Consider the following 144179-nt stretch of genomic DNA (forward strand, 5'->3'; position numbering starts at 1 on the left):
TTGACACTGGAGAAAACCGATTTTCCCTTTAACATAAGTGGGTATCAACTGCAGCTAGCTTCTCGGTTAGGGGCGGGACTTTGTGCCCACTTCCTCTTCGCTGTGCTGGGATTCTGTCTGGTTTGAACTGTGCAGGCCTTGTGTGTGCTGTCAGTCTCTGTGAGTGCCTGTGTCCCCTTCCTTGACGTGTCTGGAAGATTGTATGACCATCGAACTACAGGAATGTCAGTCATCTTTCCTCGTCCACTAGGGGCCACTGTCCTCGCAGTTTCTCTCACCCTAGCCAAAGGTCCTTAGAGACAGGTAAGAAGTCTGGTGGCTTCTCTGGTACCACCGTGTGGCTTTTCAGGTTTTTTTTTACTTTCAAGTTGTTCATGAAATTAGAAATGCCATCCCTGCTTAATTTTCTTTTTCATCAGGCAAGTTAAACCCCTCCTTTCCCTCACACCTTTTGTGTGAACAGACATGCACTATTAAAGCAAAAGTAAATAGAAATAAAATGCAAACAAACAAAGCCAAGCATGGCTACATGTGCTGTAACCCTAGCACTGGGGTGGTGGAAACAGGAACATCCTGAGGGATGTCAGCAAGGATGGGAAGCTTCCAGCTTAGTGAGAGGCAGAGCAATGAGGAAGATACATACCTGATGTACTGCTCTGGCCTCTAAATGCATGTGCAATTACATACTTGCACCACATACAACACACACACAGAGAATGCATTTGCCAGATTAATACTGTATGTGTAGATATGTATGTAATAAATGTGGATACACAGATGCCACCTACATGTTTTATTAATCTCCTCTAAGAGATAGCACACTGACACAGTAGTTAAAACTGGGTTGCAGCCTGAAATTTGTGGTAGTACACTGTCGTCTTCCAGGGCCTAGATGTAGGGAACAGATCCATCAGTTAAATGGGAACATGAACTTCCAACCCAGTCTCTAAAACAGCACTAACAGTTAGAGGGTGGGGCCACAGGTCTGTTTGCAGTATGGTCAAATATTTTAAAGTTCTGTGAAGCATTTCTTCTCTGGGCAGTAATATTACTAGCCTACTGCATAAATCAGTTTATCTGGTTCAATTTCAACTTTTAAGAATTTTAAATAGTACACACACACATACAAACTATATGAACTATATAAAATGGTTTCAAAATAATGTACTTTAAGGTTTACTTGTATTCCCAATTTCCTGCCATTTCTTATAAATATGCATGACTTATCTTTGTATTTAAAAAAAGGTAAATAATTTACTCATTTTCTTTTTTTTAAGGTAACTTTCATTAGGATGGTTAATTTTGTGTCAAGCTGACTAAGCTACAGAATATGAGATATCTGATCAAACACTGGGTATTTGTATGGTGCTAGGGGGAGAGACTAACATTTAAGCTGGCAAAGGAGTAAGCGAGTATCTGTAACGTACGGAGGCTCATCCCATCAGCAGCTCTGAAAAGAGCATGGCTTACCTACCTGGTCCCTAGGAAAGGACGGGCACTGCTCTCACTGCCTTCTCCTTTCTTAGGATGGAGACTGAAGCACCAGCTCTTCCTGAGGCATGTGTCTAGTTGACGCTGCAGTCCCTGAGTCTTGTCAGTCTTGTCAACATCAAGTCATTCAACCCCTGATACTAGTCCCAGTAGCCATACACACGGCTTTTCTGAGGAGCACTGACATACAGGTAACACACCACACATCTACTTCCCTAGCTCCCCTTTCACCACGCAGTGTATTCTAAAGACTATTTCTTGGCAACATTGAGAGGCCTTTTGATTCTCTCTGGCAGCACCATGGGATTGTATGGTATGGATGCAACATGGCCTTTCTGTCGATCCTTGACAGACGCTGGCTCATCCCGGTATTTGCTATTACAAGTATGGCAGTTTCTAAATACTTTAGCCATTTTCTGGTAGATAAACAATTAATTAATTTCATGTACTATTTTGTTTGGTAGAAAATCAACGTAATAAATCTCTTTATATTAAAAGACATCAGTCAGGAGTTGTGGGACATACCTGAAGTCTCAGAACTTTGGAGGCTAAGACAGGAGGATCATGAAGGTTAACACTAGAAACGCACAGATTCTATTTTAAAAGAGAAACAATAGGAAGAAATTCTGCATGAATACAGAAACAACAAAGGTTGTCACAAGATATTTGTGTGTTTATTTTTCATTAAAATTTCTATAGAACTTGATATATTCTTTAAAATGTTAGGGTAAATCATACCCCAGGTATCAATATGAGCAATCTCTTGTTTCCTTCAGTCATCTCTACCATTAGCTGTAAGTCAACTCCACTAATTTTTGCCAAGACGTGAGTAACATCTAACTGTTCCTTAGCCCGTGTTCCCTGATTACCAGTGAGGTCAAGCATCACTATGTATTTACTGGATACTGATATTGCTGACTTGCTTTTCTTATCAATAGTGTAATCTTGCTATGTTCGGTTTACCAACCCTTTTTTAAAAATTTTATACCAACTAATTTGTAGACCCACAAAAAAGTATTTTAATTCTTACAATATACTCTGGTTCTTTCTTCTTGAACATTTAACATATTTAAGACTTGAGGAATCTATTTAAAAAAAACTACTTAACAGATTTGTTTACAGATTTTTTTATTCTGATAATTCATACATATAGCTGCATTAAAATATAAATATTTAAAGAGTCCCCTCACTTTGATATTGTTATACTGTCAGGGTTATTTTGAGTAAAACCTTGGTATTAGTATTAAGACTCAAAAAGTATGTATATCTCACATGAAAATTTGACTGGCACAGAGTTGTGCTTAAATTTTTTCTTCAGAGTTTAAAGTCATTTCTCCTTGCAGTTTATAAAATATTTTTATTGTATGTGTGACATTTTTCTTATCTTTACTTCCTCACAGATTTTAGAATCATGTTTTGGTATTAGGATCTGAACGTGTCCCTGTCCAATGATGAAACAAGTCAAACCTTAATCCCCAAAATTATAATAATATAGAAAATAGAGTCTTTAAGATGTAACTAGGTCAGCCGGGCGGTGGTGGCGCACGCCTTTAATCCCAGCACTCGGGAGGCAGAGGCAGGCGGATCTCTGTGAGTTCGAGACCAGCCTGGTCTACAAGAGCTAGTTCCAGGACAGGCTCCAAAACCACAGAGAAACCCTGTCTCGAAAAACCAAAAAAAAAAAAAAAAAAAAATGTAACTAGGTCACAGAAGTGAAGTTCTCATGAATAATGCTTTAAGGGTACTAACAGAAGGCCAACAGGGGTTCACAGAATACAGGCACTTGCTGACAAACCTTAGTTCAATCCTGGAACCCACACAGTGGAAAAAGAGAACCACCTCACCCAAGTTGTCCTCTGATCTCCAGGGATGTATTACAATGCACATGTATGCATGCACGCGTGTGCATATGCATGCACACACACACACACACACCCCTAATGAAGCTTGTCTACCATGTGAAGGCACAGCAAGCAGGTGCCTTCTATTAGGAATGTGACCTTACCTAACAGCAAATATGCTGAAGGCTTGATCTTGAATGGAAACTTGCAGACCTATGAAAAACAACAGTGACTTGTATATATACTACTCATAGCTTTTGCAGCAGCTCAGAGACTAAGACACTGCCAAGAGCGCATGTTGAAATGCTAATTGCCAACACAAAAGTATAAAGAAGGAATTTAATTACGTTAAGGTGATCATGTCATGTAATAGGGCCCTTATGAATGGGATTAATGCCCGTAAAGGGTCCCAGAGAGCTGGCTAGTCCATGCCATCTTCTGAGGACACAACCAGGAGGTGTTTGTCTGGACCAGAAAACCAGGCACTTGCCATACAAAAGTCTGCTGATTTCTTCATCTGAAATTTCTTAGTCTCTAGAACATTGAGAAATAAGTTTCTGCCATTTATAATCTACCCAATGTACGTTATTTTATTACATAGTACCAGGCCAACTAGGGCACTAGTCTTTTTCACTTGTACTCTGTGGGCCTTTTGACCCCTAAACTTTTACAATTCAAATAAATATTAAGAAAAATGGATGATGGGGAAACACATACTAAATTATTCCCAATCTTTTTTGATTCCTCAACCTACAGAATTTCATGGAATGATTCTCTGATTTTACCTTTTATTTCCCAAATATATCCAGTAACTGTGCTTGGCATGGTGGAATATGCCAGCAATCTCAGCCCCAGGGAGGTAGAGGCAGGAGGATCAAGAGTTCAAAATTTTCTTCAAGAACTTTGAGACCAGACACACAATTTATATTCATCCAATAATTTCATTTACTTCCCAAACTGTTTTAAACAAACAGAATGTTTTAAAACAAAGAGTATTAGGGTTGCTTGTTGCTACAAAAGACTTAATACATGAAAATTATTGAGAAATGCTTTCATAGTGTCCTCAGAACTGTCTCCCTAAAAGTGTAGAAAAGGAGAAATGTTTATTCCATTCTCACATATCAGGTGTTGCCTTCACCTCAGAACTGCACACGCAGAGTGCTAAGAGGGTTCCCACACTATTCCCTCTGGTGTGGACAGCGAAGTCCTAGGGAAGGCAGGCAGGGATACGGAGGGTAACACCCAGCTGCAGGGCACAGGGCCAAGACAATGAAGAACTGGTTCCTAGGGCAGCAGCTAGAGTATGCAGTTGAGAGTACTTTTTCAGTGAAACACAGTGGTATTGTGTTGGATATAGTGAGAACTCTTCATTTCTTAAGTGTTTAACCTTTAAGATTGGCTGTGTTTTCTGCACTGACTTCTAGCTTCCAATGTTCCCAGTCATCAATAGAGGTGATGTGGAGGTTATCTGCTTGAGAGCACGGGCCTAACGACCTGACAGGAAGCATGGGAAGAGAATTTTCAACTGCACAGGTTTACTGGACTATGACATGGTTGGCTGACATCAGTGAGAAGCTCTTAGTTAATAATTGTAGGTTTTATGCCGGGCGCGTGCTTGGAATTCTAGCATGCAGAAGAGAGAGAGAGGGGGGCAGGAGAATCTCTGTGAATTCCAAGCCAGCCTGGTCTACCCAGAGAGTTCCAGGTCAGTTAGGGCTACAGAGTGTGAGACCTGTCTCAAAACAACAATAACAACAAACACACGCCTTTTCTCTTGTGCTAACCGCCCTAGGAAGAACAGACTAGTGTCTTCTCCTTTCCAAAGGCAGAGTTGAGGGAGATTTAAGTCTGGCTGACCTGACTTAAATCACCATTTGGCTGATTTTTAGGGTCCTCTGCCGTACATCAGTGCTCAGTCTTAAGTCATGCCTGTCCCTGCTGTCTCTTGCAGAGGACAGTCAACAGGGGGAATATGGAAATCAATTTATTTTCCTAGACTTATAGAAGTAATTTTATTCTAAGTGCTCTAGTACCTCCAGCTCCTAAAATTGGGGGGCTCGTTTGTGTGAGCCCACATACTTTCAAGACTTACTGCCACCTGACTAACACTCACCTTTGCCAGGATGGCTTTATGTGCATCCTGCTCACTTACAAGCGCCTCCCTCCCAAAATGTCATTACCACCTGCAATTCTTCGTGACACTTTGTATCTGAGTAATTTTTAAAACTTCTGTCATTTTGATGTGGTTTAGGAGTACAAACACGAATAATCTATGTTCAAGAGAACATTTCTTCCTTGTTTTACTCTGAAACACCTAAACATTTCACATGACTATGCCTCACGGTAAGCCAGCCATGGAGAAACATCTACAACACCAACAACAGGAGCATTAAGTAACTCGCTCCGCTGCAGTTTCTCAATATCTGAAGCACATCCCTGGATGTGGGCTCTGCCATTTACAATTTTTCTTCCTGGCCACACCTACCCCACAAATTTCCGCTTGTATGACTTTCCTCTAAGTCTTTCTTTACTATCTCGGAGCTGGTGGTAATTTTAAAAACTGAAGGTTCAATTTTCTTTTATCTCAGTATGATTCCATACTAGGAATCCACAGAGAGAGAAATATGCTTCAGTGTAAGAAAAAACCACCCCTAAGAACAACAGGCTAGGGTTTTGTATGATTGCTTAAAGTGGAGAAATAAAGCAGATAAAGCTTGAAAGAAATTAAAGTGATTTTTTTTCTTAAGGCGTTCTTAAGAGTAAAATTCATATGTAAAACAAATCTGAAGAAGTGCTTCAAAGAAAACATGTTTGATTTAATCCCAGCACTCGGGAGGCAGAGACAGGTGGATCTCTGGGAGTTCGAAGCCAGCCTGGTCTACAAGAGCTAGTTCCGGGACGGGCACCAAAGCTACAGAGAAACCCTGTCTCGAAAAACCAAAAAAAAAAAAAAAAGAAAAGAAAAGAAAACATGTCTGAGAAAAACAACTGTATACATGGTCTAACTTGAAAAGAAACCCTCCGTTCTCAAGGTAAAACCACTGGAGACGATACAGGCCAATGGGCCAAACATCAGAACACATGCCAGAACTTAAAAGGCAAAGTCAACCACTCAGGACCCAGCAGTTCCTTCGGCTGTAATTTTTACAGCAGGAACTGGAATCCTCACCAACAGGTGCCAGCTGACATCACTGGGCACCATCTGGGCAAGAATGGGAGGCAAAGAGCTTAAGGCAAAGTTATTAATAGGAAACAAAACAGTTCTTTAACATTTTTGAAAAAGGTAACACCCTCTCGCACTGCAAGCCTCATCACACAGAACAAACACGCTGAGATACAGTCCTCAGTCTGTGCCACAGCAGCTTCCCAACGACTCAGTGAGCTTTTGAAGAATAAAAACATGAGTGTGAATTGAAAAAGTCAACACTGACAGGTGTTTAACAGTGGTAAAATATACTTTTATTTACTTTGTTGAGTCAGAAGGTTGTAAAAAAAATTATTGCTAAAGTAGATACCAAGCAAAACAGAAAGGTACTTTAGAAGTCCAGCTACCTTGGAGTTTATTTAAACTAAGGAAAGGTCATGTTTTCATGCAATACATACTTGGTTCTTTAAATAACAATTGTGACAAACAGCAGAAAGAATTAGAGAATGCTGCACTTGTGATCCATACAAAACATCAACATTTTGGGTTGTACATAATTAAAGAAACATCTCACTTTTCGAAATACTGTAATAGCCAATACATAGAGGCATGCCTTTATGTGGGCATAGGAATGCAATTTAGAAAAGAAAAAAAAATCACACTGGAACCACTCAATTTCTTTAAAATCACTGAGCAAGAAAAGCAACATTGAACTTCCACACTGATTTTATGCAGCTTCTATACAGTACCTTGACTTAAATCCAAGAGCAAAGTTAAGACTCTCCTCCTCTATTTTTGGTAAACAACTGCATGGTAAACTTAGATGACTTTCCCTCTGGATTTACCTGGGAGTGGCCTTTTTAATATTTTATTTAAAAGAGGGCAGGTTTGGCACTTTTATACTGATGTCACCAATGTTAATATTTCTTGGGATCTCAGGAAGATTCATATTCTTTACAGCTGATACAGCACGGGCTGGAGCTCCTGCTAAGCCAGCCTGTATACAGAAGCAAATAAAAGAAAAAGAAAATGTACAACTCAGGTGTAGCTCATTACAAACAAACTCAGCAATGGAGGACAATGGTCAAAGGTTTTCACATAACAAGCTCAGAGACCAGATGGCAGTTTGAATCAGTATGAGATGGTTACTTTGAAATACTAATCTATAAAGAGAAAACAGCTGACACATTAGAAAATACAATGAATACATGCAATAACAATGTAAAGAAAGACTTAAGTACAAGTTATGTGTGCTACCCAGATACCACACAGTGTTCAAATAAAAGCTAAATTTTAGCTACAATTTAACAGACATCAGTTTTGAGGAATGATTTAGATTATTTTCCTTATTAAACATCTTTTGAAACAAACATGATAGATTTGTTTTTATTTTAAAATGGAAATAATCAATATATGTTTATAAAACAAAAGTAATAACAATTATTTAGCTTCTTCATTCAGGGCTAAATCCTTACATTTTAAAACAATGAAATTGGACTTATTACAGTTGGGGCTCTTCCATAGTTTCTAAGAAAGGTCTAAGACATTAAAAATATATTACATCTTTAGGGAAGCCTTAATCCAAAAAGAATAATTCTTCCTAAGACTGAAACTGCATGGAGCAAGGCATTAGTGGGAATCAAATGAGTAAGCATGCTTTGTCCTCTGATTATACTCAACAACGTATGCTAAGTTTCAACCACACAAACTTAGAGAAAGAATAGTCTATATAAAGAAATGAAGTTTAAATTTCACTTATCACCATTAGTGCATATACTTGGATTCCTCTAGAAGGAACCTGTATAATTTGTCAGATAATTTGTTAGAAACTATGATTTAAAATGAAAGAAAACTACATATATATAATTTTTGAGTTAAATTAATAGGCTTCACTGTCAAGATTTAACATACACCAATAAGATTTCACTGTCTTTAAAAATTCAGACTATATAAAAAGCAAAGCCAACAAATCCATCTGAGTTGAGTGGCACTGTTTTACACAAAACAAACAAACACTTCCCCCTTTGCTCAATTACATATATAAAAAGACAATATCCATGAAATTAGAAGCAATAGTTTTAAAGTCCCTTTTCATAATTTACATTTTTCTTCTGTAATCCTACCTCTTTTAGTTAAAATAATAGTAATAATAAAGCTGTTGTTACCTGAGATAAATCTTGACTGATACAAAATAGGCCAGTGTAAACTATGTGCTGAATAAAGGATACAAACATTGTTAAGCAATAAAATAAAAGCCACGGATTATCAATTTAGGGTTGGAAATAGAGAAATTAGTAAAACTGTATGACTACTAGAGATGGTCTACACAGGCAATGATATGGTGAAAATGAATGAAAGCTCTATGTCCAAGTCCAGACAGGATGGGAGAATTCAATTTCCATAATTTAATGGAGGCTGGTTTTGATATAAAATTAAAAGTTTGACTGACTTCTTCATTTGTACCTACCTGAAACAAGGAAGTTTATGGTGTACCCTACTTCTTTCCCACCCACCAAAGATGTTAAAGATAAAACTGAGTGTCATATCTTCAGAATAATAGAGCTGAAAATATATCATATTCAAAAGGATCTTTAATTTAATAGTTTGAAGTAAAAGTCCTAGCTATCAAAATTTGGAATGACTCAGGAGCAAAGAAGATTCCAGTTCAAAAGAATTTACTACCCTATAAATTTTCTTTTCCCAAAAGTATGTTGGATGCAAGGGAACAGAAATTATTTTAAAGTTGTAGAGATCTGAAACTATCTAACTTTTCCAGGCAAAGGAGGACTTGGTAAATTTTCAAATTCCAAGATCAATTCATTACTATTTTAGCTGTGGAATTTACATTAAGGATTACATATGAAAAGTTGACAGGAAAGCATTTTAATGCAAATATCTTTAAGGATATAAATTATTTAAAGATTTTATTATTGTAAAAAATACATGTCTTATTTTATTGGTTTTATATTTTACCTTTATAAACAGGAAACCTATTTTTTCAGTATTATCTACCATGAAGCCTTGTTTTCTATAATACCAGGTGTACAGCTAACTAAGCTCAGGCAAAGAAAAACATCCTGTCACATTTCACTAAACCATTTCTGTGAGCAAAGATGTGGTCAACTCTTAGCTGCTCATGAAAACATATAAAGGCACAACAGAAAATGATTTCAATGGCATTTACGTGCCATATTCTTACTGTGCAAAACCAGAAGTTTCTAAGTACAACCATCTACATCTCTTCTAAACATATGCAGCAAGCTGTACATGCAGAGGATGGGGGTTATTTAGAACACGCAGATGAATTAGAGAATCAAATTATTTCTCAAGCATGTTCAATGCTTTTGTGTAGTATGTATATCAGGAAAGTAAGTGGTAAACAATGAAATGTATGTTTTAATTTTAATTAAGCCAATATTTAAGGAGCACAGATTCTGCAGAATATATGAAGAAAAACGGGACTACTGGTCACTACACAAAGCTGGCATGAGCTATAGATGTTTGAATATAAACTATGATTTAAACAGAAGGACTGCTACTCATATAACATCAAAACAGAAAATAAATTTCATTATCAGACGTCCATGACTATCAAGTCTGAAACATTTTTGCTAAAAAATAAAATATGGAAAAGGTAATTTCCCATTAGGAAACCAGTTTTCTGACACAGGTGAAAGTAATTTTCATCTTAGTGAAGAATTTTTTTTCTTTTGGAAAGATGTACCCAAAGTATATGGATAACTTTTACTAACAACTTTTTCCAACAGCAACATTTATAGAAATAAATTTTACCTCAGTTTTTAGTGGCATATATATAAAATTTTAAAATGTAAAAATAAGCTATTCTTGGCAGTACAGTATAGCTCGTAAAGGTTTAAGATTGCATAGTGGACACAAAGCAAAAATAAGAAGACTGAAGCTCTACTAGAGAAATAACTTGTTTCCATCTGTTACACTAGTGCACCACCATGGCGGCTAAGCAGCGGCCACTCCACTAACAAAAACAAATATATGGATCCAAAGCAGCTAAGAGTATGAACTGGATGACAGAATGAAATACCATAGAGAAAAGAATGGTTATGTTTTCTCTCCCATGAGATTAAATAAATTAACAGAATTAAGAGAAAGAAAACAAAATGAAGTCTGCAGGTATACCAAAATGAGGCCAAACAGATAGAGACTTGTACAGACATACTCTTGGAAATTTCAAGCACCTGAATCACAAAGATAGTAATGGATGGATATGATTTGTTTTTGGTTTTGTTTTTAAATTGCCAGACCCAAAAATAAACAAAATATGTGCAAGCAAAACTGAAAAAGCAGCATTGCTAAAATATATTTGAAAGAGCCTGAAAATTTCCTTTCCTTCATGCAATTATCAATTTTCTTGGGGAAATTGTGTACTTATTATTTCACGATGTGTAAAATACCACACTACCATCTTAAAATATTTTCTTCAAGCTTGAAATATAGCATTATAAGATGGTAGTTGGAATAATCTATACAAGCTAAAGTCTTTCTTCACCCTTCCTTCTGGAAACTGCTATGTGAACATTCATAACTTTGATCTAACAGCTAAATCAAATAAGACTAACATTAATAAACATGGCACTAAATGGTTTCAGACTCAAAATCATTAACAAAATAATGACATGTTTTAAGTTAATGTTTTTCAGTAAAACAGAAAATTCCAAATCTTTTAATTTCTTAATGGAGGCAGTTTGAATTTTAATTTGGGAATTTGTATAGCCTTGTCCTTGCAGGGCACAGTGGCACACACGTGTAGTTCCAGAACTCAGTTAAAAGCCAGCCTGAGCTATGCAGCCAAACTGTGTCTCAAAAAAAAAAAAAAAAAATCAACTTATATATCATCTTTAGTTTCAGTTTTAACTTCTCTCTGTTCTTACTCTCTTGGTGAGACAGGATCTCACTAAGTAGCCCTGGCTGGCCAGGGATTCTCTATTTAGAGCAGGCTTGTCCTGAACTCCACCTGCTTCTGCCTCCCAAGTGCTGGGAGTAAGGTGTGTGCTACACTTCTGGCCCCACAGGTTTAATATCTGACGCAGGATTTGCCTGGATGAAATAAATACAACAGACTAATAACCTTTAGGGGTGGATTATAGGTAGTTTTGACAATAACATGTGACCTCAGGGGTCCTCATGGTAATTTTGTAAAAATACAAATGTCCCTATCAAGTTAAGGAGAAGGTATTGACTCATGTGTTGGCTTTCCCACATCTGTATCTTAGGGCCACTTTTCCTATTCTCTACTAATTTTCTTTTTTTTTTGGTTTTTCGAGACAGGGTTTCTCTGTAACTTTGGAGCCTGTCCTGGAACTAGCTCTTGTAGACCAGGCTGGCCTCAAACTCACAGAGATCCACCTGCCTCTGCCTCCCGAGTGCTGGGATTAAAGGTGTGCGCCAGCACCACAAAGCCAGATATCTAATTTTCTTTAAACTTAATTACAGTTGTAGGGATAGAAGTTAAAAGATCTAAGTGGTTATTGCCTCTTTTGTTAGAAAATAGTTTAATACAAGTAATTACTAGAATATAGAAATTGCTGGTGATCTCAATCAATGAAGTGAATGAGGTCATATATTTCCCATACCAGAAAATAATACTTAGATACAGGGACTGAAAGTTGTATCTGAGCTTCATGAGAATAGTCCCTAATTTCAGAATAAATTATAAGTATTATAACTCTATTACTGTGCATCACAACTTCTCAGACCCTGCAGATTAAAACGCTGTGATTGCTGGGCTCTCAGAAAGGTGTTCGAGTTCTTCAGGGTAGGCAATGGCTGTCAGCTTGGAGAGTATCTTATCTACCGTAGGGCTCAAGAAATTTTTTTTTTTTTTTTTGGTTTTTCGAGACAGGGTTTCTCTGTGGTTTTGGAGCCTGCCTGGAACTAGCTCTTGTAGACCAGACTGGTCTCGAACTCACAGAGATCTGCCTGCCTCTGTCTCCCAAGTGCTGGGATTAAAGGCGTGCGCCACCACCGCCCGGCTCAAGAAATTATTTTTATTCAGAAATTTTCAATTGGAAATTTATAACCATCTTAGTTTTTTCCTAACATGGTTTTGTTCAAAAAAGATTGCTTATCATCAGCATTATAAAACTTTTTAAACAGTAATTCACTGTTAATTTATGGTGTGAAACAAGAACAATCAAAGGTGTGTGTATGTGTGAGTTTTAGAGTGTGGGGTGAGTGTGGAGGTTTTTATGTGTATAGCATAAACAAGAAAAATTAGTTTTATAAGACATAATAATACATTTCAATGTCTGGATTTGGGTATATATTTATTTTTCGAGCACTTCATTCATCTTTTTTAAAATTTGGTCTTTCTGTTGGCCACTGTTCTGTTAAGACTTTGGAACTGAAAACCATTTTCAGAGGAAAGGACTCTATTCAGCAGACATCACTCTGCACCTTCCCTGCTTCCCACCTCACACAGAAAACACAAGGTTTGGCTTTTGGTTTTCAAATTCATAGCTTCCCAAACCCAGCAGGTAATTTTATATTAGGACCTTAATGTAGAATTTTTTTTATAAAAAAAAATTACAGGCATATCTATCTATACTGCCAGAATTAACTGAGACTGGTTCCAGGGAGAATGCTAAAAGTTGACTTTACATATAAAGCAAATTGTTATTTCTACAAATGGAAGTTTTCAATTAAATGACCATGTTTTTACAAAAAAAGCAAACAAAGAATTTAAAATTTCCTTTTACAATGCAGGCAGACAAAACAGAACAAACATGACGCCAATGATATACTAGTAAAATACACTACGTCCAATAAAAGATGAAGAAACTACAAGGATAAACTAGAATGGAAAATAGGCTACAGGGACTATATGGGTTCATTAACACAAAGAATTTTTGAGTCTGGCCTAAAAAATAATTGCCTTCGACATCATTTTGCTTTCCCTTTGTTAAGTACGTTTTCTCAAAGTCAGCAATACCTTGTCTACCTGTCCTGTCTGGGAGACTGAAAGATAAAGGTCTGTAAGAGAGAAGAATGGAAAGAGCTAGAAAGATCAGGATGTTCAGGAAAAAGGAGGACTGACTTAAAAAGTTGTAACTAAATCCAGACCCATTTATCCACCTTAAGAATAACCAGAATACATAATTCCAACAAATCTCCCACCCCACCCCTCTACCACCCCCAGAATTCCTTTTATTCCCTGGCAGATTGCTTGGTGCCTCTCAAATTTCCCCAGTCCCCACCAATATCCCATCTTAAACCCGTCTCTCCCAAAATCCCCAAAAGAAAATAAACCATCTTGTCTCTCACACCACACAGGTGAAACACATCGTCGTGCCTCTGCCTTTCTCCTTGGCACCAGGCAGACCTGTCCTACTTGTCTAGAGGCTGGGAATTAAACTGGAAATGGACTACCTTCAAGTCCCTATATTTGACTTCTTACATATAACCTAAATAAATTAATAAATTAATATTTTAAAAGCCATATCTTAATTATATTCAGGATAATTTTCAAAAGCTAGAAGATAATCCTAAAATAGTTCATATTTTTAAAATATGATCAGTTCTTTTTACCAATCTGAATTTTATTTAATTAGGTCTTCCTTGTTATTTTTGTGTTATAATTGACATTTACTAAGAATTAATACTTTACTGTCTAAATAATTTTAAATTCATCTGTAGAGCCACCTGGCTGATTAGGTCTAAATACACGAAGTTAACTTAAAAAAAATAAAGCATATGAAAACTTGAATTTTAGTGTGTGGTCTTCCAAACACTGAAAAAATATAGTTAATGGCAACTTGCATGAAGTCAATATAATTTTAATATAATTTCAATAAATAGGATGTCAAATGTAAAGAAACACATGATAACATAATTTGGTGGCTTATTCCTTATCTGATTAAAATATACATTCTTGCAAAGTACACATGCAGAAAAAAAATAATTTGGCAGCAGATAACAGCTGAGTACACTTATTAGCACACAGCCAGTGAAGAACCATTATAAACAAGCACCAATATTTTAAACTTTTTAAATAAGATTATGCCGTAAAAAAAAAAAATCTCTGCATAGCAATTTTATAAAACCACAGCATTCCCATCAAAAATGTGAATTCTGTATCTTGCCACTCTCCAAAGCTTAAAAAAAAACTGTCTTATTAATATAGTCTACTGAAAAACCAAATATGCAAAATGTACTTCTTCTTCACGACTATACATAAAACACTATATAGAACAAAAGTAAACAGGAAACAAAAGAAAGAAAAAAGAGGAAAAGGAGGGACTGCCACTAACAGGAGATGAGTCCCTAAAATATGAAACAAACCAGTCACATGACCAGTGTATGTTTACAGATTATTACAGGGTTTACAAATTAACCCTTCATTTTAGAGAAATTAGTGACGCATTATGTTACTACGGCCTTGCATTTAAACCTACTTTAAAACTACTTTCGCAGTTTTTTGAAGCAATGTTGAACAATTTGCATACATTTCAAGCCAATATTTTAATAGTTTTTTACTGTACTAAATAATATTACAAATAAATATACTAAATAAAACTGTTCTTTTCCTTGACCTAAAACAAAACTGTCTGTTGCGTGTTTTCTGCTTTCAAACTCAGTAACGCACAAACAGGTGGTAGAACAGACACGCTACAGTTCCGAGTCCTGACTTTACTCTGCATCACCACTACACGTCTCTCCTTTGGAAAGCCCACAGGCATGCAGATTGAGAGAAAGAGACCTGGAAGACTACCTTTACTTTAAAATACAGGAAAGTGGTTTTATAAGGAGCTTCATCTGTTTCTCATTCAAACCCTGTATATCCTTCAATTAAAATGAGCATAAAACTGTATCAAACTGAACTTCAAATATCACCAACCAAATATTATATTTTTGGAACTCACCTGTTATAAATTTATTTAGTAACAGTAATCCCACTCTTTTTACAGCAATATGCGTTTGAACTTCCACTAATAATTCTTTTTGTTTTTCAATCTGAGTTATAAAATGCAAGAATAATCCTTAAAGGCTGGGCATGGTAAACATGCCTTGAGATCCCAGTGCCCACGAGAAAGACACAGGTGAATCTCTGTGAGCGCCAGGCCAGCCAGAGAAACACAGTGAGACTCTGTCTCAAAAATATAAACAAAAGAGAGTCTTTAAATAAGGGAAATGCTGAGTACGTTATCAAGACTGCTCATCTTTCTCACTTGTGTCAGAAGCAACATCCCAAGATAATGTGAACTTGAGTAGGTCAGGCACAGCACCTGCCGCTGACCTGCAGCCCAGTTTTTGAGAAGAGCGAGTAAAACTCTAAAGGAGGGTCTCGCACAGCACGGAAGCATAAATGTTCTTACTCAACCTGTTCAGTTAGCCACAAATAACAGGTTTCCATCATAGAATACAGTACAATTTACGTGTTAATGAATAAAATATACAACTAACTTGTCATTTAGCTTTGGGAAGGACCTAAAAAAGAATAAAGTACTGAATCTCTTTTTCTCAATGTGCGGATTGACTAAACACCTATTACAAAACATGACTTCCTCAAGAATTCTACTTCCTCTCCTCTTCCTCCCTCCAGAAACAGTTTAAAATAGTATTTGAAGGCACACTCCCACTGTGGTTAAAAGAATACATAAGCTTTTTGGAGGTTGGCAGTCTTGGGACATTCTGACATAAAATGCGCACTCTGAAACTGAAGGGGACTCCAGCTGTACCTAAAGGTTCTACTGAAGGACACAGTGAAGGCTGCAGTCATGCATGAGCTCTCGGGTATGCTCAGAACCTTCACTAACTAAAGCATTTTCCAGCCTTACCTCAGATTTTTCCAGTTTATTTTGTGCATCAATTTGTGTAACAATCTCATTCATGTTGGTCTCCAATACCATTCCCCCCATCACCATTTCTGCAAGAATATTGTGAACCTAAAAGGAAAAAATAATATAAACACAGACAATTCACTACAAAGAGTTTAACTATTTTGTCATTTTTGTTTTAAAATCTGCTGTAATAAACTGTAATCAGATTCCACTTTCATCAGTACTATGAAACTTCAGGTTTCATACAGTCTATGTGGTATTAAGTTTAATGAGTTGAAAACAGATAGTATTAGTTCTCCATAAGATTACTGAAAGGATTGAATCAGACAATCTATAAAAGTAATCAAACTAAATAAGTGATAAATATTAATTATAGAATTCCCTCTCATCTGCATTTTTAATTTTTTGAAAGTTTCATTTACCTACATTCAATTTTGATCCAAAAATATAAGGTGGAAAACTCACAGAAATACACAGTTCATAAGCTTTAAATGCATGTTTTACTCCTTTCTAACCAGAATGTTGTGAATTATTGTAAGGTCTTCCTCCCAGACTTCTCTACAGGAAACAACTAACCCAGCCCCTCAGGGCAGGAAAATGGCCAGACTCTGCCCAACAGGGAAAAAAAAAAAAAAAGGCCCAAGATCAGGCCACCCTGGAAAGCTCTTCTTGCCCAAGAAATCTATATGAAGTCTGCTTCCTGCTCAGTTATTTCTGTTTCTCACCAGAGCAGAGGCGGCCACGTCCTAGTGTCTTTCCCAATAAATCTCGTGTAAAGGTTTGTTGTGCTGTGTGACTCTGTGGTATCCCGTGGTTCACAAACGCCAGGATTTTCCCTTCAGAGCTGCAACACTGTTTCCCCTCAGAGTTGAGACATTTACAACTTACAACCCCCCTTCCTCAAAAATAGCAACAGGGGCTAGAGACATGGCTCTGATTAAGAGCACTGGCTGCTCTTAATCTAGATTCAACCCCCAGCTCCCACATCTCAGCTCTCAACTGTCAGTAACTCCAGCTCGGGGAGATCCATCAGACACCCTCTTCTGGCTTCTGCAGGCACCACATATGCATGTAGTGCACAAACATACATGCAGACAAAACATATGCAAAATAACAAATAAGTAACTGAAAAATTGAAAAGCTAACAACAAGAAAACACAAAACAAACCAAAAGAAAGCCCCAAGCCATCAGATTACTCACTTAGGACAGTAACCAGTCTGCATTCTTTGGGAGCTCTTCCTCTTAAGACCATCACCTCCAAACACACAGCAACTGTGGCCAGAAACCCAGTCTCCTGCTCACCTTCAGCTTTAGGAGCCATCGACACTGACCCAATCTTTCCTTAGTCTCCCTTGGTGGAAATTTCCTTCTGACTATTCCAACAACCTCTTAACTCACTTGTTTTAAATCTCAATGCATATAAAACTAATTTCCATGCTTCAGGGGAAAGAATGTCCTCCAAACATACACAAACAAAACAACAGCACTGCCAAGAGAAACTTAATTAAACTGCTTCAGAATAAAATCCAAAATTCAAGACAGTAAAAGCTCTTCGAAACCAGTTCTCTTGATTAATACCAATCCCTCTTTACAGAACAGCCTGTATTTTACTTTTGCCAGTATGGTTCTCTCCTTTTCTAGAATCATTTTTCATTTATTCATTCTTATAATCCAGTTTAAATGCAAGTTCCTCCAATCAGAGACCCAGGCAGAGGCAACCATGTCCACCAATCCCCGCCCATGTCATTTCCTCTCCTAGGTAGGAATTCTTCTAGCTTTGTTCATTAAATGGCATTTCACTCTAACAAGCACAAATCAAGGCTTTTCCTAAATAAAAAGCTTAAAATATTTGACAATATGGTAAACAGTACCTTGTCTACATGGAATATTAAATCCAGTTCACAGACATTTTCAAAACATTTATCTAATGTTTCCACAAATACCTAAGGAAAAAGAAAAGAAAAAAAGATATTTTGAAAAGTATGTACATTCATTCAAACTTCTTATATATGAGGCAGACAATCCTTACTATATAAAAACTTCTATTATCAGAACCTCTTTTGAAAAATTCAAGACCATAATAAAAAGCAAACGCCACTTTCAGATAAACTAAATTTTAGTATTCAAAACAAACTTCTGTAAATTACTAAAATTAAATAGGATCAACACCATTACTTAAAATTTAAATATTTAAGTAAGTTTTCTTCAGGAAAGTATTTGAGTAAAAGTTCAGAGAGTTCTAATGGACAGAGTCCAAGTTTCTTTCATACCTAATGTGGCTAGTCATTTTTAATTACAAAATTACTCTAACTAACCCCTAGACATTACTTAGTGAAAGAACAAGACCTCATCATCAGATTGAACTCAGTAACCTGTATGACTTTTTGAAGAGTTACCTCAGTAGTCATAGTTCAAACCCTGCACACACATACCCCAAATGACCTGTTTTAGGACTTGTCTTTGGTCGGCTCTTAAGAACTAAGCTCTGACTTTCTAGAATACTCTGTCTGATAATAAGTGTTTTTGAACACAAATGATAATTGGACCTTACTTTACTCACCTGATCAATCTAAGCAGATATCAATGTAATATGCTTTATGGTCGACACTTGTTTTCTTTCGGGGGGGGGGGGTGTCTTTAGCTTACATAACCAAAGTCAGTCACACAGGCACTATACACTTATGTGACTGACCCCTAGTAAAAGTCAATACCCAACTAATAACAGCGTACTGACTGGAGGGGGGAATTATATATACACTGTATTATTCTCTAAGTACATATAGCAAATGTATAAATGTGCACACACACACTGCCACCACCCACCAACAGCAACACAACTTCTGACCTCACTTTCCAAAAGGAAGAACATTATCTTAGTACAAATTTCTCATTACCAGGATGCTGAGATTTTAATATTCATCATTATCACTATCAAGAAACAAAAGCAGATGAAAAGTTCTGAAAAGATGAACACTAACAACAGCCAAGATGAGATTTTATACTAATTAACTAAAATATCCAGCTATCAATCCATCCTAATAATTTCTTCCACTATACATTATGGAAGTCTCTATGGATAACATCTACACCCCACTCTGTAAAAGTGCATCTTCCAAGTGATATTAGCTAGTGACTTTTAATTTCATGGCTCTACTGTTTACATGAGGAATATATTACTCAGGTAACAGCTCCACTAGAATTGCTTGTTTTAATTAATACAAAGTTCATTCTTGGCTGCACGGTGGTGGTCACACCTTTAATCAGGAGGCAGAATCAGGCAGATTTCTGAGTTCGCGTACAGCCTGCTCTATGGAGTGAGTTTCACGACAGCCAGGGCTATAAAGAGAGACCCTGTCCTGACAGACAAACAAACAAACAAAACCAAAAAGTTCATTCTTCAACAATATTGCTAGTATTTTCTAAACCTCAAAATGATTAAAAGGAATAGTTCTCCTTTTAACATCTAACATTGGTGTGTTGAAGAAAAGGAAGAACAAATCAGAACATCAAAGTCGGGGAACTGCAGAAGATTAGCAGTAAGTCTTTCTAGCCAGCGCTGCCTGTGAAGGAAGCTCCATTAATTTCCCGTAAGTCTTCTGTGGGAGAAGAATGTGCACATGGCCAAAGTCCAGTTTCTCCTTCTCCTTGTGACACAATTGGGGCTATTCTCCCCGCGCTGACACTGCAATGCTGCAGACTACTAGAAAAGTAAGCACGCCCACAAAATTAGAACTCAGACTTGAGGACTGGCCCATAATCGTAGCTTCTTTGCATGTCTTTTCAAATATACTAAGAAAGTGAAACTGAGGGCCAGTTTTTGCTTAATACTGATAGAGGCATGGCATTTACTTGTAAGTATAACATTTTTTTTTTACTAAAGATATCTCTAAGGAAAACTTTTAATTAAATTTTGAGAAGTTAATTCTTTTAAAATATGTTTATAAAATAAATAGCATCATCTTTGCCTCCTTTCCAATAAAAACGTGACTTTTACTGTATTGAATATGAACAAGGTATTAAATGTATAATACCATGTATCTGGGATGTGTGTGCCTGAAGGTGTTCTCACTTCTCACATCACTAAACCTATTTTCTTAACCCAATCTTTACAGTTTTTGAGTGGTATGTACAAAATGGAATGTATTAATTTTATTTGCTAAATCTGTTGTTTTCATTTTTCATCTAGACCCAAATCCTGATGTAAGTGTTCTGTCTCTAACAGAAACTATTCTTTTCCCAATAAGTGAGCGCTCATAAGCATCTTTATCATTGGTGAAAAAAAGGTCAATACCCAAACTAGGATGAACTTTCCTGGATTAAAATATGCCATCCCATATTCTTGGGGAGGTGAGTGTCCTGTGACTTCCATGGAAAGAGATCTGGTAGCTTACATTTTATTTTTCCAAAGAAACTTGCTCACCATCTGTCTTTGCTTACTTTGCTCCATACCATATCACTATATAAATCCTAACCATGAGTATATGACAGATCAGAGTCCTGTTAACATGAGTAAGTCATCCTAAATTTCATTTTGCAGTTTCACAGGGACTGAATTATCATTTATACCCTTCTCAGAAGTAACCTTCACACAACAGCGACCATACCATTATCCGGCATACTAGATCAATGTAGAGAATAAAAGGCAACAGCTATCAACACTACCACTAAAATAGTGTCACTATTATTATCTTACAGTAGCACCCTGGAATTGCAGACATAAATGAGAACACCTCAGGAAAACGGAAGCATACTGTCATTCTACTCACAGGTGATTCTGTGGGCAGACAGCTCTCACCAGCAGCCCCTTGGTGTAACCATTCCAAACTCGGGGCTACTCCTACAGCTTCACGGTGTGATCACCTTACAGAACGGCCTGGATGTCATTTCTGCCAGTAGGACTACCCTTTCCTTTTCTAGTCTCCTTTTTATGCACACAACTTTCGCTCATTCTTGAAAATTCAATTTAAATACAATTTTCTCCAATCACATGAGTGTACGTGTGTGTGTGTGTGTGTGTGTGTGTGTGTGAGAGAGAGAGAGAGAGAGAGAGAGAGAGAGAGAGAGAGAGAGAGAGATGACTTGCCACTCATCCTCCTAAATAGTGTCCACAAAAGTTTTAAAGTCCAATTTTCCTGCTTTTTTCTTTTACAGTTTGCTGTTGTTGTCAGGTCTCAAGTTTAAAAATCACCACCTACAACAAAGTCAAGAAAACTGTTCTCCCAGAAGAAAATAATCTTTTTTCTTTTATTTTCCATGTTTTTATCAACTTTATCTGGCACTGGTTTTTTGTGTGTCTCCTCTAACCCCAAATCCTTAGTAGACTTAGGAATCAGAACAATGTTTTCAGCGGTCTGGTATGCTTATGGCTACTTTAGCCTTAACTTACATGCTGAAGTCATTCTATTTTTAGTACCAAAAAGAGTATCTGGTGAGAAATGCTATGCAAACAGCTTCCCTTCACTTGCATGTTCTTACAAACGATTAGAAGAACCTACTGAATGTGCAGGTCATATCGAGTGAAAAAGACAAAGCAGTTGAGACCACTGTGTGCCACTGGAGAACTTACCGCCAATGACATAAAACAGCCTGCCTGCACAGGTAGTGTGGTGTAGGGAAGACTAAGCTTTGAAATCATTAAGATTTGGTTTCAAATTTTCACTCTGTTGCTACCCAGCTTTATGGTCTTCTGCATCATTTAACCTCTTAGAACCATAAGATGATAGTAGGACTACTCACTTTCTGGAAGTTTTAGTTAAACCACTTGACTGGAATATTCATAGCACAGTTCCCAAACCCCAGCTAACAAATGATAGGCAATACTGTATACCTGGGATAAATGTACAAACACAGGGTGATGCTGAAATTAAAAGAGTATCAGAAAAGTCTAATTCTGCTAGAAAATACTGATATAGGAATAAGACAAGATGACTATATGCTCCAGTTGTCAAGACTTCAGAAGTTTCTTGTTAATTTAACTATATGCTAACTGGCCTAACAGAAATGAAATGTTCTAAAGAGATCCTTTGTATTTCTCAGTCTATCAGAACATTGAGACAATGGACCCTAAATAAATGAGAATTTCCCTAGCAATCTCATGTTCAGAGAAGGAAAAGGTACCAGCTAAAGTGGGACCTTGTCCCCTAAAACAAAATTTTACCCAGTTCTAACAGTGTATGAAACCACCTCACAGGATGAGACTGAAATTCAGACAAGAATGGGTTAACATGGGCAGGAGCACACCTTGACTAAAGCTGCTTAGATGAGCATACCCTTTGCCCTCTGTTTAAACCCTGGTCTATTTCAGGACTCCGAACTTGGACCAATGTAACCACATTGAATACATTCTTCTCTACTTTCCACCCTTAATTGGCTTTCTGAGAACAGTCCAGACCTAATTTGGGGCACAGATTGGATTGTGACTCTCATGTTTGATAAAAGTATCAGCTCAGAAAATCTCAGAAAATAGATGAACAACAACAAAGACTATAACTATACAGTCTTAGTTTATAAAACTAATTCTTAAGATTTACATATAATCCAGTCAAAACATTAAGTGTGGCTGAAAACATTCAGACCGTCTTCAAAAAACAATTCAGCAATTCTCTTTCCATTCAGCAAAAATTATTTAATATAATTAGAAAACCCAGAGGACACACGTTATATTCTTAGGGTTAATCGATCTGCAAAAAAGTACACAAAGACCTTTTTCTTTATTTAAAGGACCTTGGAGGTTCTGGATCACAAATAATATTAAAGTGCTATCCTATTATAATTTCTCAAGGAGAATGATTTTTAAAAAGTTAAGAGCTAGAAGTGATATGATAAATAGCACCCCCTTGTGTCTCACTTTTAAAAAATAGATATAAAGTTTAGAGTCAGTGTCTTACATGGCAAGAATATAAAATCAAAGACTTAACCTCTGGCTAAGGAATTAAAAAACTAGTAGGAGATAAATTGTTTTTACTTTACTGTATGATATTTTAACTTCTTTCACTTAAAAAAAAAAACCCAGAAAATTAGTATTCAGTTTAATGATGATAGACATAATAAGGAAGGTAACATATCCACATATAAACAGATCCCACTTCCCTCATTACAAGAAAACCCTTGTGTTGTGGGAACTCCTTCAGCCAACAGCCTTTAAGATACCAGCCCACTTTGGGCATGGTCTCATGTACTATAAATGCAGATGAAAAACTCTGTTGAATGAACAATTTAAGTTTAGGGGCTGAGAGCATAGCTCAGTTAGTAGAGGGCTTGCTTAGCATGCACAACACCCTGGGTTTGACTTAGATACAGCACTGTATACACTGGGTGTGGGAGACAGAAGCAGAAAATCAAAAGTCCAGGGTCCTCCTTGGTTTTACAGTGAATGCAAAATAGCCTGGGATACATAGGACCCAGTTAAAACAGAAAATCCAGTAGAACAAAGTCCCCTAAGATTAAGTTAAGCAGAAAAGAAAATGATGCAATTAAAGGGCTTAGTAAGTGCTAAACATATAAGGTGGTGCTGATAGGACACAGCGCATTGTCTTAGGGTAAACTCACAAAAGAAATAGACAGGGGTGGACTGTAAAACAATAAAGGGTATGGTGTGATATGCTCAGTCTAACACACAGCTGTCAGTGTCCTAGTTAGCTTTGTGAACTTGACAGTCGAGTCACCTGAGAAGAGACTCTCAATTTAGGAATTGCTTAGATCAGACTGGCCTGTGGGCATGTCTGTGGGGGAATTTCAATTGTTAAGTGATAAGGCCCAGTCTCAGTCTGTTGTAGGCAGGACCATTCTCTGAGAAGGTGGGAAAAGGAACTAAGCACAAACATGTGGGAAGACAACAAGCAGTAGTGGCCATGGTTTCTGATTCAAGTTTCTGCTCGAGTTCCCTCTGTGATGGACTGTAACTTGTAAGCTAATATAAACCTTAACCTCCCTCAGTTGTTTTTGCCTTTGGTCAGAGTGCTTCAGCGACAGAGAGAAAATTGTAACACTTACTATTGGGCATTCATACATATTCTCTCCTCTCTCTCCTCTCTCTCCTCTCTCTCCTCTCTCTCCTCTCTCTCCTCTCTCTCCTCTCTCTCCTCTCTCTCCTCTCTCTCCTCTCTCTCCTCTCTCTCCTCTCTCTCCTCTCTCTCCTCTCTCTCCTCTCTCTCCTCTCTCTCCTCTCTCTCCTCTCTCTCTCTCTCTCTCTCTCTCTCTCTCTCTCTCTCTCTCTCTCTCTCTCTCTCTCTCTCGGGTTTTTCAATCTGTAGCCTTGGCAGTCCTAGAACTCACACTGTAGACCAGGTTAGTCTCAAATTCAGAGACCTGCCTGCCTCTGCTTCCTGAGTATTGGAATTAAAGGTGTTCAACACCACTGCCCAGCACTATCAGGTATACTTATACCTGTGTGTTCCACACAGGTAACCCAGGCAGCCCATTACAGCAGCATCACTGCAAACATGATAAAGGTTACAATTTCACTAGATGATAGTGATTTTTTAAAATCCACTATGGGACAAGTGTCATGCATTCAGCTGAAATGATGTTGTGTGGCTCGTAACTGCACTTAAGAACACAAACATCAGTCTATCTATACTCAAAACTCAGAAATTTGGAGCAGCTACTTACCACCATCAAGTCTGTTTCTTAATCTAGGCATAATAATGATTCCTATAAGGTTGTCGTAATAATAAAATGAGTAGCTATAAAAGTGCTCAGAACAGTATCTCATAAGAGAAGGCACTGCATTACACCTTGGCTACTGCCAAAATACACACACGGATGGGTAAATAAAAATGTGCTCAAGGAGCTATAAAAACAAATGTCATAAAACAACCCCCAAGCAATAGCACTTATGTGGCAAACCTCTTAGTGTTTCTAGGTTAAGAAAGGATTTTCTGTCTGCATTTAGGAACTTCTGTTAAAATCCATGAGAAATGAATCCTATTGGTTTGGATCTATAAATAATGAAGTAAAAAGTAAAACTGACATGGTATACGGTGACAAGGGCTAGGTGTTAGCACATGCCTGTAACCATAGCACTCAGGAGGCTGAGGAAGAGAACTATCAGGAGTTCAAGACAAGTATGAAATACATGGTGAATTCCAGACTAGTCGGTTACTGTGTGAGACCCTGCTCTAAAACAACACAAAACAAATTATCAGACCTAGAGGCGTACAGCTACAACCACAGCACTTCTGAGGCCTAAGGGAGGAGGGCTATAGATCCACGGCCAGTCTGGGCTATGTGCAGAGTTTCAAGCCCCAAACTCAAATAGTCTCTTTTTGTCTATCTGTCTGCTCTGGCCTCTTTGCATCCTCAGTGGAAGAACAGGAGATAAAAATCTAAGAATTCTGATACTATTCCAAGCGATATAAACATTCTTTAGTCATATTTTTGTTGTTGTTCTGAATTTGATTTGGTTTTCAAGACAAGCTTACTCCATGTAGTTCTGGCTGTCTTGGAACTTGCTCTGTAGACCAGGCTGGCCTTGAACTCACAGAGATCCACCTGTCTCTGCCTTCCAAATGCTGGGATTAAAGGCCTGGGCCACCACTGCCTGGCTCAGATATCCTTAAGAAATATATTTTGGTTTAGGTTTAGCCCAAGCCAATAATTATCACTAAATACTGAATGTCTAAGAAAACCAAGGACGACGGAGTAAAATGAAGGCGAGCTATCATCTACACACTCTCCAGCACACACCACTGCTGCAGATGCTGCTCACAATCTTCTCAACATGGGTTAAGGTGTACAGGTAGCACTTAACTCAGCGATGGTGGACACCAGAGATGATGAATGTGCACTTAACACAACTCAAATGAAAAGGAAAGGAAAGCCTGACTAAGACATTAGCTTTCACAATTGAATTAAGGAAAATAAGAGTCTGAGAAAGTCTAAATACTTAAGAGTTCAAATGTAAAATATATTAAACATAATTTCAGTTTAAGATCCAGTCACTCCTTTTTCTCCATGGTACTGTGTTAGTGGAGCTGAGCTAATACCCGCCTGTACAAAGTGCTGCCCCGAGTTTCTGGGATGCTGTCTGTGTACAACAATGGCTGCTTGTGCTACAGGACTTGCATTATGTTAGTCTTTGCATTTCCATATGGTTTATACTCTGACTTCAGAAGTTAAGGAAGAACTAGTTGCAATTTATAAGTAATAAATCAAATATTAATTTAAAAATGAAGTCTCTTGAATACTTAGTATAAAACCTACTTATAAGAACGTTTTTAAAAAATTTGTATTGCCCAGCACCACAAAAACAAAACTTATATTGACACAAATTGTGAAACTATTTTTAAGCTTCTAAACAGTTAATTTTTAAAATGATATTTTGCCTTGAAAAATACTCTTCCATTTGTAACTAAATACAGTACAACTGATTTCTTGATTAAAAAAGAAAGCAGAAAACGACTAACAAGTATTTATAATCTTTTCCCAACAACAGGATTCAACCTGGAAAAAATACAGAAAGCATGATGGAAAAAAAAAGCAAAACGACTTGGGTAAACATCACAAGTAAATGTTTTAGGGAAAAAATGTTAATGGATGCTAAAACTAATGAACAAATACATACAGAGTAAACACTTATATAATTATATAACCCTAAATATTTCTGTAAGATACTTATGAGCACAAAGGAAAACAGAATTTATGGTGGACAAACCTGGTAGGCCCATCTTAACCAAGTGGCTGGAATAAATGCCCTAATGAAAATGAATAAACTGGCACCCCTTTCGTCCTAACAGGAAGCACTAAGAAGGAAGTACACGACACCAAGGAGACCGTGTGGGTGGCCATCCACAAACTAACTGGCCAGCACTCTTCAAAGGACAGGTATGAAAAACAGGAAGGGAAGGACACAGACGAGGAACCTTTAGAGTAAGGAGACTAAGGAAACATGAAGACTAAAGACACAGCTTGTGTCCATCCTGGAGTAAAAACTACATCAAAAATACAACTGGCAAATTTTAAACAAGGTATACAGATTTCACAAAATAGTGTATTTATATTCATTTCCTTATTTTGTGGAAGTTTCTTTTTACTTTCTGAGACATTTTCTGCTATATAGCCAAGTTCTTGTCCTAGAACTCAGATATTCCTGCTTGGTCTCCAGAGAATCAGGATTTCAGGAACAAGCTAAGCCCCCTGGGTCCCTAATTTTAATAATTATACTATGTTTATGGCAGATGTTAAATTCAGGGAGGTCAGAGTAAAAATATATATATGGTATATAAGAATTCTTTGTACTGCGTAGATCATTTTTTGCAAGTATAAAATAATTCCAACTTAAAAAAAAAATCTTTAAAAGGTCAGCAAAATGGCTCAGGGATATAAATGCTTATCATAAACGATGCCCTGAGCTCAACCCTGTGAAGGACATGGCAGGGAGAGAGAGCCCCGGGAAGTGGTCCTCTGACCTCTACACACGCCACAGCACGCACACATCTGCTATGTGTACTGTCAATCAATAAGTGTAAGAATACTTTAATTTTTAGAAGTTTCTTTTAATTACACAAAGGGCACTTTCCTCTATGTTCAATTCTTTACCTTAAAAACCAACCATTCTATACCAGGAAGCAATACATTTATCTTACGTCCAAATAAACAACAAAAAGTAACAATAGCTCATGTTTCTCTGAAATTTTCATTGAATACAAGAGAGAATAAACTTTTGTGGCTTCCAGCCCCAAATGTGTGGCCTAACTGCTTCAGTTACTGGGAGTACTAATGACGGATGTGTTATAGTCTACACTACATGCAGGCTGCTTAGATTCTAGGATAAAATACAGCTGGGAGATATGTGCTTAGACAGTTACAGGAAAGAAATCTGTAAAATAAAAATTGAAGCTAAATAATTTCCCCAAAGTTAGCCAATTGTTACATTAGCTAAGACCTGAGTCATACTACTGTGACCCTAAATATCAACCTGATGTTGATATTCCAAGGAACTGAGGCAGCAACACAGTATGTAAATTAGGGAAGTAGACAATCCTCAAATTTGAACAGGTGAAATATAAAATCTAAGTGATCATAACATTTCTAATCACTGAAAAATAGACATTTCAACAATGGAAACAAGATACGGAAGAGATTTAAGGAATCTGAGCAATTCTAATTTAAAGTGATTATAAAAACATTTTCTGGTTTATATACAAACAGATACATGCATGCACACATAAATACATATTTTTTCACTAAAAACAGAAAGCTTAAAACATTTTGATTAACAATATAGGAGGCAAAATTATCCTGAAATGATTCCTGAAACATTCCCTCTAGATTGCTCATAATGGAAGCCCACAGGCCAGAATTCCTTTCTTCATAAGGAAATGCATGGGAACTTACCTTCCCATGTGACCAGAGGTTGACTTCATCTCAACAGAGGAATGCAACTATCCACAGTCCTTTGATACTAACTAGGTTGGTATCCCAATCTTTTAAAAACAAGTGGATTCTAAACTTAGATAGCCCCAGCTTTAAACAGCGTATCTATCATCCACTATCAAGAACGCTTTCAAGCCACCCTCGCTATAGAAGAGGAAAGCGACAGAGGTGGGGACAGCTCCGTTAGCACATGGCAACAGGCAACAGGCAATTCCACAGAGCAGGAACATCCACTTCAGCATAATTTTCTATAGGATAAAGGGAGATGTTTTCAGCTCAGTATTCTTTGCTTATCAGTTGCCCCAATTAAGCTTACTATTTAAAAAAAAATATTTATTTTTAATTGTGTGTGTATACACACGTGAGTGTGCATGATGTGGGATTCCCCCTCTGCATGCTGTGAATGTTTTTTGTTAATGAAAGAGCTGCTTTGGTCCTATGGCACGGCAGAATAGAGTAAGGTGGGAATTTCAAGCAGAAATAGATGAGAAAGTAGGCAAGTCAGGAAGACATCATGTAGCCGCTGAAGAAGACAGATGCCCAGAAACCTTATGGGTAAACCATGAGCCTCGTGGTAAAAAAACAAAATAATGAAAATGAATTAATTTGAGATACAGGAACTAGCTAGGAATATGTTTAAGTGATTGGCCAAGCATGTTGCAGTTAATATAGTTTCTGTGTGATTATTTCGGGTCTGAGCGGCCAGGAATGAGCGAGCAGGCTCCACCATCATGTGCGTGAAGAGGCCAGAAGACAGTCTCCAGTCCTTTGGAGCTGAAGTCACAGGCAGTTTGGGCCACTCTGATGTGTGCACTGAGAACTGAACTTGGGTCCTCTGTAAGAATAGTACATATTTTTAACCCCTAAACCATCTCTTCAGCTAAGCCCTTCTTAGGATATGTGTCACCCTGTAAAACTCATCCCAAGACATTATATAGCATATAGGAGAAAAGATGTATAGATATTTCTAAAAATAAGACAATACAAAAATTACTAATTCAAGTTGTGTACTAAGTCAGCCTTTATGTTCCTTTCTTATAAATATATGATTTGATGGTAAGTGTTATATAGGATGTCTTTTCAGTGTTCACACCTATTTGGTATTATTTCCCCACTAGAAGAAAATTAGGGTCAAAAGTTGTACAACTAGTACAAAACAAAGTCTGAACACTTTTAATACGAGATCCTCTACTGCTTGAATTCATTGACCTTTTTAGCAAGCCTATCAACTCTATAAGCAACATCTTCAAAAGAAGTACATTTTATAGACAAAAAAAAAAATCCCCAGGTCTGTAGAGATTAAGTAACTCTATGAATATTATATTAATTTAGCACAGCATCCACAAATGAAATAATCTCATAAAAGCTTGGCTAGCAGCGCTATAATTGTGGCAATATTACACATGGAACTTTAAATTGAAAATATATCCCAACACCACAGTTCTTCCTAAGTATTCAGTGTTTTCACTACAAATGAACCAGGTCAATGCTGTGGTAACTACTAAATGTAGTACAGAAAACCACAGCAGAAATTTGGAATTATCCATTATCAAGCTTCCGTTATCTGTGTGGCAATATACAAATTGAGGATAGTGTGACGGCTTATAAATAAATCAAACGACCCAACATTAATATTTAATGAACTTCTGTTCTTACTGTGTAAATATTTTAACATTTCCAATGTACACATGCAGCAACAGAAAAGACTCTTAAGGCCGGCTATTACACATGCTCAGTCATCACATTAAAACAGTGCATATCAGGAACAGAAAAGAGGCCTGGTGTGTATGTGGGGGTACGCCTTTAATCCCATCACTCAGGAGGCGGAGGAAGGAGGAACTCTGAGTTTGAGGCAAGTCCAGTCTACACAGTGTGTTCCAGGACAACCAGGACTATATAGAAACTGTCTCAAAAACAAAGATTTTGTAAAAAGGAATAAAAAAGGCTATTCTTTCTAGTAACTTATGAGCAATTAAAGAACAGAAGTTCCCGTTCCAGTGAGTGACACAATAGCATAAGTCCCACAGAGTGTGCTTAAATGCTTCTTCCAGACTTAACACAACACGGAAAGTCAAACCAGGGAACACAAGCACACTGTGAGAACACCAAATCTTTGCACAAAATATGTGTTTTTCAATGATTATTTGAATAGTACTTTTTTTTAATACTTGAAGCAAGAAAATTACAAATATATACTTAGAGATAAGTTGACATTTTCTTTATTCTCTATGGAACATGCAAGAACAAGTTTTCCATTTTCCACTTTTAATTTTTTACATTAGAGTTGTAGTCTCACAACCAGAGGGTGAAAACAATCAATAAAATCAGTTCTAAATAAGCTGTGAATAGCTGTTTGATGAAACAGAAGCAAACATGATGAGCTCCTCAATCATCTTTGTCCACTCGACCGTGTTTTCATGGCAACTGGCTCACACAGTTAGCACTCCCTTTTAAGCAATAAAACAACTGGTAACCAAGAGCAAAGAAACGAACACGTTCAAGGTAATGACAGACTTACTACGTGTTAGATAAATTAAAAACCTTTTCTTTTTTTGGTAACACAGTAAGTTGATGCGTAATATGCTAAAAGTCTTATAAAAATAGCTCTAGGTTTTTTAGAGATTTTTATTTTTTATTTTTGTACATTCATGGGTATCTGTATGAGTGTGTATCTCCTGTGTGGGTGCCTCAGGAAGCAAAAAGAGGATGTTGGACCCCTTTGAGGTAGAATTACCTGCTGTGGGATAATTCTCTTGTACACTGTAAACATTTGTCACTTGGATAGGTTTAATAAAATGCTGACTGGTCAGTAGCCAGTAGGCAGGGTGACTAAAGACGATGGGAAGGAGAAGAGCTGGAGTTAGGAGTCACAATCCATATGCAGAGGGAGCAAGAGATGAATGTGCCATGCTAATACCACCACCACATGACAGTGTAAATAAGGAATATGGGTTAACTTAAAAAGTGTGAGCTGGTTAGTAATAAGCCTGAGCTATTGGTTGAGTATTTATAATTTATAGTAAGCCTCCACTGTGTGGTAATTTGGGAAGCAGTCACCAGGTATTTGGAAACAGCTGGCTGGGTTAAGAAAGTTCCACTTACAGCTACAGGCAGGTGTGTGACAGTGAAGGTGGGTGCTAGGAACTGAACTGAAAACTCCGCAAGAGCGCCTTTTAACTGCTAAGCCATCTCACCAGCTCCTCTGAGTCTGCTTTTATAGCACGCAAAATGATATGACTCTCCTGAAATACTCTTTTCTGCATTTCATATAATATCAAAACAAATTATCAGAGTGGAACATGTAAGGCTCTGAGTTTAATCACACACACATACACACACACACACACACACACACACACAATTCAACTACTACCACCACTAAAGTTACTATTGTTTGAGAAATAAAGTTAAAAACATTAGTAAAACACAATCGACATTTTCCTTCTCCTTCAGTTCTGATGCACGAGTCTTGTTCTCTGGCAGCCCCTCCTCTAACTCCTTCCGAGACGTAACAGCTGTCCTGTACATGTGTCACAACATCGAGAATCAAGGCCTAAGGCATAGAGCACGGAGTACTTTACTTCTAAGTAAATTCAAATCATTTTAATCTTTCTCAATAAAGTAGACTGAATTTTAAAGGAGTTCTTTCTCTTTTTTTTAACTCTAGAGACTCTAAGGAATGGCTACTATAACCATTCATTAAAAATCAGAACTTTAATGTAGCATGTCTCTACCATTCTCTTCAGTCAGGGACAGCCAATAAAGAAACAGAAAATTACTTTCTTCAGAGACACAAAGTTTTAAAATAAAGCTATAACTGTATATCAAATAAATTTGTAAGTGTCATAATGAACTCAGAAGGCAATGCAATATATAGTCCAGATCATTCCTTCTCTGTTACCAAGCCATATAAAACAAAAAACTTGTCTTCTCCTTCTTTTCTAGGAAAGTATACAGGGAAACAAAATAGTGATTCTTTAGTGGTTCTCAGAGATAAAAGGACAAATAACCAAGGATTTTAAGTTGGTTATTGCAGGCTCAAACTTTCTTTAAAGTCTCTGCTTAAAGCTTTAAATATTATTTTTAAATTATATTCAACCTTATCTGCTGTGGGATGTCTTTCTGTACACTGTAAATATGTGTTGCTCTTATTGATTGATAAATAAAGCTGCGTTGGCCTATGGCAAGGCAGGATAGAGCTAGGCAGGAAATCCAAGCAGAGATACAAGAGAAAGGCAGAGTCTGGGAGATGCTATTCAGATATCCAAGGTAAAACATGCCAGACTGGTAACACTATGGACATGTGGCAATACTTAGATTAATAGAAATGGGTTAATTTAAATATAAGAGCTAGCTACTAATAAGCCTGAGCCATCGGCCAATGATTTATAATTAATATTAAGCCTCTGAGTGGTTATTCAGGAACTGACGGGCAGGAGAGAAATGTCGGGTTACAAATGGTGCCCAACATGGAACTTGAACCCATGACCCTGAGATTAAGAGTCTCAGGCTCTAATCTGTGTATGTTTGTATATATATAGTTATTATACTTATTACACATAATTTTTCTGTTAGTTATAACCCCTTTTTAGACAAAAAAGGGGGAAATGTTGTGATATTTTGTTCGTGTTCTGACAAATAAAACTTGCCCGAAAATCAGAGGGTGGAGCTAGCCACAAGTTAACCATAGAAGTCTGGAGGTCTGTACAGACAGGACACAGAAAGTGATATGATGAAGCAGAGAGAGGAGGTGGTAAGGCAGGGTGTAGACAGGAGCTCGGCCTTTTCAGTCTGAGGAGTCAGAAGTGAGAGGTGATTGTGGCCGCTCCTTTACTTCTCTGATCTTTCAGCTTTTACCCCAATATCTGACTCTGGGTTTTTATTATTAAGACTAATTAGGATTGTACCTCATTTATTGTATGTTTATCTTAAAATTATCATTTTTCAACAACACCACCAATTTAGGAAGAAAGGAATGAGGAAAGAAAGAATAAACAGACATATAGCAAATGCTTACCATGATTACTTTGTGCTTTTGAGTAACTGATACTCAAAAACCTGTGTAAGAAATTATAGATTTGGGAGCCAGAGCAATAGATCAGCAGTTAAGAACACTTAAGGCTCTCTCAGAATCCACATTAGGCAGATCACAACTGCCTGTGACTCCAGTTCCAGGTGCTCCAACACTTTCTTGGCTTCCTTGGGTACTCATACGCACATACACAGACATATACATAAAAATAAAATACATCTCAGGACAAACAAAAAAGAATTACACACTTGTCAAGTATGGTAGTACACACCTTTAATCTCAGCACTCATGAGGCAAAGGCAGACGGCTCTCTGTGACTTCAATACCAGCCTGACCTACCTACTAAGCATGAGGCCAGCCAGGACTACATAATGAGATCCTGTCTTAAAAAAACAAACAGACAAACAAAAAAACCAACCAACAAAACAAACAGAACAGAACAGAATTACAGGTTTAAGAGAAAAGTGATACACCAATACCTCCACTATCATTTATTGTTTTTACTTACTAACAATTACACCAAAAGCTTTAGTCTTACCACTTATATTTCTAAGCTTGGTCATTTAGAATTTATTACTTAAGTTTTCTGCTTAGTAATTTCTCATTTAAAATCAAGGAATATTTCCTTCCTATAGACTTAAAAACCATAACTCAATTGACAAAAAAATCTTTTTACATGTAGCTTCCCCCAGCTTTCAATTTACTGATGCCACATCTATGTGTACTCTTCAGATAGGAAACAAAAAATTCTGTGTATTTCCTCTTGATAATCTTCACCCAAGACAATTACTTGTAACAATTACATTTAAATTTTTAAGAATTATTTACTAGTGTGTGTCAGCCTGCGTGCCCACACGGGTATGTGGGGTTAGAGGACAATTTGATGGAGATGGATCTTGCTACTGTGTGGGTTTTGTCCAGCAGGCCTGCATGGAAAGTGCTTTTACCCACTCTCTGGCCCACAACTACATTTTTAAAGGTAGTTTGCTTTTCTTCTTCTTTCTTTAGTTTTTAGAGATGGGATTGCATATGAACTGAAAATACATAAATGTGTGTGTGTGTGTGTGTGTCTTAATGATTCTCATAAATTAACACAGCAAGCAAAACTCAGATAAGAAAATGTCAATAATATGTAGTCATAGCTATATTTTATTTTGGTAATTTTCAGTATAACTATTCTAATTAAACTTTAGGCTTTATTGTCAATTATTTTATATTGTATACTGTACATGGACATTAAATTCATTCATCAAACAATTATTTCTTGAAGACCTACTATTCCTTGTATGAGATAAATCAACGATAATAATGCAATGCAATATACAGTTCTGGTAGATAAGTCAATAAATAACATAACCTCTAGGCTTCCATAGAGCTTTTATTCTATTCGCAGTAAATGATTAACAAAGTATGTCAACCATACGGCATATAAAATGGTAACATGTGCTAAGGAAAAGAAAAATACAGATGTATGTTAGAAATGTAGAGGAAAATTTAGAAAGCATAGCCAGAGATTTCCATACTGAAAAGGTAGTATCTGGGTCAAAATCTGGAAGAATGATATAGAGCCAGCCAAGTGGGTACCAAATGAAAGAACATTCCAGGCACAGAAGCCAGCAAGTACAAAGTCTGAAGTAGAAGTCTGCTTGTTAGATCAGTAAGAGGCTAAGCACGTGAGACGGAGACAGAAGGAAGATAAGCAATGGGGGGCGGGGTAGAACACACAGGCTCCTGGTAGCCTATGACAGATGTGCAAATGTGGCACATTTCTCCGGGAGGTTATTATGGAGAGTCGAGGATAAAAGGTATGAGATGTGGCATACTGCAATGGCTTCAGACTGATGCACCAAGTGAGGACCCAAAACAGCAGAAGCAGGGAGAACAGCCAGGAAACGGCCAGAATACAGATTAATTGTGGAGGCCTGGACCAAGTGGTAACAGCTAAGAAGGTAGTAAGTGGTCAGGCAAGGATTCGCCTAAGATGGAGGCAGGGTGCAGAGAGTGAGACCTAAGGACAAGAAAATACTCAGGTTCCGACTACCGCACTGGAAGAGTAAAGTTGTTGCTAACAATAAGACAAAATCCATAGGAAATACAGATGTCAGATCTACCTCAGAGTGGGACAGAGGAAGTTTGAGATCTTTATATAATACCCAAAAGGAGAAGTCCAGAAAGAAATTGGGCTTCAAAGTTATTTATTCAAAGAAAAGCTCTGGGCTAAAGATTAAATTTGGTACCACCAACATATAGATAGTATTTGGATAAAATGAGTTAGCAAAGGAATAAAGCAACAAAAAGAGCAGACACTCAAGACAGGACCCTAGGACATCATCAGCGACTAGAGGCAGGTGAGACGATGCGGCCACAATGAAGTAACTAAGGAGGCAGCTAACAAAAACCAGGGAAGAACACTACCCGCAAAATCGAGTAGAGAAAGTACTCATCACGAGTGAGCAAACTGAATCAGACAGAGGAAGACTGCTAAGAACCTTGCAATTCAGCAACAATGGTGCAAGAGAGCAAAAAGGGTTCCAGATATATTTTTATAACTACGTATTTCGTTGTCAAAGGAGAGAAAGAAATAATGTCAGTGACAGAAGGGGAGTAGAGGTGGGAGAGCACGGTGCTGGCTGCGGGAATGATTTAGAAGAGGTGTGGGGGTGCTGGAGGACAGGAAGTGAAGACTACAACAGCCTGGGTCCTCAGCTAGGAGCACCGTGAGTGCAGCAGCCTCTACAGAACACACAACGGACAGGCAGGTGGACAGCAAGAGCTGGCCAACATTCTCTTCTGACTGCTTCAGTCTTGTTAGTGCTCTAGGAAGTGAGGTCTTGCTAGTTTAGAGGAAGTGATGTCAGGGTGAAAAAGTGGACCACAGATGAACTTGACTAGTGGTCAGTACTAAGGACTTCCCGAGATCAGCAGTCTAAAGTGAGCAGTAAATAGCATTGTGCTTTTCTTCAACATCTTCCAAGTCGGGGGGCTGGAGAGATGGCTCAGAGGTTAAGAGCACTGGCTGCTCTTCCAGAGGTCCTGAGTTCAATTCCCAGCAACCACATGGTGGCTCACAACCCTCTGTACTGAGATCTGGCACCCTGCTCTGGCGTGTGGGCATACATCGAGGCAGAATGTTGTATACATAATAAATAAATAAATCTTTAAAAAAAAAATCTTTCAAGTGTATTAGCACAGGCTGGGAATGAAGTGCACAGAAGGCTATGCGTACTGTGACTCTCCATGGAATCTAAACTGAATAAAGATAAGCAAGACCCAGGCAGGATTAGGGAAAGTGAAGAACACGCCAGATGTTAAAAGCAGAGGGACACAGAAACATGGAAAGATACGAAGGCAGCTGAGAGAAGAAACCGAGACTGAGAGGACAGACTGATTTGCAGTTGTCTAAAAATGAGGCCTACACATGAACAGAAAGCTGGGGCAGAAGGCACTCTGAAGAAGTGTGGTTCCAGGTCTGAAGATATAAGGCTGTGGAATGTTGTACGTGAAAACCCAGTCCCCAAGAACTTTCACACATGCAGTCCTGTACTGAATACTAGTGAGTAAGAAGCAACTCTGAAAAGTCTACAGATTTTAGGTTTGTACAATCCTGTGAACAGAGGTGATTGCTATCTGTGTCTAGGACTATCTTTTGAAATCTTTCACACTGACAAACAGTCTTGGAAAAATAGTGCCTTCCTCCACAGCAAACGATAAGTTTACTTTTTCCCTTAAAGAGAATCTCATTCTCCCCAGAGCAGACATGATTTACCCATTATAAAGAAAGTCAGCTCCCAAGTCTGGGGTCTCCCACCCATGTGATGAGTTACTGGGGCGCAGGCATCACCTGGCTCCTTCACAGCATCCTCTGAGACGAGAACTGGTGCAGGCAATTGTTAGTGCAGACCGGGGTGTTTTCCGGATAATGCTTCTGCTGTTAGTAATTGTTAGTGCGGACCGGGGTGTTTTCCGGATAATGCTTCTGCTGTTAGTAATGCAAGCAGTCTACGTCTCGCCTTTTGCTGCCATTCTTTATACTGCAGGCCAACCTAGCAACTTAGCTTGCAAATGGAGGACAATCGCAAAGCCTTGACAGTTGCTGACAAAATCCCCAAGGCATGGGAGATGTAAAGAGATGAAAACGACTAAATTCAGGCTAGTCTAATAATAGGAGATGAAATCTAGAGAAGGAAATACGCTGGAAGAAATACATCTCTAGGCTCAATAAAATGAAAAAAGCACACATGCACATACACAGGCACACGCACACAGGCACACGCACACACACAAGCACACACATACAACCTGTTCCAAGTTGAAGGCAGTAATAAAAAAGCAAGATTTAATTTAAAGCATCAAAGAAGTATTAACAGATGAGGTTCAAAACTTCAGTTTTCTTATGAATAACCTTCAGTTCTATGGACACACTACAAAAGCTTTTCAGAAGCCTGGGTGAGTTAAGACTTCAGGGTCAGATTTGGACATATGCAGAAAGACTCAGAGTCTTGGGCTCCTTGTAGTAACTCACACGAACAGAAAAGGCATGACGAAATTAGTTGTAATTAGTCCTAAACAGATTAGTTTCTCCATCCCTTAATATGGTTTGAACTGGATCATGAGGGTACTGTCTTTCTAGATGAAATAATCTACTTACAAGTTCATAGCTGAACAGTCTACCAAGAGGTGGAACCTAGCTGGAGGAAAGGGGCCCCTGGAGGTCTCTTTGAAATGTTCATCTTGTCCCTGGCCCTTTTGCTTCCCAACTGCCACGCAGACAACAGCACTCCTCTGCCATGCTCTTCCGCTACGCTACTGCTTTGCCATGACATCATGCAATGGGATGGAGCAGCTGGCAGACTGAAACTTCAGAACTCTGAGCCAAAATAAATACTTCCCCTAAAATGATTTATGTCAGGTAATTTGTGACAGCATACCCACCTGATAACTATGGAACACTTATCAAGCAAACCATCATTTTATAGAGTTTGAATCTTAAGTTTACAAAAATATAATCAAAATAACTAATTAAAGGTAGCTAAGATGTAACTGTTAACTTACTTGAATTAGGTCTAAAATGCCAAGTTCACTTTCTGAGGAATCCACACAGAAGACAAAATATAGTGTTGCATAATGTCTATAAATCAGCTTGTTGTCAGAGCCTCCGATTAATCTAAATGACAAAACAAAGTAATTAAAATGGTGGAGAACAAAATGCAGAACATTTCATTAGTTCAAGCAAAATGGCATTTGTTAAGACCTTTTGTAAAACAGAATGTAACAATGGCATAGCGTTCAAGTAATCTTCAGAAGCTAAGTAGATTAAGACAGCAATTTTCTTCAGAAATGTCAAGTAAAAAAAAAAAGCCAGTACTTAATTTTAGTTAATTATTCATTAAAGTATTCACTGAGTTAAGTGTGGTATGTCAGGCACTGATAGCAGGTAAAGAGACGAGAAAGTCAACAGGTAGGGGAAGGTGCCACACAGAGAACCAGGGCAGGTCTAGCACATCCATGAGCTTCCCACTTCAGAACGGACATTGAGAGAGACAGAGAGAGAGAGAGAGAGAGAGAGAGAGAGAGAGAGAGAGAGAAACATTTAGACTGACATCTAACCAATAGGGTAAGCCACGGAACAATGAAGAGAGGAGCACCTTGGAGTCAGGTAGCAATGGCTGAAAAGGGCTTTTTGTCACGACAATATGCACTTTCAGGGAGACATGAGGCCAGTAGAGAAGAATAGGTTAGTCAACAATGAGGCTGAAGGAACAGGCAAACCAGATCACAAAGCATGTGCAAATGCTTACAAGATATAACTTCATAGGTCACAGTAAAATACACAGCTTAAGACTGATTATCAGCTAGGGAAAAAAAAAGAGTATTTCTTAAGTTTTAGACAGACTTAGCATCAAGATGCTCTCCAAAAACACTGCTCTTAAATCTAAATGTAAGAACACTGGGCTAATGAATGCTCAATTCTTTCACTAAATTCTTTTATTCATATGACTAGAATTTAGCATTTTTAAAAGAATAATTTAGGAATTATCTGAGGCATCTTCTATTTTTCCAAATACACTTTAACTGTATAATAGTCAAGTTTATAATACCAAATTCACCTTCTCAAGACCACTTCCACATTAACATGATTTAAAACAAGGTTATACACAATCAAAATTAAGAGAGTATCCACAAATATGGTATGACATTTTTCTTAGTCCATAAATATAACACTAAACTTGCAAGCTCTATAGAAACAACTTTTAAGTACATACTACTTCCTTGTCCTGTAAGAGCAAAAACAAATTATATGGGGGAGGGGAGATTTCCAGGGGAGAATTCTTAGTATGCTAGGTTACTTTTCCAGAGAGGATTTAATTTAAAAGTCTGTCTGTACACTTTGAACATTCTGACATTGCTTATGACAACAGTTACAAATTATTCCCTGAAAGGGCAAAATAAACACATCAGCTATTTTACTGTAAGTTGTCTTTTGTTTTGCTTTAAAAGACCATACTTCTGAAAATGTGTTACAAATTAGATTAATGCTTAGAGAAACTAAGGACCTGTGCAAAGCAAGAACATAATTGGCCTTGAAAAACATAATTTCACTTTAAACAAGTCTAATACTATACAAGTTATTGTATAAGTTGTCTTAGTCAGGGTTTCTATCGCTATGATGAAACACCATGACCAAAAGTCAAGCTGGGGAAGAAAGGGTTAACTTGGTTTACATTTCCACATAGCAGTCCATCACTGAAGGAAATCAGGACAGGAACTCAAACAGGGTAGGATCCTGGAGGCAGGAGCTGGTACAGGGGCCTTGGCTGATTACTGGTTTGCGGCAAAAGGCCTGCTCAGGCTGATGTGTTATAGAGTCCAGGACCACAGCCCAGGGATGGCACCACCCACAGTGGGCTGGGCCTCCCACACTGACCACTAATGAAAAAAAACGACTTTCTGCTGAATCTTATGGAGGCATTTTCTCAATATCTCCTCTCTGATGACTCTAGTTTGCGTCAAGCGGACTAAAAAGTATACAGTACAGAGGTGAAATGCAGAATGTAAAATTTTATAAACATAAGTTTCCAATTTTTGACATCTTCTTAGACCTAATATTTCATTTTAGAGGAGAAAACGAAGTTCCGAGAATTTGAACAATCTGACCAAGGGAACTGGCTAACCAGGATCAAAACTAGAATGAGGATGGATGAACAGCTTCATCTCTGGCACAGTAAGTAACTGCTTTCCGTTTTTATATGGTTAGGGAAGAATGTCAATTTCAAAGCCTAATTTCCGTCCAAACAGGGCCCTCTTTATATCTACCATGTGTAATACCCTGCGCCTGTGGGAGGTGAGACGCCTGTGAGATGGGTAAGAAGATAAGAGAGAAGCAATGGCTATGGCAAAGACAACCAGATTCCTACAGAGGTTAAACAAAAGCAGAACAAGCGGCTGCCCTGGTCATTAAGTTAGAGAGAGTCTGGAGGAGCTTAACACCAAAATCTACACATCATAAATATGTATTACATGTTTAAGTACAGCATGATATAACTTTTTAAAATGCAAATAAACTTTCCACATGATTAAAAAAAATATGCTCAGACAAAAATGGGTTCTGTTGCCCTGATCTTTTTATTACAATATGCATCTTATCATTCATGTGACTTTCCTGATACTTAGTTTTAATTCTCAATAAGAACATATTAAGTGTACTAATTATATAACTGCGGAAGAAAATATTTTGAGGTAAACTGCTGTCAATAGAATCCATTCATTTTAAAGGATTTACTTAGAGCTTTGGATGAGCATGAGCAGGAAAGCACTTGCCTAGCAAGCACAAAGCCTTGGGTCTGATTCTCAGTGCTGCAAACAACGAAAAAGAAAAAATAAATATCTACAGTATTTATTTAGTTTTCAAGCTAATTTTTTCATTTTAAAAACAGAAACATCTACTAGTTGAATTTATACTAGGAATATATTAGATTCATAGATATTTGTAAAGTAGACTTTGACTTTGTTTATAATAAAATAAAGCATATGATCTGAAATTTTATGTGCATTCAAACTAGGAATAATACACCCATTAGAAAGAATGATCTCCCAGAATTTTTAAAAATGTATTACACTTATTTGTGTATGTGGATGCACATACAACAAATGACAACTTGTGGGAACAAGTTCTCTCCTAATGTGGGTCCTAGGGATCACATTCAGGTCATCAGGGCTGGCAGTCAGCACCTTTGCTAGGTAAGTTCTATTTCTCCAGATGAATTTACAGGCAAAATTTTACAAAGTATTAAGCAAAAAACACAACATGCAAGTAAACACTGTGATCTCATAAGTAAAATATTTTAAGGCTATACTTTTATGTCAGTAAATATAAAATGCACAAGAAACTGGGTGAAAGGACTAAGGCTGGGAGGGGAAAATTTTTAGAAAGACTGAGTATCTTAAAAAGTCTACAAATTAGAGTTATGCCTAACAGTGATAGCAATTAATTCACCGAATTTAATGAATTATAATGAAGGATTTTCATCAAGTACATACTTTCACCACACTGGAAATCAGAAATACCCACAAAAAGCTCTACTTACAACCCTCCTTCTAGGAAATTACACACATTCTCATCTCGCTTAGACACCAAATGGAAAGTCTCCCTGATGATCTGCTGTTGCGTATCTTCACTCTGAGAAAGAATAATTCACACGCATTAGGACTGAGTTTGCAGTTTTAACAGCATTTTAAGATATTTTGAAAAGATAGTAATTGTAATCTGAAAAAAAGGGGGGGGGAGAAGGATCTTGGGAATTAGATTCAAACTACAGAGGCAAAACCCAACATTGTTAGATAAAAGTGTGGGTGGGGAGCCTTATTACAGTTTACCACTACAATGAAAGTAACTTATTTCTACCTTCAAAACTGAATGAGAAACAACACTCAGACACACTGGTGAAAAAGGAAAGTAGGTATCAGCTAGTCAAAGACGCTGCTTTACAAATGGCTAAAGTAAACAGGGAAGTAACGTTAGGTAACTCATGGAACTATAGTAAGTATATTTAGTGCAGGGACAATACAGAAACTTGAGTTTACAGGTAAATTGAACCTTGGTAGAATACAGATTAAGGTAATGAGTCCACCTTATTCATCTTTATGTAGACCAGATCCCAAACCAAGAATTGGCTCAGTAGATATTTTCTAAACTCAACCAAGCAATTCCTATCCCAGTAAAAAAGAGCTACTTTCCCAAGTCATTCAAAATGTAAGCAAAATCATGAACAGAAACTTCACAAGAAAGGAAATAAGATGGTTCATAAACAATATAAAGATGCTAAGCCTCAAAGTAATCCAGTGACATTTAGTTAAAGTAACAATGGCAACACTCCAAGGAGCCACACTAGAATAGGCATGAAATAGCACAAAAATTCAAAGCACAGAAACTCTCAGCCCACCAGTGTGAGGGTAAAGGGCACTAGCATTTCACAAGTTTGATTCATCAACACTTTTACTCCTTATACTCTTCTAACCCCTATGAAATCAACCTTTGAGGTCAGAAACAACTATCAACAATGACATACATATATATAACAAACTCTTAATATGTCCAACAGGAAAACACTTATAAAATGACCTTTTTAAAAGCTGAAATAATCCAAATATCCTCCATTCACAGAACAGATAAACTGTAACATATTCTTATCCTTAAACATTAAATTTCCAAATCATAATGGGAAAAATAAAAGAGCCTTGATTCAATCTGTCACAACAGCAAGAGGCAGACTGGATAGCCTACGTAGAACTGTTTATTTTTGACAGGTCTGGGGGCTACAAGTCCAAAATCAAGATACCAGCAGTTCTCTCTGTCCTCATGCAGCAAAGAAAGAGGGCAGAAGCTCGCTCTCCAGCCCCTTAGGAAGACACTAGCCCCACAAGAGGGCCCACGGGCCCACTCTCATGCCCTCATCTAAACTCAATACTTTTCCAGTCCGCAGATACCATTCCACTGGAGTTGGAGCTCCAACACGGGAACCTAGAAGAGACACACTCCAGTCCCCAGCTGAGACAGGAAGGACAAGCAGCACAGGGATGCATGATCATTCCATTAGCATGAAATTCAACTAAGCAACACTAAACATTGCTTAATAACATATATTACAGGAAACAGAAACAAAACTATTGCCAGCAATACTGGCATGTCTGCAGTGCAAGGATGTAGGAGGCTGAAGCAAGAGCGCTCGAATTTCAAGGCAACCCTGGTCTACGTGGACAGTCAGATGATAACCTGGTTACACAGCGAGACTCCATGTCAAAGAAAAACATAATTAAACTATAAGAAAGTCAAAAAGATGAATAACAAATACTAAAGGATTGGTTTCACAAAAATTATATTCTATAATCACATTACAACTAGGTAGAAAAAAATCAACAATTAAATGAAAGTTATTTTAGTTTTCAATCAAACTTTTAATGAATAGATCATAAAACAATAGTTTCTCATCTCTGTACATAAAGACTGCAAGCTTCTGAATTGAGAGGTCAGTCCTGGGTAATGACTCCTCTGTGACACTGGAAGGCTGCTCAGCAGCAGCTCCAACCTCAACACTCAAACTAGAGAAGTGAGTTCAATGTGCCCGCACCCTCCCCTGCTCTGGGAAAGGTGGAAAAGTAGGGCAAGATCCCTCTTCCAACTCCAATTAAATGAAATTGATATGCTTCTGGAGGTACTTGCAGACGGGATGGAACCCAACCTGGGGCCCCTGGAGAAAAAGATAGGCAGGATACAAGGAGGCTCCCCTCAGCACCTGGCCCCACAGGGCTCCTTCAAGTGGAGCAGGGGAGCTCTAGGATCTCTCTTTGACCCAAGAGAAGTCTGTTATGCAGTATTTTAAGATCAATAAATTACAGCAATAAAAAGCAAGGTAGGATAAAGGGATTTCCTGTTTGAAAGTTTAAGTGGGGTGACATCTCCACTTCCTAGAGAGCATCCTAGGAAGGGGGTTTGGGACATCCTTAGCTGCCACAGCTCCCAACCACCTCCAGTTTATGATGTCAGACTGAGGCTTGGGTCAGATCCTTCTCCCACATGCTAACCCCATCACAGCTGGGAAAAAGGAAGACCTTGGACACTGGAGCACAAAAGAACTTCAGAGCGTATCTGCTCTAAAACCAGGTTCTTAAAAAAGAGAAATTAAAAAGCACCAATATAAACCCAAACAAGAAAAAGACCTAAAAAAAACTATTTCTTTTCAGTCTTTTCAGAGATGGTTCATGTGTGTAAGCTACCAAATTTAGCAAAGTGGAAACACATACAATTAATACACAAAAATTCCTTCCATATCATAAACATCTTCCAAATTTACTTTCGAACCTATGAAGTTTTCTCACCTGCTGCTTCTCCCCACCCATGCAGATCAGCCACGGTAAATGCTCACTGCTCTCTTCAGTTCCCTGCCTCTGTCTCAAAACACCGTGTTCACCCCACTTAATAAAGCCGTTCCGGCCAATGGCTTAGCAGAGGAAAGCCAGGCAGAGATATAGAAAGAGAGAAGGCAGACTACAGGGAAGCTGTGTAACTGCCCAATGAGAAAGACACCATCAGAACCTTACCGGTAAGCCACAGCCTCGTGGTGATATATACACAGATTAGTAGAAATTGGTTAATTTAAGATTCAAGAGTTAGCTAGGAATATGCCAGAGCCAAACAGCGTTGTAATTAATATAGTTTTGTGTGGCTATTCAGGTCTGGTGGCAGGGAAACAAAAGCACAGTCTCTGCTTCCACCTTGGTATCATTCCTACTCCTGTTATACACTTAAAATAACATATTTGAACTTCCTTCGTAGATTCCAACTTCTAACAGCAGGATCTGAGCTCTGTATCTGAAACACTCAGGAGAGATGTAAACTACGAAACAAGTACAATTCAGAAATTAAGAAGGATATCATGAAAATTATAACACAAGAAATTTTCAAATTCCGGATATAAACTAGAAAAAAAGCTTGAGAAAAATGCCTATAGAAGAGATTGGAGGCATAGAAGAAAAGAAAACATTTTAAGAATTTACAATAGTCTAGAAGAATCAAGAATTAAAGACTCAGAATAGAGAGAAGGACCAAGGATATAGCTAATTCTGTGATAGCCCTTGCCTAGCACACTCAAGGGCCCTAGGTTTAATCCCTGCATCAAAACAGAACACAAAGAAACCAAGAAATGATTCCAGTAGACAATTAGAGCTTCCAGAATAATAATACCTGATGGAGTATCCCACACTATGGACGCAAACAGTCTCACAGCAAGGAACTCTAAGACTTTAGAAACAGAAGTCTATGCATTCCTAGTAAGTCATAAAGTCATCATACACAGAAAGGGAGCAGCCAGAATTACTACAGACTTTTTGAAAACCAACAATGGAAACAGAAAGGTGGCACAGCATGCAATCATGAAGATTGAAATTCTAAATCTCAATGTACTTATTAATAAGACTTTCAGAACAGGAAGCTCTCATAAAATCTACTTCTTGTTACACTTTACTCAAGAAGTCACTGGCTCTACCATGATAAGACAACAGACAAAGAATCAAGCAATTGAAGATCTAATACAGAAAACAGCCAAGAGGAATCTCGCAGATAAAGTCCAAACATGACTGCCAGGCAACTGGCAGAGACTGATCCTAGCCAAAAGGTTCCAGAAGAGATTTCTTAATCAACAGGAAACTGACAGACACATGCTGGCAGAAACATAAATTAGAAATAAGTAAATTAAAAAAAAAAAACTAGCTCAAAGGAAAAGCAATTATCTTCGAGGAAGATAAAATGTCAGAAAGAAAAAAAAAACTAAATTTACAACCTGGCTCAGCTGAGGATGGTTTACATAAAAAACTAATATGGGCACTGAGGACTGACATGGTCTGAAGTACAAAGTAGCTTTGAGGGACTGAGACTCAGAACTAAGTAAGTATTTCCAATAACAGAATAGGTCACGTCTACAAATGAAAACTTAGCCAAAAGCACATTATTTACACAATGCCGTGATAACCAGACAAAAGTCGTCACCTTGGGAAAGGAGATATAAGGAAAGGCTAGACTTTTTATTTTTATTTTTGAGATATTAATTTGATTACAACATTTCTTCCTTCCTTTCCTCCCTCGGAATCTTCCCGTATACCTCTCCCAGCTCTCCTTGAAATTCAGTCTCTTTTTTTACTGTTATTGCATGCATATATGTATACATACATATATTTCGAAATACAACCTGTATTTTCAGGGATGGCCATTTGCTACTGAACAACAAATTGGTGTGCTCTTCCCAGTGGACGGTCATCGTTCCTGTTATCAGTTTTCCTTTATTGCTAATAGCTCTTTCTGCAAGTCTGAGACCTCATGGGCTTTTCTCTGTCCAGTTTGGCAGTTCATTGGTGTCATCCTTCTTTAGCTCACATCTGCACAACCATGTTGGTGAGACATTATGGGTGTAAGCTTCTGATATAATTAGGAAACACAATCTCGCAGCAAACTCCCTGATTTCCTGGTTCTTACAGTCTTTCTGAAATGTTCCCTGAACCTTAAGAGTAGAAGTGTGTTGTAGATGTAGGCATTGGAACTGGACTCCACAACTCTGCATTTTGATTGGTTGTGGTTTTCTGTAATGGTCTCTGCTACAAAGGGAAGTTTTCTTGATAAAGACTACACTTATCTGTAGATGTAAGAACAAATGCTAATAGATTATTGCTAGGGATTATGCTGGTTTAGTCAATTAGTGGTTATGGATTCTCTTCCAATAACCATGACTTTAGTAGAAATAAGCAGTCACCTAGATTTCCAGTATCAGACATGGACTCCCTCCTGTTGAGCAGGACTGCAGTTTAATTAGAGAGCTGTTGGTTACCCCCAGGGTATATGTGTACCACTGCTGTACGCTTTGACACAAGGTTTTTCACTGAACACGGAGCTTCCTGCAACTTGAGCGGTTGGCCAGCAAGTCCTAGAGATCTACTTTGGTGCTGGGATTAGAGGTACATACTACTGGACTTGGTTTTTTATGTAAAATACTCAGGATCTGAATCTAGGTCCTCATGCTTGCACGACAATCACTATGTCTACTGAGCCATCTCCTTAGCCCTAATGGGTGCTTAAATTACAATAATGCCTAGATATTAGCACATGTGGACATTATTTTTAAACTTTTCTAAGATTTATTTAGCTCCATGTGTATTGTGTTTTGCCTACATGATTCACACTCAAGCAGTGCCTGAGGAAGTCAGAAGAGGCCTGGATCCCCTGGAAATGCAGATATTGAAGGTTGTGAGCCACCAAGTAATACTGGAACCATACTCAAGCCCTCTGGGCTGCTGAACCAGCTCTTCAGTTCCAACACTAAGATTCTTTTTAAACAGACAATAATAGTCCCTTATAGTTTGCTAATCAACACATACTCCTATTTTCCAGCTTTCTGACAATACCACTTTATCTGTTTCCAAGCTTGGATCCTGATGAAAGAAAGCTATTATTGGTTTTTGTTTGCCTGTCTAGCCAGATTGTTGGGGTTATTTTTGTTTTTGTTTCTGAAGGGACAAGGCAGGGAACAAATTTTAGATTACAGGAACTAACCACTCTGATTGAATTGTAAGGGTCAGAATCAGCCTTTGGATAACGTATTCTTGTGCCACGTAAGGCAAATAAAGTAGCACTCTGTATGGAAGTCACAGCCTTGGCTGAATCCATGCTGGAAACCATCTTCTACTCTATACTACTTACCCTATAGGAATTGTTCAGAATCATTTGCATCAATCACATAAGACCCAGTTTAGGTACCCCAAGGAATTCTAACCAATACTAAAGGAAAACAAATCATATGGAGGGGCTGGAGGGATGAGACGGCTCCGCGGATAAAACCACTTGCTGCTCCTGCAGAAGCCCAGGTTCAGTCCCCAGAATCCACACGACGGTTCACAACCATCTCTAACACCAGCACTAAGGATGTGATGCTGTCTTCTGACCTCCTTAGGAACCAAGCATGCACATGGTGCACATACACTGATATAGACAAACACTCCTACACACAAAATGAATCTTTAAAAGGATATTTTTAAAGAAATCATATGGATTTTTCTTTAAAAAGCTGAACTGTGTAATAATATATATTGATATTACTCAGAACTGCTGATAATTATACCTTTTAAAATTTCATTTTGTTTCAAATTTTGAAACAGAGTCTCCTTATGTTGTCTAGGCTGGTCTCCAATCCATGGGATCAAGTGAGCTACCTGCCTCAACTTCCCTCCTAGCTGTGAGTACTGGGACTACAGCTGGATGCCACACCTGACTAACAACTGGCTGGGGTGTAGCTAAGTGGTACGGCATACCCGAGCATACATGAAGCTCTAGGTTTCATGTCCAGGACGGGGAAAAGGTAAAAATCAAAATGCATCTAACTATCCTGCCACATTGTCATAAGTCACTAAAGGAAACCAATAAGCACAGCTACAACTTATTAAAGATGTTTAAAAGAAAACGTCATGTTCAGAACTTCATATTTGAGGATTGAAAGAACAGTCTTTCTAGTGCTGGAAGATGTTAAACAGCCTAATACTTAAACACAGCTTAACGTATGTATATTGGGGTAACTCATGTATTTTACAGTTTACAACTGTTTCTGCTTGTACTTTAAAGTGTGGTAATCTTTAGTATCTGCGGAAACAAGGACAGCAACTCACAATGTCCTTCTACTTTATCAGCATGATTCACTAAATACATTTTGATTTACCAATAACACAGAAATCATAGAGCCCAAGGAGGTTTTGTTGTTGTTTTCGTGTTTAATAGCTATGTAAAAACACATCTGTTTTAAATGTTAGTAATATACAAATAATTTCTAGGTAACTGTTAAGACTAAAAGTTACTATTGCCAGATTGCTGTGGGTAAGCATGACTTGAAAGATAATGTGCACACACACAAATGCTAAACTTGCAGAAGTTTAGAGATGACAAGGATATAGCAGGCAAAACAAAAGGGGAAGTAATCAGCCCAGCCGTTCTTAATATCTGACTTAAGTGGAAAGAGCCAAAAGTTTAACTCAGCAAAGACTACAAAACACGTGTTACTTCATGTCTCATAAATGACACCAACCGAGAGGCATGGCCAAGGCTACGGTACAAAGGGGCAGAAATGACCACACAAATGTGATATCCTGAGGAAGCCTAAATGAAGAGCAAAAACCCATCGTAGTAGGGAAACATGTCAAAGTAAAGCAATTTTCAAACTGTTAGTATTAACCCAAAATGTTGAACTTAAACCTCAGCATCCTGTCAGGGCACAGAAACGTTGGCCTAAAAATATCCTGAAATATTGCTTAATTTATTTAACTCAAAACTGACCTTATTGGATATACTTCTTTCTAAATAAAGTACATTTTTTAATTTATTTGTGTGAGGAAGACACCAAAGGGTCAGCGGTCACCATAAAAGAGGGCTCTTTCCTCCCACTACATGGGTTCTGGGCATGGAACTTAGGTTGCCAGGCTTGGCAGGAAATGCCTTCCCAGATGAGCCACGGGACAGACCTGAAGAACACTTCTTAAGAGACTTCTCCCAGCTTTACACAGGAAAGAAGTAACAGCTACTCCACCATACATTCGTGCTGAAGACATAGATTCTGAAAATCTTTGCTTAATGGACAACTAAATTTTAACAGTTAGAAGGAAATTTAACTATCAATTTTAATTCAACTTTTATCCCAAAGCTAGATTCCAAAGGAAAGCATTTAACAACAGTTCCTTAGGAATTCACTGCAGGAGCCAGAGAGTTAAGTTTGGTTAAGAGTCCTGACTGCTCCTGCAGAGGGTAACGCTTGGCTCCCAGCACCTACTGCAGGCAGTTCACGACCAACTGAAACGCCAGTTCCAGCAGATCCCACTCCCGGCCTCGGCGGGCACCTGTGCACATGTGGTACACACAGACATAGACAAGCACATGCACACAATAAAATTTAAAAAGTTCAGTACATTAAAGACTCCATGTTGACTGCTGGAAATGACACAAATATGCTTAAATTACATCTTCAAACAAAAATTCAATAGGATGTCCCAAGGGCTTAGGGCTATGAAGCAGAGTATCATACCATAAAAAGGAAGTTCTAAGACAAGAGCGCAGCGGGGTAAATTCCTTCAGAAAACACTCTACAAGGTGTCTGGGCTAAGCTAAGAACAAGGACTCTATTTGGGTTCTGTCACAGAGAGAAGAAAGGAATTTCAGGCAATGCAAAAGGGCTACATTTGAATGACATACACAACAAAATGCCATTTCCTAGAGTGCTTCCTTGACAGTCTCCACTTGTAAGGCGTGTGTTCGTGATATTCCTTCTCCAAACATCAACTTTCGCATATGTGCACTCCTTTATCTCTGCCTGGAATGCCCTTCCCCCCAGGTATCTCTCTGCAAGGCTGCTTTTCTTACCACGCTCAATACTGGCTTAAACACTACTTCTTGGTGAGAATGTAACTGGCTGCAGTATTTTAAATTGTCATGCTCACAGTCCCTACTTTGTCTTGATTTATTTTCCACATCATTTATTTCTATTAATACCTGTAAAATCATACAAGCTATTTGTTAGCCATGTCTACATCCTCCTACAAGCAGAAAGTGGATGTGTTTCTTCATTTACAGTGCCTAATGTGGCAGGCATGAAGTAAACATTTGATGACAATGGAATAAATGAACGAAAAATAGAAAAATATAACCCCACAGGGGTTATAGTCTAGTGCAAGAAGCAAAGAAATAAATTACTTTCAACTATTTCTGAAAGACCATTTAGCACACGGTCGGGAAGATCCAATTTGTAGTGCCTGACAGAGAAACAGTTCTGGCGCACCACCTCTATACAGCCCGTGTCCCTTTAAATTCCGTCCGGCCTCACGCAGCCAGCAGCACTGTCACTCAGTGACCAAAAAAGTGCCACCACAGCTGCTTCAGCTGCACACCTTCTCCACATTAGCCGTCACTGCTACCTAACAACGAAAGGTAAAAGACAAGTCTGCTTCCACTGCTGGACAAAGCTGTATTTCTAGATTTCCAAGTTAAATTTATACTTCATATGATTTAAGTCTACCTATAGTAGTGATTACCATGAAATTATCGATTAGCCAACGGACCTATTATTCTGAATAGTGCTTAATAATTAAATTTATAATCCTAGGGATAGAAGCCAGGACCTTGTGGACGTGAGAAACACTATCACTAGCCCACTTTTTACTTTTTATGTTGAGACAGGGTCTCACTAAATTGCACAGGCTGGTCTTGAACTCATAGCCTAGGTCTTGACCTTCCAATACTCCTGTCTCAGCTTCCTGAGTAGCTGGAATTACAGATCTTCATCACCAGGCAAGATGGATTACTACATAAATGTGCAGATTTAAACGCAAAAAGAAAAACAAATCTCTTCGATGTGATCTCACTATTGGAACGTGCCTTTTCTACACTGCAAATGGACTCAACAAGGGCATTTTAGGCAATCAGGTAATGTCAAGCTAATGGCATTGTTTTCCTCAGAAGGAACAACTAGAATTTTATGTTGGACTCAAGAACGATCTAGACTTTTTAAGCAGCCCATTAGCGTTTAGTTATACTAACGATAAAAACCACGCGGAAAGTAGAGCAAAGTGTTCTTTAGCATCAGGGAAAGCAAAGCAACTTAAGGAAATGCAGCAGCTCTATTTCTCACTTCAACCAACACCTCCACAGACTGCATTATCACTTCAGGCAAACTGACATTTTCACGTTTCATTTCTAATGGCAGGAATAATTTCCATCTGGGGCCATGCGCATAAAGTGTCGGTAGTTGGCATATTTTCAACACTAAATTCAAAGTCCATGTCTGGCTATACGCAAAACGCCCCCAAGACAGCTACAGAGCTCACCCTACAAATGACAGCTCAGAGCATGACCTAGTCTGAGTTTTGCCCTCAGGTAAGGCATAGGAACCTATCACCTCTCCTCCATCGTTTATAAGTTATCTTCGTGACTTTAAAGTCTTCTGCTCCTAGCAATATTAAACAATGTTCACAGTTCTAGAAGAGAACTTTCACAGATGCTATTTCCTGTCAACCAAAACTCAGGGCAAATGCCCTTATGTTTTGGTTTAAAGAAGAAAAACACATCAAAATGAAATCGTTAACTCCGAGATGCAGAGTCCCTTTCTGATGGGTCAACAGTAGATTCAGAGGGTAGGTTAAAAGCCCAATCGCAACGCCAGGTTCCCACTTAATTTCCTCAACAGTCACACGGGGGCTTGAGAGGCTTCCATATGGAAACACACTGCACACACTGGCCAGGGCGTGCGGCGAGCCAAAGTTGCTGAGCTCGCCGGGGATTAGGGCGGACAACACAGTGGCCCATCTGTCCCCGCGCGACAGAAAGCAATCCACCTGGCCGGGCTGGGCGACAAGGGAATGGGACTGGGAGCGGCGCGGCCGCCGTGCTGGAGCAGAGGTGCCGGGCAGGTGGGCAGCGCCCCTCGCGGCGGACAAACCGCCTCGCCCACAGACGGCGAGCCGCCGGCGGGGAGTGGCAAGCGGCTCCCACTGCCCGAGGTGACAGGCGGGCAAGCGGTGCAGGAGTCGGACGCGGGGAGGGCCGCGGCGTCGCGAGGGTCGTTCGGAGGAAGCCGCTGGGCGCTGCCCTGCGCCGGCGCTCGCCCTCTCCCCGGGTCCGCGGCAGGGGCATACTCACATAGGGCTGGTAGAACTTGGAGAGCCGCGGCTTCCCGTGGTTGTTGAAGATGAGGATGGCCTTGATCATGGCTGGGCCGGGCCGACCGGGTGGGCGCTGGGGCCAGGGCGGGGGCGGGCGTGCGAGCCTCGCCTCCGGGAGCTTTGCTGCCACTGCTTCCCCACCCGCCCCCTCCCGCACGCGCGCGCGCGCTCCCGCGCTGTGGGGCGGGACCTGGAGGCGGGACCTGGGCGGGGCAGGCCGGAAGGAAACGGAAGCGTCCCGGGCCGGAGCCAACTTGCTGGAGGGAGGGGGCACGTACTCATCTGGTGGTGCGCGGAGCCGCGTCGTGGAACGTTCCGGAAGCTCGCTGCGACTAGATGACACTCAGAACTCTTTTAAATGGTGTTTCCAACGGATCATCTAAAGTACCGCTCTCCAGACACCCCCAAAGTTCACTGTTGTCCCGGGTAACCCCACCCGGCGCCTACTTTGAGACCCTCCGTGGAGCAAGACCCAACCTCTGCACCGGGTACGTCACTTCCGCCATCGACTCTCGGCGAGGAAGATGGCGGAAGATCCCGAGGCCCTGCTGCAGCTCCCTCCTTCAGCGGCCGCAGCCGGCGGCGAGAGCCTTTCGGAGCTCTCCCCGGAAACTGCCACCCCAGAGCCCCCGTCTTCGGCCACAGTCTCCCCGGGGACGGAGGAGCCTCCCGGTGACACCAAGAAAAAAAGTAATGTCAACATCCATTTGTGTGCGGAGGCGGGAGATGTAATAGAGTTTGTAAGAGAGGCGGCCCGTAAAGAAGCGAAAGCTAGAGAAGGGCTCGTCCCAGAGGCGCTCTTTCTCCTCTTACCGGTGTTCGCGCCTTTTGGGTGCCTACGTGATCCGGGTAGTACCCGGATTCGCCGTCCTTCGCACTTTTTACGGGGTCTTGGAGGTAGTCAGCCTTCGAGCAGTTTGAAGCTGGGTTGCGAGTGAGATCTTGGTACCTCCGGGTAGAACAGAAGTTACTGAAAACAAAATGTAAGGTGACAGGGGCGACAAGTGGAGTACAGTCCACGAATTCTGACAAGTTTCGCTATTGGCTTCCCCCAATGTGGATATGAATGATACAATAATGGAATGAATATGGATTCATTCTGTAGAACAAAAACCTGGAACTTTGACTACTGTGAAGAATGCTAAGGAAAAACTCAGGGTATAGGTGCCACCTTTTAGTTAGCTATATATTTGGGATGGGGGGGCATGCCTTTTTTTGTGTGCGACATTGAACATTTCTTTAACTAGCTGTCCTCAACCTCTGTATTGTCTTATATGTTTGCCGCTGGAAAGTAAGGAACTTGAGGTTAACTTGCCCTGAACACTGTAAAGTGAGATTTGACTATAAGAAAAATCAGCAAATTAACACGTATCAATGGAAAAGGTAGACCTTGTCCTTGATTGTTCTCCTTTCAGGGACATAAAATGTAGATCCGGGTGTCTTTCTGCTCCTTAATCTCACCGGCTTGTTTGTGCTGCACAGGAGAATTGTTTCCCAGCGCTGCTTCTGGGGGAAATGCAGGTGTATGTCGCTTAGTAGTAAAACAGTACTAAAGGTCCAGGGGTTCAATTCCCAGCTCATCTAGACAGAAAAAAAAAGACAAAGACCTTGCGGTTGGAGGATATCTGCCATGAATATATATGCTGTACTTAGTATTTTAACAGCTGACCAATCAACCTGGGGGAAAAAAAAAGTCCTAATATTTTTTCCTCCAATTAGTTGTAGCAAGCTCACTTTCAAAGGTTTCGTTTAAGATGGAAGCACCAGGCCGAGAGTGGTGACATACACTCTTAATCCTAACATTCAGAAGCCTTTGACTAGCAAATATCTGTATGGTCAAAGCCAACCCTGAGCCAGAAACAAACAAAAACATCTAGCCATCTCAGGCAAAGTTTTAGTCTTTCACACTGATGATTGCTATACAAAAATCAAACAAAAACTAGAAAATGACGCATAATCCAAGATGATGCCTGAGGCCATGTTTCCTTTCTTTCGCCCCCCCCCTTCCTGACAAATTGAATTCCTATTTTCATCCTTTTGTAGACAATTTCTTTATCAGATATTTCACATTTCCACTGTAATTTGCCAAAGAAAGATGGCATGTTCTTGACCCTGCTGGCACAGGCTTCACGGGCCAAGCGTTTAAATACCAGTGCTAAGGTCCTACTTTGCAAAAGATTGCGATTTAATTGCTGTGCATATTAACTTCTCCGGTTGATTCTAATGTGTAGTCAGGGTTCAGAGCTACAAGCAAGTCATTTTGGGCACTAAGACTACGGCTGTAATTACTATATAATTACTATAAATGACTGTGTCTCTAGCTTCTTGCCCTCTGGCTCTTTCTTCAGTAGTACATTTCAGTGCCTAATTGCTGCCGAGTTATTGATTGCTCCAGGGGTCGAGGGAACTGGGGAGGAAGGTATGAAAGATAGGCTAACCAAAATCACCTTTATGCCTTCCCAACTCATCCATATTCCCAAAATAACTGAAAGGGCATTTACATAGTTCTTTTCCAGGAAGATGAGCTGCATCATATGTTCTAGATCCTGTGTTTCATTTCAGGAGGAGATGTGATCTCCTGGAACTCATTCTGTAGACCACGCTGGCCTCAAACTCCCAGAGATCCGTCTGCCTCAGCCTCCTAAGTGCTGGGATTAAAGACCTGCACCACCACACCTAGCTTCCAGAGGAAACTTGAATAAGTTGATCCCAACTTCGAATGCCAAACAAATGGGGCAAGAGTGTGGTAACAATTGGACAGTTCTGCTCTCAGGGCAGTTTTGGTTGTAGGTGTCTCTTAAGGGAAATAAACTTCATTAAGGAGATCAGTCTTTATTTGCATATCTGTGTGCTGTGGGATAATGCTCTTGTACACTGTAAAGATTTGTTTAAAAATGCTGATTGGCCAGTAGCCAGGCAGGAAGTATAGGCCATTTGTGAGTTCTAGGAAGATGAAAGGCAAAGACACAGTCACCAGCCAGACACAAGATGAGAATGCCTTACTGAGAAAAGATACCAAGCAGTGTGGCTAAACTTAGGCAAGAATTATGAGTTAACTTAAGTTGTAAGAGCTAGTTTAAGAGCTAGTTAATAATAAGCCTGAGCTGATAGTCCAAACAGTTTATAATAATATAAGCCTCAGTGTGTTTCTTTGGTACTGAACGGCTGTGGGACCAGATGGGACAGAAACTTTCATCTACATCTGTGTTTTGAATCATTGAAATATTACTGCCTTCTTTGAAACTTTTTAGGGCCCCTGATTTTTTTTTTAATAGTATGTAACACGACTAATAAAAACTCAGAGACAGATATTGGGGTTCAGGCTGAAGATCAGAAAAGCAAAGCAGCTAGCCACTTGGCTCTTACCTCTACCTCAGACCAAAAATGGGTGATCCTGCCTCCAGAAATCCTCAGATTAAGACAGCATGAGACCTGTCTCCTCCCATTTTATATTTCTCTCTAGGGCTGAGATTAAAGTCATGCACCACCACTGCCCAGCCTCTATGACTAGCTAGTTTGGCTACTGGGATTAAAGGTGTGAGCCACCACTGCCTGGCCTGTATGGCTGACTAGTATGTCTGCTTTGCACTGATCTTCAAGCAAGCTCTATTTATTAAAATACAAATAGTATACCACTATAGTAATAGGGTTTTTTTCATAAAAAAGTTAAGTATAGAAAATTTAGTATTTACAAAAAGCCATATGTCACTACTACGAAGTAACATTTTGATGCTATACTAATCTGAATATGTGTGTGTGATTCTGAATGAAGTTGGGGTTGTATACACACTGTTTTTCTATTTTGCACATTTTCTCAGCTTCTTAAACTATTAACTGCTTTTAAAATGTGTTCTTGAAGCCAGACTGTGGTGGCACACACCTTTAATCCCAGCACTCGGGAGGCAGAGGCAGACGGATCTCTGTGAGTTTGAGGCCAGCCTGGTCTACAGAGCGAGTTCCAGGACAAGCTCCAAAGCTACAGAGAAACCCTGTCTCAAAAACTAAACTGTGTTCTTGAACATCTCTTTATAAGCTTAAGGTTCTATTAGTATAACTTATGGTCTGGGTACTGCTGTTAACGTGCATTAACTGACTTAGTCCTCGTATCAGCCCTGTGAGGTAGGTGCTGTTACAGGGGTTTGAGAGTGAAAGAGTTTAATGCTTGTAGCTCTACAAGAGACAGAGCCATAGTTTGGACCCAATTTGGAATGTGTGTCCTTTCTCTATAAATTCTGCCATAAAGCAGCTCATATTTTATTTAATCCTACCTACATATATGTGTTGAATATGTAAATTTACTGCTTTTTTTTCCCTGTAAAAATAAATGTTTTGATAAAGGTGACATCCTTTTATATGAATCTTTATAAATTGCAAGCTATTTTAGATTTTAAGTAGTATATTATTGAGTCAAGGTGTATCTCCAAGTATTGGATATGTATTACCATATTGCCTTCCAGAAAGTCATGCCATGTTACAGTGGCGGCAGCAGCATTAACTACATTACCACCTTATCTTTACCACCAATTTCATAGGTGAAAAATGGATGAGTTGTTTTTGTTTTTTTTTTTTTTACTTGGTTTGGGTATTATTTATATCATGGGCCAGATCGATTTATTATCTTTAGAGTTCTGTTGTGTCGAATGTGTCTTAAAGATTAGTCTCATTAGAAAGAACTTTGTAGGATTAAGGGGGAAAATAGTAGAGAAGAGTCTAATATTTTGTATTTCTTACATAGCTCCAGAAAAGTAATTGTGGATAAAGCTTGTTTTCTGAGCGGTTTCACATCACCTTCTCATCAAATGTTTCAAAACAATTTTTTTGAAGTTGACATCCTGCTGAAGGCTGTAGGAGATACCCCTATAATGAAAACAAAGAAATGGGCTGTGGAGCGAACCCGAACCATCCAAGGACTCATTGACTTCATCAAAAAGTTCCTTAAACTCGTGGCCTCGGAACAGTTGGTATGAATACAATAATGATTGTTTGCCTATAAAAATCCCCAGTAGTTCCTAGGCAACCCTGAGTAACACGTGTACTTACAAAGCTACACATTGCTTTTGTTCTATGGACTTTTGAGCAGATTCTCCCTTTGCTCTCGAACACAGTTTTTATTGTTTACCTCTGGAGGTGGTTGCCATGTACATGCAGTGGTCAGAACAGTGCTTGGGAGTGGATTCTCCATCCACCATGTTCCTGGAAGTTATGTCAGGTCATCAGGCAGGAAGTGTGCTACTTATCCCAAGCCCTTAACATCATGTTTATCATTACTATTGCTGCTTTCCAGTCTGTTTGTTTTTATATATATATATATATATATATATACATATATATTTTTTTTTTTTTTTTTTTTTTTGGTTTTTCGAGACAGAGTTTCTCTGTGGCTTTGGAGCCTGTCCTGGAACTAGCTCTTGTAGACCAAGCTGGTCTCGAACTCACAGAGATTCACCTGCCTCTGCCTCCCAAGTGCTGGGATTAAAGGCGTGCGCCACCACCCCCCCAGCTCCTGTTTTATATATATATATATTTTTTTTTTTTTGGTTTTTTGAGACAGGGTTTCTCTGTAGCTTTGGTGCCTGTCCCAGAACTAGCTCTTGTAGACCAGGCTAGCCTCGAACTCCCAGAGATCCGCCTGCCTCTGCCTCCCAAGTGCTGTTTTATATTTTTTAAGGCTGGCGTTTTAGTTATTTTCCTCAAAGTATCACTGAATATCCATGCAGAAATATTTGTCATAGAACATTATATTCTCTGTATATTAGTACAGTTTGGTGTTTAAATTACATTGATTTCTTACAATTCCTTACTGTATTACTTTTGTCCTATTGTTCTTGAGGTAAGCAATATGTCTTTCACATATGCTGAAAGAACTAAGACTCATATACCTATTTCATGGTATACAATACAGTAAGCACTCCATTTAGGTTTTAGTTGTGATAAGGATTTTGTTTCTTTGAAGAACCTCAGGCATCATACTTCAGTTGCCATCCATCTTGTTCTTTGAGACAGTTTTATTGGCCTAAAGCTCACCAAGCAGGCTAAACTGGCTAGCCAGTAAGTCCCAGGAGTCCCCGTCTCCCTCTCCCTATTGCTGGGAGTATGTGAGGGTAGAACTCTGGTCTTCATGCTTGCATATCAAGCACTTTACCTACTGAGCTATCTCCACAGTTAGCAGTGGATACATTTTGAGAAATACATTATCAGATGCTTATGTTTTTGTGTGAACATCTTAAGAGTATGGTTACACGGATTAAAATAGCATGTCTCATGAAGACAGGATCTTACAGGACCATGATCATGAATGCAGTCCCTCCTTAACTAAATCGTCACTAAAGCACATAGCTGTGCTTGGCATTCTGTTATTTGCTGTGGTCTGCTCCGAATAGCCCCGGAAGATACAGGTACTATTACTTTCAGTACTGCTCGTATACAGAGTGGGCCATGAAATGTTATTTGTGTTTAGGGCCAGGACTCTTAACTGTCTCATTCAGTACTGAAGGAAAAAACTCAACCAATATTTATTGTTGTATAAATAATACCTGTTGACTAACTGTTTACATACTATTTCTGTTTAAAAGAGAGTTGTTACGCCTAGAATATTTTATCCTTAGATCTTGAGATGGATGTTACCTGCCAATTTTCTTCTATTTTCTAAAAAGAAGTTGATTAAAAGCCTCTTCGACACTATGACCTTTTGCATTAATATATTTAGGAATTCTTTAAGCATTAGAAATATTTTAATTTAAAACTGATTAAAAGTCTAGAACAATGAATTCTTTTTTTCTCTTCAACTAATACTAAGAATGTCCAGCTTAAAACTCAGTACCCCAGAAATTTTTCAAAAGTAGTAAAGATCAAAAGAAAAAAAAGAGCCGGGCGGTGGTGGCGCACGCCTTTAATCCCAGAACTTGGGAGGCAGAGGCAGGCGGATCTCTGTGAGTTCGAGACCAGCCTGGTCTACAAGAGCTAGTTCCAGGACAGGCTCCAAAACCACAGAGAAACCCTGTCTCGAAAAACCAAAAAAAAAAAAAAGGAGAAAAAAATGTGTGTAACATATCTGAGGAAAATGCCCAATATCAAATGTATTGATGTTTAACTGCAAATGTGAAATTAGTAGAAGAAATTTTATCTTGGCTCAGTGGGAATTATTTTTCTTCTTTTGGGATAGTCTCACTGTGTAGCCTAGGCTTGCCTTGAAGTCATGGACAATCCTGCACTCTCACCTGCTGGGATTACAGTCAGGAACTGCTATGCCAAGTAGGCATTTTGTTAATGTAGTGTTTTGAATATCCTTCCAAAAAACTATTTGTGAAAAACTACTTAAAATGTATTTATCTAGGGAACTGGTTCAGTCTATAAAGGCCTTCCACCCACAAAGATGAAGATCTAATACATCCATGACCTCAGGGCCCTGTGCTGGTCTATGTGACCCCAGTGCCTGGTGGGGAGATGGGCAGACTCTGGATCTCAGTGACCAGCCGGACTAGCCATTAGGTGAGCTCCAGACTCAGAGAGGGGCTCTGTCTCAAGCAAGAGAGCCACCAAGGATGCCCAGTGTTGATCTCTGGCACAAACACCATACACAGTGTTTAAAAATGTCTTAGTTACAAAAAGGATACCATTTTGAATTCATTTTTTTTTCCCTTTAGTTTATTTATGTGAACCAATCCTTTGCCCCTTCCCCAGACCAAGAAGTTGGAACTCTGTATGAGGTAAGTAACCTGCCCTCATGGGTATTGTGCCTATTGAACTGTGTGGACTATTGATTCGCGTCTTTAAGAGCTAGCATGCCATCTTAACTATCAGTGGGGGAAAAGCCCTTTGTTCTCTTATGTCATGAACACCTTTAACATAGTAGGATCTTTATAATTAAGCTTAAACAGTCAAGAGATAAGTTTTATTTAGAAGTAATTTTTTGCTTTTCTTGGAAATTTTGTCTAATCTGTATCACTTCTGCATTCATTGCCATCCATACTTGATAAAACCGCACTAGAGTGACCTTCTCGACAGTGCTGCTTCATGACAATAGTCATTAGTAGATAGACTAGCACTGCCAGGAAAGAGCTGAAAATACCTGATCAGAGATGTCAAGAAGGCAGTGAGAGTATTTAAGCCCATACCCAGGTACCCTAGTTTTGTTGAATGTGTATAATTATTGATACGTATGATGGAGGTATCCTTTGGAAAATGTAGTATGTTATAGAACTCTTTCTTAATCTAAAAAGAGTTAGTTTAATGTGTTGTTTTTTTCTTTCTGTAGTGTTTTGGCAGCGATGGTAAACTGGTCCTACATTACTGCAAATCGCAGGCGTGGGGATGAGCCACAGAAGAACAGCTAGATGTCCTCACAGAAGAAAGGGCTCAAGAGGCTTATGACTATCAGATACTCAGCATGAATCTGCTTATGTGTAAGAAGACATCATAGAGTAAATGGACTAAAAACGAGATTTGCATTATCATAAAATCATGGAAGTTTAGTGCGCCCATTACCCCGCCCACTCCCGTTTCAGATCTGCCTCCAAGGTTAGAAAGGGGGCTAGAGCTCTATTGTGGGTTCTCAGGATGACTGATGTTCCTTGTGGAGTTGGTACTGTGTTCTTTCCATGGTAAAGGCTAACTGACTTACTGAAGGGTTTGTGTTTCGAGGTGGTTTTTTAACTTATTCAGGGAACCTCTGTTTGGAGTATGGAATGTTTACATTTGTCTGTATTGCTTTGTGAAACCAAGCGTGCTGACTTGTCTCAGTGCCTGAAGTTATCCAGTAGGGGGCAGCCCAGTTGGCAAAATGATTTGACAGTTGTGACATCTTTGCCAGGTGATTGGAGGAACGACTGTTGAACCTAGTTTCTAGTTAATGTGTAATCAGGAAAGCAACTATGTTGACAGACTGGAAGAGTTGGAGGATGTGCATAGTTTAAAATTAATCATGCCGGAAACAGTTGTACAGATTGAGCACATGAGTCCTCGATGCTTTTCAGTCCTGCCATTTATGATGCTTGTGCTTCAGCCTGGGCATTGAGATCACACTTACAATTCTAGCACTCAGGAAGCCTGGGCAGGAGGAGGGTCAGGAGTTCAAAACCAGTCTGGACTGCAAAGAACTTATTCCAAACAGACTCTTGACCCCCCACCCTGTGTATTCCTAGTGTCAGCTATCTGTGTCAAAGCAATTGACTTAGTAAACGCAGCAACATCATCAAGCTTTCGATTCATCCCAGCCCTCATTTGTAAGCTGTGTGTTTTTAGTTTGTTTCTTTGCTGTGCTGGAGATCAGTGTACACTCGAGGCAATGGCTCTGCATAGCTGCATCTCCCGTACTCATTGAGTGCTTCATAATGTGTTTTCCAAATTGAAAGCATTCAAAGATAGTGATTTAAAAATAGCCTGCATAGGCCAGACAGTGGTGGCGCACGCCTTTAATCCCAGCACTCAGGAGGTAGAGGCAGGCAGATCTCTGTGAGTTCGAGACCAATCTCAAGAGCTAGTTTCAGGACAGCCTCCAAGGCTACAGAGAAACCCTGTCTCAAAAAAAGCCTCCAATTTTGTGTGTCTTTCATGCCATCATGGAAAAGAGTATTACTGTTACTGGTGTCATTAGACTGGTCATTGCTTGAGGTAAGATTTAACTTGTTTTTCTTATGTGCTGTATTTGTTATGCTTTCTTTTTACGGGGAGAGGGGCTGGACTCTGCCTATCCTGGAACTCACAGAGATCTGTTTACCTACTCTGTCTCATGAGTGCTGAGATTTGAGGTATGGATCACCTTACCCTGTTCCATACGTGTCTAAGAGTATTCGAACCAGAACCAGACATGATAGTGCACACTTCTCCAGCACTCAGAAAGCTTAGGCAAGAAGATTGACTATTTAAGACCAGTGTGGGCTACAGGGTGAGACTGTCTGAACACAACATGAAATTAACCCTTCCCCTCCCATGACAAAAGCGTTCCAATAAATTAAATGTCTAAACCAATTACAGGATTTAAAGTATGTCAGAATTCCAAGGGTTTGCCTTCAAAAGTGATGATAGAAATGTATTTTTTATCAAAAAAAAAAAGTTGAAGACTTGAATTACTCTTTTTGTTCTTTTTCAGACAGACTGTGTCAGGCTGACCTGCCTCGGGCTTTTGGGTGCCAGGCTTATGCACCACTGCTTCTGGCTCATTTTTAGCTCAATTTCTAGAGTGTGCTTTATAGTAGTACTCAGCCATGTGAACCATGGAGGATGCTGTGTAAGAACACAGCACAGTGCTGTTGGCTTCTTGTTTCTGCCCAAGAATGAGTTTTGGATGTCCCCTTGTCAACATTGCCCCGGAGTGAGTTAATACAGGTAATAGTTCACAGAGGGAGGATGTGGACAGTGAGATGTACAAAATGTAGGCTCAGGAAAACACCTTATGTACTGATGTATGAGCAGTGTCAGCTGGATAGGGGAAAGGTCTGTTCTACCTTTGCCCGCTACGAGGTTCCTGAAAGAACACAATGGTAGATACTTAACAGGAGAAATAATGTTGGATTTATTGTTTGCTGATGTTCTAGATACCAGAGTGCTTGTTACCTCCATGAAATCAGAAATACTTGAGTTTGAATTTGTAATTTTTATCAAAATAACTTATTGTCATATTAAAGCAAAAGTTAACTAAATATGTATGCCTTATTTTCTTCCCCCTGTAGCTTTGAGGACTATGTAGGGATTTATACTATCGAATTGTTTTACATTGTCTGTTGGTCTTTGTCCAAATAATTTTCAACACTTGTAAGCTGGGAGCCCATGACTGATGGGTAACTGGACAGTTTAAAGCATCTCAGGGGCAGTTGAAACTTAGGAGGAAAGGAGAATGAACCTTCGTTCTTTATTTCAGTTCTCCCTGTGTGATGAGTATATGGTAGTGTCTGCACCCTGTGCAGAGGTACAACAGCACACAAGTATACATGACTATTCCACGCCTGTCCTTCAAATTATTTATGCCAGGGATTTCATAATGAGTTTTCAAATATTTAGAACATATAGCAAATTAAAGTGATTTGTTGCTAATCAAGATAAGATTGAATTCTTCCTGAAGGCTGATTTTTAGAAGTTTTAACCTTAAAGATTTTTTTATTTTCATAATAAATCTTTTTAATTTATGATTTATTATTATAAATTGAAGATTTATTATTTATTATATATACAGTCTTCTTGCTGCATGTGTGCCTGCAGGCCAGGAGAGGGCATCAGATCTCATTGCTGATGGTTGTGAGCCATCATGTGGTTGCTGGGAATTGAACTCAGGCCCTGTGGAAGAGCAGCCAGTGCACGCTTATCCCAGTGCTTGGGAGGCAGAGGCAGGCATGTCTCCGTGAGTTTAAGGCCAGCCTAGTCTATAGAGCGAGTTCCAGGACAGATCCCAAAGTTACACAGAGAAGCCTTGGGGGGACAAAATTGTAAGCTGTGCCTCAGATTACTAACTTTAGTCAGCCAGTTTACCTGTGTGTAACTTACAGTAGGGTAGCATTACATACTGCAGGAGTATGAAGATGGAAACAGCTTGTTACGAAGCTCCCACTTCATTGTCCAAGTATTGTAATATGCTGAGCAAGCTTCGGGCAGGAAGAGAGCCGGCTCTAGGAAACTGACTGACAGGGAAGGCTGAGAAAACTTATCTTACTCCGTCACGGCAGTTTGCAGCCTGACAGGATTCGTTACTCCCTGGCTTGCCTGTTCTTTGTTTCCTAGGCCTCCTCCAAGGATTCACTAACTTCACTCCTTCAAGCTCCAGCTCCTTCAGGGTCTAATTAGGACTTTGAACTCTTTCTTAAAGTCTTGAGTGACTCAGGAGACCCTCCTCCTCCTCCTCCTAAGAACACGTGAGAAAGCCACGACTGTGACAGCACTTAGCTGGGTGCTGCTGCGGTATGCATGGCCCCATCACTCCATGATGGTGGGGCCTGCACATGGAAAGGAGGGCTGCTTCTGTTTCTTTTCCCTGACTGAATTAAGAGGGATTTAACTTCAAAAGGAACAAGGAAGGAAATCTGTAACTTTCGTACAACAAAAGGTAACAGGAAAAAAAAAAAAACGGTTGTAACACATGGAGAGGTTAATGCTATTAATATGTGGGTTCATTCTGGATGAGGCAAACACTAATCAGCAAAACACCACAGGGCCTGGCGTAGATCAGTGATAGAGTTCTGGATTGATCCCTAGCACCCCAAATAATTAAAAAGTGAAAAATGACTAATGCATGTGGAAAGACCTTGGGTGATTAAAGAAAAATCTAAAAACTGCAGATGCTAATCATTGCCTTTGATCCATGACGCCTGCAGTGGAGTAGCCAGATTTTCCTATTTGAATGTAAGTCCTATAGGTTTGGGGGCATTGGGTTTTGGGTTTTGTTGTTGTTTTTCTTGTTTTAGAAATACTGGAAAGGGGAAAACAAAAGCATTGGGCAGCACTGTTTAGCTTGCTGTCTTCAGTGCATGAGAGGTCAAACGTGAACGGCCATGAGGAGAATCTTAGAATTTAACTCCCACAGTCCTTTCACATCTCAGGAAATGGACACTAATCCTAACATTGGTTACTTCAAGGCTCCAGGAAACTCTGTCCAGTGTGAAATGGCTCTTTTTACAAAGCTACTGTAACAAGCCAGTCCGCATTCCTGGCTCTCCCATGGGATTCACAAACCATGCCAGTCATCCTTTCTCCAGTCTCTTTCCATCTTTACTCATCTTCCAGACCAGCTCTGTCTGCAGATCCTGAGAGCTTTCCCTTCAGAACTTGTTAGCACTCAGCCATTGTTTCCTCTAGCTCCTCTACCCCTGCCGAGTCCATTGGACCTGCAGCCCTCCTCAGCCCTCCTCCCTTCTCCACAGTCGGCCAGTCACAGAGTGTATCCATTCCAAGGACTTTTGTACTTGGTGTTTCCTCCTCTTGGAAGGGTCTCCTCCAAGTTAAATGCACTTGACCTCTCTGGTTCCTGCTCAAACGTCACTTTTAAGGACATCTTCCCTGAACACCCTCTAAACTGGCAACTCCTCACTATCCAGCTTCCCCTGCTTTCTATTTCTCCACTGTGTATACTGCCAGTGTCTGTCCATCTCTCCATGTACATTGCTGTGACTCAACCCTCCCCTTAGACGGTAACCCATCTGAGGACAGTGACTTAAAATATAGGGAACTTGGATTGTGTGAACAAGCTTGGCTCAGAGTACATGATTTTTTAATGTTTTGCATTCGTGGGTAGACACATTTCCAGAACTCTATTTACTTGTAGCTCCTTTCTCTTGAGTGGCAGTATCTCACAAAACTACAGCCGTTGCCCTTAGCAACGGGATCTACCTGGATCTTGACATTTCACTTATATAAATAAAAATAATGCCGGTAACTATCACAAGGTGACTTATACAGCCCTTAGGAAGAATTCAGCTGCCCTTTACCAACAATAGCATTGTCCTAGCCACTTACCAGCTCTCTCACCTTCCCTGCGTACCTCCCGACATGCACAAAGCACGGTGTGCTAGGTATTGACGGAGATGGGAAGTGTTGGCAGTCATGGTGGCCTGTGTCTGTAGTTACATCTCATGGGAAGCTGGTGATTTAAGCCAACTTGAGTCCCCGGTCAGCCTGGGCAATAATAGACTTAATCTCAAAAGAGTACAGCACATCCTAGTTCTTCCTCTCTGATTCTTGTCAAAGAACCGGGCAGTGGTGGTGCATGCCTTTGGTCCCAGCATTTGGGAGGCAGAGGCAGGAGGATATCTGAGTTTGAGGCCAGCCTGGTCTACACAGGAAATCCAGGTCAGGCTCCAAAGCTACAGAAAAAAACAAAGGCGGGGAGGGAGTTGTACTTTTCCTGTAAAATCAGGGGGTGGGGTTATGGACAGGCAATAAAGTCATGAATGGATGGAAAAGAGAATGAGGGAACTCAGAAAAATGGAAAGTAAAATAAGTTTTGAGTAAGCTATAAAGTTTCATGGAAACTTGATCCCAGGTGCCTTAGAAAAGCTTTCAGAGAACCCCACAAAGCTGTTTTGTGTGTTTTGTTTGTTTTGTTTTGTTTTGCTTTTTGTTATTTGTTTTGTTGTTTGTCCACAAACAGCAATTGGGCTTCAGCCAACCAAGTGCTAGGATTACAGTTGAGACATGTGTGCTGTGATAGCATTAGACAGGGGTGTTCCAAAATAAAACCATGCAGCTCAAGTGAATATTAATGTGTGGACAGTGGTAGGGGTGGGGGTACAGAAGTCTCTACCTTTAATAATCCAAATCATCATTTGTAATGGAAAGAATGAATATGTACTTTGAGGTGTGTCTGTTCCTTTTTCAGCCACATGTAACCCCTGCTGTTCCCAGAGCGTGCTAAGTGCCAGGGGGTAGAACTCTTTGTGTGTATGTGCCTAGAATTTAAGGATTCAAGTCATCCAATTGCAGTCTTTTAAATGGCTGTACAGTGACAGACATCACCACCAGCACCCCAGTAAAAGGCCTAGTCTCACCATCTCTTGGCCTCCCAAGTGCTGGGATTAAAGGCCTGCGCCATCACCACCGGTCTCGGGCTCTTTGCACTGGATATGTTTTACCAAGCGATGTATAAGATCAAAGCCCCTGGTCTTACTAAAAACTCAAGTCAAAATTAATCCACAGTACACTACTGTACATTTGAATTTAAAAAGATAAGAACCCGAGCACTCTGGAGGCAGAAGCAGGCCGGACCTCTGAGATCAAGGCCAGGCTAGGCTACAGCCAGCCAGCGCTATGAACTGACTCTCAAAGATTAATTATCACCTAGCCCGGGGCTTGTATGTGGACCGTTTATAGTCACCTAACAGTTACTGTGGATTCATGGTTGATCTTCCCAACCACCTTAGCTGCATTTGGAAGATGGGTTCCATTTCCTCAGTATCCGCCCACCCTCCACCCCCACCCCACCCCCGAACTAAAACCCACAGGCATTCACTGTAAACCAAGCCCTGGAAAGGGATGGAATGGGCGGCCAAAATCCGCCGCTAAGGCGGGGAAGAAAATGCTCATTTAGAGCAAGGGCGACAGGGGCTTCTGAGGGCTGGCGCGCACAGGCAGCAAGGTCCTGTGCCAGACAGAGCCTTCCCGCTGGCGCTCTCCAGCTCCAGCCCCTTTCTCGGGTCTCTCCGCCTCACTCCACCCCCTGAAGGCGGTTGGTACGTTCTGGATGACTCCAAGAGCTTAAAAAGGGCCCGGGAGGGCGGATTCCGCAGCTTTGGTCTTGACCGGTGCGGTGCACTAGGCTAGTCTCCGGTGACTCCTAGACCTGAGTCTCAACACCCTTGCGAGAGCCTTTAGTGCGGTGGGTCCCGGGTCCTGGGTGTGTCGGGTGTCCAGCTTGCAGCCGGGGTCCTCCGCAGCCGGCCTGGAGGGGGGTGCCGCAGCCCTACGGGATGGAAGGGACGAAGCTGCTGAAGCCGCGGACCCTGGCAGACCTCATCCGCATCCTGCATGAGCTCTTCGCGGGCGACGAGGTCAACGTAGAGGAGGTGCAGGCTGTGCTGGAGGCCTACGAGAGCAATCCCGCCGAGTGGGCTTTGTACGCCAAATTCGACCAGTACAGGTGAGCGTGCCCAGGCTTCTGCTAAGCTAGGTCCCCGCACCACTCTCAGGTTTTCCGCTGTCTCCCTCAAAACCCCGCCACCCCCAGCCCTAGCCTCCAACACAGCAACACCACGCCCCACCTCCGCAGTCGCCTCTGGCACAGCACTACGAGACCCCTCCCGCCACCTGGCACGGTCGAGCTCCCGCCGGGCAGCCGCCTGGAACTGAAGGCAGATGGTCGGAGAGAGCGCTCCAGGATATCACCCTGGGTGCTGGTGGGACCCAACACAACCCCAAGTCAGTTCTCCGTCCCCGACCCTGGAACAGCGCAAGGGTTTTGCGAGCTGTTCCTATCCTATGTTAGTTCTTCCAACCCACTTTCACCACCCCGACTGAGGGTTGGCTCGCACACTTGTCAGATTTTGTAAATTGGGCACACCGCGGCTTTTGCAGCCCCCCCAAGCCTTTGGCCTTCTCTCGTCCTTGTTTCCCAGAACCTAGAAGGTAAAACTAAATAAAGACCGCTACTTTCCGACCTGCTTGAGTCTGATCTGGTAGGCTGAGACCTTTGGAAGCTTTGACTTAAGGATTAAGTCTGATCTGATCGTCAGCCCTCAGGAGCCAGAGCTCTTAAGGTTTCTGTGTTGAAGAAAGAGCAAGCCTCGGTGCTGATAGACTGGCTGGTGGGAGGAAGCTGGCTGGAGGAAAGGGTGGCAAGAACAGGACTTCTCGGAAGTTCTCTCCTTAACATGTAACAAAGTTCTGTCAGCAAGGACCGTTTCAACAATATTTTTAAACTTAAGATAGTAAAAACTAAGGACAAGAAGGGTGGCATTTTGTGTTTGGGAGGTGGTCTGAAGCAGTTTCCTTTGATTCTGGTTACTCAGTTCTGGGCTGGGTCCCGCAAGGGTACACCTGACATGTCTATTTAAATACTGGCAGGTAATTGCCCGTTTGTGGACAAAGTGCTCCTCCAGTCAGGTCACACGGTGTGAGACGAAGCTGTTCTTATCTCAGTTTTACAAGCAAAGAGCAGCGAAAGGAGTTGGGTATCCTACACAAGGTCGTTTCCCCGTTATTTTTAGGAGCCTACAATGAACAAGGCCACCTGGAGTGCCTTTGGCCTGAAAAACTTTTATTGATCCATATATGCAGGTGTTTAAAATAAAAATCAAATATTTACTGAAAATCATTCACAGTTTTTTTTAATTTGGCATACATATAATTCTATCATTTATTAAAGATTAAAGCAAATATGTATGCTAACGAGAAGGATTGCTTGTTTATTTTTACAAGAATCTTGGTCGAATGTTTGTTGTTTTGATTTTGCATTTGAATGAAATATTATTAAGTATGAAAAAGAACTGAGGCTGGGCATGCTGCTTGCCCTTGGGAGGTGGAGGCAGGTAAACCTCAGCTTCCCTGTGTGTTCACAGCCTAGGGTACATGAAAACTCCACAAAGATGCCATATCCTTCACACATGCATTCCCGAACACACACATCACACACACAATAATAATAAATTTTTAAAAAACTGGTTGCTGTGGCACCATGCAATGACACAGGCAAGTGCTGCCAGTTACCAGTTTATTACACATCACATTTTATTTGGTATTACTTTTGGGCTGTACATTCAGAAATCTTACACTGTTCTGGTCTTCTATGCTCCCACATTCTGCTGTGCAATGCACAGTTTAAGAAACTGGACTGTAAGCCCCCAGTCAACTTCCTCTAGACCTGTGACAAATCCTTCTGTTACTGTAACATATCTGGAGACATAGCATTGTCCAAGTGAAATTAACCAGGTGTGTGGTAACAGCTCCTGCTCTCCAAAACAATGGCATTGCCAGGGATCTCTCCCTACATCCAAGCACAGCTCCTTAAGATAGAGGTGAAGTCCTGGGTGGGATTTGGGTGGACTATAGGGAGAACAAGAGACAGAGATAGACAAGAATTCTACTGTATTGTCCTTGGTGCCCAGAAGGATTCCAGTCTGATCTGGGGGTGGGAGCAAGGCTATGTGTGTTCCTTTCAGTCTATCCAGACGGTGGGTTCTTTGGAGAAGTGGGGTATTAATACAGGAATTCTGTTTACTGTGGCTTAAAGGCTGTGTGTACAGCCCCTTCCTGGGTCATAAGGTATAAGGGAGACTAACAGCTAAAAAGAAAACAATAGTACCTGGCCACTCTCCAGGGCCCCGGGCCCTGAGCCTGGGGGACAGTAGGAAGGACAGGACAAGAGGAAAGCTGCACTGCATAGGGAGTTTGGGTTAACAGATGACCGAGTGAGCAAACAGTACCCAAGCAAATGTGTACAATGCTTCCTTGCCCATAGAAACAGCGGTCTAAAATGGGTGTCACAACCATCAGACATTGCTGGCCAAATGCTGACGACAGGATCACTGGACCAAATTACAACTTAAGAGTTCAAGTGTCCGTAGGATAGTTGTTTTGGTTTTGATGGGTTTTTTTCTTGGCAGTTATAATAGTAAAAGGTTTGGTAGTATTCTGACCTAATGTAGCCTTTGTTCTGGTATTTACTTCAAGCCTCAGCTTATTTGTGCAGAACTTTTCCTTATGAGTGCTTTTGAATGTGTTTGTATCATGGCTTTAGCAGTAAAACTGGGCAGAGTTCTAAAACAGTCCTTTAATGAAACTTCAGTCCTCAAAAGCTACTAGAAGGGAAAAAAAAAAAAAACCCAAACAATAGCAACATTCTTTTCTAGGTAGTAATGAACTCTCCAGATACCTTCCATGAGAACACTACTTTTTACTAGTTTGAGACTGATATACATGGAGAAACATAAAATTTTTTTCCCCTGTTATCATTTCATGCTGGTAGTAAAGACTGAATAGCTACCTAAGGAAAGTCAGCGAATCAAAATACAGAAAGGTTTTGTCATTCTTTCTAGACCAGAAAAAAATAAAAGTACACAATGCAGAAAAGTCAAAGCTCATCTGTGGAAACAGTTTTTTATTTTTTCTGGGCTCTGAATTCAAAAACCATGTTCAAGTTTTATTGAGGTGGAAACTGGGGGCTGGGATTCATGTTCCTGTGCACAGTGGGTTAGGGGGTCCACTTTGAAAGCCCCAGAGCAGCTAGGCCTTTGGTAGGCATCTGCCTTTCCTGGGAAATGTATCTGGAGGCTAAGTACTGCTTTCTTTGAATAATGCCTCCCTTGTTTTCAAAAACAAAAAAGTGCATATTGAAGTGGCTCACAATTGCTAAAGGAAGCAAGCAGTGCTTTTATTTTCATATGGCTTTGTGGACAAAACTGAACTATGTACTGAATTCAAGAATACGCATTAGCATTGAATGGCCATGAGCTATTGGTAGTGAGAGAAAGGGGTTTGTTCAATTAACTTGTATGGCTCCATGCTCTTTCCTTTCCTTGGCAGTTTCTGACTGTTTGGTTTGGTTTGGTTTTGGTTTTTCTCCTTGGCTGTTTTTGTTTTGTTTTGATTTTATATTTCCCTTATTCTTGTTTTGTTTTTAAAAGAACAAGTCCCAATCCCTACAAATGGCTTCTTCTGAACTTTTACATTCGAATGAAAGATTGTGAAACAGAAAAAAAAAAAAAAAGTAAGGTTGGGATAAGTGATGCTTGGAATCCCAGCCCTTGGGAAGCGGAGAGAGGGGGACCAGGAGTTCACAGCCTGGGCTACATGAGACCATTGTTTAAAACGAGAATGTTAGTAAATAAAAGTAGATGACACCGCATTATGCTTCTTTTTTCTAGTACTTATCTCAGCAGCCAGACTCAGACTGGCATATGTCTGTCTTTTCAGATACACTCGCAATCTTGTGGATCAAGGAAATGGGAAGTTTAACCTGATGATCCTGTGCTGGGGAGAAGGGCACGGCAGGTAACACAGCCGCTCGCTCAGTCCTGTCTTTCCCTTTGAAAACTCCTCCTTCTGGCATCCTTCCACCCTCTGGGGTTCTTTCTTACTTTTCTTTGATAAATCTATGGTTTGGCTGGCCATGGTGGCACACACCTTTAAACCCAACATAAGAGCCAGAGGCAGGTGGATCTCTGTGAGTTGGAGATAGTTACAAAAAACCATATGTCCCTACTGTGAAGTAACATTTTGGTGTGTACGCTATACTAATGTGACTATGTGTCTGTGATACTTTGTAAATGAAGTTGAGGTTAGATACACATTGTTTTCTGTTTTGCACATTTTGTCAACTTTTTGAAGACCAGGCTGCCCTCCAGCTCACAGAAATCCACTTGCCTCTGCCTCCCTGGGTGCTGGGATTAAAGGCGTGTGCTACCACCGCCCAGCTGTTAACTGCTTTTATAATGTGTTTTAAAATAGGTATTTAATAATCTCAAGGTTCAACTAGTATTAAGTTATGCTATACACAGTGAGTTCTAGGACAGCCAGGGGTACATAGTAAGACTCTGTCTCAAAATAAATATTCAAAAGTAAACCTGTATTCTACAATGCCCGGACTCAAATGCATGTCTCATGCATACTAAGCAAGCACTCTACCCTCTAACATTGAACTAACACACTAGCCCCATTCACAGTATTTCTTACAGTGTCTGGCCCAGCGTGTGAACAATAAGAGCGCCAGGCTAGTCACCAACTTCATAAGGACTAACAATTCACATTTAGAGTTATTTGTTTACATTGTCCACTAATCTCAGCATAGAATTAGCATTGGGGTAGGAGTCAGGCATGTACTACATACATTAAAATCACCCCTCATCTCCTACCTCAGCAAGCAAGATGGCTCAGTGCATAAATGTGCTCTCCTCCAAATTCGATGATTCTCCCCAATTACTGAAATCCACAGAAAAAGCCAACTCTTACAAGTTGTATATGCACATACACAGAGAGAGGGGGGATAAATAAACAAGCCAAAAAAGAATATAAAATAATAAAGATAAAAATAAGGCCTCCACCCCAAATGAGTAGTAATTCAGAGGAAGAAAATAGTCACCTTAATTCGACATCTCTGTCTCCTATGGAGTTAAACTGTTTTTGGAACTGTGCTTAACCCTGACCTTTGACCTTTGTGGTATGTGAGATGTGTCAACAACTGTGGGACCAAAGACCAAACTGGCAAGATTTGGAGCTAGAAAAACGTCACAAATTCAGAAAAATTCTGTCCACCTCTAGTTAATCGTTCAACTTCTTTACCAGGAAAGAAACTTAAACTAACACCAATACTTTTCAAATCTGTTTCCTTGTCTTTAGTTTGCACATTGGTCAGCTTTGTTACCAGCTGAATAATACTGTATTTTTACACAGATCTCTCAGGTTCTGTCAAAAAAAAGGCCCGTTTTGGTGAGAGAAAAGAAACGCAAAATTCCGAGGTTTAGGATGTTAGGTCCATAGGGAACATTTGTTGATGAAATGGGGTAGGGGTCATTCCCAGTGCTTTTTAAAAACAGATCAGAGGGATAGGGCTAGTCTATGGACACAAGAAACAGTTCTTTTTATGACACATTAAACATTACCAAAATTCAACGGGATGCAAATGCTAAAAATTATGTACATTTATAGACTTTATTCAACCTTGTCCCTGTTAAGACCTCATATGCCTAAATTGTTGGCTCTAAGAGCACATGAATAAATTTCTTTTCGCTTAATATGCAGTTTGCTTTCTCCCACCACTATTGGAAGATCATCTCAGGTAGGCTACTCCAAGCCTGTAAGATGTTAACACTATGTATACATTACGTCATCATCTCAGAATAATGCATATGCTATGCACACGTACACATTCCCCCACCCACACAAAGAAGAAAAGAGGAAAAGCCTATGGAGAAAACATAAAATATTAAGTGATCCCAATATGCTACAATTATTATAAATGACTATCTTCGTCCTTTTAAAAATTTCTTTAATGAACCCTTCCTCCTGTGTGCCCATGCATGTGTGCGTGCGTGTGGGATGCCAGAGATAAAATTCAGAACCTCACATACTATGTGAGCCCTCCTCCACTTCTAATATTCTTTCATTATCAGTTGTAGCACAGTTTATATGTCTTATTAAATGCTGTGTTTTCCTGGACATTGTGTCACACCTGGAACCCCAGCAAGCCTGTAATCCTCCCTTCTAAGACAGGAAGAGCATGAGTTCTAGCCCAGCCCAGCTGTGTAATGAGACCTGTCTCAAAGACAACATCAGCAAAACAAAAAGACAAAAACAAACCAAACAACTGTTTTGGGGGGGTGGGGGAGGAAAAGTTTCTGGGTTTGTGTTTTGTTACCAGATTACAGTTATAACATTTTTAAAAAATGTAAGTCAATCTTTAGTGAGAGTTTACATCTAAACTGTTAACTACATGCCTTGCTGTGGATGCTGTGTTGTTACTGTGCCCAGAACCACCATGCTGAAGTGTATGGCTAGATGTAAAACACAGCAACTGAAGTGAATCTGGTTGAGAGCTTCCTAAGAGTGCGTCAGTTTCCGCTCAGTCAGTGGAGTGCTGGACCAGCTACTGAATTCATCTGTCATTCTGTGCTCATATAGCAGTATCCATGACCACACGGACTCCCACTGCTTTTTGAAGATGCTGCAAGGAAACCTAAAGGAGACATTGTTTGCCTGGCCTGACAAGAAATCAAATGAGATGATCAAGAAGTCAGAAAGGACCTTGAGGGAAAACCAGTGTGCCTACATTAATGGTAACATCCTATCCTTTGTCTAGGAGAACGCAGGAATAGCTGAACTCTTATCTGTGCATGTTGATGGGAAATAGTTGCAATCTGGCCTGAACACAATGTGTTTTTAAGACTTTAAAGCAGGGTTGGAATTATTCACTCAAAACATATGCATGAATATTGTCATTCATTGGAAAGTTGTTTACCCGTCAAAACTTAGAATAAAGAGAGTGGGATATGAATTTATACAAAAGAGTTGTGTCTACTTGCAAAATGTATAGTGTGTTTGTATCAGAAAATGCAAGGACGTGTTCTGGAAGAGGTTAAGAACATTAGCCAGTGCCTATTTTTGTAAACTGCATGCAGCATACCTAAAAGACTTCTCAAGGGAAATTTTGTAATGTATATTGTTGGGCAATGACTTAGAGATATCGTACCAAGAATTTGTTCTTTCCCCCAATGTCTTCTGGAACAGCCAAATGCTCCCCAGGAGAGGCAGTGAATTTATTTATGTTTCTTAAAAGGACCATAATGTTCCGAAAGTTCATTAAAACATATGAGAGTCATAATTTTTTCATTTATAGAGGAGATTGCCAGTACATATGAAGATTAAATAACTTGTCTGGAGTCACTCCGGTTTTAAATATTTAACCAGTATTTGAATCCATGCAGTTCAAGTCCAAACATATGCTTTTAATCAGGAAGCTGTCCTGCTTATATAAAATAAAATATCATAGCTTTTCCCTGGCAAACACGGCATTTCCTTCATATATCTTAAAGTCTAGTATTGACCTTGCTACTTGGCTTAAATTTATTAGATTATTAGTTTAGGAATGCAGATCATTTACAAAGATCAGATTGTATGGGAAATGTTTTCTCTTGAATTCACTTCACACGAGTCTGTCGGTTCCCTCTGTAGACATTTTCATTTGTTTTCTCAAATGTTTGAGGGTTGCTATATAGAAGGCACACACCGGCTTTATAAGAACAGGCTTGTCACTTATACCATAGCACAGTAAAGCTAAACGTCTTTTAGGGTAATTACTTTCAGCTGGACCCAGAGTCTTTAAAAACGTGCATTCCATCTGGAAAAGAGCTCTGTCAGGGGTCTCCAGTGCAGAAGCCTGTAGCAGCCAAACATACGGTGAAGGAGGGAGATGCAGACGAGGGGTAAAAGGTTTTGGCAAGGACCTAATGAACTCTGAAAGGACAGCAGTGGTCCCCACCACAGGAGGAGAGTGAGTCCTGGTTCTTTTTCCATAATAAAAGTGTTAAATTCTGGTTGCTAATGTTAATTTTTGCCAATCAGTAAAACGTGGGGTGTACTCACTGACTATTTTTGTAGACTAATTAGTGAAAAACATTAAACGCTTTCCAACCTCTGATGTTTACAGATTATGGGCAGACATGGGTATGATCAGGGAAAGGTTCCCAGTCCAGGGAAAGGTACAGCTCTTGCGGAGAATAGTAACTTGAGGAATGGGGGCAAACGGAAAGGAAGAAGGAAGATACGGTTGGGCAGGATGTATTAGGAGACTGTAAACAAGATCAAGACACAAGGCTCTGCAAGCAGCAGAGAGACGAGCTCTCGCCCAACAGCAGAGCTGTTGCTGGGAATGTCTTTATGCATCGGGTAGTAACATACAACATAGGCGGAAGTGAGCGGAAAACTGGAACAGACACCCAGGAGCCTGATTCAAGTGGGAGAGGTCCAGAGAACTTTGACAGAAACACCAAGAAAAGTCCAGCGTGGCTGTAACAGAGGGAGTACAGACACATAGGGAGAAAGAGGCAAAGATTCAAATGCTGAGACTGTGAACAGTGAGGCTCGCGTTGGAACCTTGGGCTCTTCTAAAGGACAGGTGACTTGATCTGAGGGCCTTTGACTGCACGATTGTCCGTCATGAGCCAGCTGGTATGGACACCTGCAATTAGAAAAGCAAAATGTTATTCATATACAGCATTCAGTGTTAACTGTTGATGCTCATTCCAAATCGTGCATAAGCAGGCACTAGATCACCTTGGTTTTACTACTGCACAGTGTTCATGTACCGTGTAACTCTAGCGCTCAAGAGGCTGAGGCAGGAGAAATTTTTTTCTGCAAGTTTGAAACAAGCCTGGGTTCAATGTTAGCCTTGGAGACACAGAGAAATTCTGAAGCTTGGGCCGGGCATAGTGGCACAGCACTAAGAAGCAGACGTAGTTACTTTGAGGCCAGCCTGGTCTACATAGTGAGTTCCAAGACAGCCAGAGTTACATAGTGAGACCCTGTCTTGAAAAAGCAATGAGAATGGGGGAGGGAGGGAGAGAGAGAGAGAGAGAGAGAGCACTGGATTTTTAAATCTTCCTGGACTGGTTATTTCTAAGCCAGGGTTCACTGTCAGCCTTCCCTTTGCTTTGTTCTGTGTTGGAGCTTATTTCCCGGGTTCATGTTGCCTTTGTTCTTGGTTCACATCCTTGTTTGGATAAGCATCTCTTCCAGTGTCTCTCTAGGGAAGGCGTCATGGATGCTAGATTTTTGAGACTTCCTAATATCCAAAACACAAAACCCCATATTCAAATCTTATAACTTGATGGATAAATTAGCTGAATTTGGGTTGTGACCTCAGAAGCCTCTGTCTTCGTCTTTAGTGTATCCTGTTCCTGTCCCTGTTGAAAGGGGACAAGTGGTCATTCCGACTCTTAACTCTCTCTGAAGTCACTTCTGGAAATGTTTGGGATCTTCTCATGTGGCGCCTTCATCGTCCCTTGCTGTCCCACAGCAATAAGGTCACCTTATCGTTCTGCCAGTTGCTTGGTCACTCTCAGTTTGACCACATGAGCCTCAATCCAAGAAATATCCTCCAGCTGTCCCTATGAGCTGTGTTTCTGAAAGACCTCTTGTTTGGGTATTGAGCTCCCTGAACTTGTCCTTTGATCTTTGTCCCCTTTATTATTTTCATCTTTGTCCTTTGATTTTTTTGAGTCCACCTCAACTTTTTCTACCAGCCCTTCTGTTCAGGTTTTATTTTATTTGGCAATCCTCCTGCCTCTGCCTCTTCAGCATTTCCTAAAGACATGCACCACCAGCTATCTTTTTATTTTGAGAAGCCTTTTTGAGGCTGGGGCTGTAGTTCAGCTGGTAGAGCGTTTGCCCAGCATGTCTGCACAAAGTCCTGGGTTCAACCCTAGCCCCAAATAAAGAAGCCCCAGACTTGGGGCAGGGGTGAGGAAGGGAAGATCAGAAGGTCAAGGTGACCATGGGCTGCATGAAGCCATCTCTCAAGAAATAAATAAGCAAAAACAAAAAATCTTTTGATTCCTGCCCCCCCCCCCGGGTGTTTTGTCTCAGTTAGAATACTAATAATAGACTTCCCCAGGTCTTCTCAGTGTCCTGTTTCAACTTGCTTTTCCAGGCTGCTCAGGCCCCCCTCTGTCTTCTGTACTAGAGGCTAATTCAGTTGTGTGCTCATGTGTAAAATCCAGGGACAAAGAAGTTCACTGGTGTCTCTGTGCACAGGACGGGGCTTGTTGACAGGATCGCTCTCTGGGGGTCAGGCAGAGCCCTTTAGCAGAGGAACTGCTGCTGGCAGGATGGGGAGGGCTGTTCTGTGGAGCTGGTGAGATTCCTTACGGAGGTGCCTGCATCTCTGCCTGAGAAAGAAGTCCTGGATGCTGGCTGGCTGGTGAAGGAAGCAAGACCCTTGCCATTCACATGTGGCTTGTTGCTTCATTCACTTGCTTGTAACCTGGTATCCACCAGTCCCGAGTTCAGCCACGGTACTTTTTCTAGATAGCAAATCTCTGCCTTCTACTGGGGTTGGGAGTGTGGAGGGGAGGGAAATGGTGAAAGGATTTGAGACCCTACTTTCTAAACAACCTTTCAACCTGTCGGGGTGTTTAGCCCCATCTTCACTTGTTTCCAGAAAGTGCCTGGTGCTGCCAATTCCTGATCTATTTGAGAGTTTCAAATTATAGTTTCTTTCTTGGTTTTCCCCCTGAATGGTCTAGGGTTTTGTTTTCTTTTCCCTAATGGAACTGTCTTTTAAGCTTTCAAGTTCTTACAAATGCTTTCTTTTTCCTCCCTATATTGTATCTAGTTTTAGTCTTTCACTGTAATGTGAGGTAGTTTGCAGTAAGAATGCCTGCATGGCTCTTTCTATCCATAACAAGGAAATTAAATCTAATGTACATTCATGCCATATTCATCGATATCAGTTAAAGATTGTGGGTGGTTAGGAAACTCTTTGCCTTCAGCCGCCATCGCCATCTCTCTGTTGTTTCCTGCCCCCTTTGTCTGTCCAGATTCCATTGGATTACATCGTGTGGAGAACGTTAGCCACACGGAGCCTGCCGTGAGCCTTCACCTGTACAGCCCGCCTTTCGATTCGTGCCATGCCTTTGATCAAAGGACGGGCCATAAAAACAAAGTCACCATGACATTCCACAGCAAATTCGGAATCAGGACTCCATTTGTAAGTAGTTTCCTGGGCTCGAATGACTTAGGAGGAACTGCAGAGATGGCTCCTGCAGGGGACCCAGATTCAGTTCTCTGGAGCCCCACACATTCTAGGACCCACGTGAATCTCTAGGGGATCTGATGCCAGTGTCCTCTTAGAATCTGTATGGGCAGCCATGCGCATTGTGCACACACACACACACACTGCCAATAGTGTGTCACATGTAGGCTTTTATTGCTGTAGGTTTACTTAATGTGCTGGAGAGATGGTTCTAGAGCTCATGGTTCTTACAGAGAACCATGGTTCCCAGGACTCATGCCCAGCAGTTCACAACTGCCTTCAGCTCTAGCTCCAGGGAGATCCCATGCCCTGGGCAGCCTGGGCACATGTACTCACATGTTCATACCTACACACATGTACAGATTATTTTTAAAATCATAAGCATTACTTAAGTATCACAAATCTAAGATATTCTTGAATGAAATCTCAGAGTAAAAATCCAGTCTATCCTTATTTCTTAAGCATTGGAGATACTTTATTATTTTTAATTAAATTAAATGCAAGGACTTGTTTTGGGGAAACTTCAAGATGCATATTCACTCCTAAAGAAAATATTTTCTCCACTTGGGAAATAAAACTGAAGACTTTATCTGGCCTGTTTCCCACTACTCTGACAATGTTTATAGGTCTAATTTACTGGGACGACAATATATTGCATTTGCTGAGCCTGTTCTGAAGCCTGTGTTTTTACTGTAACGTATGCTAGCTAGCTCATTGAGATGTGATGTTCTTTAGACCACAAATATATTGAGATGTACTCTATGCTAAGACATTCTTCTTGAAGGAAAAGCATTCCCTGCCTCCCATAAGGCAACCAATATTGCTGTGGTAGGACAGTTTTCTGTCATTGGTGAAATAAATTGGAATGGTCTTCATTTAGTTATTAAGGAAGCACATGGCAACTTGTTAAGAAACAGTACATGGAAGCAGGCTGCTGTAATCCTCAGGTAACTTATTGTCCTGTTTTGCCTTTGTCTTCCACATCTGAAGTTCCAAAAGATACTCCTATCACAGGAAGAAAGCCATGAGGCTCCATTGTCATGGCCAGGCTTTCAAACACTGCTTGAGAAACAAGACCACTTAGAACAGTGTTTCTCAACCTTCCTAATGCTGTTCCTCAGGTTGTAATGACCCCAACCATAAAATTATTTTTGTTACTACTTCATAGCTGTAATTTTGCTACTGTTATGAATCATAACGTAAATATCAGTGTTTTCTGGCAGTATTTGGGGAATTGCAGCCCCTATGTTGAGAACCACTTACTTAGTACAAGCCTTCGTGTCTTGTACAAAATTTCTTACACGTCTTTCTCGTTTCCTTCCATACAGCCAACTTCAGGCTCAGTGGAGAACAACTAAGGCATACCAAACCCTGAGAAGTTTTGCTTCTGGCTTCTCAAAGTTTACCTTGGACAGAGAGGTCGCCCAACATTTGCTGTCCAGTAACACAGCTAAATAAGCCCACGCTCGAATCTATGGCAAAGTGGCCACTAAGGAAGCAAACGGTGTCCTAAGCTATGCAGGAGAAAATCTGATGAGAACTTTTTAAATCTGGATTTTATTTTTTCAAGCCTGTTTGACAAATTCCTATGCCGTGGAGATTAGGAAAGCATACAGCAGCCTGCTGCTTGGTAGTAGACAGCAGCGGGTGTGAAAATGTGCATGTGCCCAGACCTCCTGCATGCAGAAAACTGAAACTGTCTCTAATGTGCCCCCCCCCTTTGTACTGCCACCAGATTGCCAAACTACTTTAATAAAACTGGATTTGAGAAGAAGTAGATGTTGCTTTTTTGATGCATATGCTATAAATCATCATATAAATGAGTTTCTTAGATTTCGATAAATTACAATGTGAAAAGCACTTTGGTTTGGGAGAGAGAGAGAGAGAGTGTGTGTGTGTGTGTGTGTGTGTGTGTGTGTGTGTGTGTGTATGTGTGTGTGTGACTCAAGGCTTCTTGCATGTTAGGCATGTACTTCACCATTGAGGTATACCCCCATCCCAAAAGATGTTTTTATGATAAAGGATTGTGAAGGCCAAGGATATGCACTCAACAGTAACGTGGGGGTCTTATTTTCACTAACTGACAAGAATACCAACACAGAGGCATTCTTGCCTGAAAACTGCATGAATGTCCTTATTTGCATGTGTTCAAATGTGGCTTTGTTTCCAACATTTAAACAGTGAAACATTATAAAAGAAGATAGATTCCTAAAATATTGAACCTTGAAGTTACCTGGCAACATTAGGCGAGGCTGTGTTTTCAGCTAGGCTGCTGTTCCCCCTCCCAGAGAGGAGTTCTCCATCCACCCTACCTAACAGGCTGATCCCACAGCCAAACAGTCCCAAAGAACCACACAGAGGCTTATATTAATTATAAACGATTTGGTCTCTTAGCTCAGGCTTATTATTAACTAGCTCTTACAACTTAAATTAACCCATAATTCTTGTCTATGTTTAGCCACGTGACTTGGTGCCTTTTCTCAGTAAGGCATCCACATCTTGATTCCTCTGCATCTGGCTGGTGATTCCTCTTCCCAGAATTCTTCTAGTCTGGTCACCCCACCTATACTTCCTGCCTGGATACTGACCAATCAGCGTTTTATTAAACCAAATCTGAGTGACAAATCTTTACAGTGTATAAGGGCATTATACCATATTGTCTCCAGATGCTGTCTGGCCAGCTCCACAAAGCAGCTCTGCTGAGGATGCTGTTCCTCTTCTTCACTCCTCTATCATGGAGATCTTGCTGAAAAGACAGAAGCTCTGTTTGGGGGCGGGGGGGAGGATGTCCGTTTCCTTTACCACTGTATGCAGAATACAAAGACACATAGTAACAGACCAGTATTTATAGGATGAATAGAGAAAACTCTGTCTCCTCACACAGTAATCTGACATCCATGCATCCTGATGGTATATTTTTCTCTGTGACTCACCAAATTAAATGAACAATGTTATTTTCATTAAATATGTCAATTCTAGGAATTTTTTAAGCCACTGTTTTTTTTAGATAAGACCTATATCCAGTGGAATTATCTTTGGTATGGGTTCGTCAGTCACACATTTAAAACTGATGCACCTTAAAGGAATTTTGAATATGCTTCAAGGGAGAAGGAAGCATTGGTTATCCCATTCAGTGTCTTTGAACGACTTTAAAAATTTTGGACACAAAAGGAAAAAACACCAGAAAGAAACCACACCTAAAATTTGCACACAACTCAGAAAACTCATGGACCCTCTAAAGGTTGCTGGGGGCCCTAGATAAAGATTTGGCTTCATGTTGGGGGGGGCAACAGCCAAGCACTGGGCCAAGCTCTGGGAGTCCAAATGAAGAGAGGGAGGAGGGATTGTATGAGCAAGAGGGGTCAAGATCATGATGGAAACCCACAGAGAAAGCTGACCTGAGCTAATGGGAGTGCGTGGACTCTAGACTGGCAGCTGTGGAGCCTGCATGGAGCCAACTTAGGCCCTCTGCATGTGTTGTGTAGTTTGGTCTGCTTGTGGGGCCCCTAGCAGTGGGACCAGAATCTGTCCCTGGTGCGTGAGCTGGCTTTTTAGAACCTACTCCCTATGGCAGGATGCCTCGCTCAGCTTTGATGCAGGGCGGTGAAGCTTGGTCCTGCCTCAACTTGATATGCCGTGTTTTGTTGATTACCATGGGAAGGAGGCCTAGCCCTTTCTGAATGGAGACAGAGGAGGAGTAGATGGGAGGAGGATTGAAGGGAGCTGTGGGGGGAGGGAACAAGAGAGAAAGAAATTGACTGTGATTGGTATGTAAAATAAATTAAAATTTTTAATAAAAATTTAAAAAAGAAATGAAAGTTTGATGCAGGGTTTGGGACAGAGATCCCATGTATGTAATATATATATATATATCAGAGGTAGAGTATTTTGCCTAGCAGGTACAGGACCCTGGGTTCTATGCCCAGCACTGCAATGAAAAGAAAACATCTGACCCAATATTCCCACTCTTGGGTATACATCTGTGACAGCTAGTGTTTTAATTGTCAATTAAGCACAGCCTACACTCACTTGGGAAGAGCACCTCAATGAGGGCATCTACAGTGAACTGACATGTGGACGGGTCTGTGGGGGACTGTCTTAATTAAGGTAATTGCTCCAGCCCACAGTGGGCGGCACCATTCCCTAGTCAGGAGTCCTGTGCTATTTAAAAGTAGAGAAACCAAGCTGAGCACAAGCGAGCACACAGCACCCATGCATTCATTCTCTTTTCATTCTTGATAGAGCACAGATGAAATGTGACCAGCTGCTTCGGGCTCCTGCGCTGTAACTTCTCCGCTATGATGAACTGTAGCCTGTAATTATGAGCTAAAATAAGCCCTTTCTCTAAAAGAAAAAAAAATGGTTTCAGATGGGTGTGGTGGCATATGGCTCCATTATCCCAAGAATTTGGGACAGGGGGTGGAGACAGGGGGATCAGCTCAACCTCTTCCTCTGTTGTATAGTGAGTTGGAGACTAGCCTGGGCTACATGTGACTTTCCTTCAGAACACTACACATAAAGGTGGGCGTGTGTGATAGTGCACACTTTTAAACCCAGCACTCAGGAGGCAAGAAGTGGGTGGATCTCTGTGAATTCAAAGTCAGCCTGGTCTACAAAGTGATTTTCAGCCAGGGCTATGCAGTGAGATTTTTTCTCAAAAAAACAAAACAAAAACAAAACATCTAAACCCCACAAATGATGTAATGCTCTATAGAAGCAATATGCAAGCCATGACTCATGGGAACTAATGGCTATTGGGCTTTGTTTTATGAAATTAAAATGGCACTAACATGAGCAGGAAAGGCCAACAATTCATGTTTCTTTGTTTGCTCACATGGCCTTGCTGTCTATTGTTTACTAGCCTGAAACTCAATTCATAGACCTGCCTGGCTTTTCACTCACAGAAATCGATCTGCCTTTCTCCCACCTGCCTGGCTTTTAACTCAGAAATCGATCCCCCTCTTTCTCCCAAGTGCTGAGATTAAGAGTATGCACCCCCACACCCCATACAAAAGAACAGTATTTTTGGAGGTAGCCCACACTGGCCTTGAACTCACCACCCACTGGTTTCTAACTCTCCAAAGCTAAGATGGGAGAAACACGCTTCCAGCATGGCTAATTAATTGTCTTTTTCAGTGCTGAAGATCCAACCTAGGGCTTCGCACATGCTAAGCGGGTGCTCTACCACAGAACCACATCCCTGGCCTTCTACTTAGCCTTTTACAGGATACAGTGGGGGTTCTAGAAAACATCAGAAGCATGAGCTACCTCGTCGGAGACATGTCCATACAGTTCACAAAGTTATATCCTCTCTGTCTCTAAAAAAACCCCAGGCTTTCATAACTCTATTTATCTAACTGGCAGGTGTTTAAAGGAAAAAAAATACCTGTGGAAGAATGACGTAAACCTGCCGCAGCAAGACAAATATTGTAGAGCCTGTGTATTTGAAGAACCTGGAATATGCACATTCATGGAGACAAAACAGAGCAGAGAGGTTATTGGAGACCAGGGTGAGGAGGACTAGAGGGTTTATTGATGAAATGATAACTGGGGTTGTGGGAGTATCGATGAAATGTGTTGGCTATAGATGGTGGGGACAGGCACAGCACTGTGAATGCATTTAATGCCACAGAATTGGACATCTGTGAATGTTTAGAACAAAAATTTCTTCTCATCATAGTTGTTTCAAAATTTATATGTGAAAAATCTGTCTACCTGTGTGTGTCAGAATAGGTAGGACACAATGACTCTGAGCGTGAGAAGATGTGGAAGGGACACAGTGGGATTCCTAGCATTCCAACCAGCAGGTATTCGGTTTCCCACTTTACAGGCAGTGGGTATCCCGTTTCATGTGTTTGCTTATTTCTTTCCTCCGCTTGTATAAACAGGCTCGCAGTGTGGAGCCAATGCTGGTCACCCACAGCTCTTTCCGCCCCAGATTCCACCATGTGCAAGTTAGTTCATGAATCTCGTACTGATGGACTTTTACTCTTGGGTATTTCCAAACCTTTATCCCTGCAAACAATTCTGCAATGAATACAGGGAAGGCAGTTTCATTTTTATGAATATCACTTGGTGTATTTCTGTAAGGAGAGTCAAGGGAGATCAGGGATTCTGACGCAGAGTGGTGGCAGATACTGGCAGGCCCTCTGTAATGCAGAACCTGCCCCTTGACGTCCTCGCTTGTCGACCCAGCCATTTCATTACGCTCACTGGCGAACCGAGGTCATGAGAAGCTCCAGCGGGAGTCTGTCACTCGCATGGGGATTATCACAGTCAAAGAAACCTTGGGAAAGCCAGTGTTGGTCATGGTTGACTTTAGAATTCTGCTCTGTTCTCCTTCGGAACATTGAAGCATCCTCTGTGTTGGCTTTCTATTGCTGAGCCATTTATGTGGCTGGAGGTGTGACAGCCCTACATGAAAACATGCCCTGTGTGCTGTTTATGGAGAGGTTTGTGGTTTTTATTTGTTTATTTGATTTCTTTTTTGAGACAGTATCTTAGTAGGCCTGCAAACTGGCCTCAAGCTTGAAGTGGTCCTCATGTCCTTTCCTTTCCAAGGCTGGAATGTAAAGTGTATACCATCGTGCTTGGCTAGTTTAAGTTTATTTTCTATGCTACATCTTGCAGTACTGGGGGCGAGGCAGACCCAAGGCCTCACGCGTGCCAGCAAGTGCTGTTTCCTGATACTCCAGCCCTGGTTTGCTTATTTACTTATTTTAGCCAAGATTATTCCAGAAACTCACAATGTAGCTCAGGCTATCATAGAACTCACTATGTAGCCCAGGCTGACCTTGAACTCAGCAATCCTTCTTCCAGAGCCTCACAAGTGCTGGGATTACAGATATGAGCTACCATACCCAATGTATTTTCAAAATACTTCACAGGGATGTAAAAAACTAAGTAAGCTTGGCTCTCCCTCTGTCATCTGAGGGGTCTCCTTGCACAAGTTCAGGAAGTGCTGTTCAGCTGTCGAACATCTAGAGCTGGATAGCCACATACCAGAGCGACAGTTTTCATGCTTACGAAGAAGCAAAACCAGAACAACTCCTGGAGAATAGAGTTCTTCAGAGCTGGGAAGTAGTCCAAAGCCACTGGAGGCTGATAACCCTGACAGGCAGGATTACAAGTGTTTTAAGTCCCAGAAAGAAACTGGTAAGATTATAATTAATTTACACAGAATTCTCCTGACCAAATGTCTTATAGCATAAACATTAGTGCTTATGGAGTTGTGAAGGTGAAATGTACTTAGGTAAGGGTTTCGTCAAACAGGTATGGTGGCAAACGAAGAAGCTGAGGGCATTGGGGTTAACGTAAGTGCTTAAGCAGTGCTGTGAAGTCATAGGCTCATACGGGTCTTAGGGATTTGTATTCAGAAAGTTTGCAAGCAAATCAGCGGTCATAGTAAGTGTTGGGTATGGTGGCACACGCTTTTAATTCCAGCACTACAGGGACAGAGGCAGGCAGATTTCTGCGGATTTGAGGCCAGCCTGATCTGCATATTGAGATCCAGGACAGCCAGGACTACAAGTGAAGCCCTGTCTCGAGAACAAAACAAAGCAAGTAAATAAATAAAAATAAAATTAGCCATAACAGGAGCATTTGTAGCATGGAAATTTGTCAGCACCGTAAACTGAAGTGTTTTTCTTCCTCTAAAGAGCTACTGTTAACACTCATCAACAGACCACATATCTGAGCTCACAACCGAGTCAAAGCAGAGACAAGACTTCGCTGGACTATTTAAACCTGCACTTTGAGCTTTGCATCTCCACTCAGCAAACACTCATTTGTGTCTTGTTTCAGCTGCTTTAGAAAAGTAGATCTACTTCCGGAAGCTATTCTCATTGTATTTTCTTCCCTCATTCCCACGTGAGGACAGCATCTTCATGACCTTGTCCCTAGGGACTGAAGTTACATCAAACCAGCCTCCCTGCCCCCCTTCTGCCTAGTGTGATTGAAAAGATTCAGGGGAGAAGTCAAGGAGGGTAAGAAAGCAGGATTCTGAAGGCCTTTGTAAATCCTAAGTAGATGGAAAAGGTATATGAGTGTGTGTGTGTGTGCGGTGTGTGTAGCGTGTACGTACAGTGTATTGTGTACTGTGTGTATACAGTGTGTGTGTACTTCAGTGTGTGTATATGTTGTGTGTGTAATGGATGTGTAATATGTGTATGTTGTGTGTGCAGTGTGTGTGAGTGTGTGTATGCAGCGTGTGTAGTGTGTATGTACAGTGTGTGTGAGTGTGTGTGTGGTGTGTATGTGTGTTTGCATATGGAGGACAAGGACCTATGACCCATTCTATTAAGTGTTTTGGAAAGGCTAGAAGGAAGGCTGGTCACTGGAATCAGTTTGTTCTAGCCTCATCACAAAGCAGGATCCCTCAAGGGATCAGAGAGATTTAAACAATAAACAAACTGGTAATTATCAAGATGAATCAAAACCAAAGGTGTTTTCTGAACTTCCTCAACACTACGCTTATATGCTTCCTTAACCATTGCACAATCTGAAGGAGGGAAGGAGCTTCCTCAAACAAAGTTGAAAATATGGTTTTCCACCAACCTGGTAGATACTGAACGAGAGTTCAAATTAATTAGACTCACCAAATGAAATTATGCAGCTCCCGGTAGTGGTAAACACCCTGGTTGCTGCAGGCTGCATTCGGACTCATAAACTAGCACTTCATCTGACTCTAGGTCATGAATCCCCAGAGAGCACTTGTGTTTTACCTCAGAAAAGGTCCAGACTATGAACAGACGCAGACAGACAGTTGGTGTAGGAACACAGGCAAAGTTATGTGGGATCAGGTGAGCCCTGATAGGCCACAGAGCTGGAAAGTGCACTCTGTCCTGCCTTCTTCTGAAGACAGGTATGCCTGTGTTACAACGAGTTATGCAAAATGACCATTCTGGGTCTTTGCAGGCAACAGGCACTCGTGGAGGTACAAAATGAACACCATCAAAAACACCATAGTTAAAAGCTTTCTATAAACACAGTCTAAATGTAGATGTCTTCAAGTCAGGAAATGAATAAGTGTAGTGAGATAGATACCCTGGTGTTTTGATAATTTTAATTGCAATTGTAAAAAAAAAAACTTGGAGAAAACCTGAATTACAAGTTGCTAGTACTTTGGGGAAAAAGCTAATCTTGGGAAACATTTTTATGATAAAAAAAAAGATTTCTTTACTTTTTTTTGTGTGTGTATGAGTGTTTTGTCTGCATGTGTGTATGTGTTTTGTGTGTGTGCAGTACCCACAGAGGCCAGAAGAGGGTGTCAGATCTCCTGAGGCTGGAGTTACTGGTGGTTGTGAACTGCCATGGTAGTGCTGGAACCTGAATCCAGGTTCAAGAGCAGCAAGCACTCCTCACTGCTGAGCCTTCTCTCCAGTTCTGTCACATATATCTCTAAAACATAATTAGAAATCAAGAGGACAGGGAGGCTCTTTATGGCTGCTGACATAAGTCAGCTAAACACCCTGGATGATCATATGAATTGAATTTATATCTCTACCTCTCTCTTTCTCTCTTAGTTTTTCAAGACAGGGTTGCTCTGTATAACAGTCCTGGATGTCCTGGAACTCACTCTGTAGACTGGGCTGACCTCAGACTCACAGAGATCTGTCTGCCACTGCCTCGTGAGTGCTGAGATTAAAGGTGTGTGCCACCATGTCTGGTGATTTCTTATTGCTTTAGTATAGATTATGACTCTGAAGATTTTTATTAGTATAGTATAGTTTACTTTTCCCCTTACAAACTGTGTGTGTCCTAGCCTTCTAAAGAGACTAGTTGTAGAGTCTTACAGTAGAGACAAGATCCCCCACAGTGGCCTCATTTGTGGAAGAGACCACAGAGAGGAATGTGGTTGGCTGAGAACATTCCTTTCTTGGTGTTTTCAAGACTGGATAGGGCAAACTCTAGGAAGACAGTGATGTTGGATTATTTTCTTTATGAATATCCTGTCAAGATCAAAGGACCAGACCATATGAGGGTGGACGGCAGGAAGAATGGGGTCAGCAGATTTCTCAAAAACACCCATTTCCTGTCAGTCGTTCTAGGAGGCAGACTGTGACTGAGTGGAGGGAGAAGCTGCCATAGATGGTAAAGAGGAGAAAATCCCTGCCTCTTTACAAGCAGTGGAAAATGCTGTCCCAATGTGCTTCTCTGTTGCCATAAAAAGCGCCAACCAAACCCAAGTCGGGGAGGAAAAGGTTAACTTCTACTTACATTTTCTAGTCCATCACTGAGGGAAGCCGGGCAGGAACTGAAGCAGAGACTATAGAGGACTGTTGACTGGCTTGCTCTCCATGGCTTGCTCAGTTTGCTTTTTTATACAACCAAGAACCACCTCCCCAGGGGTGGCATCACCCATAGTGAGCTAGCCGCCCACCCTCCACAACCACATCAGTCATGAATCAAGAAAATGCTCCATAGATTAAAGTATAGGCCAATCTGATGGAGGCATTTTCTCAACTGAGGTTTCCTCTTTGAAGATAAGTTTAAGTTTGTGTCGAGCTGACATAAACTAACCAATACAGATGTGGAGTGGGAACCTCAGCATAAAGTGTCAGAGCTGGTTCCTGTCACACCGAGGGGACAAGCGGCCCTTTCATAGACCCTTGCGCAGTTCTGAGCCTAAGGTCTCAGAGAAGCCACATCTAAGCCTACTATGAGTTTGTTCTGTCTATAGTTCATCTCATTGTGTTTCATGACATATTTTTGTCATCTTAGTACTTGATGGGCTGTGGGGATTCAATGGAAGATTGGGTTGGTCCCCTGAAGGGCCCTGGTGTTCCTTCCCTGAGGCCAGAATTGGAGATACAGTAATGCACCAATAACCAACCATGTCGTAGCCGGGCGATGGTGGCGCATGCCTTTAATCCCAGCACTTGGGAGGCAGAGGCAGGCGGATCTCTGTGAGTTCGAGACCAGCCTGGTCTACAAGAGCTAGTTCCAGGACAGGCTCCAAAACCACAGAGAAACCCTGTCTTGAAAAAGAAAAAGAAACAAACAAACAAACAAACAAAAAACCAACCATGTCGTGAAGCATTGGCAGCAGTGTTAGGTTAGGCAACAAAATGGAGACCAGAAGGCAAATTACGCATACACGAGACAGTCTCAAAACCACCTGGGAGTTTTTTTTTGAGGCCGTGGAGTTCAGGCCATGCCACTCTCTAAGTTCACACATGTTGTGTAAGCCGCTGGCAAGCTGGGTCTTGCCTGAGGCAATTAATTTTACCAGAGGCATCTGACTATGTACTGGTTGAGTTCAGATGTAGAAGTGGGATGACGCCACATCCTGTTGTGCACACAGACACCAGCACCAGTCTGTGGACACCACCCACCAAGCAGAGACTGATAGGTGACCTATTCCTGAAGATAAAAAGGTACCATCATCAAAGTAGTCTAGGCATGTGGTGCGCAGATGAGCACAAGTATGCTCAAAACTAAAGGTCTGAGAACTTCCTGAGCACACTGGCGGATGAGGGATGTAACGTCTGCATCCGTGTCCCATAAAGAAGAGGATGCCTAACACTGCAAGGGCCACAATCCCAGCAGCCTGTCCTTTGACTACCTGGTGTAAGCATCCACCAATAAGAAGGGAACACTTAACTAGTCCAAGTCACCTCCAGCCTCTACAGTGTTTTTAGAAGTGAAAAAACCAGGGCCAGCACGGCGATTCACTGGGTTGAAACTTGTTACACAAGCCCTATGCCCCGTGCACGACCCTCCTTCACCTCCCCGTGTCTTATACACATACAACAATAATAAAACAAATTTAAAATGATAAATCAAGAGACAAAGAGCAGCAGTTACATAGATGCTGTGTGGGAGACACATCCTGAGGAAACCTTCACTTTGGGGCCTTGTCTTATAGGCTGCCGTGGGAGGAGGAGCTCCCCACCGTCAAGCGTAAGGATGGAACTGAGGAAACTTCTGTACGAACGGTTTCCTAGACTCACCCCAGGGGCCCTGCTACTGCAGGAGGCTGGAGTGAAGAGAACATCCCCCAGAGACCTGGAACACAACAGTGCTAGGTCTGTAGAACAGACCTGAGACACCGGGCTCATCACTGCGCTGGGAAGCTGCTTTTGCTACAGTGCACACTTGTCTCTGGCGCCTATGGCTGTTTCCCAGCTTCTGGCGGTCACAGCGCGATGGTAGGAAGAGCAACAAGAACACTCGATCAGGGTCCCGAGCTCATGCTTCACTCTGGCACTAACTTGTCCTGGGATTTTAATACACTTCTATGGAGTTGTGGCTTCTTCACTCACTATTCAGTTAAAGAATTAAAAATCAGCTGCTCTCCACGGAATCCCAAGATCCCCAAATCTGCTATAGACCGGATGATTCAATGAGCAGTGCAGGGTGGAATAAACCATACCGGACTTAACCCACTGCCTCCAGGGACCAAAGCAGCCGGACTCCAAATATTTGCTTTATAATTTGGATCTCAAATAAAGTTCTGTTGGACAGATTGACCTCACTGATTATTTTCCTGGGAACAAAGGCACGGCCCAGTGAGTACAAGCACTTGTGAAAATAAGTGGACTGGGGCTGGGGAGATGGCTCAGAGGTTAAGGACACTGCCTGTTCCTCCACAGGACCCGGGTTCAATTCCCAGCACCCACATGGCAGTTTACAACTGTCTGTAACCCCAGTTCCAGGGTATCTGATACCTTCACACCAATTTAGAAAAGAAATTAAAAAGAAAATAAGAGGACCTGAGTTCAAATCCCCAGCACCTCCAGAAACTAGGCATGGCCTGTGCACACCTGCAACCCCAGTGTTGGGAGGAGGCAAGTGGATCCCAGGAACTTGCTGGCCTCCCAGCCTAACCTAAATGGTGAGCTTCAGATTTGATGGGCCTTATTGTGAATGATATAGGAAGGTCCTGACACACTCCTCTGGCCTCTGAACACTAGCACAGTTATCTGCACACACCCCTCCCCCATGAGATTTCAGGTCCTTCAAGCGTTCCTTTCTCATTCCAGAGATGCTAGGTGGACTATCTGGTGCCATCCTTCTCTGCGTGGCTCTTACACCGCCCCAGTCCATGGTGGCCACTATTAGCTTGGGGGGAAAAGATTCACTTCTGGGACTCATAGTGTATGAGGATCCAGGGGTGTGAATATCATTGTGACGACAACGCATGATCACTGTGACGTTGTGACAATCAATAGCTGTCTAGATCTCTGCCCATCGCTTCCGGGGATAGCCCTCACCATCATGAAATCATGAAAGACTTTTAAACGAAGGCCTAAGGGAGGGGAAGATGGAGCGCTCTGCCTGGGGAGTGGATGGATGCTCAGGCACGGCAGGCACGGGTCAATGATCTCAATCCTTAGAGAGCAGAGACAAGAAGCCGGGGAGTCATAGTACCACTAAATAAGGGCTTGCATGCTGATATTTCCCTTGCCTCCCAATTCCTTTTTTATTACTACATCTGTTTATTTGTGTTTATATGTGTGTGTTTTCTAGTATTGCTTTAAGAGGCAAGGCCTTGCTGTGTTGCCCAGGCTAGCCCCAACCGATGGGCTCAAGCAGTCCTCCTATCTTACCCTCTGACGTAACTGGGACTACAGGTGTGTGTAGTCGTGCTTACGATTTTTAAAGGGACTTCAGGTAATCTTTCATGTGTCACTTAATAAAGATCAAATATAGTAATACTGCCATGAGTGTGCTTCCTATACGCTGTTTGTAAATTCTTCAGGTCAGTGGTTGGAGTTCAAGCAACTCCATTTGAAACAATTTTTTAAAGATTTTTTAAAATGTGTGTGTGAGGTTTATGTACAGGAGTGTAGGGAGGCCAGTAGAGGGTGTCAGATCACCCAAAGCTGGAGTTACAGGCTGCCCGATATAGGTGCTGGGAATCAAACTTGGGTTCTCTGAAAGAGCAGCAATTGCTCTTAACCACTGAGCCCATAAATAATGATAAAACTCCTGTGGTTTCCGCTACAAAAAATAACTGGTTCCAAAAACCTTCATTCAATAGCTGTAGTGAAGCAGAGACCACAGCTGTTATGTTCACTGGAGAATACTGTCTAGGGAAGCTGGGCAGAGCAACCGAGCAGAGCAGCTGGGTAGAACAGCTGGGGAGAGAATCTGGGCAGAAGCTCTTTTGACTCTGGGGATGAATCGGTAAAACCATGCTCCATACAGCTGCCGGCTTATGAATATCACATAGAAGACTGTCGTTGGGACACCTCCCTCTGCCTACAGCACCTACACTGCTCCAAAGGCCCTGCAGGCAAACTATCACCAGCAGCTGCCAAACCCCAGGCATGTACACACAATGTCAGGATACAGAGATAAGCACACAATCCTGCACCATCAACCAACTGAGGAGAGGAACGCTGGGAGAGACGTGGAGCTTAGTGGATGATAAACAAGAAACAAAGCCAACACTAGAAGGAACAGTCAAGACAAGCAAGGAAGACTCCAGATCATAAATATTTTCAGTGTGATAAGGCCTTATCAATATACTCATACACCACAAGATAAAATTATTTTTAGTTGTTATCTTTTTGTTTTCTTTATTGTAGAAACTTTAAAAGCTCAACATACAAACCTAATAAAGAAATAGACAAATTAGAAGAAATTATAATTATAAAACCTAGGTAAAGAAATTTTTAATAGTCTGGCATAATCCAGAAGCTCTGTTATTTAGGTCAGAAAAGGACTAAAAGGAAGATGACATGGACACTGGGCGAGGAAAATGAAAAGGGAGAAAGAAAGGGGGAAAGGAGGGGGAAGAGGCGGTAACACCCAGAAACACGCATGCACATACATGTGCGCGTGCATGCACACACACACAGTGCACATATGCACAAACACACACACATGCACTCATGATAATGAAAGGAGGAAAAAGAATGAATGGAAGACAAAGGGGGTGAGAGTAAAGAAAGGAGGGAAGGAAGGAGGTAGCGATCAGCTAAATCAAAGGAAAGACAGATTAGCCATCCCTGGAGAAAGACAAGAGTCTGCAGATGAGGGAGCTGAACTGGGCATCATCGTATGTGCCTGTAATTGCAGCAATTGGAGGTAGAAACAAGAAATCAGGAATTCAGGGCGATGGTGGCGCACGCCTTTAATCCCAGCACTCGGTAGGCAGAGGCAGGCGGATCTCTGTGAGTTCGAGACCAGCCTGGTCTACAGAGCTAGTTCCAGGACAGGCTCCAAAGCCACAGAGAAACCCTGTCTCGAAAAACCAAAAAAAAAGAAAAAAGAAAAAAGAAAATTAGGTATCTGTTTCAAAAGAGTAGAGACAGCTTAACGGCTGATTTGGGTGATGCATGTGCGCCTCTACCCACTCTGCAATAATGCCCTTGGGCTGACTTGCTTCTTTACCTGCAGACATACATATGAGCACACAGCCCTCTCCAAACAATGCACCTAGTAACCCTGGAACCTCCTCAACACCCCACCTACACCGGACTCCACATACTTCTGTCTCTGAACAATAGTAAGGATTTCTCTGTTCTTAGTAATAATCAAATTTGGGTAGCTTCTATTCTACCATTGTCCCATTGTATCCTGGGACAAAGTATAGCAGGGCCCATTTGGTCTGAAGCTGCTTGGGGTGTATAGTAGTAAGGCAAACAGTGTTCTTCAAGTGAGCTTTTATGGGAAAAAAAAATATTTTTTTACCATCTTTTTATTTATTTATACCATCTTATGCCTCTTCACAGTTGGGTGTATATATATATATATATATATATATATATATCATATATATATCATATATATATATGATAGAAATCAGATGCATTATGGGAAGGGACATGCACAGGGGAAAAAAGTGAATATATAATGTCATCACTCAAAACAGAGAACGACACAAACTATGACCGATAGTAACCATTCTCTCCTTCATTAGACCCCATAAAAAGAGACCCAGGCTATAGTAGCCTGGGACCCTCACTTACTGTCACTCATGTGGCCTGCTGTCAATCTCAATAGTCTGTACTATCCCTTCTCTCTGAACAACGTCATAGAAAATCTGTGTGATCCTTAATTTTCAATTCTTTGGATAAGACACAAAGAACCTGAAATCAACTGGCTGGGATCCCAAACACATATAAACATATTCATGCTGTAGAATATTATGTAGGCAATGGATTAAATGAAGTGGATTCTCAAGATACTGATAAGTAAATATAACATTAAATATTTATGTTGGCCAGGTAGAGGTGGCACACACCTTTAATCTCAACATTCGGGAGGCAGAGGCAGGCAGATCTCTGTGAGCCTGAGGCCAGCCTGATCTACAAAGTGAGTGCCAGGCCAGGTCGGAGAAACCCTGTTTCAAAAAACAAAAACAAAACATATGTATATATAAAATGTTGGTTTTCAGTCATAGTTTCTAATTTTTAACTTTTTTCCTCAATGCAGGTCTTAGAAACTCTCATGTCCCCTCCCTCACAGGTCTCTGACCGAAAAGCTCTTGGACCTGTCCTGGCTGATAAGAATCATAAGGCCTTCCTCATTCTAGAAGGGTTCCTCTCATACCTTAGAGGGAAGAATGCTGTACAGAGAGGCCAGGAAAAATGCTAGGCAGGCCTGGCTTGGTTTCCACACCCAGTCTAGTAACTACCATGCCTGTGTGATGAGATTTCCACCAAATCCCAGAAGAGAAACTGCCAGATAGCTGAACCTGTGGAACTTCCGGGGAAGGACACACAAGTTGGTGGCCCTCCACCACACGCCCTCTCCCCATCTCTCTCCTCTGTCCCCTGCACACCTGACCAGCGAATATGTGTAAGTGTTCCCTGCGCTCTGTGACCCACTGAGCAAGTATTTCAGGAACCCCAGTTGTCAGGAGTGGGGTGAGTTATAACCTAGGGCTTATAACTGGCCTGGAAAGTGGACAGAGGGCAGCCTCGGGGAATGACCTTTGACTCATTGCGCCTGGTGTTATCTCAGCAAAGCAAGTGTTAGAACTGAATTGGAGCCTACAACATCTACCTGGTATCTGCTACCGGAAAAAAATAACACTTACTTGCTTGCTTGCATGTGGGAAAAGTGTATTTCTGGTGTCTGAAGTGCTCTGAGCTGTGTGAGTGGAGGAGGAGAAACTGAAAGTTGGGATTGGTTTTTCCTTTCTGTCTCCAGATGAATGAAACAAGGCAGCACACATAGATGCTCAAACAGCCACATGGAAGTCTCAGTAGTCAGCTGAGAAGCCCAGAGCAGGGAAGACACACAGATCCAGTAAAGAGAGTGGAGTGTGGGTCAGGAGGAGAAGGAGTGTACACTTCTGTTTCATTTCTCAACTACCTTTCTTGGCTACTGTGTGAGGGGAGCCATGCCTATCTTGTGCTTAGCAGGGGGGGAGTGACAGCTGATTAACTATGTGATTGGTTTTGCAGTTTTATTCTTTTCGTTATTGTTATCCACAATCCCACAAGTCTGTAGGAAAAAAATTATTTTCCCATTTGAGTGTCTCAAAGGCCTTTAATGTAGCTGAAATTCACTAAACCCTGAACACAGAAGAAAAATTCTACAACCCAAATACCTGGCTTTGAGGTCTATTTTCACTGGTTATGATTTAATTTTTTTTTTTTTTTGGAATAGGGTCTCATGTAGCCCAGGCTGGCCTCCATCTCACTCTATAGCTGAGAAAGACCTTGAACTTCTTGTTTTTCTGCCTCCATCTCCCTCCCGTGCTGTAGTGGGAGCTGCGGGTTGTGTTCCTGCCGCCCCAGCTCCTGGTCGCCTGGCTAGCTTATGCCCCGAAACAACAACACATAAACTGTATTCTTTTAAACACTGCTTGGCCCATTATATCTAGCCTCTTCTTGGCTAATTCTCACGTGTTAATTTAGCCCATTTCTAATAATCTGTGTAGCACCCCAAGGTGCGCTTACCGAGAAGATTCTAGCCTACGTCCATCCTGGGTTGGAGCTTCATCGCGTCTGCCCCAGAGAGGAGAGCTAGCGAGTCTGAGCTCACTTCCTCTTCCTCCCAGCATTCTGTTCTGTTTACTCCACCCACCTTTGTTCTAACTTATGAGGGCCAAGCAGTTTCTTTATTATTTAACCAACGACCTTCCTCCATCACCGTGCCATCACCCTGACTTTATAGATCTGCTCCTAGGCAGAAAACCCAGGGCTTCATGCTTGCTAAGCAAGTGCTTTCCCAGGTGTCTCAACCCCCTTTAATATTTTTTTATTAAAGGAAGACATCTGGCCAATTAACACTAGGAAAGGGGCTTGTCAGACTCGGAGCCTAAGCGCATGCTAATGTTCATTCATCGTGTCAACAGTAATTGTGTAGGATTCAAGGAGGCAAGCAGTCTTTGCTGGCTGAGAACCTGCCTTGTAGCTGAGACTGGCCTTGAACTCACGATCCTTCCTTCTGTCTCCAACTCCAGGTGCTAGGATTGCAGATGTATAGCATTAGGCCCAGTTTTGATTTTGTTTGTTGAGGTATGGCCTCCTTCTTGTAATCCTCCTGTCTCAGCTTCTTGAGTGTTGCAGAATATTAATTTAAGATGTGTTACATTTATTTACACTGTGGAACAATTGTTTAATAATGCAAAGATGTATTGTATTATTTTATGTTGCATTTTTTTAACTCTGTGAAGATATGTTACTTTGCCTGTCTAAAACACCTGGCCTAATAAAGAGCTGAATGGCGGCCAATAGCAAAGCAGGAGAACGGATAGGTAGGGCTGCCAGGCAGAGAGAATATAAATAGAAGGAAAAGTCTGGAAAGAAAAGATCAAGGAGGAAGAGATCAAAGACAGAAGGAGAAGGACAGCAGGGGTGAGCCACCCAGTTAAACAGCCAGTCACAGAAGTAAAGAAAGGTATGCAGAAATAGAGAAACGTAAAAGCCCAGAGGCAAAAAAAGAAAAAAAAGATAGATGGAATAATTTAAGTTTAAAAAGAAAAAACTGTTTAGAAACAGGCCAAGCTAAGGCCACACATTCATATGTAATAATAAGACTTCACGTGTGACTTATTTAGGAGCTGGGTGGTGGCCCCCCAAAGAGTCAAAAAAGTAAAACAAACAAAAATGAACCACCAACACCTGAGTGCTGGTATTCCAGGTGTGCACCCCCACACCTGGAACATTGGCTTTGACCTTAGAGTCTAGAACCTCAAGTCAACACAGATGCGTCTTCAGAAACTACCGTGTCTTTTACTAGCTGAATGAGAATAAAACCAGAAAGCATCATAAACTGAAGTTACACTGGGAAATGTTATTGGCGCAAGCTGCTTAAAGCCTCTAGCAGACTCCAGGAAGAGGTCCAGATTCCCTTGAGTCTGGTGGAGCTCTTTGCTAAATCCTTCAGCTATTTCAATAAGAACCAGTATTGCGATATATGTGACTTTTTCATCCATTTGGAATGAATGCCTAAGGCACTGAGACCTCCCGAAAGACACTGCAAGGCATGAGGGCACAGGCCTAAAGTCCCAGCAAGTGAGGAGGTAGAAGAAAGAGGCTCGGGATTCAAGGTCACACTAAGTACCAATAGTGTGGTACTTTGAAACTAGCCTGGGCTACATGAGATGCTGACTTAAAAAATAAAGAAACAAAAGACATCAAGATAGCCTTTCTGTGGCATAAAAAATTTGCGTGCATGCCCATTGATCCTGCTAGGTTGTTTCCCTACCACAACCAAAACCCCAAAACTCTCAGTCATTCATCAACCACTCATTCATCCAGCAAAGGCTTATCTTTTCTTAGGATGGCTCATTTCATGTACCAACCTGTTTTGACCATGATACCAAATAATTCAATTAAAAACTCAACTGTGACTACAGTATCTTACTATTTGAGCATTTACCCAGCATGCCACAGGCCTGCCTGGGTTCGACATCCAATACTGAAAACAGCAACAGAATCTAATCTTCTAGCTGACATGAAGGTACTTTGCAGATGTGATTGACGCTTACAAACAGATGATATTATCCAAGAAGATTATCTTCAATAACTGGCATGAGTCCCATCCAAGGACTGAGAGGCCTTCTAAGCTAAACCAGTTGACCAAGGAAGAAACCATGGTGCTGTAGACTCCAGCTTCTGGTCCCATGCAACTTGGACCTGCCAACCCTGCCAGCACAAGTGTGTAAGCCAATCCCCGTCACAGTCTGATCTACTAGAGGAACTCTGGGGCCAGTAAAACATTGAGCACCTTACAGTATAAACATATTGCTATTTCCAGGGCGTGGCATGCAATGCTTCATGACTTTGGATAAGTATATGAGTGGATTAGTGGATTTACAGGTGCCATGGTAAAGTCTTCTAAATTTCAATACCACTTCTCTGAGGAAAAAAAAAATTACTACTTCAGTTTCACAGCATAAAGCGAATTTCGCATCACCAAGTGAGAGAACCATATTTGGGTGACCTTAAGAGAACTTTAGAATGAGATGAAGAGCTCAGAAAAACCCCATGCTGCCAGGAACACACATCCCCGGTAGATAACCAGAGCTTGGGGGCGCACGTGCTGCGGAAACAAAATGGGGGAGTCTCTTGTTCCTCCGTTTCTAACTCTGCTTCAAGTCCGTTATTTACCTCTACTTCAAATTTTAAAATTTCTCCTCACTTCAACATTTCAGCTTTGTAAAATACCCAGGCTTCCGCCCCATTCCCAGAATTCACCCGTACAATTCACCATGGGTTATTGTCATTTGCGGATGGGGTCCCTGCAGTAAGAACTTGTTCAAAGGTACACCTTCCTAGGTCTCAGCCCAAACTTACCAAAGCAGAAACTTTTCCAAGAGAACCCAAAACGGCATTTTAAATATGCTGCCTGGTGATTTTGTTCTAAAAGAGATTTATCACTTTATTTATTTATTTATTTATTTATTTATTTATTTATTTATTTGTGTGTGTGTGCGAGAGAGAGAGAGAGAGAGAAAGAGAGAGAGAGAGAGAGAGAGAGAGAGAGAGAGAGAGAGATCCACTTGATGGAGGTGCCGGGAAACAAACTCTTAACACATGGCCATCTCTTCAGCCCTCTCCTAAAGGTTCTGAAAGTTGAAGAACATTGCTATGTTCTAGAAAATTAATACACTGAATTTTTGTATTCCATTTACTTATTTATTACTGTGTTTTTATATAGGTATGTGTATGAGTGTGTGTCGGAATGTGTGTGGATAGGTGCACACTTGCCACAGCACTTGTGTGGAGGTCAGAGGACAACTTGCAGGAGCAGGGTCTCTCCTTCCATCTTGGGTCCTGGGTATCAAGCCCAGCTCATCAGACTTGGCAGCTGCCTTTATCTAATGAGCCCTCCTTCCAGGCCTGCCTGTACATTCTTATAATAAAAATATAAAGCACAATTTCATTTTTCTTTTTGTTTGCTTTTAAATAAGCAGCTATCACTCTCACGGATCGCAAGTTTTAGCCAGGCATGGATTGTGCACACCTTTAATTCTGTCACTCAGAGGCAGAGGCAGGCCGATCTCTATGAGTTCAAGGCTATTCTAGTCTGTATATAGAGCTTCGGGATAACCAGAGCTATGTGGAGAGACCCTGTCTCAAAACCAAAAACCAAAACCAAAAACAAGCGGTGTTTGCTGTGTGTGATTGGGCATACCTGTAATCCTAGCACTCAGGAGGCTGTGGTATGTTGATGAGTCTTAGTCCAGCCTGACTACATAGAAATAATAACAATTATTATATTATGATTAATTATTAATAAATAGTATTTACCATTACTTTTTAATATCTAGCATTCCTATAACATTTGGGCACAGTAATTCACCTGATTCTCCAAGTCATTTTCATCGAATCCATGAGATCAAAACTACTTTTACAATAACACCGAGATACCACTGAGTTTTTAAACCTCATTCTTTCATAAGCATTGGTGGAATTTTCCCAAGGCTAAATGACAAGGAGATCACAGCAAATCAAACGCAGAAGCAGCTGGGGACCTGACTTCTTCTCTGAGGCATGAGAGGGGTCTGTAGTTGGGAAGCAATGCCTCCTTTTCATTGCCTACTCTTTGCTTTTAGGAGACAGCTTTTCATTAAAAAGATGTTATGTTAACATGCAATGGACTTATAGTTTAAATACAAATTAATTAGTGCATTTTTAGATTATAGTCTTAATTTCTGAATAATGGATAACAATAGGTAAAAACCACCTGCAAATGAGCTATTTAGGGTATTCAGTAATTTTCAGTAGGGGTGTTGTCATGAGCCAAAAGTTTGAGAAGTGTCCCAAATTTATTTTTCCTTCTTAAAAGAATCCTGAAAGATCTCAATGGGAACTCTTTTCTGGCTGTTTTATTAATGTGTTCTGAAACATTTCCTTTGGGATGGAACAGCTGGTTTACTAGGTGAGCAAATACACCACTGTCAGAGGGACCTTGGTGGAGAGTTTTGACTGTTCGGGAGTAAGGAGTGATGTTTTCCATGAAGACCAAGTTAAAAAAAAAAAAAAAACTAGAAAAACAAGCTTTCAGAATTCCGTCCAAGTAGCCAAGTCTAGTCACCCCTGAAAGAGGAGCAGATGGGACAGTATTAAAACAAAGATGTTTCAGACACGCAGAACACAGCAGTGCAGACAGCATTGTGTTTGAAGCTAGCATTCCTGGAACCTAGATGTCCTCTCTTGCTTTCTGTTTTATCTTGGGGAGATCAAACCTCTCAGAGCATCTGTCTTCACTTCTGGGTTTATTCTGGAATTCAGCGTTCATTCATTATTCATCCTTTCTTTCATTCACCAAATATTTATTAAGCATTTCCTTTGTTCCTGACACACCATTGCACACTGGGAACATGGAAGGCAATAACACAGTGTCTGGCTTGAGGCATAAACAAGTTTTGAGGAGACGAACATATGAGAATGTATTTATTGTTGAAGTTCCTTTGATCAAAATAACCACCCACTTTCACAACCTTTGCTCTTTCCCCAGATTCACATTTCTCCATAGTATTTATCATCAAACGCTCTACCATCCTCTCTGGGGAGGGGCCGTGCTGTTCTCTCCTTACCTCTGTCTCAAAAGGACAGCAACCACGGCATATGGACACTCAACGGCATTTGTTGAGTGAATGTATCTTTCTTTATTGTCATTTTGCATAAATCATAAGAAGAAAGAAAGAAAAGACAAATACAATAAAAAAGTTGCTTAATATGTCCTTGTATCACTTCATAACCCAAGCAATATGACCGTCTCTACAGCCGTAGTGTGTAAGCCTCCAGGCTATCCAACAAAGTCAACAGGAGAACTGGGACTGTGGCTCATGTACACTGAGTCCTTCCTAAGAGAGAACACTTGATACGCATCTCATCTCTAAACCGTGTTACCAGGTAGGCAGTGCTGTTAGTTACCACATCACAAATGAGGACACTGGTGCTCAGGGGGTTATGGGACTTGCTCAAACTTGTAGCCAGTTGTGGCAACAGGAAATGTACGATTTATCCACATTTCCAGCAGATTGCCATGCATGTTAGGGCTTCAGATGCACTGGTCTCCATAAGTGACTTGCCATAGCTGTTAACGGTTTTCCAGAACACAGATCTTTATCCTTTGAACGTTGCACGGGATACCTCTATTGGCGGGTCACGGGAGAACACTGCACATTGTGTCCCAAACAGCTGCTCTTCTTCCTGTCTTACAAGTACTTCCAACTGCTCCTTCCTTTCAACTACCTTCTCCATAAAGCCTTTGCTCCTTCTGTCCCAGCGAGCCCCATGCTGCTCCCGCCAGCCCTTCTTGCTGAGGGGCAGCCCTGTGGTCCAGTGCCTGTGGGTGATTTTCTAGCTCATAGACTAGCTATCTTACTTTCAATCCTCCATGAAGTCTTTGGCAAGAAGGACTTTTTTTCTTATTGTAGTATTTTGAACCCCCATCCAAGAACTGTATTTATCCTTAAAGGAATATCATTGCTTTCCACCCGTCTGTATCTTTCTACCCAAGGGACATAGTGTAGTATGGTCATTTAAAGATGAGGGGGTGGTGGTCCTGGACTGGAGCAACTGAAATAACCTCCAAATATAGTTACATCCTTATAGTTCTTGATTTAAAGAGAAATGTCACACACCAGAGTTTCTCAAGTTTAAGAACTATAAACTTTTCAAGGGAAATATTTTCATAATGCCCCAAGACTTTGCCCAGGTTCTTCAGTGAGAAACTTACTATTCCGTGAAAGAAAATATTTTAAGCTACAAACAAAATTTTCCAGTGTCAATTAGCACCACAAATATTATTTTAGCAGCAAGTAAGATCATTTTCATGGTGTCATCAGGATGAAAATTCAGCATTGAAAATTACACAGCAAACTCCCAACCCCCAAAGAATGCAACCAAGCCTGCCCCACCTAGTTTGAAAAAAAAGTCTATGCCAGTCAGAAGTTTATCTCTGGTAAAGCATCCTAAATTGCATAAGGGGGCTTTGGCAGCCACGAGAGTGCAGGGCGCCACCCAGTTTCCTTCCTTGTTGATTTAAATTGGGAGAATCACAGCAAGGTGTTCTCAGTTTGGTCCTGTTAGAGGCAGTTAATCTGCATTCCTGGTGTCTGCCTGGTGGAATGGCTGATGTCACAAGTCCAGGCAGGGACTTCAGCCTTCTTTTGTCCATGGTTTAAACCCCGCTTGAATTCCCCGTATTCGGCATCTTCTGGAGTGGGCTCATTTCCATTCTTCCCACCCAGAGGCTTCTGTTCCATCCAGTTACCCACAGCTGAAAGAACTCCAAGGCCTTGGAAGGGTTTTCATCCTCTGAGGCTGTTGGCTGGCCAGAAATTAAAATCAGGCTTTTGTGATACCTAGGGTTTGCCATATGGCGTCTCAACGGGGTTGGGATCATTTTCAGCAGGAATTCAGAGGGATTCTGTTACAGGGTCAAATGGCTAAGACTTGGCACCAAGTCAAGAAATACCCTGCTTATAGCCTAGCCTTCTTAAGCTGTATGTGGGCACTGAGGGAGTCTGGGAGACCTGGTTTAACTCCTTAAGAGCCAAGAGTGGATTACAGGAACTCCAGCAAATGCCCTCTAAGTGCTTTAGTGGGACTGCTCTAGAATGGTGGGCAGAAAGTTCAGAGAAATAATTAGCAATAGCTCTATTTAGATCCTACAAAGACTACTGACATTATAAACTTTACTGTGATTTCTGAGATGAAACAGTGCTGTTGTTATTGTTGTTTTAAATCAGAGGCTCACCACGTAGCCCAGGCTGCCTGGAACTTGTGGTCTTCCTGATTCAGCCTGTGTGGTCGCTGGCATTTTGAGCATGCACTGCCATGCCCAGCTTCGTTGGCAAGTGCAAGTCCTTTGGTGATGGAACAGCATGCTATTTCCACCCCTCTCCCCACCATTCTCTGTATTTCTGTACTTTTCCAAGGAGCCACAATGAGGTAAGAGGGGATATATTTAAACTCAGACTGGAGACTCCGTTATCTAATTGATCCCCCAGAGACCTTAGCAAGTTTTTAATCTTAGTTTATTGCCGCCTCTTTTTGTAACATGTGCGTGTGTGTTGGGGGAATATCAACAGTCCTGCCTTCTGAGGGCTCTGTATGTCCCGTGCCCCACCAGTGGTGTCTACCATAAAAAGAGTTTATTCATTTGCTGATTCTGATCTTTATGTACTATTGGGGAAGTTCTGGTCCTTTCTAAATTCCGTTGCTTAGTGCATTCGCTACCACGTAATTTTAATATTACAGATCTGCCTTCCAAGGTACCTGCCCTTCAAGCACAGGCATGCAGAGAGCTACATGTTGATGAGCCTGAGAGAGAAGAAGGAAATGGACCAGGTGGCAGCAAAAGCCACGGCTCCACCAAAGTACCTCATGCTACCCGGTCTCTGCTGTCTTGGCACCTGCCCCTGTAGCTGCTTTGTCCCCAGGCAAGTTCCCTCCCAAGAGGCCACCAGACTTGCTATGGCTGCAGAGGTAGGAATCTGATGCCAGACCCAATTTGATTTTATGCTAAGACCCCTTATTACATTTTGGATGAGCTGAATTTCAAAGACTTGAGTATTCGTTCTTCGGAAAATGAAACTAATCAAAAACCACCTTTTTGGGAGCTAGAAACACTAAAACTTGAGTATGAGTCAAACTTTCCTTAAGGACCCAAGGCCAGCAGTGTAAGTGTGACTGCTGGCACACTTTGTTTTTTGCCACTAAACTACGTAGCATTGCAAGCCCCCTTAGCCCCCCCCCACTTGGTGCTCTCCTCACAGATGCACTGCGTGGGGCTGGGGCCATTGCTGACTCACTGAACTGTAAGCATCCATCCAGCTATCCCAGATCGACAGTGTCCTCTTTCACGGTTAACCTAAAAGTTTCACCTAAAAGTGTTCTAGGTAGGGTAATAGATTAATTAGTGGTCACGTTATAGGAGGGTGATAATATTTACATGGTTGAACACTGTACTGAAAACCATCTTGTGCTGGGTTCATCTTCAAGTGATCTGTGCATTGGAATTATGCTTGGGTTCTTGCAAATGAAAAAAGAAAGCATGAAAACAGGCTGCAAGGTTCTATTCTAGAGATCTCCACATTAGTCTGTTTAGCAGAAACTGAAGTGGAAGGAGGAAAAGCCAATAGAGTTGCTCCCCGCTATTCATGGAGACTCTCTAGGACCAACCCCCCAATTCTATAAAGTGTTCTACTGTCCTTATATAACTACGCACATCCTCCTGGAAACTCTAAAGCATCTCCATATTACTTACATCAACTGCAGTAGTTCTATAATATACTGAACTATAATGTTCAGGAAGTAAGGACAGGAAGTCTGTATGTTCGATACAAGTCAGAACTTTAAAAAAATTTTCAATCTAAGACAGTTGAATCTATGGATATGGAACACAGAGAGATAGATGGCCAATAGCATCTTCATCTTTATCTTTTTTTATGATAGACACAGTCACATTTGCTAAATGTTTTTCTGAAGAGCCATCCTGCTTAAACCATCTTAAGCTTAAATGCCATCTTATGGGAAGACCAGCTAGGTTCATTCCTTGTTTGTGATTAAACTTCTGTTTTTCAAGGATTGAGCTATGTCTCACCTGTAACCTTAGCTACAAATGATTCTGTACCCAATACTCAAGGAAAAGCAATCATGTCTTTGTTTCAGAAAGTTTTTTATAATCATCTTGAACCCTAACTTTGTTTCCAAAGGTTATATGACCATCTATGCACCTATGGCTACCTTGTTATGACTACCTGTTGGGATTATCATGTTCTGACCACCGTTATGTTCAGCTCCTTTTATCCTATCTGTTTCCCCCAACTTGGAAGCCCCTACGCCCAAGTTCTAGAAAAGCCTTGTCTGCTTCACATCCAATGCTGCTCCTCTAGAACCCTGCCTTAGAGGAAAGCAGCCCATGTATGCTAATAGAAAGACTCGCTTTAGGTAATTTGGCCAAAATTGTAGTATGAAGGAGTGGGCTGCATCCCTCCACCTGGCTAGCTTAACTCCCGAAATAACCACACCAAAATTGTATTAATTAAATTACTGCCTGGCCCATTATATCTAGCCTCTTCTTGGCCAACTCTCACATCCTGATCTAACCCATTTCTACCAATCTGTGTTCACCACAAGGTCATGACTTACTGGGAAAGATTCTAACCAGCATCGGTTTCAGACAGGAGTTTCATGGCCTCTGGCACACTGCCCTTCTACTGCCCTATCAAAAGGCCAAGGCAGTCTCTTTATTTAACCAATGAAAGCAACACAAATACAGAAGGACCTCCTACACCACAAAATTACTTTGCCCAACAAAAAGCATGAAGCAGTTTGGAGAGAACTACACCCATTCCCAAATATTGCTTATAAAAGTTTATTTACATTTACCATAATTAATATAGTTTCTGTGTGACTCTTTCAGGACTAGGAGGCCAGGAATAAACAAGAAGCCTCTGCCTACATGACACCACTGCCTGGCTTCTAATGGCTTACTTTTACCCTCTGATCTTCAGGCACGTTTTATTTATTAAAGCATAAATAAGATATCACTATACTATCATGGAAAATCATGGTGTGAATGGTTGTTTTAACCATTTCCGGTTTGTCTGAGAATACAATGTAGCAAATGAAGGTTTAGAACACAAGATAATGGGATTGTGGAGTGTGTGGGAACACATCCATAATCACTAGAAGGTGCTAATGCATTTGACTGAACTCAGTCATTTTAGTATCTGTTTCTCCTTAGCTTTTGTTTTGTTTTGTTGAGACAGAGTCTTACTTAGCCCAGGTTGGTTTGTCTCAAACTCAATCCATCTCCAAGAATAGCCATGAATTCCTGACCCTGCCATGTTCACTTCCCAAGTGCTTGGAGCATAGGCCTGGGCCTCAGCATCTGTGTTTTCTTTTTTGTCTGTCGGTGTGTGTATTGCATAAACTTTATTTTTAGTTTAATTTTGTTTTTATGCCACTCTATTTTGTTGTTTTCTGTTTCATTTCTTCCTTAAAATTTTCTTTTGGTAGGAAAACAAATAGAGCTTTATTGAGAAAATATAAGAAGAAACCCCTGAGAGTGGGGGGGAGGCTCCAAGAGAGGACAACCCTATTTGACATTCTTTAGAGTATTTCTACATTTGCTGTGTGTGTGTGTCTTAGTTACTTTTGTATCACCATGACAAAACACTATAACCAAGGTAACTTTAAAAAGAAAGTATTTAATTTTAGTCTCCCAGTTCCAGAGGGTTAGAGTCCATGACCATCATGGTGGGGAGCATGGCATCAGTTAGGTAAGCATGGAGCTGGAGCAGTAGCTGAGAGCTTACATCTGATCCACAAACATGAGGCAGGGAGAAAACTAAGTGGAGACTTTGTGGGCTTCTTGAAACCTCCAAGCCCACCCCTAGGGATTTACCTCCTCCAACAAGGTTATACTTCCTAATTTTTCTCAGTAACACCAACTGGGAACCAAGCTCTCAAACATATGAGCCTATGTAGGCCATTCTCATTCAAACCACCAAAGTGTGTGTGTGTGTGTGTGTGTGTGTATACCTGTCTATGTGTTGGCATGTATAGGCCAGAGATTGGGTGTGGTATTTTCCTTTCTCCTTCCCCATCTTGTTTTGTGAGACATAGTCTCTCACAAAACCTGAAGCTCACTATTTCCATTAGACTGGTTTAGACTGGTTGACCAGCAAGCCACCAGGATCTTCTTATCTGTGACCCCAAGCACTACGGTTACTACTGCACTCAGCTTTAAGTGGGTGGTTATGCTTGGGCAGTAAGCACATAACTCAGTTATCTGCCCAGGTCTTCTACATAGATTGGGGGGTCGGGGGGGGGGGAACTGGTTAATATATCTACATCAGTTGTCTTGGTTACAGTTTAAGATATACAGATATGTTATTTCCTTGTCCCTCTCCTGTTCAGTTGTGTTAAATACTCCTTCTCTATACATGGATAGCTGGATCAGACAATGTTGTCTCAACTTTAAGCATAATTTAGTGAGCTCAAGATCAGTAAAAGTCTGTTGTGCTTACGCACAATTTTGTTTTCTCTGTTGATCTTCCTTCCTTTTTCAGGTTCTAAAATTTTTTTCTCTTATTTTCTTCGAGTGTCAAACCCATTTAAAGCCATTTTCACCACCCCACAGTACTGGGAATGAACCAGGAGCCTCACAGATGCTAGGCAAAGCCATTTTTCTAAGAGAAGATCTATTGGCAACAGATTCCAACACTTTTCCCTTGCCTGGAGGATATTTTTGCTGAGGAGACAGTCCTAGCATTTGGAAAACATAACTATCTCTTTCTGGTTTTCATGGTTTCAGATGGGCAATCTGATGCCAGCTAGAGAACCGGTGAAAATTAGAGGTTCCCCTGCCCTCTGGCCATTCCAAATTTCTCTCTCTCTCTCTCTCTCTCTCTCTCTCTCTCTCTCTCTCTCTCTCTCTGTCATTGTGAGAATCTATCTGTTTATATCAGCTAGAGTCTATGTACCTTCTTGAATTTGTTAATACTTCTTGCCAAACATGAGCTACTTTCTTGTGATTATTGCTTTGGAGGCCTTTTTATTCCCACGCGTTTTCCTCTCTAGTGGCCTAAATGCTTTATCTTTTGTTGTGGATACACTAGTGACTTAGCTCTTCTGAATTGATAAAAGAGTTGCCTCCTTCTACAGCTCATGCATTCTGCCTCCTCTCTCTCCACCCCAGAGTCTTTCTGTCAGGAGATGAAGCAATAGGAAGGCCCCTGGACCTTGGTGTCTGCTTTCCAGCCACCAGAACCCAAAACCAATAATTGTATACATATATATTGTAGAGTATCCAGTCTGTTACAGCAGCACAGCATAGGTGGGGAGGGCACCATCCAAGTTCAGCTTTCTCTGGGTTAATGCCTTTGTTTTGTTATGTTCTGGACATCTTTAAGTCTTATTTTCAGCAGATCTCCTAGAACCTTTCCCACAGGAGAGAGCACTGCTCTTTGTCTGCCTGCTGTGTTAAAAGTGGAGATTCCAGCCCAGCTTCTGCTGAACCCATGGGGAGAGACAAAGGTGCTATGGGCGTGGTGTTGGGCTCCCCACTTAGCCTAGGCTGGCAGATACAGTATTCCACATGGAACACAGCTACAGCTAGGTTGTTATTATCATAAAGTTCCTGTCTTAGGTCTGGAGAGACGGCAGCTCAGCAATTAAAAGCACTGGCTGTTCTTTCAGAGAACTAGAGTTCAATTCCCAGCACCCACTTGGAAGTTCACACTTTTCGGTAACTCCGATCCAGTGAGCACTGTACACACTGTACAGCATAGACATACATGCTGGCAAAACATCTGCACACACAAAAATTTTAAAGCGAAAATAATGCCCTCTATAGACACTGGCTGCAGTGGCTTTAACCCTCTGCCAACCTCATGGAGCTCAGCAAGGAAAAAGGAGAGAATGCTTTAAGAATAAAGACACTATCCAGGGAGTATGCAGGCTGTGTAGAGGATTAGGGCTTTTTGTTTGGTTTAATCTTGAGAAAAGCTGCTCCTCCGACACAATTAAACCAGATTGGAACAAATTAAAATGTCCATGTTTAATAAATGCAGCACTCTCGGGTGAACTGAGACAGCATGGCGGGGAGAGGAGACCATGCAAACCCCGGAGACCATATGTTCCTTTTTCCAACATGAGCCTAAAAAGCCTGTGGGAGTGTTTTTGAGGGGTCAGCACTTGGCAGGCTGGGAGTTGGAGTCCAGACCAACACAACTCCCAGGCCAGGGGATGGGCTGATGCTTCCAATCATTTATCCCAGACTCCTTGGATATAGGAGTGTTAGAGGGCTGGGGGTCTCACTTTCAATCACTTTTATATTGTATTCCACAGGCTTTGTGTTTTTTTGCATAGAGTAGAATTTCTGTTGCAAGTCAGCCTTGGTTCAGGGTGGTAGGGGGTGGGGCAGTGTTTCCAACCATCTTTTCTGCCAGCTCTTTTTTTTCTTTTCTTTTTTTTTTTTTTATGATAACTTTGTAGCCTTTGGGAAGGGCTCCTGGTCCTCCCAACTCTATCTCGTGCTTCAACACAAAGTCAAGTGGTTATTCCTGACGCGGGCTATTAATTTAGAAACAAGTTTGTCTTAATTGGCTTATCTTAATTGGAACTTTTGTTGAAGTTGCATTGTGCCAGATAACTCTGAGCCAAATGATTTTCTTTTCCAAGTCACACTCGGGTTAAATACCCAGAACCTAACTTCCTGAGCAAGCACTGTTTTCCTAGCTGGTGAGATTGTCTCAGAAGCTTAGCTTTGGGTTTAGAAGTGAACCTGTTTCCTCTAATCTCAAAGCTCGTTTTGTGTCTGCGACCCACTTACAAGTTTACCTGTCGGGTGTGGCCGCTGAGAAAAAGATCAAGGACACCACATGTTCCTTGCAAGAGATCGTACATCTTGTTCTCAATGCTGTGGCTTCAGACAGGACACCTGGGATGTGTTCCTGTAAGGGATCTTCAACTTGGTGAGACTCACCCCAGACGATAAGGCTAGTAGATGCCAGGATGGGGAGGGAAGTGCATGCCGTGACTGGCGAGGCTTGTTTTCCCAAAGGCTAGGGGAAGAAGTCCACCAGAGTGGCCTGAAAGTTAACCAACATGACTGCATTTTTCTGTCAGGGTAGAAAAACAGGTGACTTGTGTGCTATCACCAGATTCAAGTAAACTAACAGGAAATGCAAGCTCAGATGTCTACGTGGGCTGGTGCACTGGTGCGATTATACAACGATTTTCCTCTTTCTTTTTAGTTCAAGAGTGAGACAGTTGGTTACTGTGGCATTATTTTAGTTGACAAAAACTGTCAGAGGCTTCTCACCTAGTAAACAACAGATTCTGTTCAGCAGCTGAAGGACCCTAAAGCATCCCCACTCTGGAAAAACTGTTTCTCATTGCTTCTTATTCTGCTCTGGACCAGTTGAGCCAAGACGCTCTTCCCTGGGACATAGGGCATAGCTCATCCCCACCACTCCCTGTATCTCAAAAGTCACTTTTCTGGGAGAATGTTCTTAGCGCCATGGTTTATCCTGGCACCACTGCTCTCCATAGTTCTCTCTCTCTCTCTCTCTCTCTCTCTCTCTCTCCATATGTGTGTGTACACACACACACATATATATTCTCCATTAATTTTGGCATATAAAAAAATGTAGACCAAATGATACATTTTTGACTTCAGGGAAATCTAGGGGTTTTGTTTGACTGGTTGGTTTGGTTTTGCTCTTTTGTTTTTGGCCCAGACAGGGTCTCATATGTTTCAGGCTAGCCTTAAGCTAGTAAAGGGTGACTTTGAACTTCTGATACTTCTGCCTCTATTTCCTAAGTGCTGGAGTCACAGACAAGAGCCACCACATGGAGTTTATGTGTTTCTAGCAATAAAACCCCAAGTTTCAGGCATGCTTGCCAAGTACTCTACCCCAGTCTGAAGTGCGTATATATCTAAATGGTTAATTTGATTTGTGGGGCCATGTGTAAGTCCATACAACTGTTACCACAATTAAGACACAGAATATTTCTGTTGTTCCCCAAAGTTTTGCTCGTGGTGTTGTTTTAATGACCAGTGGTGTTTTTCTGTCTAGGGAAGCATGGGAGGGCTCACTGAAAGGGGCAAGCTCTTCCCTAACAAAGTCGGGTACTAAGGGCGATGAGAAGATATGTCCCCTACCCTCTGGACTTGAGTTGGCAAGGCAGTTGCCATAAGGTTCCTTGGCATATTTCTGCCTGGTCCCCACCTTCCAAGTCACCAATCGTGATGTCACCTGTGTGCGTGCGTGCGTGCGTGCGTGCGTGTGTGTGTGTGTGTGTGTGTGCGCGCGTGCGCGCGCGTGTGTCGTGCGTGCATGCCTGTGTGTATGTGTGTGTCTAGCTAATCTCTCTGCAGCCCCTGACAGGATCTGGCCGTGAGATTTCCAAGAAGGCAAGTGTACAAGGATTCTTTGTTTCTAATCAGAAAATGAGGGCTGGCTAGGGAAACTACTGTTTATCTTTTCTTTCTGTCAAAGGCAGAGAAGGAAAGGAGGTTGTGCTAGTGGGTAATGAATTCCTTTAGTTTCTGAGTATGAAAAAAAACTTTATTTTTCAATCGCTTTAAATTTTCATTACCATTATTTTGTGCGGGTGGGTGTGCATAGGCGTGTGTGCCTCAGCCCTCAGAGAGAGTAAAAGAAAACAATATGGAGTTGGTTCTCCCATTCCACATTACTTGGGTTCTAAGGATCAAATTCAGGTTCCAGGCTTGCATAGCAAGCATCTTTAACTGCTGATCCATCTCACCAGCTCTTATTTTCCCATCATTTTTAGGAATGATTTTGCAAGGCTTAGTATTTTTTGATTGACGGGATCATTTTCCTCTTTCAGCACCTTTAATATCTCACCTCATTCTCTCCCGGTGTAGAACTCTGCTGTGTGTCTATCGGGCATCGCCTCACATGTTACTTATGTTCCTATTCTCAGGATTATTTGTCCTGAACTTTTGGCATTTGGTGGAGGTCCCTTTTTTAAATAAATAAAAATATATACAATGAATATAATAGATTAAAAATAGAGTTGTATCATTTTAGCATTTTATATCGGGGTGCCCGAAGTCTTTAGATATTGGGAAGATTCATGTTAATGTCAAAACACTACATAAAATGGCCTTCCAGAGCCTTTCTCTCCTTTGTGCATTACGGAATTCCCCTAATGCAAATATTTATTCTTTTAACAGTGTGCGGTAAATCTAATAGGATTTCTTCATTCTTTTTTATATTTTCTTTCTTTTTGTTTCTCTCCTGACCTCCATACCTCTTTCCCCTCTTTTTATTTAATTTTGCACTTCTTTCCTTTTCATTTTTTTTTAAAAATATGGCTTTAGAGTATTTTTAATTATTATTGCTATCTTTCAGTTTTTAAACCTTAAATGTTTCATCTAGTTGGTTAAACTCAAATGATCTGTCCCAAGCTCATAAATTTCGAGGCTAGCCTGGTCTGCAGAGCCAGTCCTAGGATAGGTTCCAAAGCTACACAGAGAGACCCTGTCTTGAAAAACCAACTATATATATATATGTCATTTCTGTGATTTCTTATTGGTTCATTATACATATATATGTATATGTATGTATGTACACTAATTTCTTATCCATTTGGTAATATGAATTTCTCATTCATTTCTTGAATTTTTTCTCAATTCTATGTATTATCGCTATATATTATTTCTTGCATTTCATTGAGGATAGCTTTTATACTTTTTAAAAAGCATTTCAAATTTTTCTTCAAATTGAGTTCTATTTACAGAGATGGTTTTCAGATCTTCTGGAGGCGAATCCAAGAGACAGGAGGGTTGTAGCTCCAACAGGCAATTATCCCAAATCACAGGATGCAATGGCACCTTACAAACGTGCCCCTCCTGATTGACGTGACACAGTGCCTACCACTGGACAGGACCTGTCCCATGTTTCAGGTGATAAGAACAAGTACTGCTGGTGTCTGGGGCATCAGTAAATGGTTTGAATTTGTATAATAAACCACTTTTCTCTATACTGAAATTTAACACAGATTGCATCTGTGGCCAACATGGGATTTTTTCCCATATAAAGTGATTTTTCTAGTTTTCTACAGATATCAACCTGATGTTCTACATTCTCAACCAATCACAATGCTCTCTCTCTGATGATATCACCAGACCCCATGGGTTAAGGTCTCCATCCAACAAAACTGCTCCACCGCAGACCATAGGCACAGAACTTGATGTTTCTAACCAATGGGATACAAATCAGTGATTCCCTCAACCAGCTCCTTGATCCGATCATTTGCTGGAGTAGCTCACAGAACTCGGGAAAATAGTTGGCTTGCTAGATTACCACTTTACTAACAATGATATGGATCGGAGCAGTCAGATAAACACAATGTGCAGAGCAAGGTATGGGAGTTTTACCTGTCATCTACTGGTCCCTGAAAGAAGGTGCTCACAGGACATACAGTTGGAGTTACAAACCGGAAGACAAAACTGAAGCTGAACACCAACATCCCACATTTGTGCCCTGGGCAGTGAGTGGAGATGTGGGAGTCTAGGCTCACAAACCAGATTTTCAGCCTGTCTGGTACGGGAAGTCATAGATGCAGCGTGAAAGAAATGTAGGGAGGAACAGGCTAGATTAATAAGCGAGAAGAATACTCATGCTTTGCTTTCTGTAATAAGCCGAGATTTCCTCTGAAATTCGGGGTACCATATATTTTTATTTTTTGTGTGGGTCTGGGTCTTCCAGTCATGGATGCTAAAGAATATTTTCTTAAGAAGAAATTTCTTTACAACAAAAGACTAATATCAAGCATTTGCATGTGTAATGAACAACATGTGGAGGTTGGAGAACAACTTGCAAGACCTGGCTCTCTCTTTCCATCACCTGGATCCCAGGAATTGAACTCAGGTCCTCAGGCTTGGTTGCAGGTCCCTTTCCTCACTGAGTCACCTCACCAACTATTTTTTTTTTAAATCTCTGTCACTTGTGACTTCCTTACAATGAAAGTTGATACTAAAATTATGTTTTTCTGTAAATATGCACTTAGTATTCGGATGTATGGACTGGTAGCTATCTGCAAATTAATTTCACAGTTGCCTTTTGGTGTGTTTTGGGGTATTCACCAAAGGAGACTACTCAGATATGGGTTTAAGCCAATACAAAGTCTTTATTAGGGTGTTCAGGATCCCAGGGTAATACTGAGCATTTCTCAGGTTGACCTATTAAGCAAAAAACCATGCCCTGGGACGTCATACTTCAGTTAAAAAGAACAGTTAGCCAGTAGTGAAAGTGCAAAAGCCAAAGAGCAAGGTTAATACACTTAGAGACTTTCCCAGAACTATATGGACTTTGATAAATTAGGTATTTGTTTTCATTTTGGCAGGTGATGCTGCCCACAGGCCGAGTTTTACTGAGTGATATTTCCATCATGGAGTCAGTTGTGCTAAGACCTCAGGGCCTACTAAGGTCTGGGACCCTGTTGTTTATTTATTTGATTGATTGATGGGTTTTATGTATGTCTCCTATGTCCTGATCTTGACATTCTGATCCTCTCGCCACTATCTCCTAAGAGTTGGGATTATAGGTGTATACCACCATGCCCAGCTTACGTGGCACTGGCTGTCAAACCCAGGGATTCCCACGTGATAGACAAGTACTCTACCAACTGGGCTACTACATCCCTGGTCACTGTTTTACAGTCAAAGGAAAGAGTGAAACTGGGTACCAGGTAAAAAGAGCATTAACATTAACGCTTTTTTTCCCGGGAAGATAAAAATAAGATTTATTTTGCTTTATCTTTTGCTGAATCTAGATCTACTACATAATTGGAGTATGATTGTGTGTAGAATCTCTCTCTCTCTCTCTCTCTCTCTCTCTCTCTCTCTCTTTCTCTCTCATACACACACACACAATTTCAAAGAGCCTCTACTGATGCAGTGAATATAAAGTATTAAAGTTAAAAGAACCAAGAACTGCACCTGCCAGATGCTGGTGGCGAATGCTTCATTTCCAACCCAAAACTGCATTAGCCATTCCTTAGGAAAGTGGCTGGCGCCCCTTGAAAACTCCCTGTGAGAAGAGAAATACGTCTTGAGAACTCTGTGAGAGGTCATTCTTCTCTTTACTTTTTTCTTTCGGTCTTAAAGTCAGAATCAATCATTGAACAAGAATTCTTTATAAAAAATAATAAAAAAAGTTTTCTTTAGTCTCTGCGTTGGTCCATATTTAGGGGCATGAAAGAGAACACAGTCATTGGAACTCTGTGTTCCACCGTAGAGAATAGACGTCCGCGCTGGAGGGGGAAAGAACAGGAGAGGGGAACTCAGACACAAAAGAGACATTTCCTTTATTTCACAGTCTTTGTGATCCGCAGCCAGCTGATGGGAGTGGCTCAGTCGGTCTTGACTCGCCTTCAACTTTTTACCTGTGAGTTTCAGTCTTACTAGTGTGAGACTTCGGTTTTCCAATACCCACTTGGAGTTAGAGCTGAAGATTCCTTCTCCTCCCCTGATTTTTTTTTTTTCCTTTACTGATTGTGAAATACAAAGAAGACTGCCTGTGCTCGGTAGACTCCCCTCCCCCGCCCCGGCTCAAGGTGTTCTTATCCCTGTGCAAACGCTATGGATGGAAACCTACGCCGTGCCTTACAATTTGTGCCACAAACGTGCATGCCACACTGCACCTTACAGTTTGCCCCCGCGAACATGCATGCCACACTGCGCCCTACAGTTTGCTTCCAAGTCACCACGCTCTCGCCTATTTTATAACAAACTAGCTAGATGCAATTGCAGTGGGGTTGGGAAATCTCAACTCCTCTTCTATCGGGCTTCAGTTTAAAGGATTCAAAGGCTTAGACAAATAGTGACAGAGACGAAAGTCTACCTGGGGTAGAAAGCATGAAATCGTTGCTATGTCAACCCACATTTGACACTGATGGGGTTGGGGACAGTGTCTACACCTGACAGAGGGCTCTTCGCTCGTGTTCTCTACCCCACTCAGATCTTCCTCAGAGGAGTTTCTGTGAACGCTGTGGTTTCTCACTCAAAGTGGAAAATTCCTGTCCTTTCTGTGTGCCAGCAGGTAGGTGGAGTTCAAATGCCTGCAATAGCTTGTTGTGTTGAGGTTCTGCTGAGACAGAAAATATGCCTTGTTCGGCTCCGAATCTCTTTATTAATCAACATATTTTTGTTGGTGTGTTTGAAAGGTATAATGTGTGCAGACCAGGATGGCGAGTTCTTAACTCAGTCCTGATAACATCAGCCGTTGTGCAAGAGACACTGGTGTCTGTCGCTCCAGGCTTCCAACAGCTAAGCGAACATCATTCATCCATCCAGAGTGCCAGGACCCAGGCTGGGGCTCACGGGGGCAGCATTCCCACCACAGTGTCAGGGAGTAGGTGTTGCACTACAAGGACCTCAAGCCTAGGCACTGCGTTAAAAGAGGGTGCTGGCATTTGAGGTCTCTCTTTTCTTCAGGTTTTAGTTGTTAATCCCACTGATTGAGAATAAGACCATTACCACAGTTTAAGGCCAAATTCGAAGCAAGCTTTAATTAAATCCTGGCCAGGTGAATGGGCTCTAGCCAGGTTCATACCCAGGTTCCTGAGAAATGGCCCAGAATCACAGTTTGCAGCAGCTTGAGATGGAAAACCCATAATTCATTGCATTTCCCACCAGGTCCTGAAAGACCTTCGGTTTCAAGGGCGCTTGGAGATACCCCCAGACTCAATAAACCAGGCCAGCGGATGCAATCAGCAAGAGGCTTCTTTATTGCTCACAAGCGCTTGTGGGTCACTTAGCAGCTCCCGCTAGCTGAGCACCCTGAGCAAGACCTCCAACCAGCATTTATAGGATTTTACAGGTTACATAATGGGGGAGCATAGCAACAGCAATTTCATTGGTTCTTTAAATGGCGGGCTTAGGCCATCCTGGGAACAGCCCCGTGTGTCTGTTCCCAAGTTCCCTGAAAAACTGCAGAGCTAGATAAAGCATACTTCAGCCATTTGACAGTTTTGATAAGGTAACTAGGGGGCTGCTTCAGCAATTTGACAGTTTCAATAAGGTACCCTAGGGGGCTGAATGTTTTCTCTTCTTAGTCCAGTCAGCTAGTCTCATAGATGTAAACCACAGATATCCTGTTCTGGCGCCAGCTGAGCTTTGGGACTTTTCCGTCTGCACCTCAGCTAAGTTTAGCCGATTCTAGTAAGGTACATGGGTACGGGGGTCTTTCAGTCCAATCAGGGGCAAGCATACATTCTGACACACCTCCAGCCTGTGAACCTCCCCCCACCACATGTGACCAAGCATATCTGGTGCACGTGGCTCAAACAAACTTGTTTATGAGAATGAAAGGCACGTGACTTGTTATCTCCCATAAACACAGCCTCTAGCATTTCAGGAAGTGTCTGTCCTTGGGCAAGCGGCTAGCAGGTCAGAGGCATTTTTTTTCCTGGATCTCTAAGGCATAGTAATTAAAACTTAAAATGTGACTTTGGCTCTCACATAGTCAAGGTTGCGAACTCGGGTCTTCAAGGGGTTGACAGGTGATGTAATTGAGTGAGACAGGTAATGAAGACTTGGGAAACTGGAACCTCTTTGCCCAGTATCAAGACTCTGACTTGATTTAAAGTAACCAGTCCCCCCCCCCCGTTTCATCTAACTGCTGCCACATAGAATGTGGCTTCGTTTTGCTAGAGCTTTGGATTTGTTGCATGAAGTCTAAACTGTCTGTGAAGTCTCTTTATTGTAAGCAAGTGACAAACAATTATCAATCCTGCGTCGTCTTCAGAGCCATTCCACTCCCTTCACTTCTGTATCCAAATGTCACTTTGTCAGTAAGGATTTTCCAGAATTCTATTTCAATCTGCACTGGCCATTTGACTCTGGCAGGTCTTTATCCTCCTCCACTTTCTCTTTCTCTGCAATACTTGTTGGAGACCCAACACCAAGGCCAGCACCTTTCATCTTCCTGTTCCTTGTTTGGATGTCTAGCAGCAAGAACGCTTGCTACGTTTGGAGCACAGAAAGAGTTCAAGAAAATAATTGATTGAACAAATAAATGATGGGATGCAGGCCCAATGCTACGTGGCAAAACCCTGTCTCAAAAACAAAAACAAAACAAAACTGCAAAAGCACTTCTACGGAGAGCTAGTTCCAGGACAGGCTCCAAAACCACAGAGAAACCCTGTCTCGAAAAACCAAAAAAAAAAAAAAAAAAAAAAAAGCACTTCTACGGTATTGGAATGAGCATCTCATGTGTGTCTTAAGCCACTCCCTTTCTGTCTCAGCCATGGTCATAGTGATGTAGTTGCCATGGCAATCTCTGTTATGATCCTGAGGGTGGGATAAGAGAGCCAGGGAAAGGGATTAGGAAGTTTAAAAGTTAATATTACTATTATTTTAAAATGTGTGGCTCCAATGGTATTCCAATAAGTTTATCAAATGCATGAATGAGAGTGACTAGAAATGATACTGTATTCTTCTATTTGAATTGAACCCTTTTATAGATTAGAAAGTTATGTTTATGCTTTCTTCTCCATTTTTAAGTAGAAAAATGTAAACTTATATGAAAAACTTCTATCACTGGAGAAAGACAAAATCGATTTCAATTTTACAGATGGAACAGACAGAACTGAAAGTACATATTTGTTGAAGAACCACTAAAATATGGGTTAATAAAAAAGAGCAAATGAGGAGTAGGTATCATAATTCATTTTCAAATTGAAATAATAATAAAACTTTAAATGAGCAGTAAGAGCTAGCAATAATAACAAAGTTTTCAGCACTGTGCCAAATGCCAGGCAACATTTATCATATATAATTGGCCACCTGTTTCTATAGGCATCATGTCATATGTATATTTTTAACAAACCAGATGAAAAATACTTGAAAAATATATTGAAATTTCTGTGGAATATGAACAGATTTTTGTCTTACGATTATTCCCAAAACAATACAGTACCAGCAACTATTTATATATCATTGCTACTGTATTCTATGTGATTCAGAGGGGCTTTGGAGCTTACAACCTGCAGAAGTCATCTACAAACACTACAGCAGTTGAGCATCTGTGGACTTTGATATCCATGGGAGGCCCAGGAACCAACCCTGAGATAATTAGTGCTTAATTTTCTGGAAGAAAGTTCCGTTCTATATTCACATCCACTAAAGTGAGAGTGTGTATAATACCCAGAATGGCTGTAGTGGCAAATGTTTTAGGCTATGACCTGGAAACTCTGGCTGAGTCTCTGAGATCCGCTAGCTATCAGATACCGAAGGAGGCAATGAGGTGGATCGAAACGCAACTTGCAAAGGGACTATTGGAGAACTGGTTTCTCTAGCAGCGCTGCAGAGGGAGCAACATCCAAGGAAACTTCTGAAGAACTCAGTGGTCCCATGAGAGAATCAGCTTTCAACAACTGCCATGCTGGGGAGTGCAAAGCCCTTCAGAAAGACAGCAGCAGAGGAAGAACTTTCTGTGCTCCTTCCCCCAAGTCCCTCTAACCCCAGGAGCCTGGGAATCTAGCTGAAGGGGACAAGAGAGGTGCTGGCAGATGAAGCAAAGGCCACCCCTGCTCCGCTGTTTGAAGGTTGCCCTTGGTAGGAGGAGAAAAATGATTTAACTCAAAGGAAGTCTTGTACAGTGCATGGGACTGGGTACTGTAATATTAGAGCAAGCCTTGTGATGGGAAGCGCTCTGGGGTTCTCCTGCCTCCACTTTCCTGGAGATTACAGGAATGTGCCACCATTCCTGGTTTAGGCAGTACTGGAATCAGATTCCTGAGCCCTGTGCATGCTGGGAAAAAACATTCTACCAACTGAACTACATCCCTCAACCCACACAAATGGTTTTCATCAGCGCATAGTAATTATAGAAAGAAAAGAATGTCTTTATAACATTTCCATTCACGAACATAATGGCCTTGGATCGCATTCACCTCTGCTGGTTCCAGCTCCTATTGGCCCCCTTTCCCTGCCCACACCCCTAACAGCCTCCCTTCCGGGACACTTTAGGAAACAGGTTTTAAAGAAACAGTGGGCCATCTTCAAGCTTAGTTTCTTTCCTCCTTCCCTTTTTGCTTTGTTTTGTTTTGAAGCATGGCCTGTTCTGGAACTCACCGTGTAGATCAGGCTAGCCTTGAACTCACAGAAATATATTGCCTCTGTCTCTCAAGTACTGGGATTAAAGGTATGTGCCACCTCGCCCAGATTCAATTTTCTTTTTTAACTCTTTCCTACAAGTGTGCTTGCCGTGCGTGTTGATTGGTCAGCACTAAAACTGACCCGCAAGTATGTTAAAGTCAGCCCCTGTAATTATTTTTACATTCTCTAACTATTTTTTAAAATAAGATTAAAAAGAAAAGATGACAACAGGGTGCATTTGGAAAATTAGAATCCATTCCTTTCAACCCGGGTGTGTGAAATGGGCTACTGAAACACAATGAAATTGTAATAAGGACAATTATAAGTAATAAACACATCGCATCGCAGAATAAGTGAGGACGTGGAAGAAGCCACATCTGTGCGTCTCACTTCTGTCCCCTTACAGAAAGTAGCCACGGAACCAGTAAGATGACTCAGCGGGGGAAAGTGCTTGTCATGTAAATCTGACCATCTGAATTCAAGCCTCAAGGCTCACCACGGAAGGAAAGCCTACCTAAAGCTGTTCCGACTCATGCACCCTGTAAGACATGCACACCTGCCATGTGCACGCACATGCACCACTAATAATAAACAAAACAAAAGTATAGAGGCATTAATGCAACTTTTAGGATTGTTGGGACAGTTAAAAGAAATCGTAATGTAACTTAGATTAAAGACAAGATTCAACAAATCAAAGATATTATTATTATTAAAATAGATGAACATAGATGTGAGAAATCTCACTTTATTAGAAAAAATCACTTATATCATTATATCCCTTGTGTCTGTTATCAATATTGTGTAATGACAGGATTTTGAATATTCTTTTTAAATGTATTTATTTTAATTTCGTGTGTGTGTGCATCGGTGTTTTGCCTACATGCATGTCTGTGTGAGGGCATCAGATCCCCTGGCACTGAAGTTACAAACAGTTGAGAGCTACCATGTGGGTGCTGGGAATTGAACCTGGGTCCTCTAGTGCTTTTAACCACTGAGCCATCTCTCCAGTTCAAAACATACTCTTTTTTTGAGATAGGGTTTCTCTGTGTAACTTTGACTATCCTGGAATTCACTCTGTAGACCAAGCTGGCCTGGAACTCAAGAGATCCACCTGCCTCCGTCTCCTGAGCACAGGGACTAAAGGCTTTCATTCAGCTACTTTTGAATATTCTTATGCAAAATGTATATTTTAAAAAATACAATTTTATGGAAACAAATTGAAATAATGTCCATAATTTTCAGGAATTTCAATAAGTCAAAGCTTAAGTTATGTCTTAGTCGGTTTTCATTCCTGTGAGTAGATACCATGACCATGGCAACTCTTAACAAAAGAAAGCGTTTAGTTTGGGCTTACTTACAGTTTCAGAGATTTAGTTCATTATCATTATGGCAGAGAGCATGGCAGCACAGAAGCAGACATGGTGATGGAGAAGAAACTGAGAGTACAGCATCCAGATCCACAGGCAGCAGGAAGAGGGAGCCACTGCTCCTGGTTTGGGCTTGTGAAACCTCAAAGCCCACCCCTGGCAACATACTTCCTTCATCAAGGCTGCCTATGCCCCAATAAGACCACACTTCCTAATCCTTCTCAAGTAGTTCCACTCCCTGATGACAAAGCATTCAAATATATGAGCCTATGGGGGGGGGGGGGGCAATATTGTTCAAACTACCACAAGTTGTGAAATATTTATCATCAAAACATGTGTGCTCTGGTTAGCACTGTGCCCTGTCATCAGCCAGTAAGAATGGAATAGCAAATTCCACCCCTTTCAGGTAGGAAGATGTTACAATTTGATGATGGTACTTCTTTTAGTAAATAAGTACTACCTGAAGACTGATTGTCTTGGACTTGTTTGTACAGCATCTGTGGCTTTGTAAGATGAATTATCTTGGAAATTGTTCTCTCTCACTGGAACCCAGGGTCTGGATCCCTCAGAGCAGTTCTGACACCCCCGAGCTGTGAGCAGGAGCCTTAGAAAATAGGATAGTAGAATGTAAGGATGTACAGTTCCGAATTTTACTTTCTGCTACCAATTCCTTTCCCCTTACCTTCTCTCTCCCTCCTCTCTCGGTGTTATTACATAGCCCAGGCTAGTTTAAAACTCCAAATCCTCTTATTTCTGCCTCTCAGTGCTAGGTGAGATTATAGGTGTGTGCCCCCAGGCTTAGTTCCAGGATGTATATATATATATGGTTCCTTGTGTTGATGGTTAGATGTGGCTGGTTGTGTTGATTGTATGTGACTGGCTGTGTGGAAGGCTACGTCTGTGAAAGCCCACTAGGCTTCCACTTGTGTACTTCAGGGTGTAGTTTTGCCGTAATAATAAAAGAAGTCAGTGGTTGCTATTTGCTTGTGAAATTAATTTTACACTATTAAACTGGAAAGATAATACGCAAAGCTCTATCCCTTGTAGTCTCAAGCTACATTCAGCAAGGTTTTTTTAACCTATTTTGTGACATAGTTTCTTTTATGATCCCATTAAATCAATGAATACGGGATTTTTTAAAGGATCTGTTTAGTGTGTGTGTGTGTGTGTGTGTGTAGTAGTAGTAGTAGCAGCATGAGTTTTGTGAACCACATACAAGGAGGCGTCCATGGAAACCAGAGAAGAGTACAGGATCTCCTGGAACAAGAATTCCAGCTGGTTGAGAGCTACCTGATGAGGGTCCTGGGAACTGAACCTGGGTCCTCCACAAGCGCAGGAAGTCCTCTTATCCACTAAGCCGTGTTTCTGGCCCCTAGACTCTCTGGTTTTCAGTGATGACAAAGCCACAGATGATGGCTGATGCTGTGATTTATCTCTATATCTAGAGGAAAGGAGATGTAAATTTCAGTCAGAGATGAGAGAAAACAGCAGTGTGCTATTTTGTGCATCTGGCAGCAGCTCTCTTCCACACTGCCTCTCCCGTTTCCATCTCCTCTGATGTTTGATCCCCCTCCACCCCCCCCCCCCCGCCCCTAGTTTAGGCCCAGGTTAGCCTCAGGACTCTCTCTGCTTTAGTGTTGTGTCACTCTCCTCAAACCCACAGAGACAACAAGTAGTCTGAATGAGTGCAGGGCAGATAAATCCGACAGTAGAGAAGGTGGTAACAAAGCCTGAGCCCTCCCTCCGGACGTTTGCTTCTCAAAAACTTACGGTAATGTTCTAACCAAGTAAAGATTAGCTCAGAGCTGGTTGGAGTGTAGCCAGTGTTTAAACAGCTGTCAGTTCTCCCCTGTCCCCTATCTGAGATCTCTGTAGAGTCTCCTGTGTGGAGAAAGTCCTTGCTGATCTCTGATTCAAAACGCAGCAGGGTCTAAGGTTGGCACTTCCTGCTTCCTCCAGCTGGAAGCCATCTGGCTTCTGTCTGTGTTCCCTGAGATCTTGGTTCAAGACTGTTTAGATTTTTGGCTCAGGCTACGTTTGACATGGCACTGCTGCGATCCAGACTTCCCTCTCCCTGACTGTCAAGCTCCCTAGGACAGGGAGGGCATTTACCATGCTCCTCCTTAGCACCCCTGCTTGGCAGTCCCCAGAACTGGGGGCTCGGAAGAGTCAGGGTATCCCTACTGGGCTGACCTCTGCCTCCCACCACTCTCTATCTTATGCTATCCTTTCTACTACTGATGAGCTCTAATCTGTCTGCAATAGGAAATAAAGCGCCAGTATCATTTTCCCTTCACTGGAGACCCCATACGATAACCATAAACCTTCCAGAAAGATGGCTGATGCTATGTCAAGTTTTCAAGAAATGGCATTCACTCCTTGGCTCATTCATTCATATCGTCATTCAGAGATTAGGTGAGAGTTTGCTGTACAAAACAGGTCAGATGCCGGGCGGTGGTGGCGCACGCCTTTAATCCCAGCACTTGGGAGGCAGAGGCAGGCAGATCTCTGTGAGTTCGAGACCAGCCTGGTCTACAAGAGCTAGTTCCAGGACAGGCTCCAAAACCTCAGAGAAACCCTGTCTCAAAAACCAAAAAAAAAAAAAAACAAAAAAAAAACAGGTCAGATTAGAAGTGGGTATACACAAACCATGATATATGTTGGTTGCTTAGAAATAAGGGGAGCAATGTCTCTATGAAAGTTGTGGTCCATCTCGTGAAAAATGGAGCTGTTCAAGTAGGGCTCTATTAATGTGGCCAGTCATCGGTCCCACAGACTTCTCTTCGGCTAGGAAGTTACATCTAATAGCGTACGAAACAATAAGATCTTGCTTTATACATAGCAATGTGACCTTGAGCAAATTCCTAAAGATCTCTGAGTCTGCCTTGCCATCTGTAAAACATGTATGACAATGCCATCTACCTCCTAGTTTAATAATTATTGAGCTAATATATGCCATGGTTTGAAAACGATCCAGTGTAAAAGTGTCTTCTCGGAGTGATGGTCCTGAGAAAGGCCTTGAAGACAGAAGAGGCAGAACATACTAGAAGAACTCTAAGGCATTGGAGCCCGTCTCTGAGTTCACTGGCTTGCGATGTGAATGTGTTAACACACATCCTTCCTAGGATGAGCTACCATTATCAGAGCCCCAAACCCAGAGAGGGCATCAGATCTTACAGAACCCCCAGACACAAGAGCCAAAATAAGCCTTTTTTTTTTTTTTTTAACTTTAAAAATAACCTGTCTGGTGTCTCACTGCTGTGAAGTGAAGCTAATTAATACAAAGCCTATGCGGTCTGTAGCACTGAGTCTTGTAAACTGTGAGAAATGTTCCGTGAATATTAAAGCTCAGCTAAAACAAAGCATCTCTCAAATAGCTACTTCTTAGGAAACACTTGCTTCGTGCGAGGCACTAGATTAGGTCTTGAGTACATAAAGATGAATAAAACATTAATCTTTCTTCAAGGTGCTCATGAAATAATGTTGTTTTTCAATCTGTGGAATGGAGGTCCTGGGGAGACCTTTTCAAAAGATCCATTTGTTAGTCAGACTAAAGAATTAGTCTGTCTCAAACAGGCAGACTTTATTTTTAAAGCATATATAGTTACTTTGAGGCTTATAAATGTTAAAATCAGCTAAGAGAACTGTATTTCATATTTTTTCATTACCTGTAATCTCAAACAATACTAAAGGATCATGTATGATCATGTGGCAGTACCTATTATTGTCTTCAGGATATTAAAATCACTTGTTATGATGAAATTGGTGGATATAGTGGTTCAGTGGACCATAGCTTCTCATTTCTGCTTAGGTGTGAGGGAACCTTTGCTTCTGAAGACATTAGGGTATCAAGATACAACAGGGTAGAGAATTACACTCAAGGGAATATTAATCTAAGAACTTATAGGTAAATTTCAGGTTACTATAGACCACTCAGCGCTCAGCCTGTACTATCCCCTTCCCCCATAGCTCAAGTATTTTCTTCCTTTCTTTTTTTAAATTTAACTTTATTTTAAATTTTTATTTGCATGAGTATTGTGCCTGCATGTATGTTAAGTTCACCATGTGTGCACTGCCACAGCAACCAGAAGAGGGCATCATATTCCCCTGAAACTGGAGTTATAGACCGTTGTGAGGCACCATGTGGGTCCTGGGAACACGATCCAGGTCCTCTGCAAGAGCAGCAAATGTTTGAAACCACCAATCCATCTCTCTGACTTCTCTGGTATATTATCTCTCTCTCTCTCTCTCTCTCTCTCTCTCTCTCTCTCTCTCTCTCTCTCTTTCTCTCTCCCTCCCTCCCTCCCCCCTTCCCCCCCCTCTCTCACACACACACACACACGACACAAATTTCTCTGTGTAACAGCCCTAGCTGCCCTGGAACTCACTCTGTAGACAAGGCTGAACTCGAACTCACAGAGATCGGCCTGCCTATGCCTCCCAGGCGCTGGGATTAAAGTATGCACCACCACCGCCCTGTATATGTTCTCTAAAGAGTTCCTTTTATTAACTCACAAAGCTGCTGTGGGCTGATGAGCAATGATGCTTTCTAGTAGTTAAAGATACTTTGCTGTCAGACATAATGGCAGGTGAACCCCGGCTCTGAAAATAACTAGATGGGAGCGCTCAAATCACAGAGAGAGATTAAAGTGTCTTCATTACAGGGTGTCCCCATTGGTTTGCTGAAGAACTAGATGAAATGCGATGGAAGCTCCCTTTAGGCATCCGAGCCTTGTCGGGGCAGTTTTTGGCATCTGCCACCATGTCCGCAGTGTTCGCTTAATGCTGTCTTTATCCCACTAAATTTTTAATTTAAAAAAGCAAATAGAATATCATTTCCCCCGGTGATACAGTTTGAGAGGTGACTGAAATAAGATGAGACGTGATCAGATACAGGTGTTCTAAGCCGATTAGGACAGACTGCCACAGAAAGACCAAGTGAGGCACGGGAGAAGCCAGCCAACTGCAAGCCACAACAGGGGAGGCCAATCTGGCTTCCAGGACTCTAAGAGAAGAAAACCTCCTGCTGTTAAGCCACCCAGCCTGAGGTATACTGTTATAGCACTCCCAGAGAGTTAACGTAGAGCCACCATTCCCTAAATAAACAGCCACAAAGGGCAGAGCATTGATGCCATCTGCAATGCCACTCAAAGTCACTCACAGCTTAGTGTGCTTGAGAAAGCCAGGGTTGTTTGGAATCTCAACTGCTTCTCAGATAGGGAAGAGGGGAAGCCTCGTGTCTTCTCCACAGCTGCAGGAATTCTGTCAGTGACTTAGTCTACAATATTTGTGTCTGTGTGTGTGCATGAGCACATTCATATGTATGTATATATTCAAGTATGTACTTAAAATATTTATAATCCACATATATTGACCAGATAAGGCAGTGTTAGGAATCCTGAGTGTCTTTTAGCTTCCCACTTAGGAGCAAGCAATGATTCAAACAATTTATGGGAGCAGAACAAGTGTTTGAGGGGCCTTCTAGCTAACTCTGTCAGAAGTAATAGGTAAGAACTGGAGGCAGCAATGGGACCCACAGCTAGCTAGGAGACAGACAGACACAGAGCAAAAACAAGACAAAGTCTCCAGATGCCCAATCAGTCAGTCTACAGAACTGCCAGTCAGCAGAGAACACAGTGATGCAAATGGAATGCCCTAGTGTAAGCAGCAGCTCAGCTGTGGACAGAAAGGCCACAGTGATCATTCCCCGAGATTTTGGGTTTGGCTGTTTGTGGTCACTGTTTCTTTTTGGAGCAAGTCCCTTCATCTTAGGGATTGCTCTGGCTGTAACCCTCTTAGTTACATATTATGTTCGGATGTGTAAATTTTGGTGAAACCTCAGCCTATAAAAAGGGCTTTTTTTTCTTTCTGTGCACTAGGAGTTTGGAAAGCCTACTGAGAAGAAGACCTGGTTTCTGCTGTCCTCCTGCACCTGGAGGACTGTGAAAGGAAAGCCCCGTAGTCCCCTTCCCAGTCAGGTGCTTCTCATAATGACGCAGTTTATAGGAAGCGAAGCCAGTCAAGCATCCCCTGTGTGTCACACAAGCTTGCACGTGGGTGCACCAACAACCAGTATTTGAAATGCCCGACTTACCTGCCATATAGCTATTTATATCCACGCACTGTCTTGTTTCTATACATTTTAAATCAATGACAAACTCATACCCTTTGAGTCTACTGTGCTCAAGTCCTTATGGCCTTGCTCCTACCTGGTTCTGTCCCATGGCCTCAGGTCCTAGATCCATAGGAGGAGCAGTCAGATACAAAGGGGCTCCATGCAACATCTACCTCTGGTGTCTATTTGGCTCTTTAATTACTTTTTTAATTCTGATTTAATTTTATGTGTATAAGTGCTTTGTCTCCATGCATATTTGTGCAGCACTTTTGTGTCTGGAGTCTGCAGAGGCCAAAAGAGCATGTCAAATCCCCCTGGCACTGGAGTGACAGACAGTTGTGAGCCACTGTGTAGGTTCTGGGAATTGAACCTGGGTCCTCTGGAAGGAAGCAAGTGCTCTTGACAGCTGAGTCACCACTCCATCCCCTTTGCTTGGCCCTTAGGAGCAACTTCAATATTGACATTTCATTTCTCCTTGTGATCTGTCTTCTCATCTGCTTTCTGTGTCCAGTGGCCTCCAGGAGACCGAGACCCTAAGAAGATTTTATCTAAATTATATTATTATATAAATTATAAAGTACTATAAGAAAGAAAAGCACACTCACTCTCGTAAACACCCCACCGCACTTCCAATATGTCCCTCTGAAGAGCACAGTCTCATGGAAACTGCTCTTTGCTGGGTGCCGCGCTCTCCCAGGAAGGGACCGCATCTCTGTCTGCTAGCAGAGAGGGGCTCCAAGGCAGTCCTTTTCTTTCTTGTCTTCTGACAAATTTGTTTTCTTTTCCTTTTCTTTGTTGTTGTTTCTGTTGTTTTAACAACAGAGGCTCACTACATATACCAGGTAGCCTGGGAACTTACTATGTAGATCAGGCTGGCCTAAAACTCACAGATTTTCCTGCCCCTGCCTCTTCTTCACCCCACAACCCCAGTGCTAGAATTGGAGGCGTGTATCACCATGCCTGCTCTCCTAAACAAATTTCCAAACAACTTATTTGCTGATGACCTTCTGTCACAGAAAATCTAGTCACTTGGGGATAAGTAGTAGCAAAGAATGAACCTTCATATTTAAAAGTAGCGGGGATGGGCTGGAGAGATGGCTCAGTGATTAAGAGCATCGCCTGCTCTTCCAAAGGTCCTGAGTTCAATTCCCAGGAGCCACATGGTGGCTCACAACCATCTGTAATGAGGTCTGGCGCCCTCTTCTGGCCTGCAGACATACACACAGACAGAATATTGTATACATAATAAATAAATAAATATTAAAAAAATAAAAGATAAAGGTAGCGGGGAGTCAATTTTTCTAGCCTTGTTCCTACCCATTGATTGTCACTGCTTTCTATAATTACTGCCAACCTAACAGGGGTCATTTGCTCATTCCTGTTCAGACATTTATGGAGGAATAAGCATTCTTCTGGGAAGGAATCCCTCTACAAACAAGTCACTAAAGGAACCAATGTCCGCATGCACATAAGTTCCAGCCACTGGCTGAAGCTCGCTTTGAAGGAGTCCTGAGAGCCTGGCTGACAGCCTCTAATGTGGCCTCTGACCTTGCCACTCACTGGCACACGCTTCCCCCACTTGAGGGTAGGCAGGATGGGTGACTTAGTACTTGTATATAATGTGGTCGAGGTGATGAATGACTCCTGTGGTCATATTGCTGTATGTGGCTCCATTTCGATGTCTGAGCCACTGTAGATCTGTGGCTAAGTAGCAAGGAGCCGTATAAAGTGCCCACGTGGCAAGCGTCTGAGGGCAGAGAGTCTCAGTCCTACAGCTAAGAAACTGCAGTCCACCAACAATCTGTGAAGCTAAAGATGAATGTTGCCCCAGTTCAGCCTCTAGGTAGGAGCGCAGTGGCTGGCATTTGGAGCAGAGGGATGTATCAATAAAAACTTTTAGAAACTTGAAACGTGGATGTTGTGAGGGGGCAAATGGCTGCTGCTTTAAGCTATTGATTTTGTGTTTATTCTGTGGCTAGGGAGTGAATTCAGAGGCGCTGAACAAGAGCTGTAGCGAAGCCGTAGTCTGCAGGTTCCCACAGCTGGTTAAGATGGCTGCCACGACCCAGCCTGAACACACCCCTTCCAAGACTTCCATCTAGAGCTCTAAGTTCTACAGAGAGCTCCCCTCATCCGGCGCAGGTACATATAGCATCTGTAGCTCCCGGCACTCCTTAAGATCAGAATGACTATAGAGAGTTGTTTGAAACTAGACTCCAGACTAGGAGAGAACCCTGGAGCACTGCGCAAGTCCTGCGTGTGTCCCTGGAGAGGCCACAGACTTGTCCACACCCATTCCAGTCCCATACACTTCTGAAGATCTTCCTCTTAGACAGTAGACATCACAAGTTCCGCTGTGGGACTTATTCTGCTTGAATGAGGTTCAGGCTCCCAGCAGTCCTTATAAGTCTTGTAGTAATTTCTCATTAATTTCTTTCATTAACCCCACAGATTCCCCTATCTATGAAACAAATCTAACAACAGTGCCTATTTTATCGTTTTCATGAAATGAGTTAATGTATGTAGATTGTGTAGGTAGCATTTGCAAAGCAGTGTATGAAATTATCATTGACATGATCTGTGGTGTTATTTATTAATACAGCTTAGACAAGGAGTTGGCCTTTGGAAATACAGAGATGCGTAAGATAAACACCTTGTGGCTGGGTCCTCATCTAGTTACTTGAACATAAGTCCTGAATGGAGAAATCAGGCCAGGAAGTTAGATTAAGGGTTAGAAAGTAGACATTTGAGAGCCACACGGAGGATGAAAAGGCACATTCTAGGTAGGTGAAGGCTAAAACTGGGGGTCACAAAGACTGGATCCAACAGCAGCCTCTGTCTGCTTGGTGTCACAGGAGTCAATTGGTTTGGTGGAGAACAGATAACACACTCTACCCATTGTGTGACATTTACAGGGTTGTGCCAGCTAGTGCAATAAAAGTAAACTGTGTGCAGTCACCATAGCCGGAAGCAGCAGATGCACACATGGTAGTAGAGAACCTAATGATATTAGTATGGCTTCAGTAAGACAGGAACTCATTGAGAAGTTAGCTGTGACTTCTTTCAGGAGGCTGGTGCGAGCTCTAATGGGGCAAATGATCCCCGTTCCCCCAGAACACTATTCCTTCTTACAGATGGAACAGGACACAGCAAAGATTTCTCAGAGTGAAAAAGAAATGGGGTGGTTGTTTAAAATTAATTTCTTGGACATCAGCCTAGGCCTTCAAACAAAGATGCCATTCAGAATTAAAGCCTGGGAGTTTCTTGTCCAGGATAAAGGTAATGTGAGCTTGGGGCTTGGTTTATGCTGTGGTATGATGGATGTGGGTGTGTTTCAGTCCGTGGCTGAACTCATAATTCCTTCTTTTTACCTCTGCCCTTAGAACGGCATCAGGAAATAGCCTGAACATCCGCTGTGCATGTGCTAATACTAAATCACTGAGTGCTGGTTAATAACCTAGGGAAGGAACGGCTAACTGTTCAAAGGGACAACAGAACTCATAACACAGTGGCTCATGTGGGTTCTTGTATAGAGGGGATGTTTGGATCATTGCTAAAATAATGTGGTACCAACAGAATTTCTATTAAGAAATGAGAAACTGCTCAAACCCTGTGCCTACAGCAATGACTAGTTTCTCCCCCAAGTCCTCTTTCTAGCTCATGAATACATCTTACTTTTTGCTTTTCTGGTTTGAAAAGATACAAAAGAATTCTCTCCCATGCTTTCACTGAGCTCCTCTGTGGAGCTTTACCAGTGAATGTTTCTCACGTGACTGCAGCTGTGTCCAGTTCTTGTCCAGGTCTACCCCAGGGTGTCTTAATTTCCATCACTGATACTATCCTCCAAGCTTGAGACCTTTATATATCAGCTAGTGATGCATAAGCCTACATCAAGTTTACTGTTTTATCCATTTCTTGGGATGCATCATTATGAGGTAGATAGGCCTGGTGGAAGCTAAGCCTTTGTCTTTACTGAATACGCTGTTTGTTAAGAGAGGTTTCTGTCACGCCTGGTCCCATAGCTGTTCAGTCACAAAGAAACACACAGAGGTCTACATTAATCATAAATTGGTTGGCCTATAAGCTCGGGCTTCTTATTAATTAATTCTTTCATCTTATATTAGCCCATTATTCTTGCTTGTGTTAGCCATGTGGCTTGGTACCTTTCATCAGGGAGGCGTTCTCATCTTGCTTCCTCTCTGTCTGGGTGACAGCCGCAGTCTGAACCTTTCCTCTTCCCACAGTTCTCCTATTCTCATTGCCCTGCCTATACTTCCCGCCTGGCTACTGGCCAATCAGTGTTTTATTAAAATACAAGTGACAGGGTATAGACTATTGTCCCACAGCAATTGTTTGAATGCCCCTGAGTTTTAAGCCTTAAAAGAACAATATCTCTTCCTTCTAAAATAATACAAATACTTAATTGAGTGTGATTGCTTCGTGTTGGTTTGTGTGAAGATGACATTCTGTGTGTAGTAAAGCAATCCATAATTATCAACTATTTATATTATAGTTTGATTGGAAGGCAGGCAAAGGAGAGTGGAAGAAGACTTGCTGTTTAGAAGTGTATGGACAAGGAAGGGGCAGAATTTTACAAAAGCGATACAGACTGATTTCTTTGAAACATTATCTCTCAAAGACTTGATATTGGCTGCTGACAACTTGTGCTAATGACTTCTACAAAAACATCATGTCTGTTCCCCATTCATTCAATTTTCTAGTATTCAGTGTTCTTAGGATACTTAATAGAAGGCAGGATAGTGGTTCCCCAATGATACAAATGTCCAGGTCTGCATGTGTGACTATCTACCATCTATGGAAAAAGGGACTTCCCAAACATGACCAAGATTCTGAACCTTGATATGATGCATTTTCCCTGGATTATCTGGAGAATCCTAATTTACCCAAATGAGCCTTTAACAGTGGAAGAAGAGAGTTAGGCAAGAGGTAGAGCAAGATAAGAAAGGAGAAATTCAGTACTCTAGAGGAACTCACGCTGTCCATGAAGGCAGAGGAAAGTGGCCATCAGCCAAAAAATGCTGGCAGGCAGCTTCTGTGGCCTGTGTAAGGCCCTCAGCTCATAACTGACAGGGAATGGGAACCTCGGCCTGACAACTACATGGAACTGGACCTGCCAACAACCCATATAAGCAAGGAGATGCATTGTTCCCAGAACATACAATCCGCATATGAGCAAGGAGATGCACTGTTCCCAGAACATACAATCCGCAGAAGTAAGACAAAAAAACATTGATTTCACTCATTCACCTTTCAAATATTCATGAAGCAACTATCATGAGAAGGTCCTGAGCCACGGGCATGAGTGAGACCTTGTTTGAGTTCTCAAAATATTTATAGGAAAAGATAACGGGAGACGCAGGAAAAGGGTTCAGACTCTCAAAACAACATGTTCCAATTTAATTCTCTGAACTATTCAAAATCTCCTCTTGCCTACTATTTCAAAACAGTCACAGCGGAGGTGTGCAATGTTTGCCAACTCATTGGCATGGATCTAGCGCAAGCCAAATAGAGAAAGACACTGTTTTCCCATCCTTGGCCTGACTCCCTCCCTGTGGGGCTTTAGCCATTTCATAAACACCCTCATCAGACTGCTGCTCCCCAGGGACACAGTGAGATCATTTCTGCTCAGAGGTGTGCCTCAGAATCATCTGGAAAGCTTATTAAAACACAGGTTCCTAGACTAATCTCAGAGGGCCTGACTTAGTAGATGTGGGTGGAGTCTGAGAAGTATTTCTTACAAGATCCCAAAGAACGCCTCCAATCCAAAGACTGCACCCTGAATGTGTTTGACCGATTGTTCCTAGGTTATCAATAAATCAGACTGATGAAGCATGATGGTTAGAAGGAGGCAGATCTCAGAAAACATGTCACGTGCTTAATCATTGGAGATGTACTTTTGGATGTCTGAGCCCCAGCTGTCCTTTCGACTCAGGTCTTTTCTATATTTAAAAAGAAAATATTTTGTTTACTTTTTTAAAAAGTACGTGTTTGTGTGTGTCTTCATGAGGCCTGTGCACCAAGTATATGCAGGAGCCTGTGAAAGCCTGAAGAGGTCATCAGATCCCCTGGAACTAGAGTTACAAACTGTAGTGACAAACTGTCGTGTGCATGCGGAACTCTTAACCGCCTCTCCAGCCATCACCACCCAAGTTCTTCCCCACTACCACCCTTACTCTACTCAACAACCTGGAATGCCCTGCAGCTTGCTGCAAACTCAAACCACTGAGAAAGACAAGATATATGGGGTCTGGAGGGATGGATCAGTAACTAAGAGCATTGGTTGCTCTTCCAGAGGACCCGAGGTTGATTTCTAGCACCCAGAGGGTGGCTCACAACCATCTGTAACTCAAGTTCCAAGGGAAACAACACCCTTTTTTGGCCTCCCAAAGCACTAGGCAGGGACAGGGTGCACAAGCATACATGTAGGCAAGACACCCATACACATAAAAAGAAGAGAGGAGAGAGAGAGAAATAGAGAGAGAGAGAGAGAGAGAGAGAGAGAGAGAGAGAGAGAGAGAGAAGGCGGGAGGAAGGAAAGGAAGGAAGGAAGAAATGAGAGCATACGCGGCCTTTCCTTTAGGCCCTAAGCACAGACAGCGTGGCCCGATGTCTTTGCCACAGTAAACAACGTCCTCATGGTAAAAGCACATTTTCAAAGCCCTGAAATCTCTCCTTATGCAACTTGGCAAGAGCACAGAGCTTGTGTCTGACTGAGGGACAAGCAAGGGGATTACACAATGTGCTCTAGAAACACCGAAAACTTCAGGAGGCATTGCAGCCTCTCCCCACCCCCAGCCTCTGTGACTGTCCCTTCACCAAATCCTGTTGTCCTTTGTTTCCCAGTTGCCATCCTGTGTATTGTATTCAAACCAAGATGACACATATCGGTATACCTTTGCTAAATACAGCATAATAAAACTGGACAGGGTACATGGAGAAATTATGAAATAGTCACTTTTAGAAAAGCATGTACACTCTCCTTAGCTTTTCCCACTGTGATGAAACTCTTGAGTCCAAAAATTTAGGAGGACGGAGATTTTCTTGGACTCGTCTCTGAAGCTTCAGTCTGCAGTTACTAGTCTGTCTTCTCTGGGTCTGTGAAAGGCAGAACCTCATGATGAAGAGTATGTGGTACAGCCAAGGTGCTCACTACATGACTGTGGGAATTAGAGAGAAAGAGAAAGGAGCCAGGGTACCAACATCCTTCTGAGACCCAACTTCCTATAAGGCCCCACCCACCTCCTAAAGTTTCCACTCCTTCCCAAGAGTACCCTTGTCTGACCATCAGGCTTGTAACATGCAGGATTCTGGGTAACATTCAGGGTCTCAATCACAGCCACATCTAATAACAGTGGTTGATACTTTTTTTTTTTTTGGGTTTTTCGAGACAGGGTTTCTCTGTGGTTTTGGAGCCTGTCCCGGAACTAGCTCTTGTAGACCAGGCTGGTGGTTGATACTTTTAAAAGCAACTCAGGAATTAGTATCATCAACTTCAACATGTCATTAATATAGTAGAGTGGAGAGACTATCAGAGGCATAAACCACACTGCTGGCAATATAATTCCATACCAGTTAGTGCAATGCCACGTGCAGAGAGGCACTAAGCAAATGTCAAATATTAACTTTTGAAAAGACCTCAGTCTTTAGTTCAGCGGGATCTAAAGGAAATGCCTGCTGAGGGTATTAATAGATGTTATTAAGTCAAAAAGAAGCCAGTGCTCGTATGCCCATTATAAATGAAACAGAGCCATAATCAATTCAGTTTCTTAGCCCTCGGTAGTTAACTCTTGTTCTGCCCATCTTTTCGTTCAGTTATTTGTGTATCGAGGAGTCCATGCACCCATAGAATATGTTTTGATCAAATTTATTCATTTCCTCTCCTCCAGTTCCTCCCTTATGCCCCATAACACTTTTCTCTCCCAATTTATGTCTGTGTTCTCTCTCTCAGCTTCCTGAATATGTCCTCTCCTCTCTCTCTCAACACTGACTGGGTCCACTTATTGTTTCCTGTATGTGCATGTGTGCAGGACCATCTACTGGAGCATGGATAGTCTTGCAAGGGCCACATCCCTGAGGAAAACTCCATCTCCCTCCCTGCTCCATGCTGGGATTTTGTTAGGCTTGACCTTGCTCAGGTCTTATACATATAGTAGCAGCCACGGTGAGTCCTGCTGTGTCCAGCAAATACTGTTTCACTGCAGAAGCTCTGACTCTTGGTCTTCCCACCCCCTGTTCTATAATGACCTGGGAGAAAGGGTCATATAAAGGCATTCTGCTAATCTCCATGTAAGAGACTTCATCTGTGACGTTCATCACTACTGAACTCAGATCTGCAGAAGCGCTGAGACTCTGTGAAGGCTGACAGGCTTCAGGCCATGGAAATAACAATGCGCCTCCAATTTGGTGAAACTAGCTGTTTGAGCCTACTCTCCTGTGGACTCAAATAGGCATCGTCAGGTCTTTGCTGAAGAATATGTGAGCATTTCCCCAAAATTTCTCATCTGTCGTTTGTAGCAGGGATCTTAGGTAAGTGTTAGGGCAGAATAGAAGTCATTCACCCAGACAAAACTTAATGGTCCCAATTTTCATGTCAGCAGAACCTTCAGTATGAAAAAAATCTTGATTGCTGTGATTAGTAAGTATCTGAAAATAAGAGCAGAAATAGGTTACTAACACTTAGTCTAAATGTAATTAACTTGAAAAGTAAATGTGTCACTAAAGTGGTATATTACTTGTGTTTTAATAAATAAAACTTGCCTAAAGATCAGAAGACAAAGCAACCACACTAGTCAGTCATACAGGCCAGGCGGCGGTGGCACACTCCTTTAATCCTAAGTCTTGGGACACAGAGGCCAAGAGATCTTTGTGATTTCAAGGGCATCCTGGGCTACACAGATTGAATCTGTCTACAAATCCCTACCTGAAGAGCACTGTGAGTGCGCAGCCCCAGTCCACTGGTGTTTGTGAAGTCATCACAAACTATACCAGTATAACACAAAGGTCCTAAAGCAAGCACGAAATAGCAAAGAGTCATTTAGATGACGTCATCATCATGAGGGACACATCTTTGCTGTCATACTTTAAATCCTTGGTTCAATATACTGTGATATAGAAGCTGTAATGACCTGGATCTGAACTGTCTCCAGTGGCCATGGATACCAACCGACGGCAATGCTGGGAGAGGGCAGGTTCTTTAGGAGGTGGGGCTGGTGGGAGGGAGTTGGTGTCTGGAGATGTGTCCTGGAAGGGGGTGTCTTGTCTCTGCTCCTCCCTCGCTCTGCTTTCTGGCTACTGTAAGGTGAGCAGCCTTGACCCTCACATACCCTGCTTTATTAAAGGCCCAGAATCAACAGAATAAATTCACACTATGGGCAAAAGTGTCTGCAACGATGAAGCAGAAAAGCCTTTCTTCTTTTAAATTGATTTTCTCAGGTATTTTTTCATAGTAATGGAGAGCTAACAAAACAGGGCTGGGATCAATTGATTTTGAAACTTTATTTTAATGGGAGTTTTATCAGAAAAAAATAAGAGAGACTGGCTTAGTAAATACAACATAACATTCTCAAAAAAATATGTGCATTTAGTTCCTAGAAGTCCATCCCCTCCCCTTATGCAAAATATAGTAATTCTATCCCAGTAACCTCAATTCATTAGCATCATCTCTGAGAACTAAAGTCCCAAGTTGCAGGTAAGTATCGCCTAAGTAAGACTGGATGAGGCTCAAGGTAAGATGTCATATGGAATAAATACCTCTCTAACTTAATGTGTGACTAAGTGAAACAATGCAAGTTACACACAGTAAGACAGTGATGGGTCTGACCCACCTTTCTTGTTACATGCAGTAAGATAATGACAGGCCTGACCCACCTTGCCTATTATATGCAGTAAAACAGTGTGGGGCATAATACACCTTGCCCCAGATTCTATTGCTACAAAGACTGTGTGGTGGTTTGAAAGAAAATGGCCCCCAAAGGGAGTGGCAATATTAGGAGCATGGCTTTGCTGGAGTATGTGTGGCCTTGTTGGATGAAGTGTGTCGCTGTGGGGTGGGCTTTGAGGTCTCCTGTCCTCAAGCTACTCTCAGTGTGGTACATATTTCACTTCCTGTGGCCTGAAGATCAAAATGTTGAGCCCTCTGCTCTTTCTCCAGCACCATGTCTACCTACGTGCAACCATGTTTCCCACCATGAAGATAATGGATTAAACCTCTGAACTCTAAGCCACCTCATTAAATGGTTTTCTCTATAAGAGCTGCTGTGGTCATGACATCTCTTCACAGCAATGGAAACCCTAAAACAGGCTGAGATGGAGGACTGCTGTTGAAACACATTCTGCTTCTTCAGCCAATAGCCTTTAAGATACCAGCACACTTGGGCGTGGTCTCTTATAGTTTAACAAGCAGCAGAACCATGCGCCTGCTCTTGCTTCTGAGTTTGAAGTCTTTAATGGGTGGGAATAGGGCATCATAAGGTCTCTCATGGCTACTTCCTGCTGATTTTGTGGGCATTGGAGAGTTGAGATGCTTGACCATGTACTGGGGTGGCTGATTACTTTTGTGTTTTTTTCCGGGCTCTGTGGAACTGGCTGGCTGGCAGCACAGACCTCACAAGATGCTGGAAAGGCAGAGAATTATGTCTGGAAAAAATTTTAGATCCCAGTGATTAAGGGAGGAGAGTCCCAAGATGGAAGATAGAGGGGTTTGGGGCGGGGTGGAGGAGGGAATTTCCCAGGGGTTCCTGAGACCAGGAATGATAAGGGAAGAATTAAATGATACTTATTCTTGGCAAGTCTGGTCTGTTTAGATAGGTCCAATTGGCTCCCTGGAGCTTATGAAGAAATGTTTGAAAAGAAATAAATTTTAAACATATTAAAAGCTTATGGTTATGATGATATAGTGTTGGAATGGAAGACGGTGGGGAGGAGGGAGGAAAAGAAGAGGAAATTATTGGAAAGGGGTATTATTAGGCCCCTTAATGTTTCACCTGAAGCAAATCTTAAGGCGCTTGTTCTCTTTAGCATCATGGTAATACCTTAACATCAGGAGACACTGCTGCAGTCAGTGATAAACCTGTTATGTTAAAGTCTGTTTTGTTAGTTTTTGGGATTTGGGGCTGTGAATGTCTCCAAACTCATTATTGTTTCTCACCACCTGGGCTTTTGGCAATCCTTGTACCTCTGGCTCTATGTTTAATGATGGTCTCTGTAATAACAGCTGAGTGGTTAACTGGAAATTTAAGCATGACATTGGAGATATAGATAAGTTGGTAAAGTAGATAGGAGGAAGAGGGAGAGTATATGGAATTTTGGACACAGGAGAGTTGAGTAGAGTGATGAAACTTTTATTTTTCTGGAACTGGAGAAAAAGTGGCTGATCTTGGTGTCCTCTGGAACTTAAGGGAACAGGGCCCTGTTTGAGTTACCGTATGTGGGGGAGTATCTTGAGCTGGAAGAGTATAAGGTTTAAGATGGGACAGGTGGATCCAATGAGAGTCCGTCAAAGCTTGGCAGCTGTGGGAGTTACGAGAATTACTTTAAAGGGGCCCTGCCATTTAGAGGAAAGGGGTGAGGGGCGTTGATCTGGAGGAGAGAAAAGCACCTGATCTCCTAATTTAATCAGTGGTGGGCATGAATTGGCACATGGTTGAGGTAATGAGTACTCGATAAAATCCCACAATAGGGAGCGAAGATGGGATAACAGAGGAGTAACCAGGTGATCAGGAAGGGGAGAGGTTTTAGGTGAGAGGCCAGGGATTAAAACCAGCCGCCCACACATGAGTTCAAAGGGCGAGATATATATATTTACTATAGCTTATAAGGTATGTTCTGACTATTCCAACAATGACTGTATCCCAACAGGAGGTCCAAGAATCCAGTAGTTGTTCAGTCCACAGCTGGGTATCTCAGCTGGTTTTCAGTATATGCCAGCATTCCAAAGCAGTAGGCTTTAATGTCAGTGGAGGAATGAATGTGCCAATGAGAGCAAGAGCAAGCAGACAAAGGGCAAGAGCATCCTTCTTCTGTGTTCTTTCCATAGGCTGCCAGCAGAAGGTGTGGCCCAGATTTAAGGTGGGTCTTCTCACTTTGAGTGATCCAATCAAGCAAAAGCCCTCACAGGTATGCTCAGCTGCTTGGGTTTTAGTTCATTCCAGATGTAGTTCAGTTGAGAACCAAGAATGGCCATCACAGAGGTTAAACCATTATCTACCTTGAAGCAACAGACTGTGTGTTTGTCTTTTGGGAAACACTTGCTGGTTGGTACAGCACTGCCAGCGAATGTGTCCTCACCAGTGAGGTCAGGAGCTCTGTGACCTTTGCTGTTTGGTTCTATGTTTGTTTGTAGTTACCCTTTCCAACCTCCTTGCTCTGGAGTAAGATGAAATTGAGCAGAAGAGCTTTTGAGTGCATTTCTTCTCCTTTCCACATAGCCTATGTAATTGGGTTCTGCTCTAGGTGGTAACACACAGGACATAGTGAACACAGCGCAGCATTGATGCTAAGCTGTCCTGTCTCCTTCGGGTGTAGTCAAGGTTCTCCAGAGAAGCAAATCCAATAGGGGTGTGTGAGGGAGCACGGTGGGTGTTAACTGGCTTGTGAGGCTACGGGTTCTGCAAGCCCAAACTCTGCAGAGTAGGCCAAGATAGAACTTCCAGGAGGAGTTCAGATTACTGTGTTGAGTTTAAAAGCAGTCTAGAAAGAGAATTCAGCAATCACTGGAAGGAACCCTGGTTCTTTTGTTCTTTCTCTCTTAAAGCTTTGAGTCTATTAGACAGGGCTTACCTATGTTATGGGATAATTGGCCATCAAACTCTTACATTCCAGCAGGCTCCCAGGAGCAGCAGGGATACCCTCCACTGCAGTTTTGAGTGTTGTCCTGGACTGTCCAAGGACTGCCTAGGAGACAAACCCAGGAACACCTGGCTTAGTAGTTTAATGACACGGATCAGTGATTGGGAACGTGGTTCTTTTCTGAGCACCTGTTCTTGGCCTGAGACCATACTGATGAGCTAGACAGATGAGATCTTACAAAACTTATGCTCTGGTAGGTGAGAGTTTCAAAGTCTACAGATCAAACTCAGCTATGTGCCTCAGAAGAGCAAGAGACCTATGAGGAAAGAGAGGGCCTTCAAGCTGGGCCTTTAAGAGCCCACACATTATTGGCAAATTCTGAAAGTTGTTGAAAGTACAATTTAATGAATCCTGTTGAACTACTTTCTAAAAATATAACAAAAAATTCTTTTTGCAATCAACTCATAGACTACTTCTTATGGCTTTCTATTTTATTCTGAGATAGTTCCATGTTGTCATGATTCCTCCATAGTTTATAAGTATTTTATTTCTCTTTTAGCTTAGTCTTTTTTTAATGAGTGAGTGTGTGTGTATACCATATGTGTTCCTAGTGCCAAAGTAAGCCAAAAGAGGCTATTAGACCCCCTGAAACTGGATACAGACAGTAGTGAGTTGGCATATGGGTTCTGGGAAGCAAACTGGACCCTCTGAACGAGCAGCAAGCACTCTTAACTGCTGAGCGTGCTCTCCAGTTCCAAGTATTTAAATGTTTAAAGCTACTAACCATAATAGTTGTATAAAATGCTGTTATATGCCCTGAGTTTTAAAGTATCTAACATAAGAGTACATCATTGAAGAGACCTAGAAGATAAGAATAAACAATTATAGCATTTTTCTGACATTCAGCAGCACAAAATTATTTTATGCCTTAAAAATAACAGTGGTATTGATTCTATATGCAGAACCTCAAAATTAATTAGAAATTTAAAATAATTGGTAGCAGGTTCTTTTTTGACATTTTTCAGTTTATTTTAATGTATACATAATAATACACATTTACAAGATTTACAGATCATGTCATACAAACTGGGACATTGCACACTCAGGATAACAGGAACTTTAATAGCCCTTTTCCCCTCTCTTCCACTTTAAAAACACACTTACGTCTACCCACTCATATACCCAGCCACTCTGAACAAATAAATTCTCTAATCAGTGGCTTCCCTTGGGAGAATCCTGTTGTTGCCTTGAGAAGACTTTTTCTCCATAAGCTGCTAATTAACTTGTTTTTTTTTTAAGGTTTCAAGCAGGCATTATCCAAGACAAAGCAGTTCTGATAGAGTCAAGCCTACAGCCAGAGGAAAGTAAGAAGACAGGTAAACACCGTGAGTCTCAGCATTGCAAGTTCTTGCACACTACACGCTGGTAACACAGATGCTCTGTGTGTAACTCAGCATCTGGTTTGAGTTCTGCAGCACTTTGCCTTCAGTTAAAAATAGATGCAAGACTGCCAGAATTCTCCAAGAGAGACGAGTGCAGCAAGATTCACACGGATGGAGGAAACAGCAAGCTGCCTTGACACGACACCTTTTTTTTTATTTTATCCGTACATTGAAACATGGAGTCTAGTACTTTGAAACCGGTTAGTAGGCAAACATTAGGAAATACAAAGCTCTGTCACAGGACGCTAACAACTCTTGGCTTATCCTGTCTTTCGAATTATCTGTGAAAATGACATATGTGTGTTGTTCCAAGTATGTCTCTGAGACAAATCTCAGT

At 41.4% G+C, this 144179-nt stretch overlaps 3 protein-coding genes across 6 annotated transcripts; 2 read left to right on the forward strand and 1 right to left on the reverse strand.

Moving 5' to 3' along the window:
* Window positions 1-6864: 6864 nt before the first annotated feature.
* Window positions 6865-53601, reverse strand: Ap3s1 (adaptor related protein complex 3 subunit sigma 1). 3 transcript variants are annotated; one of them, XM_057788845.1, is made up of 7 exons: window positions 53409-53601; window positions 42286-42377; window positions 38753-38864; window positions 18165-18236; window positions 16290-16397; window positions 13445-13485; window positions 7332-8690 (listed from the first exon to the last, which is right to left on the reverse strand). In XM_057788845.1, exons 1-6 carry the CDS (start codon window positions 53475-53477, stop codon window positions 13450-13452), a joined length of 489 nt encoding a protein of 162 aa, XP_057644828.1. In that variant the 5' UTR covers window positions 53478-53601; the 3' UTR covers window positions 7332-8690; window positions 13445-13449. The 3 variants fall into 3 exon arrangements, with proteins under 3 accessions (XP_057644826.1, XP_057644828.1, XP_057644829.1); XM_057788846.1 differs by having other exon boundaries at window positions 7336-7474; XM_057788843.1 differs by lacking the exon at window positions 13445-13485 and having other exon boundaries at window positions 6865-7474.
* Window positions 53602-53710: 109 nt separating this feature from the next.
* Atg12 (autophagy related 12) lies at window positions 53711-64104 on the forward strand. Of its 2 annotated transcripts, XM_057788944.1 has the most exons (4): window positions 53754-54121; window positions 58256-58392; window positions 61075-61137; window positions 61686-64104. In XM_057788944.1, the coding sequence occupies exons 1-4, from the start codon at window positions 53956-53958 to the stop codon at window positions 61743-61745; spliced, it is 426 nt and encodes a 141-aa protein (XP_057644927.1). In that variant the 5' UTR covers window positions 53754-53955; the 3' UTR covers window positions 61746-64104. The 2 variants fall into 2 exon arrangements, with proteins under 2 accessions (XP_057644928.1, XP_057644927.1); XM_057788945.1 differs by lacking the exons at window positions 58256-58392; window positions 61686-64104 and having other exon boundaries at window positions 53711-54121; window positions 61075-61136.
* Window positions 64105-68610: 4506 nt separating this feature from the next.
* Window positions 68611-81864, forward strand: Cdo1 (cysteine dioxygenase type 1). The gene is made up of 5 exons (XM_057789147.1): window positions 68611-68987; window positions 72758-72835; window positions 75461-75615; window positions 79876-80045; window positions 81419-81864. The coding sequence occupies exons 1-5, from the start codon at window positions 68818-68820 to the stop codon at window positions 81446-81448; spliced, it is 603 nt and encodes a 200-aa protein (XP_057645130.1). The 5' UTR covers window positions 68611-68817; the 3' UTR covers window positions 81449-81864.
* The last annotated feature ends 62315 nt before the right edge of the window (window positions 81865-144179 follow it).

The sequence above is a fragment of the Chionomys nivalis genome, chromosome 14, assembly GCF_950005125.1.
Source record: "Chionomys nivalis chromosome 14, mChiNiv1.1, whole genome shotgun sequence".
Lineage (NCBI taxonomy): Eukaryota > Metazoa > Chordata > Mammalia > Rodentia > Cricetidae > Chionomys > Chionomys nivalis.

Excerpts from the sequence above, each read along its gene's own strand:
- Ap3s1 (XM_057788843.1), bottom strand. The coding sequence starts at position 53,477 with ATGATCAAGGCCATCCTCATCTTCAACAACCACGGGAAGCCGCGGCTC. Across the intron at positions 42,378-53,408 it reads CCAAGTTCTACCAGCCCTAT|AGTGAAGATACGCAACAGCA; the intron begins GTGAGTATGCCC and ends ATTCTTTCTCAG. Across the intron at positions 18,237-38,752 it reads GCATTTTAGACCTAATTCAA|GTATTTGTGGAAACATTAGA; the intron begins GTAAGTTAACAG and ends CTTTTTCCTTAG.
- Atg12 (XM_057788944.1), top strand. The coding sequence starts at position 53,956 with ATGGCGGAAGATCCCGAGGCCCTGCTGCAGCTCCCTCCTTCAGCGGCC. Across the intron at positions 54,122-58,255 it reads CGGTGACACCAAGAAAAAAA|TTGACATCCTGCTGAAGGCT; the intron begins GTAATGTCAACA and ends ATTTTTTTGAAG. Across the intron at positions 58,393-61,074 it reads TCGTGGCCTCGGAACAGTTG|TTTATTTATGTGAACCAATC; the intron begins GTATGAATACAA and ends TTTTCCCTTTAG.
- Cdo1 (XM_057789147.1), top strand. The coding sequence starts at position 68,818 with ATGGAAGGGACGAAGCTGCTGAAGCCGCGGACCCTGGCAGACCTCATC. Across the intron at positions 75,616-79,875 it reads CCAGTGTGCCTACATTAATG|ATTCCATTGGATTACATCGT; the intron begins GTAACATCCTAT and ends TTGTCTGTCCAG. Across the intron at positions 80,046-81,418 it reads TCGGAATCAGGACTCCATTT|CCAACTTCAGGCTCAGTGGA; the intron begins GTAAGTAGTTTC and ends CCTTCCATACAG.